Consider the following 114,940-nt stretch of genomic DNA (forward strand, 5'->3'; position numbering starts at 1 on the left):
CTAGGATGACAATATACAGTATAATACAATAAAATAGAGTTTAGAAGTTTGGCCAAATGAAATATTTGAATATATCTTATTTTTTATTAAGTTTAATTTGGTTCGTTATTTTTATTCAATTTAATTCTTTATTTTTAAAAAATTATTTTGATTATTTATCTGATTCTTATTCAGTTGGTCGATCCATTTATAAATGATGTGTTAATCGTTTAACAATGATTTTTTTAAAAAAAAAATGGAGTGAAAGGAAAGGAAATAAAACTAAACAAAAAATCTTTTTTAAATAATTAATGATGTCAATTTCAAATAAAATGAAAGATCAAACTAAAAAGATAACATACTGAAACAAATAAAATAAATAACCAAATTAAATTTTTAAAAAGATAAAAAAAATAAAATAAAAAAGACAAAATAGATGATTAGGCTAGAAAAAATGTATATTTGGATGGTAGCCCAAATCTATATATGTCTTTCACTTTTATCATATTCGTAAACAACGAAATGACTGAATTTCTCTTTCTTTGCTACTTTGTTTTTTAACACAATATTAGGTTATATAAAACTATAACAATAGTTTTATAGCTATCAAACGAAAACACAGATCCCTGGTTTTAGATATCAAACGAAAGTTGTTTGACACATTATAAACTCATTCATATAATAATAAACCTAGCTAAATAATTAATATTTATCAATTAATTGAGATATTATAAATTTTATTTTCACAGTTAATATTAATAATCTACAACTTGACCCAATAATTAGTCCACAAAAAATTCAAGAATGATCCCTCCATAGCTTATTTTTAAATGCATATCTATAGCATCCTTATTATTATTACTTAATATGAATCTTTTCCTGTGAAAAATGACAGAGAATGAATTGATTATTAGTTTGTTGCATAACCAAAGGTGAGGAGACGAAATAAACAAAAAAATATGTTCAACTTAACTTATTTGATAATATACACAGCGCATATGTATGTATTTGATAATATTTTTAATTTGAGTCGAATATGTTTTTATTATAAAAAAATGATTTTGATCTTTATAAAAGTTTTTATTTGTTTTTTCTAATCTTTTTAAAATATAAAATTAATATCTTTTGCTCTTGCATGATATCATTTAATTAGTTATTTGTTTAAAGAAAGGTTAGACGGTTATTAGTAATTTATTCATCAATAAAGCCGTCCATGTCCAAAACATGGTTAAAAAAAAAAAGTTACACGGTTTTCTCAGGAGACACCAAATAATGTGCATGTGATTGCATGCAAACATATTTCTCTAAAAAAACTAAGCAATAAAATACAAGTTTTTTTTACAGAGAATACATGTTATTTATTTGCTCTAAAATGAATACTAGAGATTAAAATAATGATTTCAGAAATTAGAGATGAAAGCTAAAGAAAAAATCTTAACAAGACTAAAATTATAATTTACTTATTTTACATGGACTATAAATAATTTTAAATCTTGGAGAGATGAAAAAAATGTATATTTAAAAGACCAAAATCAAATTTTGTTTATTTTATATTGACCAAAATTATATTTAACCTTTTTAGTTATAACATATTATTAAGAAAAATAATCTTACAGTATTACTAAAAAAAGTAAGCAAATGTTTTATTTGTGAAACAAAATCTATTAAAAAGTTTTGAATATATTTTTTTTTTACTTCAAACCCTGTAAATATTGTTTTTTAGCAGCGAACCTGTAAATATTTTAAGACTATTTTGATTGTTGACTTCAAACTCTTATCTATTACGTGAATAAAAAAATATTGATGAATAAAAAGAATCCTATATGTTGTTAATTACCCTTCTTGTAATGAAGCAAAATCTCAAAACTCAAGTTTGCAATGCAAAGATTTTAATTATTTAGAGAAAATAAGTCTTTCAATTACAATTTTCAGTCTTTTTTATCTTATGGTAGCATTTACTTGTACAAATGATGATGCTACTTCGGTTATTGACCCACCAGATAATTGTTGTGCCTGTTTTATTTTTATACTTAATTTGCACAATAATTATCTTAACTTTTTTATTTATTATTTAGTTTGATCTCAAAAATTTATATTTTACTATTCTTTTAAATTTTCAGATTATTGAAGTAAATTTTAGTGAATTCATCGATTCTAGTTGATGCACCAATAAGGAAGGATTTTTGGATCGATGAAGAAGCATGCTTAGCACACAAAGTGAGCTTAACGTGAGGCCATAGTGACAAGTATCTAGAGGCTGCATGGAGGAGATATGAAGTTTGATGTGTGCTTAGCATGAGATGCGCACAATCATTTAACCTAAGTTCTACTTTTGTGTGTGTGCCCTTAACGTGCAAGCCTTAACAAGATAGTGCAACATTTTGGAGGAAAAAACTTAAAAAATGAGGAATTTTCTTAGGGTTTGGAATTTAGAGGGTTTTACAAAACAATAACATATTGGGTGCCCTTGTTTTTCCTTATTCTCTATTGTCCTTTTCTTATTTAGGGCCTCTTATGACTATGAGAAATTAACTTTACCATCGCTGATGACTTGGATACCAAAAATTATATGATGTAATTATTCTTACTATATATTTATTGTTATCTCACTATTATTACTTCCTTTCTATACTTATTGTCTTGTTATGATTTGATCATCCATGTGCATGTATGTTGTAGTGTAATGTGTAATGATCATTAGAAAATGTATTTATATTAAGAACTGAAAAGGATTTCTAGTTAACTTATGTCTAGGAATGAAATGATATTGATTGACCTTTTATAAACCTTTGCTCTTAATCAAATCAACTAGTTTAACTTGCTAAGAGATTAGAAGTATAATCAAGTAATTTAGGCTCTTTTACATGAGAGATAATTGTTAGAGTAAATTAATTGGTTAAGTTAATAGTTGGAATAACATTGATTGGTGAAAAATTATTGTTGTTACATCAAGAACTAATTTGGTAGGCCAAACATTCAACATTTCTACATTTGGGTCACATGAATTACTTGACACAAACAATATCCTTGTGCATACTATATTTGGTTTTATCATTTATTTACTATTTACACAATTTGATTCACTTACCAATTGTTAATTATTTTAAAAAATTAGTGTTTCAGTTACAATTTTCAATTTTTTTTCCTATGGTAGCACTCACTTGTACAAATGATGTTGCTACTTCACATATTGACCCACCATCTCAATTTAATTATTATTATATATTAAAGTTTACAAAAAAAAAAGTCAAAATTAAATCTTACAATGTAAAGATGATGCAATCATCAACCACAATCTCAGTGTCTCACAACGTACATATAAGTAGTATTTTATTGTATTTGATCAAAGCATGAAGAAGTAACAATTTTTAGTGAGATTTGCGGGCATCACACAAGCCTTTTAACATACGTGGCAATGACATGTATAATATAAAGGTTCAAGCAGGTGAAACTCACACGCTGACACGCTAGATACTTGATAGTCGTCCAAATTACATTTTTCATCATTTTTTAAATAAGTACTTAAACATCTTAATATATTTTAGTAAAAAAATTACATGCAATTTCGTAAGTTATTTAAGTGTTTTTGAATTAAAAATGGCATTTTATCTTTGCACAATAAAATTTACATTAAAAGTCAGCATAAATTATTCAGGTCAAACTATAATTGAGATTAGGAAATTATATAAAAAATAGTTAATTAACAAATTGAGTTTAAATTTTATCATATAGTATTTTATATATTATGGCATGCCTTTTAAGTATACCGGTGAATATTAGACACTTGTTTCTCAACTACTATTTAAACCATTTAATGTTTTTTTTTTAACATATCTTTGAACGTTGTGACTTGTGAAGACAGTGAAGGTGTTGGTGTGTTACAATTGTAATTGCATTTTCCATCAAATGATACATTAGTTGAGGTGTATAAACTTTGAATGACGTTCAGATACAAAAAAATAATATAAACTTTGAATGCAATACTGTGAGATATGTATTTATTTTGATTTCTCATATTTGACTCTACTATTTTTCTGATCCTTACAAACAAATCTCCACCATTGCTGTCATTGGAAATCATTGTTGCTGCCGTTGGATATTTTTTCAAATTACAATGACATAAAAAAAATAATCTAAGAAACAATAATTCGTGATCAACTCGTTTTCTCTCTTTCTTAATTACGCCATCAATTTCTTCTAAATTACTCAAATAGCATGTTACAAGTTTTTAATTATTTAAAAATAATGTTTTATTGATTATTTTTTAATTTCTTTCATTAAAGGCAAGAAAATAAGTTTGTATGTACCTTTATCTCCACCATTACTCACACCATTTCATATCACTCCTTGGAAGCAGAATCAGTGATTCTTTGATGACCTTCGACTGATATCCACTTTTTACATTTAGCATTTATATATTATTTTTTCTAGTAAGTGAATGGAAGTTTAGCAATAATTTCTTTTAATAATCATTACGCCGAGTATACATATTGTAAGTGAATGGAAGTTTAGCGATAATTTCTTGCAATAATCATTAAGCCGAGTATACATATTGATTCATTAATTGGTTGGGATTAGTGAAGTTTTTCAGCGGTGATTAGTTATTTATAAAGTTGGTAAATCATTTGTTCCAATAATATAATTATAAAAAAATTGTAAAATCTTCATTCTTATCCTCTTTAAAACATCTATTTTCATAATTATTTATAGTAATTTATATTTTAAAATTATGCCTAAATATAAAAAATATTAAAGTAATATTCATAAAATTGTACTAGTTAATATGTTAATGTGCTTTCAAATTTAATTATTTTTGCTGCTTCCTTCACATAGTGAATTCGCCTTGGCTATGACATGCTAATTAATTAAGTGAATAAATGAGACTAAAGATGGAGATGAACATTTGGGATGAAAAGACAATAAGTATTAGAAATAGTGCAGCTAACATTTATCTTAATATATATAATGTAGTAATTCACTATCATATGTATATATATATAATTTTATTTATTTTTTTAATAATTTTTTATTTGTTTGAAATAAATGACATTTTAATGAATAAAAATTAATATTACATAACATTCAATAAAATATTAAAATTTTTATTCCAATTATACCTACAATAAATAATTATGATTATTTTTTAGTATTGCATAACTTTATAACAACCAATAAGAATGATTTAGTAAAATTGTTTCATTCATTAAATCATTTATTTTACAATGGAATGAGTATTTTAAAAGTTGTACTAAAGATATTTTTTTTATTAATTGACCGTGTAAAAAAAATATACGCTAAAAGCACATGCTTATTAAACTCATAATTTTAAATAACTTTAATTTTTTCACACACGCTTCGTATTTATTATACATAATATTTTGTTTATCTATTTTTGTTAACATCACATGTTTTATATTTTATTTTTATTTATTTTTTCTCCACACTAATAAGTGCGAGAGAAACATTATTCAATTTAAAAGTAGGACAATACAAGATCAAGTGATGTATGCAAACACCAAATCATAAAATATTCAAAGAGATAAAAAAAAAAGTGAATATGATTTTTAAAGCAAACGATTTTATATATTGTTGATATAAAATATAATGCTGTAACTTTTAAAATATATCAAGAAAAAAGCCATCAAGTCACCGGATCTCAAACTAATATATATATTAACTTTCCCAGACACACAGAGATATATAATATTTTAATTAATATAAAATTAATTTTATATGTTATTAAGATAATGATTAATGTTAATTAATAAAAAAAAAGTAAATTTAGTTATATTTATTGTTTTATTATAATGATTAAAATGATAATTAATGTAAAATTAATTGTGTTTTTATTATTATTATGATAATAATTAAGATTATCATCATTTAATATATAAAAAATAATTTCAATTTTATGTGTAAAAGTAGTTTTTTTAAAATTATTATTTATTAAAAGTTAGACATTTAAATAATTATAAAAATAATAAATTTCAATTCTTCTTTTTGGATTCGTCCCGCATATGATTTAGTAACACTATTTTTTTAAAGAAAAAACTATGTTTTTTTTTTCCAGAAAAACTAAGTTAAATAGTACGGGTTTGGTTTATTAAGTTCATCGAGTTTGTGCAAGCTAACAAACACTTCTAATAATCATACTAAAAAAAAACTTAATTGTTTTTAGAGAGACATGTATCGTGAAATTACATTATTACATATGATAAAATTTAATTTATTATAATAATTATAACCTTTTTGACTAAATCAAGAGATTTGAGAGTAGCGCACATATATCGCAAATGATTGGAACATGATCTGCTTTATGTTTCATCACCATACACTTGTAATTGTTACGAGCAAAAAAAAAGAAACAACGATTTGAAAACTTTCCTCCTAGAAATTTTTTAATTATTAGCAACGAGGAACTAAGCAAAAGTCCTTTGTTCCAAAATCCTTATCATTAGACTATTATAACATGCCTCAGTAGCTAAAATAACCCAAAAAAGATAAAAGTGAGGGTATATAAATGGAACAGTATAATAAAGAAAATAAAACTTTTAAACATCTGTACTTGTAAATCCTACGTGCTGATCATAATACTATATTTCAAGTGAGGCTTTGATTTAGGGAATTCTTTAATAAATAAAACAATAGCATGAACTCCACCCACTAACGTTTCATGCGCAGAGCATGAGGCCAGCACGAGCTTAGGTCCATTCTGCCAACGTGGACTTCCAACTGTTGTCTGATTTGGCGCCAATGTTGAAATGTGGGCCCTACTCGCCTGACCTGGATTAGAAGGTAAGCATGTCACACTCTTCTCTGCACCTGTCATTCACACGCCGGAACGTGCATGAAATCATACACGTTGAAATCTTTACTACATCAATGCATTTATTTAGCCCCTCTAATTAACTAGAAAAAAATATTAGATCTATTATTAAAATTAATATCCACTACTTGTACAATTAATAAATGCATTCCTTAAAAAAAAAAATAATAAATGCTCTAAAATTAATATGCACTATTTCTGCAATTAATGTAAAGTATTTTTTTATGATGTTTTTATTTGAGTTGAGCATATATACAATATGGTGAAATCAGTTATCTCCTGACTTTGTTAAAAAAAAAATCATCTCATGAGTTTTTTTTCATACGTATAATTTAAACTTGAGATTTTACATAAAATTAAAATTAGACATGTACTAATTTGATTTGCCGCTTGTTAACATTTTTAAGTATTCAATAAGACATTTTAATTATTCCTTAGATTTTGTTTAACCATGAACATAATTTTTATTTATGAAAAATATCAGCAATTTAATTACAAAAATTCCTTATTTTAAAGCACTTTTTAATTTTGAAAATATTTTTACAACGATTAAATAAATATACTCTTTTATTGACCAAATTCGTACGTTATTCACGATTATTGTTTAAAAAATTTGTACTTTTATGTTAAGTTTATTAATATTTATTGTATCTTCAAAATTATCTTAAGAATAATTTCATATTAATTGATAATATAATTTTTTTATGTAATACGATAATTAAACTCACAAATATTTAATTTATGATAGATTTTTTACATTTAACTAAAACAAATAAATAACAACTCCTAGTCTCGTGGGCTAGTTTTAATCTTTATTTTTAAGATAAGAGGATAAAATAGTCATCGTTTGCCTGCCAAGGAAATCTGCAGCGTTGCAGGGGTCAAGCAGAATTGGGAAACGCAAATATAAAAACTGCATTTCTAGAAATTCTGGTAAAAAAGTTCAATTCGAGAAATATTAAATATATTCAACAGTATAAAGTATAAACAGTGTTACCATTTTATTAACTTAATATTTTTAGGGCAAACTACTATTTTGCCCTTGAAAGTATAATGTACTGTTATATTAACCTTTTGGAATTAAAAAGTTTAAAATCTCAATTTTTTAAAATAAGTCTCTAATAGTTTTAGTTATCATTTAAGTTCAATTCGATCCAAAACATATATTAACATTATTATTTACGTCACACACATTTTTTTAATTTAAAGAATTATTTATTTTTTCTTAGAGATCAATGTAGGTTACTGAATTTTTGAATTAAAATGTAGATAAAAAGCCTCTCTATAGGGGACATTTTGGGGATCTCACAGAAAATCCTACATTCCTTTATAAGCACCGCGGAGGGACATTTTGTCCATGTGTTAGCGACGAAGCAGGAGAGACAAACAAAAACAGAGCAACTCTCACTCTCAGAGAAACAGAACACTCTGTTTTCTTTCTCTGAGCTCATTTATCTCTTTCCACACCCAATGGCGGCGGCGGCAAAGAGCAGCAGCACAGACGCCGAGAAGGCGGCGAACGGAGAATCTCCGCCGGAGCGGTGTCCAGTGGAGGAGGTGGCTCTGGTGGTGCCTGAGACCGACGACCCATCACTTCCGGTGATGACTTTCCGAGCATGGTTTCTGGGAATAGCCTCATGCGTACTCCTGATTTTCCTCAACACTTTCTTCACCTTCAGGACTCAGCCACTCACCATCTCTGCCATTCTCATGCAAATCGCGGTTCTTCCCATAGGAAGGTTCATGGCCGCCACTCTTCCCACCAAAGAGTACGGCTTTCTCGGGTGGCGCTTCACCTTCAACCCTGGACCCTTCAACATGAAGGAGCATGTCATCATCACCATCTTCGCTAACTGTGGTGTCTCCTTTGGAGGAGGCGATGCTTACTCCATTGGTGCCATTACTGTCATGAAGGCTTACTACAAACAGAGTTTGAGCTTTCTCTGTGCCCTCTTCATCGTCTTAACTACGCAGGTTTCCTTTCCTCTGCTTCAAATTTTACATCTTTGTTGCCTTTTGGTTCTTGCAATATTTTTTTCACTTTTTTTTTCTTGTAATTATGACTTAAAAAAATATACGAGGTGAGGCTTTTAGAAAGTGTTTGGTTGGTAATATTTTTTATTTATTTCTTAACGGAACTTTTTAAAAGATGGTTTTTTTTTTCTCTTGAGGAAAAGCGCCTGCCAAACAGTTAATTTGTGCTCGGACAAAGATTTTTGGGAGATGGGGTTGCTAGGAAATAAACAATTCTGCATGTATATATATATATATATATATATAAAATCAAAATGAAGCCTAGCTTTGAGATCTGTGAAGATTGAAGGTTCTCTCATGCTATGCTCTCTTTTTCTAATATTCAAATCCGTTTCGTCTGGATTTTTGTTTTATTGTTTGTTATTATCTACACATATATTTAATTTGATGGATTCTTTTCTTTCTAAAAGACAAAAAAGTGTGGAAGATTAGTTGAATTTGCCATATAATATCTGCTTACTAGTTGCGCGTGAAATTAAAACTTATCATTCAAAATTATTGAGTCGCAGATGCTGGGGTATGGATGGGCTGGGATTCTGAGGAGGTATCTGGTTGATCCCGTTGAAATGTGGTGGCCAGCAAACCTTGCTCAAGTGTCGCTCTTTAGGTTCATTCTCGCTCTTTTGCTTCAATATTACGCTTTATTAATTTGAAATTGAATTATGTAAGAAAAAATGGTGATGTATTGTAAAATAACTTTACACAATCATTCATTCAATTATCATACGTCATACAAACAGTTACGTGTGATTAAACAGAGTGTAAAATTATTTACATTATCTTTGATAATTATTGACATTTTTTCAATAAACTTTCATCAATTCATATAACCAAGAAAAACGATTAATAAAGGAAAAACTTTACAATAGTGAACAGCAAGAGGAAATGATATGAAAACAATCAAAGTAATCTTTTAGAGTTTAATTTTATGTATTATTATCTTCATAAAAAAATTACATAATCAACCAAACAGAAAAATAATAAATATGACTTTTAAAATAATTATTGTATAAATTAACAAATTTATCCTATTTAAGAATTTATAATTAAATGTCAGTGTAAAAATGCTTTATTCTTATATTTAAGTTTAGTATCTCTGCATAATTATACAGTGTTATTTCTTTCTGTCTGTCTGGTTAGACCTAGTGGTAATTAAACAATTGGAACTTTCCAATGAACTATTACTGCGCATATACATATATATTGTCTGACTTCAACCAAATGAAGGCATAAAAGATGCGGAATTTTACTTCTATGGTGTTGCATTTACTGCAAAAGAATTTATACCGAGTTAAATCAACAAAAATAAAGCGAATCAAGTTTGTCGTTGACTAGTAATTGGTAACATCAGGGCGCACAACCAAGCAATATACCCAAATTGACAGTTGTAAGTAAATATGGTGCAACCATGCCACTTTACCTTTGAAAGGATCATATAATGAGTGGTCTTGTCCGATTGTTGCAATATTCTCTTTGCAAGAGAGCATAACTTGAAAGTGAAAAGGTCAAGCGGAAGATAGTATATTAACATTAATATTAATATATGGTATCAATGTTTCATTGGATACTGTAGAATTGACATATAGGCAAATAATCAGTATCTTCTCCAAAAGAGCTTACTCAACAGCAGTAACCAATTAATTTATTTGCTCGTTTATTATTATACCCTCTAATGTTGTTTTGATTACATCAGTAACCTTATGCTACAGGGCACTCCATGAAAAGGAGCCGAAATCAAAAGGTTTAACGAGGATGCAGTTTTTCCTTATTGCCATGGGTGCAAGCTTCTTGTATTATGCACTCCCCGGCTATCTCTTCATGGTCTTAACATTCTTCTCATGGATCTGCTGGGCATGGCCACATAACATCACTGCACAGCAAATTGGATCAGGTTATCATGGACTCGGGATTGGTGCCTTCACACTTGATTGGGCAGGGATTTCAGCTTATCATGGCAGTCCCCTTGTTTCACCATGGTCTTCCATTGTTAATGTGGGAATTGGATTTATCATGTTCATCTACATCATTGTACCTGTGTGTTACTGGAAGTTCAACACTTTTGATGCCCACAAGTTTCCTATATTCTCTAACCAGTTGTTCACGGCCAGTGGACATAAATATGACACCACCAAGATCTTAACCCCAGAGTATGACCTTAATGTTGATGCATACAACAAATACAGCAAGTTATACCTCAGCCCTCTGTTTGCATTATCTATTGGATCAGGTTTTGCAAGATTTACGGCAACCCTCACTCATGTAGCACTGTTTTATGGAAGGTAAAGTTACTATCAAAGCTTTTAACATAAATTTATCTCTTATATGCTTGCATGAAATCACTTTGGATATATATATGATCATATTTATAACCAGCAGACATGAAGTGCATGAAGTTAAATCAGTCAAATAGAATAGAGTTTCCTATAAATTAATTGCTCTAGTACAATGGGATTTTTTTCGGTTGGCACTGATATAATTTCCTTTTCCCACAGAGACATTTGGAGACAGAGTAGATCGGCAATGAGTAACGCGAAATTGGATATCCATGGTAGACTGATGAAAGCTTATAAGCAAGTACCTGAATGGTGGTTCCTCAGTATATTGTTTGGGAGCATGGCGCTATCCCTGCTAATGGCTTTTGTGTGGAAAATGGATGTGCAACTGCCATGGTGGGGTATGCTCTTTGCTTTTGGTTTGGCTTTTATTGTAACCCTCCCTATTGGTGTCATTCAAGCAACTACCAACCAGGTACTATCTCCAATATTCCTGTCCCCTCCACTATTATTTTGATGCAAAGTGGGAAGCAATAGAGGTTTAACATTTTAACACTTTTTTTTTTTTTTGTGGTCACCTTGCAGCAACCTGGATATGACATTATAGCACAGTTCATGATTGGGTATGTCCTTCCTGGAAAACCAATTGCAAACTTGCTCTTCAAGATTTATGGGAGAATCAGCACCGTCCATGCTCTCTCTTTCTTGTCAGATCTCAAGCTAGGCCACTACATGAAAATTCCTCCACGGTGCATGTACACCGCTCAGGTATTTCAGCTTCAATTCTCCTAATCCAAGTCTTTTTTTTTTTTAATTTTCTCATTACTTATTTGATTTTGTTTTGTAATTTCGAAACAGCTGGTGGGAACTCTAGTTGCTGGTGTAGTGAACCTGGCAGTGGCTTGGTGGATGTTGGATAGCATTAAGGATATCTGCATGGATGATAAACTTCACCATGACAGTCCTTGGACATGCCCTAAGTACAGAGTGACCTTTGATGCATCAGTTATATGGGGTCTGATTGGACCAAAGAGGCTATTTGGACCTGGTGGGCTGTACAGGAACCTTGTGTGGTTATTCCTGATTGGAGCAGTGCTGCCAGTTCCCATTTGGGTGTTGAGCAAAATCTTCCCTGAGAAGAAATGGATACCACTGATCAACATACCAGTTATAACCTACGGCTTTGCTGGAATGCCACCAGCAACTCCAGCCAATATTGCAAGCTGGCTAGTGACTGGAATGATCTTCAATTACTTTGTGTTCCGCTACAACAAACGCTGGTGGCAGAAGTACAATTATGTACTATCAGCAGCACTGGATGCAGGCACAGCTTTTATGGGTGTTTTAATATTCTTTGCCCTGCAAAATGCTGGCCATAATCTCAAATGGTGGGGAAGTGAATTGGACCATTGCCCATTGGCCACTTGCCCAACTGCACCAGGAATTGAGGTTGAGGGCTGTCCAGTATTCAAATAGACAAGAACCATAATGATAATGGGTTTAGCTTTTTCTTTCTTTTTTGTATGTTTTGGGGGGACCAAGTTAGGCTGAGAGTATAGCTATAGGGTGAAAGGAATAACCAATTGTTCAGCAATTCTGTAAATGACTAAATGCTTGCTTGTCATTGTGGAGGGTTTTCGTTTTTTTAACCTGTGTCATATATGCCTCATAACAAATATGCGGTTCGTTAGTAATGGAACAAAGTATGACTTGTGATACATTTTTAGGACTTGAAAAAATTCACCTGCACTTTAGAAACTGTTCTAGACACGTAATTGCAGTTTTATGGCCTTTGAAGAAAGAGAGCCATGCTTAGCAGCGACGTGGAATCCAATTCCAAAGATAATAAGATGCTTGTAAATCTAAAATAAGATGGCGTGCCGGGGTTGTAACTCACTCCATTGATTAAGAACGCATACTTGCTAGCCTTGTTTTCTTCATTTCTCCCATCCCGCAACCCCACCACAAAATCAACCTTGACCAGGTTTCACACGAAAACTCCTTAGCACTCCATCAAAGGAAAAACTTAAAGGCCTAAACTAATTCTACATTCAAGATCTTGTTGATCATTAATATTCCACTTTGCCAGTCCTCAATATTATCCCAATTCCCAAATAAAAAAGTTGAAACCGAAATGCCTGAGCATTGGAATAACTGCATCCAACACTGCATAAGGTAAGCAAAGGTGGACACTATGGATGTGGTTTCTTAACAATTGAACAGATTTATTAGAGAGAGACAAAAGAAACGAGTTTCACTGGATTTTTAGATAGTAGAAAATTTGTGCATCCATCTCTCTAGGAAAGGAAAGGATCCATATCTAGAAATTACATTTGAAGTTTCCACGGGTTTCATTCAAATTTTAAAAATTACGAAAAGCATCAACAAACAAATTCCGAAACACCTTCCCAGTAATTATCAGATTGAAAAGTAAGCAGCGAGCATCATGTTATATTCATATTTAAGCTTTTATATGACAATATTGGCGAACATGAATGCACGTGTTAAACTACGAGGCCAATATATTTAAAATAATAATTAAAAAAAAAACTCTTTCTCCCAGCAAGACAAAAAAGAAAAAGAAAACTCTATTTTGCTACCGGAGGTCAATTCAATGGAAACAAATCATTTGACCAAAAAAGAAGGAAACGAATCACAAATATTCCTAGAACATGCTTAGACACGGAATAGACCACCAAACCCAACCATCAGGGTACGCAGAAAATTAGAAAATAAAAAAGGGAACGGAAAAAAAAATGCTAAAACAGAAAATGCATATGTGGTGGTTATCCTATCAAACAAATTGCGCTTCCAACTATATGTGATAAAAACCTGTTATAAATTATTTTTATCCTTTGAATCACCCAACCAAAATTCCTAGAGAGAAGCATCACCAACTATGTAAGAATTGGAACTAAATTGTCTGATGATTGTCCATCAAGCAATGCATTATATATAATACAATCTTGACTTTCGTGTAGTGATCCTTATGTAGCTTCTCATTTCTCTCCTATAACTATACTACGTGAAGCTCTATAAACAAATAGAAGGCGTTAAAGCTATGCTCCAAGTCATTTATGTTTATGGTTTACTTTGCAACGACTTGTACAGTACCACAGTGACATATTTGGCTAGAAACCGATGAGTTGTACCAAGGCCAGCCACTGAAGGACTGCTCTTTCCTTTCTGGGTGTAAAGATGATTCAGCACTCCATGTCGAGGTCTTGACATAGGAGGTTGGATTTCCATATTTGTTGCAGGCACATTTAGCAGTGTCATTTGCAAGAGTGGAGGAACTAATGGTGGCTCCTTAGCATAATCTTCAGAACTAAGATGTAAGTTATCATAACTTGAGTCTGGTGATTGAGGAGGCTCAAAACTAGAGATGCTTCCAATGTCTTCAGGACTACACATATATTAGATAGAATTGTTACTCTCAATGTAGACATCAATGGCTTTCAGCAGTAAAATAATCCAGACACTTAATTTTAATCATAGAGAATATTCTACAAGATTAATTATTGGCTACCATTTACGTGTTACTTCAGTGTCATGAGATTATTTGAAAAATAAGTAACTATATAAAAAATGAAACAAGTCAAATAACAATATGGAAAACTATTCTACAACTATTACAAAAACCGATTCATGCACATTAAAGGTAGCTATCCGATAATTAAAGAAGACTTCCACAGTTACCCAGTTACCAAGTGAAGCAAAAGTACCAAGAAGAGGCTAGAAGTAGACCGCAATTAAGGTGGGGGCTAGGAGTGGCCGCAATAAGGTGGCTTTCCCACACTGTTAGCCTCCAAAAGAAATAACAAAACATGAATTATCATCTCATCAGCCCAGTTGACTTCCCTTCACGAGTCAAAATGAATGGAAAATATTCACATGAGACTACAATTATGACAAGGCATTGATAGTATACTACTAGTATATCTTGGGACCTATTGAAAAAGTATGTCCCTGAAATGAGTTTGGGATCATGTGCATCTGAAACAAAATTCTTCCAAGAAGATAAGGGACATGCAATCAAAGAGTGTGAAAAGGCAGAAAATAAAAGACGTCCAGCGGTCCAGGGAGAAAGCTCAACCCTAGGACTATGTTAGACCAAGAAAAGGGCACCAACTCCAAAAAAATGTCAAAATGAACAATTGTTTGTGCTCTAAAAGGAGAGAAAAGTGCATTCAATGCCAAGTTTCTGAAAAATAATAAGGCTTTCCCTTCACAATTTAGAGCATGTTTGGTTTGCAGTTGCAAAATTACCTTTCAGGCAAAAGTAATTTTGCCAACAGATCTAGGCCCTTGCTTTTGCATTCATTTTGTTTTTACCCATTAAATTTGCATTGGAACATGCATCACAACATTTCCAACTGCAAACCAAACATGCACTTAATCACACTGGATTCATTTTTTTGCACAAGTCTTGCCATATGTTAAGTTAATAATCCCTAACATAAGCATAATTCTTTTCCCAAAGACGAAAAAATTCATCATATTAAAATGAATATAATGATCATCATATATCAGTTTTGTTTGTGTGCAAAATAGGTTTATAGATATAAAAAAATACCTGTAAGTCCAAGATGTTGTAAGCATTCCCAGCATCATCTTGGGCCCAAGGCGAATCTGGAGTGTACTTCTTGCGTCCATCCACAATAAATCTGTACTGGTAAACACCAGACGGAAGTACCTCATTAAGGCAAAGTCCTTCCCTGATCTCTGCAGGGGCATTCTGATGAAGAAGGAATATAAGAATCTAAGAAACAGCCAAAGCGGTCAGTGAAGATTAATGCTAACGTATCTAAACCTTGTTTTCCAATTATCCCACGATCCCTCGACAGCTACTTCCTTTCCATCATAACTCCAAGTAATCATTGTTGGGATTCCTACTTGAGTGTACATATCTTCATACCCTGAAGTTGTCTCCATCCAGGAACAACTTGGAACATGAATGTCATCAGGTCTTTGTAGCGGAACCACGGGAACCTACAGAAGGGAAAGAGAATTCTTGTCAGTTGATGAAAACAGAGGTAGCAAAAGGACAAAATCCAACAATAAATCAAGTGAACAAAATTCAGAATCAAGCTTAGTACCATAGACCAAACAACATATCTAAATTACTGGCGACACAAGATCAAATGTGGAAAATCCACAATCAAGTTGGGAAGGAAAAGAGTAAGATATTCAAAAAACAGTAAAGTAAAAGAAGTTGGGGATGGGGTAGTGTGCTGTGTGCAACATTGAATGAGATAGATACCTGAGGAGCGAATAAGAGGGGGGAATGGGTAGTCGTAGGGGTGGTGGGAGGAGACTGAGGCATGGCGTTCTCATCAGCTACAGTTGCTTCTTCTTCACGAGTCACGTTCACATTAAGGGGTGGTCTACCCAGTTATATAAGTAAGGGTTCGTCACTACAAAGCGAGGGCTGACGGTACCCACAGGATAGAATATGACTCTGATACCATGTTAGCTTTCATCTTAAAACCAATTAACATTGAATGAAGTTGCACAACAGATATATAAGTTGCACTCAAAGAATTACAATAACCGATGTGGAACTTAGCTATTTTTCAATACCATCCTCAACTCCAAGCAAGAGAAGAAGGAAAGGAAAAAGTTGCAACTTAAAGAATAAGAATAAGAAGCCAAGCACTTGTGTTCGTCTAACTAATAATAATGAATTAATACTAATAAGAATATTCTCCCTTGAGTTTGGATTTGTGGGGGTGAGCAACAGAACAGTATCGTCTCCGCCTCTTTTCTTCCATTCAGATACATACATACGTACGTACCCTTTGCTGTTCGCTCCTCAATGTCGTCAAATTTCTAGAATATCCTTCAAATAAAAAACAATCGTAACATCTTTTAAACAAATGTAAAATATTAATTACTTGATTAGTTTTGCTGACTTAAACAAATAAGAAATAATAATGAATAATTATTATGACTATTTTAAACTTTTTCATTGAGCAAATTCAGTTTGAAAATTAACTTACATAAGTAAATAAGTCATAAGCTAACATTTTTGTTTTAAAGCCAGAAGCAAATAATTACTACATCATTACAAATAGAAATAAATAAATATATTTATAATTAAGAAAGTCATGGTGATACAAATATATTAAATCTTACATTAATATAAAATAATTTTTATATATTATGTCACTTTTCTGTTTCATATTCGTTTTTTTAAAATTTAATTAGAATACACTCATGTTATAAATATTTTATGTATAATAGAATATTATGTATAATAAGACTATTCAATTTTATAATAATTACTTTAAAAGTCATATTTAAAATGATTTATAATTAATTAACAATGATTAAAATTTTATATTAAAAGCTTAAATATGTTAAAGATACATGAAATATATTCAAATTTTGTAACTGATTCTTAAAATTTTTTTGCTTTAGGTTTGGTCTTTGAAACTTCAAAAATTTTATAGAATTGCAGAGTTGATCTCATTGCAAAACATGATGACATGTTCATTAGTTAGATAGATCGGCGATGTACGGAGTGGTCACATCATAGATATCAATGACATGCTGTGTCACTTGAATTTTTTATTTTTATATTTAATTTAATAAACTATTTTATTAAAAAAAGAAATTAAAGTTAAATATGTGCAACTAATGGCAGACTAGTGCTTGTTGACTTGGGAGTGGTGGTGGTGGAAAGAGGAGGAGGCATGGAGGGGACAACGGTATAGTTCACGCGTTTAGACGTCTGATGTGACTCTCTCTATATACACATCATTATGTTTTGGAGACCAAGACTAACAATAAAAATATCACACAAATTTTTTTGAATATTTAGAGATCGAATAAGAAGTAATTTTTTTTTTCTTTTACGGATCAATTATAAAATTTAGGTACATTTCAGGATCTCCAACATATTTAACTCTTACAAATATATCACTCTTACAAATATATCAAAACCATCTTTCTGTTTTTACATTGTATTGAAGGATTCTTAAGCTTTACGGAATTAAATTGCTCCTCTTATATCAAATCAAAACATGACAATAAATTATACATACACGCATCATGTGAATGATTATAAGGCTAAAACCACACACTTTACTTTTTCCCGGAGGAGGAAATGTTTTAAGTTGGTATGCTCAGCTCATTTTCGAAATTGACAATAGATACTTATTAGATGAATGCCCACCAAATAAGGAATAGAATAGTTCAGCTCCAAAAAAGAGAGAAACAAGAACTTGGAAGCATAAAGGTATCAACGACTGATTCATCAATGCCGTCTTTCACTGACACCACGATACCCTTTTGACTCATTAGCCAAGACAAGATTGATAGGTACACATACTGAAAGAGGGGCCATGCTGGATTCACTATCTACGGGCCCAGGAGAAAGCATTTTTTAACTTTCAACGTGGAAGAAGCATTTGAGTCTTTGAGGCAAAACATCGAACACGTAGCCGACCTATCCCAGTTGTCGGCACGTCTGAACCAATCTTAGTCGCTCCTTTACAGTTTCATTCTTTGAGTTTTGGCCAATACCGTTTTACGTGCGAATCGGTCCTGACTTCTGAGACGTTAGTTTTAGATTCCTGGTTTTTGTTCTTGTTGAAAGTAATTCCTACTCAGTATGCCAACATAACATCACATCACATTCTAGATTCATATCCACTGCTGATTTTATTTTATTCTCTCTTTATTGTCGAGGCGCAAACATTTTAATTTATATACCACTGGAAATTTGTGCTCTTCTTCTGAAGATAAATGCTTCATAGACAACCCTTAGGTATACAAAATAGCGAAACTAGAATGCACATCCATTGAATTTTATGAGGGAATTTGTACAGAAATGTGTTTTCTGACCTGTCCATCCCTGCATGGAATCTTGATACAATCCTAATTGTTTGCTTGTTCACGCTATAAAACACATTCACCCAAAAACTCTTGTAGTTCAATGTGAATTTGACAACAGGTGAATTGAGGTGATTTGGATTGGTAATATGCCTATTTAAAAAGTATGTCATTCTTTGACTGGTCTTGCCTCCAATTTCAAGGGTGGTGCCAATGGTGCCTTAGCTAGATTCGTCAGAGACTGCTATGCTGCCTTCCACGGCCAGGGGCCCACGAATTCTTCATGGCCTTTTGACACCTTCCTTCCAGAAATGCATTAAGGTTCATCGGCCTCGGCCATCACATTAAATTAATGGGTCCCTTGGCCTCGCTAAGATGGTTCCCAGTTTCTCAAGCCTTAAACCTAAAAGACATAGGCCATTACTCAATTCAACATCCACTAAAATAGAAAGGGATGTGACATTTTTTTTTTCTTGCGTGTGCAGAGTTGCATACTTATCATTATTCAAATTAGCAATTAAAAAAAATAGTCAAATCTTTTAAGATATTTGTAAGGCGCGGCTTGTATTGTTGTTACCTGAAATGATCAAGGAGTTTCTTGAAAATGTCCTATTCCTGGTTTCCTTGATCTAATGCAATACGTACAATTCCTAATGGCAAGGAACAATCACCGTGATTTGGCTAAATTACTAGAAGACATAATTAAAATATATATCTTGCTTGACAAGAGATAAAGTAGTATAGACTATAGACATTTGATCCTCAATTATGGATGGTCACGTAATGAGCTACAGTCTTTACTGCTCATAACCAAGACTATAGCTTGAATATAATAATGTGTTAAATTCATCTGCGGTTCCTTGAACCATTTGACAATTTTTAGTCAATTGGCTCATTTAATTTGTATTTATTTTTTAATTAGGTCCATCGGATAAATTCATAGCCTCGGGAGCCCACCAGAAAATTATGGACAAGCCCATGACTTCTCAATAATTACTGTAATTCTTGGGTTGGTGCATACAAGATTTTTGTGGTTGAGCTGTGCGGGTCTCTGCTAAGTCTGATAACTTGCAAATATGAATGTTAGTTGAGCTACATTAAGGTAATTAACTCTTGGTAGAGTAGACAAAAATTCTCAAGGTCTCCGTGGTGGATATTGCAAGTGGAAATAACTGGTTTGAAAAATATTAAGGAACAATTCAGATAAATTCTTGAACAAATATTCATATCATGTGACCAAATAATAGTGGTCTTCATCTTCACACAACAATGTAACAACTCTCGCAAGTCTCAAATTTGAGCCGCGTATATGCTTTACAAAGTGATGTATACAAAATGCAGTGATGTATGAGTAGTATGTGTGTACCCATGCAACCCAATACTGTGACTATAAGCGCCATCCAAATGAGCCATGCATGGTGCTCTGCATGGTCTTAATTATATATGTTGGATCCTTATGTTTCCGGCATTGTAGGTGCGGAAGCCATTCCCAAAGGAAGAGAGTGTAAGTCCCTTGTGTTTCTTCATCACATGAGCTGCCCGGCAAAGTGATGCCTTTGGAATCCGATGAATCTTCACTGTGCATACCTTTCCAAGTTAGGAATTGCATGAAGGTGGGAAGGGAGGTCGATCATAAAGTCTCCAAATTCATCAGTTACACCCCTTGCTACCATTGACTTCCCCTTCCACTTCCTCCCATGGCTCTGGCAGTTCACAGCAACAGAAGCTCCTGCATCAAATCATAATATAAATTAACCAATTTTAATTTGCAGCCAAATGATATTTCGTGTATTCATTTGAAAAATGATCGATAATATTCAATGCATACCCTACTAAAAATATATTATATATACATATGATGATGAGAAGGCAAATAATTCTGCACGGGATTAGTGAACCACCGCACGCATATATGACGCATGAAATACCATTCGTAGTGTACAGAAAACTTTTAGGGGACTCAACATTGTTGTTTACTTATTTTTTTTTTTGGAAATGATCAAGTGCTGGTTTGTACGTAAATTATTATTATTATTATGAGAGATTCATATAAGAAAAGAAGGTGTGAGAAAGGGAATAAGCTAAGGGAATGAAAAATGATTGGAATATTTTGCAAAGATCAAAGGCGCACGGATAATTCATGTTTGCTAACTTAAGATTTTGAAGATATGAGCTTCTACATTTTGCAAATTAATCTTTAATTAGTAAGAAAATATGATTGGTTAACTTGCATGTTTATGATCTCCACATCACTAATAAAAAAAAACATTGACAAAAATAACTGAATAAAAACCCACTAGAAAGTTCAATGCAAATTCTATCGTGCACATCAATATTACACTTCACAATATAATTGAATTATATTTTTTTAGTTCCGATAAATCACTACTTATTTTCCCTTGACGTGCCATTACTATTACATAACGTGAGGTAAAAAAGAATTTTCCTTCCCCCACCATTTGACAGAAAAGGTTGGGAATCACTGTCATTGTATTTTATCTCTGGCATCAATTAATTTGTTTTTTCATTTATGTTACAATCAAACACAGACAGCTGATCAATAATGTCCAATGCGGTTTAGTGAATTAGAATCAAACCTAGCTCGTATATTGTTTTTAGAAGAAGAAATTTTACCAAACAAGCTTTTGCTTGCCACCAAACTATGGAACACAAACTACCGTAAATCTTCAGTTTAATTTTTAGGCAACACTTTGGGGGGGGGGGGGGGGTTGCGATAATCTTAACCCAGCCAACTTAATTTCTACTATATATGTATATGTACGTATGTATTTATATCTTAGTTTGATGTAGTCAATAATGCAACATTAGCAATTAGCTTGCTAATTAATGAAGTTAATTAATATGGAGAAACGGAACTATATATAGATATACGTATATGCCCTCTAATTAAACTCTATACGCTACAACCTTATTATTATATAATTATTTATAAGGCATATATATATATATATATATATATATATATATTTATATATATATATATATATATATATATATATATATATATTGCAATACTAAACTTATCATTGATTAGAGTTAAGGAGAAAGAGATATAAGTTTAGAAATCCATGGCCAGATATATATATATATATATATATATATATTATATATATATATATACCTTGTACTGGCCATGCATGAGGTTGAGGTTGAGGCTGATGTGGTGCCTCACAATTAACTGAGCCTGTAATGAGGACTGTCGATAGCTTCTCCTCTCCATAGCCAGCAATTTGCACCACTTCATCTCTACTTGATAATAACTCCAACAAAGGGTGGTTGTTCTCTCCTGCTGCCGGAGATGCAATTAGCACCAAGATGGCAAGGGCGTGCCAGCCGCAAAAGTAGCTCATCATCATCTTTGTGTTAATTTGTTTATCAACTTTGCCTTTACGTAAGATATGTTGAACCCCCTCTTCCTCTAGAGACAAGACAACGCTATATAATAACTGCTACTTCCTTTGCATTTATATACCCAATCCATCCTGTCCTCTCAAATTTACCAAATTACATTTTTGGCCTTGTAGGTTTGCCTTTGGTGATTAGTTAACCTATCTCCCATTCATTAATTAATCAATAATATATATATATATATATATATATATATATATATATATATATATATATAGGTGAAATAACAAATTTGTGTTGTAACTAATCATTACGTTAGTAAGAGTGGAATTGAACTTAATTTTTTTTAAAAATGTCTCGTAATGAAATTTTGTATATGGACAAAAAAGGAATGCAAGAGATGGAACAAGTTGAGGTATTAGGTTGGTGGTCTACTTTTGTGCTCTACGTATAAGTCTTTCATTAATAAAATTAGTTTAAGAGAAGACAAGGCTTTAAGCACGGACACGTATATAACACAATCTTGGTGGGATAACTTTGAGCCTCTATGTCTATATATATCTAACATTGAACATTCTAAATGAAAATCAGAGAACACTCGTACCTTTGCAGCCTCTATCTCTACCTCATGTATTTGAATGTTATGAGAAGTTTGAATAATTATATGCAGTTAGAGACACATTACTCATTTTCAGAAATACTGATGATGAATCACACAGGAACAAAGATGGATCTACAGTCACTCTCACACAAGCGGGACCATAGGGGGAAAGAAGGTTGATTTGATTCCAACCCATACATTAGGGTATATGAAGATAGGATTTAGCATAATATAACCAACAAAGGTAGAGTCCGTTCATCAATGTTATTTCTATGAATAAATGAGATGCAAGGTGTTTCTTCCCTTTCACTCATATAAATGATGGAAATAAAGTATTCATCTCTGGAATTAAGTATCATATAAATTCCTATTCCATCCAAGTTCGAAACATTATCATTTTATCATGATATGGGAATGCTTCCAATTTACCTTAAAGCTTGATCATGTGCTTGCAGTATATAATGATGAGGGAAATACCTCTCATTTTTCATTCACAACAAATGCACCAACACCCACTCGGTGTGTGGCATTTGCAATAGTATTTGCGGAGTCGGGAATCCAATATACTAGCATTAAATATTTTGGTTCCGCATGGTGATACCAAAAACCTTCCTGCACAGAAATAACGGTTAAACAAAAATTTAGTGCATAAGGATATAGGTTGAATTTTCATCAACCATTAAATAATCAAACCGCAAAAGTGTCACCATTATTAAACTGTAAGCAAAAAAGTCACCTTAACTAGAGCTTCAACTAGACTGACTAGATGAATAGGCGATTTTATCCAAACACCCATATTGCCCTACCAGAAAACGTCGAGTCAATAACTCAAATAACAAAGATAGTGACAAATTCTAGATTCCCAGTAGTAGTGAAGATAAAAAAAAATGTCAGAATAATAAATCAGCAATATTGTTCTTATTGTGAACTATCATGAGTTCGTGACCCAATTAAGTTGCACAAATATGAGAAATATATTTAATTTTCTAAAAATTGAAGTCCATCTCAAACACAACGATTTTAGGAAAACTTGATTGCTTATAGATAGAGGTAAACCAGAAAAGTCGATGTAAATTTGAATTGAAAATTGTTCCTGTAGATCACTCCATTGCTAGATTTAGGGTTAGCAAAATGAATGATATATTTGGGTGTATTCAAATATTACCAAAATGAAAGAGAATACATGAAGTTATGCATAATCAATGACAGGTTAATGGAAAAGAAAAAGCTAGTCTTCAATACTACATTTATGTGTGTATACATCAATGATGGAGAAACAGTATTACCATGAAAAGGAGGCGGGAGGAATAGCCATTAAGACTCACATGAAAAAAACCATGAATCATATTTGTTTTGCTGATTTTGTTTCTTTGACAACCATAACATGAAGAAAAACCATAACTAACTAATGGATATGCCACATTGCATAAACTCAATTAGTATGCTTATTTTGTTTCCTTTTGCAGACATTTGGGGCAAATACGATAACTATCTATACATGCAATATTTAAAATGCAATAAATAAAATGAGGGGGAGGATATTATTTATAATGAAGAAGTGAAGAACCCACGAGTTGTTTCCAGTGTGAAATTGAAGCTCTGAGGATGGACACAAAAGTTGCAGAATCCATAGGCTTGTCCATTTCCACAATAACACCACCATGTTCATCAGTGGTAGATGTTAGCAGTTCAATCATCTGCAATGCAGTCACTTGTACTTCTTCCGTAAGGGTCGAGGAGGCTGACAGGGATGGAACAGGAACAGAATCCATACTTATTTTAGGACTTTTTTCCTTCTAAATTCGCATTTATTATGAAATGGAGGGGATATTAAATTCTAAAGAGTATTTATTGGAAAAACAATTTAAAATATAAATTAAATATTATTTTAGAGTCTTGGGAAATTATCTATGTATATTTAATATTAAATTAATATTTAAACGTTACATTATATAAGGAAATCATTAATATATAGATTATTGTGTATATTTTGTTTAGGTAAAATGTTAAAATTAAATTAATACTCTCTTTCTCTCTCTTTGCTCCTTTTTGTCTATCTTTTAATATTTTAAGTAAAAACAAAAAAATATATAGTAATTTTTAATTTTAATAAAATAGTTGAGGTTTTCTATTTATATATATATATATATATATATATATATATATATATATATATATATATATATATACATTAATTTTTTTCAAAATAAATGTACATGTATAAATTAATCAAATATTAAGTGAAAATAAGAGTATATTCACAAAAGAGTAATTAATGTTTTCTTGAAATTTAAAAACAACATATGAATAGAAACAAATTTTTCAAAAATTTGATAATTAAAAATAAACAATGATAATAACAAATTAGTAAACTACTTTTTTTACCAAAAATATTCATTGTCTTGATTGATGACTAACTTTTAGTGGAATTTATTCTTGTAATTATTATTTTTTATACACAAAACTTAAACATGAGATAACACATATTATTTGTGTAAAGTTGTTATTTAATTAACATGATAATTCATAAATTATTATATAGAGAAAGAGTAATTAATAAAATCAATATATAAATGATTTATATATATATATATATATATATATATATATATATATATAAATTATGAAGATTAGTAACTTGAAAATAATTTCACATCAAGTCATAGGCCAATTCATCTAACGTGCTGGACTAGCATCCACATATATGTAACAGAACGGTTAAAATGCGCTAAAACTTGTGGGCCAACCCGACCCGCAAAGAGTTTAATTCGGGTTGGATTGATAAAATGAGCTTATTCTAGTTATTCCAAAATTTTGACCCAAGCCATTTGGTTGAATTCTAGGTGAGCTGGGTTGGCCCGCAAATTTGATAATATTTTTTTATTAAATGATAATATGTTTGTATGTAAAAATTATGATGATTTTTTTATTAGAATAATTTTTATTACTTAGTTTTGTGTCAATATAATTTTGTTCCAACACATTCCATTTAATTCACTGACTTGTGGTGATCCGGATCATTACTTATAGTTCACCAAAAAGTAAATCAAGTTGGACTGATTCACTTTTTTAGCAACTCACATTGAGTTATGTTGATGCAATTTGACAACTTTAATATAAAGATTGTAACACACTAATATTTATTAAGAAATAATGACTTTTAAAAATCTCACAAAACAAAAAGTGTCTTAGTGCCTTTTCACAAGAACTTTGCTAAATTATTTTTTCTGTATTGATTTTTTTAATAAAATAAAGGCTTTACAATTTTCTTTGTGGTCAATAAATAGAAAATGTGATAAATTAATTATTCATACTCTACCCCATGAGAACAGATGAAGAAAAACTTTAACTGCCTCTACCATTCAGTTTATCTCTTTATAAACATTCATTACTTAAGTGAAGGTACACTAATTATCTGGTTCAAAGGAAATTAAAAAGAAAAGGAATTCAATACATTTGATGAATAATTGTTAAAAATTATATAAATTAAATTTATTAATTCTTATAAACTTGTCAAATGGATTCACTAAGTATTCATTACAAAAAGTATTATTTGCATCAATTGTTATATGTTTTAACCACGAGTGAGAGAAAATGTAAAAATATATTGTGAATCCTCTCAAAGTATAGGTGATAAAATGGTTAGTCTAACCCATCAACCAAATAGTCAAAATGGACTAGGTTAAGTTTAGTTCATTTTTTTGTGAGATGTGATTTTTTTTAGGTCTAGTCTGCCCTATATTGGGTTATCTGGCTTAAATGGACTAGTTTTTAAAAAATGGTTCTATATATAAAAAATAAGATTAAAAGGAAAAATATTTAGCTTTAAAAAATGAGAATTTATTCATTGTATTTATGACAATTCAACATATAAGTGGAGAAGCAAAGCAAAGCAATTCAAGTTTGAGAAATGTGGGTATGGGTCTTAAAGAAAAAACAAGGGATGAAGGCCCTTTCGTCCCACAAAGGATAATAAACTAATAATATTATGAATTTATTATATTATTATTACTGCATATTTTATTTTATTAATTATATATTGGACTAATCAGGCTTACTTGGCCCAAATCAAGTTGGTCCATCAAGCTAAATGGATTGTGCCAAAAAGACTCATCTTTTTAGAGCCTAATCAGACCCTAATTACATGTTGACTTTGATGACCCATTGGACAAAGTCCATTTTGTCACCTCTATCTAAAAGCATGTTCAATATAAATGAGTTCCCTTTTATCCGTCGCTGTAAAAATCAGATCGTCCCGGCTAGTTGGATTGAGAACAATTGTCTTGGCCAGTTAATCCATCAAATTGAAAATGAAGTCGACCGGTCGGGTTTAACAAAAATCGATGACTAGATCAGATTCATTTTATTTGACCTGATTGATCATTTTTTATTTTTGCTAATTCTTTTTTTTTCTATAATTTTTAAACTTGTTAAACTACTAATAACTAATTTTTAATACTAGCATATAGTATATTCCTATAATATTATTTTTGATATTGATAAAAAAATATAATAACTAATAACTATTATCTTCATCTCTATTTGATTTAATATTTATATATTTTATGCATATTTATTATATTTACTTAAATTATGATTATTTAATAATTTTTGTATTTAGTCTTAGAAAATAACAAGATTTTCTTAAGTAATTTTAAAATAATTTATAGTAATAAATAATTATGTAATATTGAAATATAGATCATGAATTCATTACATTTTGTTAGTTATATTACATATTTTTAATTTTTTAATATATATATTCAATCAATTCACTCAATAAATAACCTACTGATTTGACCTTTAACCTGATATTTCGACCAAATTGATAACTAGATCAATTTTCATAACTATATTTCTATCAATACATTCACCACCCCACTATAAATTTTCAAGCATAGCCCAAGTCCCTATGTTGATATATTTTATCAACATCTTGAAGATTTTTTCAATATTTGAGGGACAATTGATACTTGAAGGATTTTTCAACGTGTTTACTTGAGGATTTTTAATACTTTGAAGGATAATTTACATAATAAGTAATTCATCATATAAGCATTTCCTAAAGTATTAAATATTTATCAACTTATTTCCTACATTGATATATTTGACCGACAAAACACCCTTTATTTGATTAATATTCTATTGTCAACGACATTTTTTTATGTCAACATGCAATAAAGGATAGTTGAAGATTTTTTTAATAAAATGTAATTAGTATAATTAAAAATATACTATTAAAACAAATTAATAAATTTTATTTACATGTGAGTTGAGAAGAGAGTGTTTGGTTTAAGGAAGTGCATGTGAGATACAATTAAATTAAACTGATTTAAGGAGAAATATTGTGAGATAGATATTTTTTAGGGATTAATTACAACTATAATCTCTAAAAAAGATGTGAAAAAACTTTCAATTTTAGTTTAAGTTTTTTATTTTTTACACTTTTTTATCTCTATTAAATTACTTTACTTTACACTCTTTTTCAAGTTACTTTTATCTCATTTTCATTCTTCTATTTGTCAAACACATCATAGGATGATAGAGGAAGGAAGCAATATGGGGGTGTCGGTCTTGTCATTTAACGGATGTCTAATTGTCTGTTGACCGGCTATTGCCTATTTCGGTGTTCCTTCCTCGTTTACGTCGCCCCCATTGACACGTTGTTCCCAAAATTTAAGCACTATAAATTTCGACACTTGCCAAGTACTCCAACGCCTACTTCATCTCTCTTATAATCACACACACCTACCTTATAGCTATGGAAACTGGAGGCTTTCATGGCTACCGCAAGCTCCCCAACACAACCTCTGGTAAACCATTACATTACATTAAAATAATACTACTAATATATACTATATGCTATAGCTTACATTCTTTTTTATGCTTTTTTTTTCATCTATTTAGTTTTTCTTTTAATTCCATATTCGACTTTACTCGTGCAGGATATACAGTACTAATATACTTCTGAAATATATCCATCTATATTTAATACTACTATGTAGTAGCTGTCTCGGTGATTCTACCATGCATGCAACCTATTTACCTCTTAGCTAGCCTCCACTTTTCTTGTCAAATCCACTGAACCGTGATCTCATTTGGTGGAATCAGTTCTTCCATCAATTTCTAGCTAGCATTTAATTTTCCGATCTCTTTCTTTTGCGCAAAATCTGATATTCTCCTTATCCTATATATATTGCTTTTGAACTTGTAAACCAGTATATACTTTGCGCAGCTGATTTTTTGATTGATCCGTTTCCCTATTCTAAGGCCTAATCTGTGTGTGAGGTGTCTCTTCCGCCCTACCTATGAGGTGGTTTCAGTAAAGCGCATAAGGTGAAATGGAGATGATGACAATAGTGGGTTATGGCTTTATATTTCAGAATGGAACAAGTGGCACGCATGCATGCATGCAGTTACTGACTTGTTAGTTACAAGTGTCATCCATGCATTCTCCAAACATCATATCAGAATACAAGGATCTGTCTCCACTACAAACCTTTTCATCTTCCTGTCTTCTTTTGCCCTCCTTCCTTCCCGGCCAAGCCAAGGGTATGGCCGGTGTGTGTTGGAGGGACATCAGTACATGCATTATTATGCAGTTCGTAGAATAAATGTTATTATTGAACAATCCCTAAGTCCTAAATTTTGAAGTTTTTTATTTTTTGAGTGATGATATATGTATATACTCATATAGAATCGGTTTTCTTAGTATTAAGTGTGGATGAATTATATATACTCGTCTCTGATTGTTGAGTTACGAAGATTTGAAACATAGAAAATGAGTGTGGACCATGTTGGTGCGTTACAAATGCAGCCAGCCCCGGGCCTTTGAAATGCGTTTCACACTGACCAATGCATGAAAACAAAAAATAAACACATGAAAAAGAGGACCGTTTATTTGAATGGTCTGTCCCCTTTAATTAATCTTATGACTTGAGAGCTGTTTTTTTGTCCTCTTCCCCATACTAGTATTACTCTTATCAAGAAAAGCAAGCACAAGTTGAAGCTCTCTCACCCTTTCCATTCCCCATTTCCGTCATATATCAGTACGTTTCATACCTTCATTAAAACCTGACGTGTATTCGCTAACTTTATCCATCCACCACCACCGATTCATTTTCAGTTAGTTTTTTCGATAATATAAATTTAATTAAAAAAAGTAGTACTATTATATATATATAACCTTAATAACCTGAACTACGTTTTTGACAGGGTTGAAGCTGTCAGTGTCAGACATGAACATGAACATGAGGCAGCAGCAGGTAGCATCATCAGATCAGAACTGCAGCAACCACAGTGCAGCAGGAGAGGAGAACGAATGCACGGTGAGGGAGCAAGACAGGTTCATGCCAATCGCTAACGTGATACGGATCATGCGCAAGATTCTCCCTCCACACGCAAAAATCTCCGATGATGCAAAGGAGACAATCCAAGAGTGCGTGTCGGAGTACATCAGCTTCATCACCGGGGAGGCCAACGAGCGTTGCCAGAGGGAGCAGCGCAAGACCATAACCGCAGAGGACGTGCTTTGGGCAATGAGTAAGCTTGGATTCGACGACTACATCGAACCGTTAACCATGTACCTTCACCGCTACCGTGAGCTGGAGGGTGACCGCACCTCTATGAGGGGTGAACCGCTCGGGAAGAGGACTGTGGAATATGCCACGCTTGCTACTGCTTTTGTGCCGCCACCCTTTCATCACCACAATGGCTACTTTGGTGCTGCCATGCCCATGGGGACTTACGTTAGGGAAACGCCACCAAATGCTGCGTCATCTCATCACCATCATGGAATCTCCAATGCTCATGAACCAAATGCTCGCTCCATATAAAATTAATGAAGAGTACTGTTCAGTAGGAGAACAAGACTTCTTGGACTTGATTAGCTTAACTCTCAGTGATTGGTGTTAGAGTACTGTTGTTGAGGATGGTTAATTTTATAATTAAGGGCTGGGAATTGGGGAGTTAGTATATATTCCTAATCCTAATTATGTGCATCTTTAATTTATGGAATAACTTTGTTTTTTGTTTTAACTTCTGATAATTTGGATTTTCTGATGTTTAATGTGGTTTTGTCTATCCCTTATTAACAGTGCCAAGCTTAAGGTTTTAGCCATGCTCCAAAATGGAATACTTGTACTGTTATGTTGTTCTGGTAGTGATGGTGATGAAACCTGCAAGTTATGTTTATGTATAAAGCCACTATTGATCAAAATTAGAGAAATTATCATTTAATAAGTATCCTCCCATGTTAATTTTAGTCCACTGCAGTCAAATGGAAGGAAAATCTCAGCCAGGATCCAACTCGACCTTTTGCTTACTAAGCAAACGCACTACCATTATGCTTGACATAAATTTTGTTTACAATCAATTACCTTATATTTGGATTAGAAATTTCAAAATTTCAAACAATTTAAAATGGTTAGAATTTAATTTAAATTGTTTTGATTTTAATTTCATTCATTTTTCAAATGTTTTATTTGGATAAATCAATTTAAAATTTTTTCATTTTAAATTCATTGGATAAGATAATTCTATTTTCTCTATATGCAAAATTTCAATTTTATATTTTAAATAGATGAAATTAAATTTTATAGAAAATAAACACAATCTAATTTTAAAATATTAATTAAAAAATATTTTCAATTTTTAATAATTTATAAATACAAAATATTAATAATTTTAACTAGGGTTGTTTTGCCTGACTACAACCAGTAATGTTTTTAAATCGACATCAACTAAGATTATTTTTCAGTCGACATCAAATAGGATTTTTTTTGTCAAAGTATGCCGGGAATATTTGTCAACTAACATCAGTCAGGACTATTTTTTGGCTAACGTTGGTTGAGTCTATTTTTCAGCCGATGTTGGCTAGATTTTTTTACCAACGTCGGCTAGGGTTTGTTTGACCGACACCGGCTAGGATCTTTTCGAATAATATTGACCAAGACTATTTTTAACTAAGGTTCACCTAAAAAATCCTAGCAGGCGTTGACAAAAAAATTATCTTATATCAGCTAAAAAATAACTTGGTTGATGCCGACCAATAGAACTTACTTGATGTTGGTTGAAAAATATCATTGGTCAACATTGGTCAAAAAATCCCTAGTCGAAGTTGGCTAAAAAATAGTCCTGACCAATGTCGGATAGAAAAACCCTACCCAACATCGGCTATAAAATAGTCTTGACTGATGTTGGCTATAAAATAGCTCTGACCGATGTCGACCGAAAAAACTCTAGTGGATGTTTACTGTAAGAACCTAGTTGATGTTGACTAAAAATAGTCATGTCCGATGTCGGTCAAAAATACCTAACTGGTGTTAGCAGAAAAAAAAACCTTAGTCAACATCAACCAAAAAACTAGCTAATGTGATTAAGAAATAGCTCTAGCTGATGTGAGCCAGAAAGTCCTAATCAATGTCAGCAAAAAAATTATAACTGACATCGGCGAAGAAAATCTAGTTGACACCAACCAAAACACCCTAGCTAACATCGACTAAAAAATAATCCTACCTGATATTGGCTAAAAAATAGCTTTGGGTGATGTTGGCTAGAAAAACCTAACTGACGTAGGCTGAAAAATCCTAATAGGTGTTTACTCAAAAGTTAGTCATGACCAATGTCAGTAGAAAAAATCTAGCCAACATCGGTCAAAAAAATCATTGGTCAACATCAATTGAAAAAACCTGGATGACAACGACCAAAAACATCATTGGCTAACGTTAGCAAAAATTTCCCATGACTGACGTTAGTGAGAAAATAACCCTAATCAACATTATCTAAAAAAAATCTTAGTTGATATCGGGAAAAAATAGTTTTGGTTGACATCGTACAAAAAACTTTTGATCGAAAAAATCTCGGTCAACGCTAGTGAAAAACAGCTTATGTCAATATCGATCGTAAAAACTTTGGTCACCCGTAGTTGTGAGTGTTGAACGAGAAAGAATTACGAGCAAGAACACGAGTTAGAGTGAGCATCTCCGAAATAGAATTTAAAATTCTATATTTTTTTAGAAAATTTGAAATCCCACTATTTTAGTCAATCAAAATAATTCATAAAAATACAAAAAATTAAATTTCATTTCAAATATATTATCCAAACAAACTATTTTATCATGAATCATTTTAAATTTCTTAAAAAAATGAATTTTTCTATTAAATTATTTCATCCAAACACACTATTAAAGTTCTAATTATATTATATTCTGGACTCAAACTGCCAAGGGTGATTTTTCGTAAGCAAAGACGTAAATTTTGATTCTTTGACATGCTTGACACGTTCTTTGCAAACTTTTTTTGGTTAATTCGTTTTTTAAAAAAATATTGATTAAAGTATAATGTTAATTCCAAAATTTGACATTATTATTTCATCTTAATATTTATACAGAATAACTTTACATTTTAATTCCTGCCTAAAGTTGTTTGTAATTTCAACCCTTTGTTCATAAAAAGTTATAAATGATATTAGAATTTTTTTGTGGGAAGATTAAAATAAAATAAATTGCGTTGTGAAATTGACTATATAGTTTTTTGCATAAGAACTCAGATGGAAGTATAATTTTTAAAAAACTGTTGTAAAAAATTTATGAAGATTTGTATAGTAATTGTAAGAACAAAAATCCAATTTAACTACAAATATTTTATAAAACATTAAATTAAATATGTACGACTCCATTGAAATAATTGATGTAATATGTTAGACCATTCAACCCCGTAACTAGTGTCGTGGTCTGTGACACCGAAAACAATACTACCATTGTTAGCCATAGGCTAGGTGGTCAAGTATGTAAATTTGTATATGGCGCACAAATTTTTTTAAGTCTTAGATTACTCTTTGTTACATCATACTATCTTGGACATCCCACACAATATCCTGATTGTGCTAACGTGCGTCCTTGTTCCTGCTACGTACGCCACCAGCTCCTCCTCCTTTTCCTTGTCTTCCTCCTTCTTATCGCGTTTTTCCGGTGCCGGCGATGGCATTGGTTCCGTCGGCCGCGTCCACAACCTCATCGAGCAAGAGTCAGGGCTCCGCCGCTCGAGCTCCATGGCGATTCCGTTTCTTCTGTCACGATCGCGGTTCTCTGGCGGCGGCGGCCATGGCGGAGATAGGCTTTTGGATCTTAACAGCACAAGGGACTCGCCGGCGAGAAAACGACGGAAGCTGTTCGGCGAGGTCGTTATGGTCAATGTTCAAGTCGCAAAAGGGTAGTAGACACAGCGACGAATGCGGCACGCCGAAGCAGTGGGAGGCAAAGAAGATATTGGCGGAGGAACGAGGCGGCGATGGTGGCATAAATCCGATGATGGTGCGGTCAAGGTCGGTGGCGGTGACAGTGGTGACGACGGTAACAGTGGTTTCAAGCGACGGAGGATTGAGACCGTGGACAAAAGGGAGAGGGTGGTTCTTTCCGAGTCCGATGAAGACTTTCTGACAATTCAAGGTCTCTAAAGTGGTTCAGGAACGTATTCTTTTGTATATATTGTGTGAGAAGTCCAGAATACTATGATGTACCATAGACTAATCTGAGGTTTAAAAAATTTTGTACACCATCACAAGTTTACATGCTTGATCATGGTAGCCTGTGCCCCATTGTTAAGGTATTGGTTGATGGCATTCACCAGTTAGTTGACTTAGGAAATGAAATCCTTGAAAGTTGAAATTCGTTGGACTCTCTTCTTTTGTTGGGAATTAATGAAGGAACTATATAAGTATGTGAGTGGAAGACAAGCAACAATTTAATGTCACTGATCTTTTTAGTGAAGTAATACACAGCATTTTCCACCCTATCTTGCAGACAGGTCCTTCATATTTTCCTTCTCAATTGTCCATTTATGGAGCCCATGAGCAGGGCATTGCATCTTCCATTTACGATATATATATATATATATATATATATATATATATAATCTACAGGTTCGGTTATTTGAATGATCAAAAAGATATTTAAACAAAAAATTGAAAAGCAAAGTTTCACCTCATTTAATTCATCACACATGTGAAAACGATGATGAAGATTCCGTTAACCACGTGAGTAATTAGTGTAACGTCGTTAGCGATGAGGAACTAAAAACATTTTTAAAGTTGAAAGACTAAAGAAAATAATTTTTAGGATAAATAGTTATTTTTATCCCTTAATATGTAAAATTGTTGACAAATGTGTCCCTGAAAAATAAAAATATAAAGTTTAGTCCAAATGTAAAAAGTGCGACAAATATATCCGGCTGTTAACTTTCATCCGTCACCGTTAATAAAATAGCCTACTTAACACATAAAGATAAATTTGTTCTTATAATGATTGTGTAGATTGTCAGCATAGGGACATATTTGTCATAATATTTTTTTTGACTTTTTCTTTTTTCACTCACGTGACAAAATACGTACGACAAATATATCTGAACGTTAATAATGGATTGTATAGGAGAGAAACTAGGAAAAAATGGATTAAAAAACAGTAAAATAGAGTTTAAAATTTGAACTCTTATACTTTGATTATCTATCTATTTATCCATCTATCAAATTGTTAATTATTTTTTAATTAGTCAATATAACTACTTATTTTCCAAAATAAAATAAATTTTTTTAGTTTTATGATATAAAAAAATTGAGTTACCATTTTAAAAAAAATGAAAGTCTTTTATTTCTTGAAATTTTTTATTTTTTCAATTAATTATTAATCTTTACTACGTACTCTGTCACATTATGCCAGATGGAATGCAAGATCACTGTAACTCTTAAATTTGTGAGAGATACAACTGTATATCCCAAAGACAAATAATAAATCTCTTTATTAATTTTTTTTAAGTTAACATTTGTATTAGTTTGAATATTATTACATTTTTATTTAAATTTATTTGGATTATTTATTTGTTAATAACTATTTTTATTTTATTCATATTATGTATAATAAGTATTGTCTCGGGTGAAAGCACATAAGGTTTATTCAGAGGAATTTTTTCATATTTGAGGTATATATTATATATTACATTTGTCAGCAGGGTGGAAGACAAAAATTCAAAAAATATTATAATAAATATGTTCCTACGTTCCGTCTCACGTAAACAATTTTATTAATGGTGACAAACTGATATATTTGTTGCAATTTTTTACACTTTCAAGAACTAAATTTTATATTTTTATCTTTTAGAGACGCATTTTTCCGCGAATTACACGTAGTGAATATTTAACCTAATTTTTAATTTAAAAGACCAAACAAACATTATCCCAAATTTAAGGAAACACAAGATATATTTAAGTCTCCATTGTGAATCAATTAAATATTACATTTGTGTTAAATGACAACTTGTAGGAAATATAATTCTTGAGTTGAATATCTAGCTAAAGTTGATTATTCTCTAAATATTTGCAAATCCTTAACAATCTTCCTAGAGGAACGAGTATTGCCCTCAATATTGATGTTATATAGTATATACATTCTGTGTGTTTGTGTATGCTTAAAGGTAATGTAATGGAAAAGCATCACCAAGTTATTTTGGCGTTCTTGCATGCATTGGAATAATTTTTTTTCGTTCAACATGATTTCAACGCTTTTAAAATAGTCTTAATTTTCATGTTTGTAATTGTTTTTCTTTTGCTTTTTTTCCTTTCATTTATTGTCTTTTCTTCTTCTATAAAAAGAAATTATTGTATTATTTATCACATCTATTATTTGTTTTCTTTCTATTTCTCTTTCTTCTTATACACACAAAAAATAGAATGTACATTTAACAATTTTCAAGAACGTCCGAACAGGAATACAACATTACCATTCACGTAAAAATTATAATACGAAGGAAAAATATTAATGAACCTACTAATTAAACATCTTGTGCAGGTAACTCTTGGAATTGGATTACGCTTCATAATAAGCCATTTATTTTTTTTCCATACTGTAGATACAAATTAAGGAAAATAATACAAGAATGATTTCAGAAATCTGGAGATACATCTTATAATCTGTCCAGTAACTCAATGGAATTCAAATAGTTAAGTTTAAATAAATTGTTTTTTTTTTGGAAAGAAGTTTTTATTTTTATTTTTAAATAAAGAAGGGGTACTTAATCTGTCTGTGAAGTGATGAAATGCATTGTTTCAGAACTGACGCCACATCACATGATCAACCAATGCAAATGAAGGGTCTACTAGAGTAGCGTCATTATACTTCAGTTTATTTAAAAAGAAAAATTTATATGTTTTTTAGTTCTGATGAAATATGATATTTTATTTTAGTCATTTTTTTAATTTTAGTTTTTATAAATTTAAAAAGTTTGAAAAATAATTTGTTAATATTTACTGATGTCATGAGATACATTTAAACATGTTTTCTCATAACAATTGAATAATATGTTAGATACTTAACATGTTATAACAAAAGGATGATAGTGACTTCGAATAAAAAAGGATGATGGTGACACACACATACATATATATATATGAGAGTTAAATGAAGTAATTTTTTTTAAACGTTGAAACAAATATTTATTTATTATATAAGAAAAATAGTCTTGAAAATAAAAATAAATGTTTGATCATATTTTTTTTTTCTTACTTCATATTCATGTTGATTAAGTGAATTAGAAATTATATAAATATGATTTTTTAATTATTATTATGATTATTTTAATGATTTTAGAGTTAAGTTAATTATTTTATTTATTTTTCTTATTTAAATATTAATAAATATAAAATATATAGTTTGTAAGAAATATTTAATAAACTATTTTAATAAATTACAAATATATTTTATTTTTTAATAATAATCTTATGAAAAAATTGATAATCGATATGTTTAATTTAAAAAATACATTAATATAATTTGTAAGTATTTTTAACCTAAAGCTTGTGATAATTTATGTTAACTCATCTGTTGAGATATTTTTTGAGAGATTTAAAAAAAAGAAAGTTTTTTAAACAGATAAACATGGACTTATGATTGCTGACCGCATCGACGGGTGCGAATGCAAGTGCAAGAAAGATTTAAAAAAAAAAAGGAAGAAGGAAAGATCCGAAAATATCACTAGGGAAAGATATGGTGTACGCGGCATGCTTGAGTAATTAATTGAATTACTATATTACTATATGTAAAAAAAGCAGGGGGATTTTGGAGTTAAGTTCGGTTCGGTGTTCGAAGATTGGAAGGCGAGTGGACCGAAGAAACCATAAACATCGGAGCGGAGCCAAAACCCTTTTTCTTTTCTTTTCTGTTCTATTCTCTTCGCTGCTTCTAAGTCCGTCCATGAAGAAAGAGCAGTGAAACGACACCGCCGTCTATTCAAGCCAGGAATTATGGCTCAGTTGCAACTGAAGGAGCTGGGATCCAAGCTCGAGACCCTTCCCACCTCCAAAGACGCTCTCGTCAAGCTCTTGAAGGTTTTGCATTTTAATTCCCCAATTCTCCTCATCTTTTTAGCCTTTTCCAATTGAAGATTTTGTTTTCTCTTTTTTTTTGTCTTGTTGTTTACTTCCTGTTTGGTTGCTGCTGAGTCGCTAACGGGAACAAAAGGAAAATAGAGTCGCAATTTCTCTTTTCAGCTGATTTGTGTTCTTAGGAAAGTATATTTTTATTTTATAGCTCAATGCCTTGGTGGCCTTTGCTTCCGCCGTGTTTATTGCTTCTTATGTTTGTTCTTTGATTGAAAAGAACAATCAGTAGATTTACTATGTTTGAGGTGAGAGAGATTTTTGTTGATTTGGATGAGAATCTATTTAGTTAGGGCAACTTTTGAATGGTTGCGGAACTTGTGTATAGGAGAATCTGTCAAACTGGACGTTTAATTATCTTGTGCGGTACTATATTATATTAATAAGTTGTCTATATTTTGGATAATGATAATACTGATAAAACTAACTTGCCATTTACACTTCTTCTTTCCCATCCAACATTCATGTATGTGATTTAGAATGGAATGGAAGGAAAGAATTTGAAATGGGAAGGAAGAAGTGTAAATGAGGGATTGCAACATTCATGTTTATATGCATTGGATATTGAAGGGGTTGTTTACCGGAGTTGGATTACTAGGTTTCACATGGATCTAGTCTTAGGCTTTTAGGTTGGTAATTGCTAATCCACCTCACCCTTCAATATTTTTTCATATGCAGCAAGCAACCACATGCCTTGCAGAGTTGGACCAGTCACCTTCGACATCAACATTGGAGTCAATGAAGCCATTTTTTAATGCAATTGTTAAGCCAGAATTGCTGAAGCACCAAGATAGGGATGTCAAGCTTCTAGTAGCAACTTGTGTTTGTGAGATAACTCGGATCACTGCACCTGAAGCTCCCTACAGTGATGAAATTCTAAAGGTTCATTTCATTTACTCAGATTATCTAATTACAGCTTGTTTTCTTTTTTACTAATTAAAAATACAATCATTTTCAGCCAAGAAAAGGTTGGGATCATAATTTACAATTATCTTTTGTCCTGATGACCCTCATTGCAGGATATCTTTCAGTTGATTGTTGGCACTTTTCGTGGTCTAAGTGATACCAATGGTCCATCCTTTGGCCGGAGAGTTGTTATATTGGAGACTCTCGCGAAATATAGATCATGTGTTGTGATGTTGGATCTTGAATGCAATGATCTGGTACATGAAATGTTCAGTATTTTCTTCGTGGTTGCCAGGTTTGTTTATCATGAAGTCTTTATTGAATGATGAGATGTGTGTGCTAATTTTAAGTAATAAATACGGGTGATCTGATATTCACTCCTAAGATTGCAAACTAGATAATTTGTAGTTTTTTTTTATCCTTTTATTCTCTTTTAGCCCACCTCACCTAGTGGGATAAGACTTTTGTTGATAATTTTTTCTCTTTGTCTTGGAATGCAATGTGTTGAGAGGCAAGTGATTTCTTGGTATATAAACACCTAGTTGGATAAGGCTTGATTGTTGTTGTTGTTTTTGTTGAAACTTTAAAGTGTTAGACATTGAAGTGAGAATTGAGAAGATATGACTTAACCATCGCTTGTATGTCAGATTTTCTATGTTTATTCCTCTTGTTACTCATGATGTCTTGCTTTATAAACAGTCCACCTAGTTGGTTGGATAAGCGGCTTGATTGTTGTTGTTTTTGTTGAAACTTTAAAGTGTTACAATGAGGTGAGAATTAAGAAGATATGACTTGGCCATTTCTTGTATGTCATGTTTTCTATGTTTATTTTATTTTTGTATTAATGATGGTGCCTATATATTTTGTTTCATGCTTAGAGATGATCATCCTGAAAGTGTTCTGTCATCCATGCAAACTATAATGGTGGTTCTCTTAGAAGAGAGTGAGGATGTCCGTGATGATCTTTTATCTATTCTACTATCTAAATTAGGTCGTGAAAAAAAAGTAAGTATTTCTTTTGTAAATTCATTTTCCTGTTAAATGCAGATAGCTGATTCTCTTGCTGCTCTAATATTATTAAATAAACTTGATGATGTTAAATTTTAATTCCAGGGTGTTAATATGGCTGCAAGGAGGCTGGCTATGAATGTCATACAACAATGTGCAGGAAAACTTGAACCCATCATTAAACAATTTTTACTATCATTAATTTCTGGAGATAGCAAGCCAGTGAACAGTCAAGTCGAATACCATGGAATTATCTATGATCTGTATTGCTGTGCTCCTCAGATCCTGTCTAGAATTCTCCCTTACGTGACTGGAGAGCTACTGGTAATTAGTAGTGGTAATTAGTAATAATTTAATTGTCTAGTTGTCTTCCTGACTGATGTTAGAGTATAGATACAGATAAAGAACAAGAACTTTATTGATGTAAATTAGATAATTTAATATACATATATAAATGTTCAAATAAAAATTTATCTTAAATTAAAGTCATATTCATAATTAATAATTAAAAGTCACAATTTTAAACCTATGATAGAAATAAATAACAAGGGTCAAGTAATATAAAAATTAAAAAAGAACAAAAGCATAACAAGAACTACCTATGTGAACAGAGACTGCATAGACTCTTCTTCCCTGATGTGGAGCCTAAAGACATGAATAGAATAGAGACTGCATAGACTCTTCTTCTTTGATGTGGAGCCTAAGGACATGAATAGAATAGAGACCACAAAACAGTGTGCTGAAGATCTGTAGGTTGTGGGTTGGCTGGAAATGCACCTTGGAGATCTGATTCAGATTGTTTGCTTTGCACAGAGGAGAGATCTGTAAGAGTAGTGTGTGATTTAGCCTGTTTGGAAGGGTTTCATACTCTATCTAATGAAAAAACGGATCAATGATGAAATTATCCCTAAATTCAATTAAGGGCTAAGGTTTTTTAGCCCTCATGTCACCAATCACGGCTGTGACAGTTGTAGTCAATGTTGTTAAAATCGAGATCCTATCTTAGATCAGGAAGGGGGTGGAAGATCGGATGTAACAGGGTTGTTTTGTGAAATTGAGATGCAAAACCTGACCTGTTAAACCAGTTGCAATAAGCCAAATTTGCTTGCAAAAGATTGCTGAACCCACAATCCTACAAATTCGAGTGATTTCACTCTGGTTACACTACGTTAATGCTCTGTTTCAGCATGTAAGAGCCCTTAATAAGTGCAAGATCAGCAAGTTTACGATCTTACTCATGATTTTGACAACATTACACATAATGATGTGATTTCAAGTGTGAAATCTGGTGTGGCAGCCACTCTATGAAACTGCAACACTATCCCTTAGCCATGGCTGTCTCCAGCCACATTACGACATATGCTGCCATAGGTTGCGTACTATTAATAAATATGCTGACAAGACCCAGTTAAATGGGCCCTTCCTTATTTCTCCTGTTGTACACCTTCCTAATTAGGGGTTGGATGCTAAAATTGATGGCTCGTGTCTTTTTAAGCAGTGCCATTTATTTCCATTATAATAACCTTATTGCTATGATAATGATTTTTTTCAGGTTTAATTTATATGTTATACTTTGTGGAGGTTCTGAGTTTTGTAATGTATGAAGTTGTAATATTAAAGTCACCTTAGCTTTTTTATTCATTTTTTTGTTCATGAGTTTAGCAAAATAGTCTGGATTCTCACTTGTAATTTGGAAATTTGTAGACCGACCAGCTGGAAATCCGTTTGAAAGCTATGAACTTGGTTGGTGACATAATTTCTCTTCCTGGATCTTCCATTCCCGAAGCATTTCAGTCTATATTTTCAGAATTTTTGAAGAGATTGACTGATAGAGTTGTTGACGTTCGCATGTCGGTCCTTGAGCATGTAAGGAACTGTCTGCTGTTAAATCCTTTCAGAGCTGAAGCTCCTCAAATAATATGTGAGTGCATGAAAACACTTGTTCGTCCAGTCAGTCTAAAGTTTCTTTGTTGCCTTTTATTGTTGTCCTTTATCTGCTGATTTTAATTGAATCAAACTTAGCTGCCCTTTGTGAACGGTTGCTGGATTTCGATGAAAATGTTCGAAAGCAAGTTGTAGCTGTTATCTGCGATGTGGCATGTCATGCCCTAAATGCTGTTCCACTTGAAACTGTGAAACTTGTTGCAGAACGGCTTCGTGATAAATCTGTATGTATACCTCTAAATTTTTGTTTTTGTTTCTATATCTTAATTAACCGATTGATAATTTTAATACAATATCTCAATTCATCATTTTGCTTTGCATTTGCAGCTACTTGTTAAAAAGTATACAATGGAGAGATTAACTGAAGTGTATAGAGTTGCTTGTGAGAAGAGCAGTGACAATGTCAATCCTAATGAATACAACTGGATTCCTGGGAAGATCCTTAGATGTTTTTATGATAAAGATTTCCGGTGAAACACTTGTGCTATATTCTTTATCACCTTTGCCCTTATTTGCATCATGATCATCTTATTCTTTAATGTTGTTTTTTGTGTTTATAATATAGTAAGGGCCGACCTTCTTTTGAAACCTATTTTAGTAGCCAACAAGTGGAAACACTTGTTTAGCAAATTGATTTGAACTATTTACTAAAAGAAATGAAGTATTGTATTACATAAACTAAAATATTTATTCAATCCAACCAAGGCTATGTACTGTAAAGTTTGATTACCCCAGATTCTAGTAGAAAATTGAGTAGTTTTTTCACTTGAGATGAGTACCCAATAATTATCAAACCAAGTGAAATGTATATGTTAGTTTTAATTTATCAATCCATTTTTTTCTATATAAGCAAATTTTTATTTAGAGAAAGCAGAGAGAATAATTAACATTTTAATTAATCATCTAACCACAAATTCCTATTTTTTTAGGGCAGAGTTATGTTTATATTGTTTGAAATATATTTTTGGTCCTTATACATGACTCCATTTCAAACTGGTTCCTATATGATTGTTTTTTTCTTTTAAAATTAGTCCCATATGTACAATTGTTTTCAAACAGGTGATCACTGTATGTTATAATACTGTTTGTTGGAGTTACAATATGATTATAGGGAACAAATTGAAAATGATTCTCATGTATAGTCACCAGAATATATAATCTGGTCCCTGTATATAAAATATAATGATAGATTGTACATATATGTCCTAGATTGAAAACCTTTTGTCATGTAGGGACCAATTTAAAAATAAGTCTTGTATGGGGATCAAAAATATATTTTTATGACCTTTTATATGTCATGCTGGTCATTGTAATATTTAGTGTATTTCCGCCCATCCCCAAATTTGAGCTTGAATCTCAAATACACAAAGAACCAGTATATTTGATAAAGCATATAACCTTGTTACTGTGAGTGTAAAATTGGTAAATCATGAGAAGAGTATGACCCCATTTTAGTAGTAGTGATTTATGAAAATCAAACTTTTATAATGGTTTGGCTAAGCATGATTGGATGATAGTATACATAAACTTTAATATTATTCTGTATTTTCATATTGATTATATTATGGATTTTATTTATTTTTGTATAATATTTATTAGAAAATATTATGCCTTTCAAGAAAAGTTCTTATGATTCTAAAAATCTGTACTGCACAGAATACCTAAGTTCACTCTATTGTAGTGCTACATAAGGTCAATGATTTCCATGCTGTAGTTTGTTGACTTGGGTTTTTTGTCAATGCTCAATAGCATAACTTGTTCCAGTTTCTGCATGTTTTTTCAAGTGCTAAATTGGTTTTTCTATTTTTATTTTTTGACAGCATTAGAGTTGTTCTAATCAATGGGGTTTCTCTATTTTGTTTCTTTTTGCAGATCTGATATAATTGAATCTGTTCTCTGTGGGTCCCTGTTTCCTGTAGAATTTTCAATCAGTGATATTGTTAAACATTGGATTGGGATTTTCTCTGGATTTGATAAAGTGGAGGTAAAGGCTCTTGAAAAGATACTGGAGCAAAAACAAAGGTAAGCTTGATTGATTTTTGTCATGGACTAATGGCTTATTCAACTCTGGTGTCTCAACATGAGTGAGCAATAAAAGTTTCCCTTTTAACTAAACCTCTTTGTTAGCAGGTTACAACAAGAGATGCAGAAGTATCTGTCTTTGAGGAAGATGAGTCAGGTATTTGATGTTGGAGATTGGAATGAAATTCTCAAAGGAAATTTGATGAGAAAAAGTAATTGATTCTCATTTAAATGCAGGATAAAGATATTCCCGAGGTCCAAAAGAAGATTGTTTTCTGTTTCAAAGTAATGTCCCGTTCGTTTGCTGACCCCATAAAAGCTGAAGAGAGTTTCCAGATTCTGGATCAATTAAAAGATGCTAATATCTGGAAGATTTTGACAAATCTTGTTGATCCAAATACGAGCCTCCATCAATCTCGGGCCTACCGGGTAAAATTACCAGTAGCTAATAGATATGCTATTGGGGGTACTTATTTGGGAAATCATGGTTACAAACTGTATGTGAACAGTGCACCAATCTATGAAGATATGAGAGCTAAAACTTTGAACTCAATGCTCAATTCCTGCGATATATATCCCTTGTTAACTTGCCATGAATTTGGGTGATCATTTTCTCCATGAATGTGTTTGATTTCAATTCTTTTCTGGCACTATCATTAATTGTTACCTTTCATTGTACTGCCAATAATCTATGACCTTCATTTGTTTTTACTTCTTTGGCTATCAATCTGAGTAATTATTCGTTCTCTCTGCCTGTGGGTACCAGCCATTGTCAACAGAGTAATCTAGTGCTAACCTGCATTACATAATGCATATTGTTTTTAACCGGTTCTTCTTTAAACACAAACAATTTAATGCGATTCAGAATTTGATGTTGATAAGTCTGTCTAAGTATCTTCTTTTCTGAAGCCATTATGAACCTTTCTTATAAGTGCCAAATGGCAATAAGATTAACTGCATACATTTAGTACCATAATTCCAAACAGATATTTACTTTTAGGGGCCTATGATAAGGAACAAAATTACAAGTTTCAACATTTAAAAGATAATCGCATTGTTATGATTCTGACAAACATAGTCTTTTTTATTTTCTCATAAAGAAAGAAAGATGCTGTAGCTTGTAGTTTGTTCTTTACTGATTTTACCTATTTTTTTTTTGTTTGCAGGATGAATTGCTTAAAATACTTGGAGAAAAACATTGTCTCTATGAGTTTCTGAATACCTTCTCTGTGAAGTGCTCTTGTTTGCTTTTTAACAAGGAGCATGTAAAAACAATTCTTTTAGAAATAATAGCTAAAAAATCTGCAGAAAATGCTCAGCGTACACAATCTTGCATGAATATGTTGGTGGTAAGAACATGTTATTCAGCTTTGTTTTTTGCTCTGTTATTTAACATTCATCTATGAATTATAAACAAAATACTTCACAGCTTTTGCTTATAGTGATGGCAAAGCAAGAATTTATGTCTTTGCTTGATACTGATTAATTGGAATTATGAGCTCAGTCATTGTGTCTGTCAAGTACCAATCATTCCATATGCTTAAGTTGTTAGGAGAACGCCTAGGAATGGTTAAAGCCCTTCAAGCTCAGTGTGAACAAAGCTCAAACCTGCCTCTAAAGTGGAGTGAAATTTAATTTAATGTGACTAGGATTGAACTCTTAACCTTGGAGAGGCTTTGATACAATGCCATAGAACCAGTTCATCCTAATTGTTTAAGCTGATAGGAGAGGGCCCAAAAATGGTTTTCATTAAGTGTCACAAGTTTTGTTGCTTTTTATTTTTTAATATCTCTCTCCAATAATTTAATGTTGTTTAATTTGCTATGAAGCAGTGGTATCGCTTGAGTCACTTTGGACATGATAATTAAGAATAATAGAATAATAATTTTAACTACCAGGTTGACTTGTAAATTGCAGATAATTGCTCGTTTCAGTCCATTGCTCCTTCGTGGCAGTGAAGAGGAGCTGGTGAATTTACTGAAAGATAATAATGATACAATTCAGGAAGGTGTTCTGAATGTTTTAGCAAAGGCTGGTGGTACTATTCGTGAACAACTTGCCGTCACATCAAGGTGCTACTATTAAAATTGTTAACCTTTTAAATGCATTTTCTTGTATAGTTTTCTTACCATTTCCTTGTTTGATGCAGTTCTGTAGACCTTATATTGGAGAGACTATGTTTAGAAGGCAGTCGGAGGCAGGCAAAGTATGCTGTCCATGCACTGGCTGCAATAACAAAGGATGATGGCCTCAAGTCTCTCTCTGTTCTATACAAGGTTTCATCTAGTTGATTAATTTATTTTAAGCACACAATTTATTATTCTGATTTTTGTCAGAGGATGAGCCTTGGCGTGATGGTAATGTTGCTGCCTTGTGACCTGGAGGTCTCGGGTTCAAATTCTGGAGACAGCCTCTCTGCTTTCAGTGATAAGGCTGCCTATGTCTACTCTCTCCAAAACCCACTAGATGGGAGTCTTGTGCATTTTGTTGCCTTCATTCTGATTCTTGTTGCCTTATTTGCAGAGACTTGTAGATATGCTGGAAGATAAAACACATCTGCCTGCAGTACTTCAGTCTCTGGGGTGTATTGCGCAGACAGCAATGCCTGTCTATGAAACCAGAGAGAATGAAATTGAAGAATTTATACTAAACAAGATTCTAAAAAGTGATAGTGTAAGCCTTTCAAATCTGTTTTAAATAGTGTGCTTATTTGTGAAATAAGCATGGAAACAATTGATTTTCATCTAAACGCGTGCCTTGCTGTTTCAGAAAGAAGATAACATGAAAACATCTTGGGATGATAAAAGTGGTCTTTGTATGTTGAAGGTTAGTAGGAAGAATAGTCAACTCTGTTTAAGATACTTTTGGTTATATTTTTGTTCTGTAATTTGATAGATAAGAAAATGCTTGTAAGTTGGCTTCTTTTTTTAACATCTTATTTTCTCTATTTCTCTCTGCCCCCACTTCTTTTTCTTTCATTACTGTAGATATATGGCATTAAAACATTTGTAAAGAGCTACTTGCCAGTCAAAGATGCTCATGTTCGTCCAGACATTGATAGGCTTCTGGATATCCTTAGGAATATTTTATTGTATGGTGAAATATCAAAGGATTTAAAATCAAGGTATATATATATATATATATATATCAGGTTCAGAGTATATTTTAATTAATTAATTTAAAATTGGGCCATGGGTTTAAATACTATATACTCATTTATGCTTACTTGCAGTTCAGTTGATAAGGCCCATTTGAAGCTTGCTTCTGCGAAGGCAGTTCTTCGTTTGTCTAGACTTTGGGATCACAAGATACCTGTTGATCTTTTTCACTTAACTTTAAGGGTGTCTGAGGTGGGCTGTGTCTTCTTGTTTACTTAATTTCCTCTTGAGCATTTATTGTTTTTTCATTGCATTATTTTCAAGATAAAAGACTACTTCTATTCATATTTAAATGGAGGAATTAATTTGTTAAAATTTTCAGTCAAATGTGGGAATAACTGCTTCTCATGGTTTCCTTTTGAGTTTTGTAGATTAGTTTTCCTCAAGCTAAGAAGATTTTCTTGAGTAAAATTCACCAATATATCAAAGACCGCCTTTTGGATGCCAAATACGGGTGTGCTTTCTTATTCAACATATTTGGATCCAAGCCTGACGAGTTTGCAGAGGTAAGTTGTTGATTCGTTGTTTTTTCACAGTTGTAAATTTTCTTTGCTTTGTATTCAAAATTTTGTGTTTTTGTGATGGCCACTTTCTGTTAATGCAGGGTAAACAGAACCTCTTTGACATTATTCAAATGCACCACCAGTTGAAGGCACGGCAACTTTCTGTGCAATCAGATGCAAATTCCTTGACCACTTACCCTGAATACATTCTTCCATACCTAGTTCATGCACTTGCTCACAATTCATGTCCCAATGTTGATTATTGCAAGGATGTTGGAGCATATGATGATATATACCGGTACCATCTTACCCACACAAGACATCTCTATGCTGGATGCAATGATGCATTATTTGGATACTCTTTTAATAGTGTGTGAAAAGCGATGCTAGAATCTTCTCTGGACAGCAGTCTTGAGTTCATTTGGGATTGAGCAGTTCTTCTTGCTTCTATGGTGTATAGCTAATGGTCTTTTTAGGAAAGTGTCTCTGAAAGATTTACAGAGAGGCATGCTGTGTTGTGCATGTTTGGTCTTTTTCTTCTTCTTTATGACATCTTTTATTCTAATGCTTTTGTTATCCTCTTACCTTTTTATCTTTCTCTTCTCTTCTTAATAAAGTCTTTGTTTGTAAAAATGGGTGTGAAAAGATTCAAGAGAGACCTAGGAAAGAAGGGATGGAGGAGCTTTAGTTTACTTTTGGTAATTCATAAATGTTAGTGTTATGTCTAGTGATTTTATGACATTTTAATGTATGAAATGCTAATATTTGAATATCTGCAGTTTAAATTTGAATGGTATGAAGAATGCCACATGCTTATTAAATTGACGCCTTCTAAATAGTTTGCCTTTATGCATATACTTAACTGCACTGTATTATTTCACATAATATGGTAAGCTTGTCGGAATCTTAGTTTGGTGCCACAGTAAGCTTATAATATAACCTGTCTGAACACATTTTTAAAGGTTCCAAACTATTTCTTATATTATTTGGATTTGATGCCTACATGTGTCTGTTTTACTGATTTGTTGTACTTCTCAAATACGTGTTTATGATGTTGATTTGAAATATGAATGAGGAATGCAAGAAGTCTGATGCACACAAATTTATCAAACCTCAAAATGTACAAGGTTGGTAATGCTCATTGTTTCTGAATTTATATTTTGTTCTGAATTTTCAGGCAGTTGCACCTAATATTGTCAATGCTACTGCAAAGAGATGAAGATGCCAAGTCAGAAGTAACTACTGACAAAGAGAAGGAAGTTATATCTACCATCACTTCTATCTTTCTGAGGATCAAGCATTCTGAAGATGTGGTTGACACATCAAAGTCAAAGGTTGAAATTAATTTTTTTCCCCTGACATGTTAAAAATTGCAAAAGTTAAAGTGATTAAAGACTGTATTCTTACATCTGTTATCAATGAATGTCCAGAATTCTCATGCATTATGTGAGCTTGGTTTAGCAATAACCAAACGCTTAGTTCAGAAGGATGTTGATTTTCAAGGATTGTCCCATTTGGTTTCTCTACCTCCATTGCTATACAAAGCATCTGAGAAGGAAGGAGATGACACTTTGGTATGCTCCTTATTTTGGTCAAATTTTGTAGTTCCTTCCAGTATGCTATCTATTCTTGTTCATACTCTGTGCAAAGTGCTTACTGTTTCATAACAGTGTAGTTGCTTGCATCATATTAACTTAATATACTAATTTTATATCTTATTAAATCATTTTAAACTTATACACCTTATGTTGTAGACTTGATATTTTGACTCAACATTAGGTATTTGATTTTTTTAATAAATTAAATTTGCATGATGCTTGAGTTTCGCCATATAAACTCTGTGATTTTGTTACAGGAAAAAATATTGCCTTTCAATTCAGCATCTTCTTATTGCTTGATGGATGTGATTAGGGTGGTTATGTTTAGGCTCTTTTCTGAATGAGAAATGATACATGTACAACAAATAGAGAGAAAGAGAGAAAAGACATAGAAGTTTGAAATGTAATAAATAAATAAATGATGGGATTGAGAGAAATAAACTCAAAAAATGATGTTGAATAAATTGTATGAATTATTGTATGTGTATCACATCTCTTTTTGAATAGGCAATGAAGTTGGATTCATTCAGGAATATGGACATGATTTAATGACACTACCTCCCCTACAAGTAAAATCTAGTCTACTCTCAGTAACCTAAGAAAATCTCAGTTAATGTAGTTGTCTTTTCCTTGAATCAGATAAACAGTATTATTAACTTTTAACATTTATTAGATCTTGGATTAATGTAGTTGTCTTTTCCTTGAATCAGATAAACAGCATTATTAACTTTTGGCATTTATTAGATCTTGGATTACTTCTAATTAAAAATAAAAATAGTGCTTGTTAACGCCTCTGAAATATCTGGCAGGTAACTGAAGTTAAAAGCTGGTTGGCTGATGAAAGTGCCTTGACTCACTTTGAATCTCTTGAACTAGAAACGGTATGTTCAATGCAGTGGGAAAGTTACATGCCAACTTTCATTTTTTTTAATTCTTGAACTGTATGATCATGCTCTTTTTGTTTCAGGTTCAATCCCAATCAGCAGAGGATGAAGCTTCAAAGGATGATGAAAAAGACGGCAATGAAATACCTTTGCGAAAGATGTTAAAGAACATAAAATCTCAGGGAACCAGTGGGAAAAAGGTGAAAAGGAATAAGTCTGTGCCAGCTGAAACAAAAAAGACTGGAAATGATTTTGACATCTTAAATATGGTCAGAGAAATTAATGTGGATAACTTGGGGACCCCCACTAATTTTGAACCAAGTAACGGTCATGACCATTCTCTGATTAAAAAGGAACTGAAGGATCCAGAATATGCAACAGGTAAAAAGAGAAAAGCTAGCAAAACAACACCTGTTCCGGTGCCTAAACGTAGGCGGTCTTCCTCTGCTCATGGAAAATTGAGATTATCAACTAGTATATCAAAGGCATCTCGAAGAGTTTCAGGAGTAGACTCCCCTCAACCCAAATTACCGCTTGATGAAGAAGTTAACCCTGATGCAGATAGCAAAACCATGCAGAGAAAAATGGTCAAAGGAAGTGAGAAAGATTTGTTATTGTCCTCATTAAAACGAAAAGTTAAGGGTTCTGACAGTTACCATAATGATGAGTTGAACAAACCTGATGAGCATGACATGATGGTACAATCCCTCTGTCAAATATATTTATGCTAATGTAGAATCTAATAGATCAACGTCGTAGACTTCTGCTTATTATTTTTTGACTGTTACAGAGTCCTGATAGTACACAACAAAGTGATAAGACTGTAGGAAAAAATAACAAGTCTTCCACAGGATCTACTAAAAAGGGGAAAAGAAAAAGTATTTCAGGATTGGCTAAGGTAAGCTCTATTTACTAGCCTTTGTAATCATCACATGTGGATCTTTTATGCTCCCCCAACCCCCTTTCCCTACCCACCTTGTTCTATGTTGTAATTTGTGTTTGTGCAAATCCCTTGGAACATATAGTTTGATTTGATTTACCATGTGCAGTGCACGACAAAGGAAGGTGAAATTGATACCGAAGATCTAATTGGCTGCAGAATTAAAGTTTGGTGGCCTACGGATAAGAAGTAAGCCCTAATGATAAACTTTATTGGGATCAGTTGCTGTAGCAAAATAAGTTACTTTTGGTCATTATTAGGGAGCACATGAAAAATATATAAGCCTTATTTGAATAAACTTCTCTATAAGAACTTATAGAAGAAAATAAGAAAAAATGAAATAAGCTCCCATAAGCTAATTGGTAGAAGCTTTCTCATATTAGCTTCTCCAAAAGCTGATTTTTAACTTAAACATGAGTTAATTTTAGCTTATGTGAGAAGCTTATTTCATGTTTCCTTCTTATTTTCTTCTACTATAAAGTGTTTATAGAAAAGTTTATCCAAACATGGCCTTAATTTAAAGCTTTTTGTGCACATTTTTGAAGATGACTTCCGTTGCAAATTCAGCTGAGCCTTTTTTGTGCTGCTTTCTTATATTTCTTTGTGTTTTCATGCTGCATCTGTTTGCATAAATTTATGTTACATTCTATCTGGCTCTTCATCTGAGATGCTTTCTGTATGTCTTCTAAAATTATTATTTTATTCTCTTGCCTTCTCGGTAATTGAAGTTCTAATGTTGGTATTTTGATGCTCTGTAGATTTTATGGAGGCACCATCAAGTCCTATGACCCTTTGAAAGGGAAGCATGTGGTAAGCTGAATGATGCTGAATTTGCCTGTAGAATTTGGTACAAAGTTTTTCTTCCTGCTATCTATTAACTATTACTTAAAATCATGAAACAATTTTACTGTGTCATGTCATGTGGAAGATATTATATGATGATGGAGACGTAGAAATACTTCGTTTGGAAAAGGAGCGCTGGGAGCTTATTGACAAGGGCCGTAAATCTATCAAGGTCTCTGGTTTTTCTTTACTGTTCTTCCTTTCTCTGAAGTATTTCTAAATTTTTTATTCCCAATAAAATCCATTACCATTAAAATCTGAATATCTGACACATTTTTTTTAAAATTTCTTTCAGAAGATAAAACTCTCTTCATTTGAAGCGTAAGTATCTCCTTGGCATACTGTTTTTTTTTTAGTTGTACCTGAGTGATTATATGTTTTCCCTATAAATATAATAAGAAAATGGTTATACATTCTAACATTTAGAAAACCTAAACGTTAAATTGAATGCATGTTATCTGCTTTAGGGGAGTTGTCGAATTGTCTATATAGTAGCTTATTAACATGGTATTGTACCCCATCAAGTGTGTGGTCTGCATTTTATGTACTGATTTTCTTGTTTACTTTCATATTTTGTAGTTCTGGACAAAAGCATAAAGGTTCAAGTGGCTCACAAAGTAAAAAGGCAAAAAAAATGTGAGTGGAGGAATCTGAGATCCTTTGCACATCTGTGATTTTGCTTTATGTTCTATTTATTATAATTTGTATAATTTTGTCTTATAGAATCAATGGTAAACAATCTCCCAGCAAACCTGTGAAACGTGCATCAAAAAATAATTTTCATCAAGAGGATGCCAAAGAGCCTTCAAAGATATCAAATCCTGAAGAGACTACAACCTCTAAAGCGGATGAAATGTACTCCGGTAATATATCTTAAAAGACATGATATGGTTGAATGTTAAATTTGCTAATTTGCTTTGGAAATGAATATTATACCTTTAATATCTCTACTGCATTTACTTGCGGTAACTATTCTTCCTCATTGTGTTAAGACTTGTGCTTCATTTTTGTTTCCTTGTTTCTTTTTTATACGAATTTTCTTTTCAAGGTGGATCAGATGAGGAGTTGACTGGAGGATTCAATGAAATTATGACAAAGGAGAAGAAATCTAACAAAAATACAAAATCAATTTCCAGAGGAAAGAGGCTAAACAAAGAGAAAAACTTCCATTATACAGAAGAATCAGATGAAGAGAAGCAGGATTGTAGTGGGAGGCTTTCTGAAGATAGGGAAAGTGTCCCACAAGGTAGTTCTGAAGAGAGAGAAGTGGATGAATCAAGTGGAGCTTTGAGGGAAAATATTAACGGACAAGAATTTGATTCTGAAGGGCATCATGATAACAGCAAAGCTGACCGTAGTCCTAGAGAAATGGAGAAATCACATATAGAGCCATCAAAAAGTCCTGATGATGATGACGACGACACAATTGCTGAGATTTCTGATGATGTGCCTCTGGTAAACAACTCAGCCGTTGCAGCACTCATGTTATTTTATTTCTTGCTCTAAGCTGATCATTTGATATTTGATTGATGCAGAGCAAATGGAAACATAGGACGGGGAAGAAAAGCTCAGGGAAAGAACAATGAGCAGTTTAGCTATTGTTATTTGTCTGTCAAGAATGCAGCGGAGTTGATGCTGTGGTACAAGTACAGTTGTTAGCGTGAATGATGACTGCCAAATTGGAGATCTTTAGTTATTAACACACTAATAAATATGCTTAGCATGTCTTGTAGCCACCCTGTAGAGAGTATAAAATAACAGCAATCATCCCCACGTTTATAAGGAGAAAATGCAGACACTTTTGGGTTCTTTAGGACTATATTCCTGTTAAATGACCTTTCATAAGTTCAGGGGATAGGTTTAGCATATGATTTATGTAGATGTCGTTCATCCTTTCAACACAATTGATATAATTGACTCGGGCAATCAACAATGTGTACAGCTATACGTGGGCATAATTGCATTTGTTTCTTTAGGACTTTAGCATATTTGTACTTCACCGGATAAAATTGAAAAAAGACGACTTTACCATCCTGTGCTTAATTTATATATTAAAATCAGTTACACTAAAAACGGTGGAGTCCAAAATGTGTTTGGTAAATCGCCCGAAGTACATGCTTTTACGCAAGTTTTATTAACCAGTCTTTAAAAGAAGAGAATTGGATAAATTATCCCAAGACAATTTTGGCGTGTGTTCGATTGAGGAATCACTTAGGTCTGCTTGGTTGGAAGAAAGGAAATAAGTGTTTGGTTTATGAGAAATAGGAAAGAGCTTAATGATTATGTCTTAACCATGCAAAATAGTTGAAAATCATAATTGGTATAATTTTTAAGAAAATTACATAGAAAGTCAACAAATTTATTATGAAGATTGTTTTATATTGTTGGTGCACAACCTATTTTTTATATATTGTTTTTCTCTATAAAAATATTGTAACATTTTTTTAATTTTCTCTTTTTTTTTTTACCAAATACACTCATTTTTTTTATTCTCATCTATTTCTTTCTTCCTTTTTTGTCATATTTCTTCTTCATCATACAAAAGACTAAGATTTTAGGCGGAGAATGATTTTTTTTTTTTAAAAATGTGATGAAATATATTTTTCTTGGGATAGTGTTTCATCTTTTTGTGACGTGATTGTATATGTTCACCGTTTTCTAACCTGCACCCTAAAATTGAGGGTGCAAACATGCACCTTCAATTTATAATTATTGATATGTTATAAAATTATTTTAAATTGCTAGACACTTAAAATATATAAGGTATAAAAACTTACTTTAAAAAAAATATAAGGTATAAAAACTAGATAAATGAATAATTAAAAAATGGTGCATGGTAGAATTACTAACGTTTGCCACTGTTAAATAGTTGAGTTTCGACTAAAATAATAAGGACTAAAGTTAAGTTTGCTTATGAGTTAGTTAATGTAAAAAATGTTGCATATTGGAAATTAGGGTAGTTTCGAAATACACTCTGAGGATTAAATGGCAACTTTTCAAGAATGAGAGACTAAATTAAAAAATCGTGATCTCTGAAAATAACAAATAATGTCCACTTTACCCACTAATTTATAGGTTGAGTGGTACTTTTCACTCTTAATTATTAAATTAAGCATTTTACTTCCTAATTTAACATTTCTTATTTACTTTTCGTCTAAATGTTAATGATAAAAATTAATAATAGAACAAAATATATAAAATACAAAGATGATCGAATTATTCATGGATAGGAAGTAAGATGCCTAAATCAGTTTGTAGAAAAATAATGGATTTGTTGTTTACATGATTCTCGTTACGTAGTTTCGGCGTCATATTGTGGTGTGGCATACCAACATAACAAGTTTGATTTGATAATTAAACTCATTAAAATAAGGATCACGGAGAGGGTACACGTTTCTTTTCAAGTCGAGTTCTAGTTTATAACCCGTGCGTACGCACGGGTTACTTGGTTTTTTATTCAGCAATCATTAAAATTTTTTATTGCATGATAGGAATAAAATGAAATATAGTATAAAACAACAAAGAAACATAATATTTATAATAATATTGTGCTTGAAACTACAAAATATTGACGGTAAATTAAATAAAATATAACCAAATTTAATATGTGTCAAAATCTTTTTGTCCTCTAATGATCATCTCCCAAACTTTATCGTAATGCCTGTAGTAAAACAAAATTTAATCTCCATGGTTGAAATCAGACAAAAATGATACTAAGGTTGAACAATAGATTTATTGCCAATGCTAGCGTTAAGGACCGTCACATTCTTTGGTTCTATGCTTTTACCTGTTTGCTGCTCAGTTGTCATAACTGAAGAAAATAATGCCACTAAACATGTGGGTATGTACTTATATATCAATTTTATCTGTTGTATTTGAAGTGGACAAATTCTAGATAGTTTGGTGCTCATTGCCGGTGGTAAAATGATGGTATTTCAATGATGTCTTGCAAGGAAACATTTAAAAAGATTAATGATACAACGTGAATGAAAGAACAATGAAAATGAAAATAGATGAATAGTAAAAATACATTTTACGCGGATATGCAGATACTCCTTTGACCCAGCACTCCTATGCAGATACATTTTACGCGGATATATATATATATATATATATTGCATTCAATCACTAAACACCTACCTATAAGATATACGACTTACTACAGTATCGTATAAAAGTAAGAATAGCTTGACACATAAATTGTGAAGTTCAACAATAGGTACCCTATTCTCCAAGTACAGATACCACAGTAAAACTAAGAGAGTATACATTTAAACAAAAAACCCACCATGTAAATCTTATATATATAATAAACTAATATTTATTCCCTGGAAAAAGATATCAGCAATGACCATTCCATGTATAAAAAATTGTTTACCTAATTACCCTTGTTTTGAATAAAAAAAACACCAAAATAGTGTAACTAAATGATTTAAAATGAAAACAATTATACAAAACCCACAATTAGTTTAAAGTCTTTCACAATTTAAAATACTAAACTTAGATAAATTCAAAAGATCTCGGTAGCGCAAAACAGAATGTTTTCCTAGATTATAGATTTTGACTTAAAATTGATATAGTTCATAGTGACAAATCTAGTAATTACATTGTTAAAAAGTTATCACAGGATGATGCACAGGCAGAGAGCAAGTGTGTATTGTTTGAGTTTATTAATCTATGTATTATTTTGATGTGAATGAAAATGGCCTATAAATTTTAATTAGTTTTACTCTCTATAACTATAATTTAATAAATGAATAATATGTGTATAAATTATATTATTATTTAATCACAAAATTATCATATATGATAAATTTATTAATTTTTGTAGTAAGTATATTGAAAAAAATTATTAAGTTTTATAAGTTATGTTGGAAAAAAATCATGATTGATTAATGATATAATTTTTTTTATAGAAATTAAACTTTTAAATAAACTTTCATATGAAAAATTTTATATTATGAAAAGCGATGTATCTATTATTATATATATATTTTTAAAATAAGCATAATTTTTATTCAATATATTTGAAAAACGAAAAAGTTGATAGGATCTAAAGTGTTTGTAAGGAAAAAGATCGTGTGGAGTGGAGAGTGCAAAGCGAGAATAGAGAGAGGAGCATGTCATGACTATGGAAGAAGAAGAGAAAAGAATGATAGTAACAGAAAAACTTTAGTTAAACAAACTCATACAACATTACCGTACCATACCATTCTCAATACTTGTTTTGTTTAGAAATACAAATAAAAAATAAAAAATAAAAGGTGAACGATATTTTTTTATTATCAAAACTCTCATTTGACCCCTTGGTGAAGTCAGGTGTCAATAATATAAAATATTTGTTTCAATCATTTAATTGCCTATAGTTTTTATATGTTTAAAATGATGGTTTTGTTAGGCTACTTTTCTATATATTTATATACTTTTTTTATATATTTACTACTCATATATATATATATATATATATATATATATATATATATATATATATATATACCAAAAATAACTTTTTAAAAATTTGAATGACTAATAAAAGCAAAATATTTTTTGAAGGAATTTTTAAAAATAATTAACAAATATTTTTAAAAATATATTTAAGACTTTTAAAAATTAATCAGTATTACTAAAATATATAGCAAAAGAAAATATCTATATCTATATAAAATTAAATAAAGGAATAGAGAGAATATGAAAAAAATAGTCTTCAATATATCCAACATTTTGTTTTTAAATTTAACCAAATGATGTTGAGTTAAAGTGAAAAATTTGTTATTGTTTAAAATAATTGATTTGAAAGTTTTGTTATACGTGGTAGAATGAGAAATTATCAGAATCCAAACACAATAAAAAATTTTGGATGCAAAACAATGGTGAGTGTGAAACAATAATTTGTAATTGGGTCAAAATGAAAAGTTGAAAATTTCAGCCACCCTTATTCACTCCAAATTGTAAACTTAGACCAACAAGCTACGATGCTTGCACTTTGAAATTCCTACTTTAGCGCAAATTTCAGCCACCCTTATTTATATGAACATCAAACTTTATCAACAACATATAAAAATTAAATTAATGAAAAAATACATTAAATGCTAATTTCAATAATCCCTTTTCATATCCTTTTCTTTCCCTTCCACTTTACTGTCAAATATACAAATGTCAATCTATCTACTTTCATAAGGTAAACATGCAAAACAAAGGAATGATTCTTCACATCATTAATCCGAACAAACTGTTGAAGACTCTTTGGATCAACCAAAAATGGCTACTACCAGTGTCAAATAAAAAATCTAGTAAAAAATCCTTCAATTTGGAATTTGAACTTCTGCTCACATGACATTTAAATTATTTTTTTACTTAAAGCAACCAAGACATTGCAAAATGTCCTGAAACATAACAATAACCAATTTCTGTCTGTTGATAGAGCTTGTTAATAGTACATAATTTGGATCTACTGGTCAATGAAAAGAACTAAAAACAAACGCTAATATCAATTAACTATACCTCTCAATTGGTTCTTCAAGGATGAATTTGTCACCAAAATGTATGACCTACTTACAATAAATCATTCTTGCATATGTTATCCTTGCATATAAACTATATGCTATCATTGTATATGAACTTATTTATAATGAAATTGAACAAAGAAAGCAAGAAAAATCAGTAAAAGCTCAATTATTTATGTACAACTCTTCAAGCATTCGGCTATAGGTTATCTTCAGTTAAAAGTATTAAGTCCGTCTAACCTCAGAATCCTTCTAGAGAGGTATTAGAGCAGTAACTTCGAATTAGGACACTCTCGTGGTTCAGAGTGCAAACACCCTTAGGGTAGACACATTAATTTAGTCCCATCATCATTTGTAAGCTCTCCTTCTAAGCAACAGTTTGATAACATCTGAAGGTTATTGTCTCTAATCAGTTCAATGACCTCATGAAGGTAAGCGTATGTTTTGAAAGTGACTATTTTGGATAATTTTTTCACAGGTACTTCTTACTTGATTTTAGGTAGAACAATCAAAAGAAGAAATTGATCAAAACGAAGAACTCAATTAGATTAAGATAGACAACATTATAGGATAGGACACGATAAGTGTTGTTTGCACAACTTTTTATTAAGCAAAGAAACTTAAATGGCTTGGAGGAATATGATTGCCACTCTGTGGAGTAACTCTGCCTGCATGTCCACGGAAAAGGGTGGCAGACATTGCCATCATTTACTTATAATTATGGCATGAGATTATAGGATATAAAATAAGTAACATAATTAAGCCATCACCTAATTTTTTTTTTTTGTATTTGGTCGAGATGGAAATTATATTATCCACTCCAATCACATTAAGTTTGAAATGACAAAACAAATTATATGAACCTGTCTATAATAATAAGATAAATTATGGCAATATCACTAATATCCACTCCAATCACATTAAGTTTGAAATGACAAAACAAATTATATGAACCTGTCTATAATAATAAGATAAATTATGGCAATATCACTAATAGCTCCACCCAACATCAATGTGAAGATAAATCTTCTAGAACCAGATTTGCACAAACCTCATAGTCTGCCAGAATTTTTACAAATTGTCGAGATGCAGTGGAATCATTCATTGACTCAGCTAGGTCCTGGTGAGTCTCTTTGGCCAATTTGCGGAATGACGCTTTAATCTCGTCAAAGGAGTTGGTCTCGGACACTCCTAATAGCTCATACGCGTTCTCTAAGGGAAAATCTGTCCAAGCGAATTCATGTTATTTGCAACACTGACACAAAGATGTGACAAAATAAAGCGTTGGAATGGTGGCGTTTGGTATAATTGATATTAAAAATTCTGCAGGTTCTACCAACCAGATTGCTTAGGCCTGAAATTAAAATCAACAAATTAGCTAGATTAAATTACTATGATAGCACACTTTAACAAATTATAAAGCAAGAGTAGTGTCATTAATCATCGCATCAAAATAATCTTCAACACACCAAACGAAAGAAGATATCAGCAATGATCATCCCACGTATTCCCACAATTAGTTTAAACTTTTTAACAATTAAAAATACTACATTTATATAAATTCAAAAGATGTCAGTAACACAAAACAAAATGCTTTCCTAGATTACAGGTTTTGACTTTAAATTGATATAGTTCATAGTGAGAATCTAGCAAGCACACCGTCAATAAGTTATCACAGGGAAAAAAATTTCATACCTCAAAAATCACCTTACAACAAAATTAAAATGAAATATTGAATTAGGGAAAAAAAACCTGACTCTCTAAGACCACAGGTTCCACTAACCAGATTGCTCAGACATGAAATTACAATAAAAAAAATTAGCTAGATTGAATTACTATGATAGCACACTTTAACAAATTACAAAGCAAGAGCAGTGTCATTAATCATCACATCAAAATAATCTTCAACACGCCAAACAAAAGAAGATATCAGCAATAAGCAGCCCATGTATTCCCACAATTAGTCTAAACTTTTATAGAAATTAATCATTCAATTCACATTCACAATATTTGCTAATGCCATAGAGTTTACCAAAAGAATACAGTAAATTATTAGAAGAAAATAATTAATTTGGAATAAATACCTATTTTAGGATCATCTAGTTTACGCAACACAACAATATGCCCATCTGCTAAATCAAGAACATGAATGTAATCACGAACCTGAAAAAGAAAAAAATCAGGATATTAATCAAGTGTTAGTTGTATTAGTTACGAAATGTGTTATTTAGTTATGTTGTTAAAAATGTTTATTAATTGTTAATCACATCTCTAATAAGCCCTATGAATAGAGTTCATATCATCAAATTAATGGGATATCACTGTGGAAGTTTTATTTTGTTCTTATGATGATTTTTGGCCTCGTCAACTTAGGTCACTTGTATCTCTTCTCAATTTTCTAGTATGTATAGGGTGTGTGTGAGAATTGCATTAAATCTTTGAAGGGAAAAGTTCACTAAAGCAAGTAAAAAAAAGTGAGAACATACTCCAGTGCCGTCAGTTGTTTTATAATCGCTTCCGGCTTATTCTTTTTCAACTACTTTATAGCATTCATAAGCTGGATAAGCATAGCCAAAAACCATGCTGCCATTACACCAAATGCTAAATAAAATCATTAAATTTCAAATATTAAAATGCAAACCATTCATATAAAAAAACTGAAAATTTGGAACAACAAACAAAAATACATACACAAGGGCCCAGGTCAGAAAAGATCCTATCATTTTGTATCCCTGACATTAAAAAAAAACGGTTACTCCAAACAACATAACATAAGTAACATTCAAGAAACTTCCTACAATTGAAGACCAAATACCCTCCAATTTCACGCTCATTAAATTGCATCATGACAATATCCTAAAGTCCATTTTCCTATTTTAAAAAAACATTTTTTTTGTTAATAAGCATATCTAAGTATAACATTCTCTGAATACATGCAAGATAGAATCCTCTACCATGATATAAAAGTATCACCAACTCTCTCAAATACTGTCAAAACAACCACCAAAATCCTGCAACACAGAAAAAGAAAGTTGGTATCAGTATTTGTCACAAGAAGTCCTCATGTTAAGTTAAGCACAAACAACAAATGTGTGTGTATGCAAGTGCAGAGTTCCGAGAACAATGATAATCGTGAGTAATGCACTAAAGCTAGTTGATTTGATTTACAAATCGCAAATGAACAACAAAAATAACATTTAAAAGAAAAAGAAAAGAAAGAAGAAAATACCTGAAGGTGGGTGTGTTGCGGTGGAGAAAGAGAAATGCGAATCCGAAAGGAGAATTTAACATATAAGAGTATGAGGACCTAATATCAATTTACAATACACTTATACACATATTATGTTCAGAATTCATAAGTCACAAACAAAATGGAGGTTTCATGCTTTCATCTACTGACCATTCCAAGTAAAAACATCATAACCAAAGCTGCCACTATGGATAATCCCGCTCCTGATAACCACGCCTCAGTCAAATCTCTCGGGATTTTCTTGTTGACAAAAATCAACAAAAACCACATAACAAAATTATCAATAAAATTATGAAAAAAGGAAGTATGCATTCACAAATTACTCATAAAATTTACATCACAAACGGTAATGTCCATAAAAAATTATAATGAATGTATGCCTGTCATAAGAGCATAAGCACATTCCTAGGCGTACCAAAAATATAAGCAACTAAATTTTGATTTCTTAATATCTACAAAAGATGAACCACTTCCCAAAGTGCATCCTTTTTTTAAGGAACCCAAAGAAATCAAACATACAATAGCAAAGTGGAATCTTGAAGTATCAGAGTTCTGGGTATAAGGTTTCTAAGCCTATTCTATACATGCCTTGAAATGCCATGTAAGCCTCTCATTTGTAACATATAAGAGGCAGCCAAAACCATGTGGGACCTGCGGGTGCAGATGAAAATCCAAAATGGGGCAAAAAGGAAATAGTCTCTAAATGCACCAAGAACGCGGAGCCATGCAAAGTTGCTGTTTCCAGCCAACCTCTCTGGTCATTTGAGGTAAAACGCTTTCCATTCTCGCAACCTTACTTAGTGTGGTGCCTTCCTTCGCATCTTCAACCGTCGAATTGCTACTCCTCCCAAAACACCAGCTCTAATTTCTCGTTCAGTTGGGCATGTTTGTGCTCTGAGAGAGCGAGAAATTAAGCCAATGGGTCGAGGGAAGATCGAGATCAAAAGAATCAACAATGCCAACAGCAGACAAGTCATGTTCTCGAAGGGGAGGACCGGGTTGTTCAAGAAGGCTCAGGAACTTTCCATAGACTCCATGGGAGGAGTAGAGAGAGAAATGAAAAGATAAAATAATTTTGTGAGCAAAAAGCAAAACAAGTGTCAATCTAAAAAAATTATTTCAAATTTTTTAAAATTCCAACTTTGTTACACGTGTCAAACTTTCAGGTATCAACATAATAGAAATTTCATTGGCCTTCTTTTTAATTATATATAGTATATAGATTCATTGACCGAAAATTCAAATAGTTGTAAACTTCGTTCATAATTATAGTTTTTTTATTAATGAGTTGAATGGTAAAAAGCAATAAGAAATGACGTGTGTGTGCCACGTGATTTGAATGTTGTAAAAAAGTAAAATGAAAGAGGAACAGAGAGCGTTGTCAGAGTCAGCAAGCACACGCTGATTTGGATTTTTTTTAGTCTGGTCAACGGTCAATCCTGCGACGAACAAATGAGAGACCGCCACCTGTTGTTTTTGTAATTTTTACCTGCAGTAGTCGGTGGACCAGGAAATTCCATTGGCATTAAATTTGATTGCCGAGTCAGATGAACATTTAACAGCAACAGATCACTTAGTTGTTTGTTATTTGTTATTGTCTCTGCTTAATTTCCTTTTGATTGTTATCTATATCCTAAATAACCCTTTTTAATTTCCAAAGATCATCACTTCACTTGGCGCTTGCTCCTACCATTCATTTCCCTTTGTTCATTTGATTTTGTGCTTCTTCAACATCCGAGAACAATGGATGAACAGCTTAAGATACTAAAAGTCATTGTTGTGCAAGGGAAAAGATTAGTGATCCGGGATTTCAAGAGCAGTGACCCTTATGTTGTTGTCAAGCTGGGGAATCAGGTAATTAACTTGGATTCACATTTCAGTTTTGCCTTGTGTCTTTTTATATCAACTCTATGTATCGTTTTTAAACATTAGAACGTTGAAATTATTCATTATCATGTATATCAGACAGCAAAGACCAGGGTCATTCGTTGTTGCCTGAATCCTGTATGGAATGAAGAGCTGAATTTCACTCTGACAGAACCTTTGGGAGTTCTCAATTTGGTGAGTTTCCTCTTATTTATTTGCATTTGTAAATATACACTTTTATTTGTTGACGTTTTGAAAAAAAAAAAAATGAGCTCGAGATTGAGAATTTTAGTACTTGTTAGTTAACAGGTCAGACCTCAACATATTTTCTTCTAAGTATCAATATGATGATCTAATAAGTAAAATAGTAAACAATAAGGTGTAGTAATTAACTCACCACTTGTATCTTTGGCTAGCTGAAAACTTTGTGAGTTTCAGTTTGCAGCCAAAGATAACCATTACTACATTACTAACTAGTTTACTGGTATCTTCCTCCCAGACAATTTACATGCATTTTATTATAATGTATTGATTATTTTTGTGGCGAAATATTTGAAATGCTGAGTTTAATTAGGTTGTAACTAAGTTGGTTTTTGGATAGGAAGTATTTGATAAAGATCTTTGGAAGGCTGATGACAAGATGGGAAATAGTTACCTGAACCTTCAGCCATTAATCTCTGCAGCCAGATTAAGAGATATTTTAAAGGTGTCCTCTGGTGAGACTACATTGAGGAAGGTGACACCGGATAGTGAAAATTGTCTTGCCCGTGAAAGTAGCATCAATTGTGTTAATGGCGAAGTGCTACAAAATGTTTGGCTAAGGCTTCGTGGGGTCGAGTCTGGGGAGCTACAACTGACCATCAAGTTGATCACTTCTGCTGCTTCTCCAAAATAGTGCCCTTATCCTTTCTTTGATTTCATAATATTTTGCTGTTGAACTCCTCATAGTCATAGATACCAAATCTAATTTTGTAGTTAATTAGTTGGTGGTGAGCTAGATCTCAAAGCCACTTGAAGCTGTATATTCAAATGAAAATGCTTTTGATTCATGGCTTCTTCTAAGTTGTGTTGTGTTTGTCTTCCCTTGTATCACATCATCACAAATTAATAAAACAAGCCTTTTATTTTAGCAATTAACACTCATTTGAGATTTCAGAATTCAGAATTAATTTGGTGATTTGTACTCAATGAAATACAAATGTAAATTTTCATGAAAGTCGTATCTTTTGGGGCCACTGTTATTAGGCTTGTAAGATACGGGTGTTTTTGTGGCAATAAGATCAATCCAACTTTCCAATGTAGGCCGAAACAGTTCTCGACTAGACTATGTTAGGAGACTAATTAATGTATAGGTTACGGGTCAAATAGGCTAACAGTCTAACACAAGCGTCCACTTTTTTGTTTTTAAGATTTGACATTTTAAACTTGGAATTTTATTGATTAGAAATAAGAATAAAAAAATGTCAAATTTTCTTCTAGCACCCAACATAACTTCTTCTATACTCAACAAGTGTAGTGAAAAGACTAAATTATCCTTTAGTTAAAAATCAAATACACTATCCCTCCTCACAGCAATCACTCATGTCACTAACGCTTCCTTTCCCTCTCCACAACACCTGACATCATTGTCGCCTCCTTCCTCTCCTTGCTGTGTCGCAAGTCCGTTTCTCCCCTCCATCATAATTAACTTGCATTCTTTCATTATTAATATATTTGTATAAATATTAAATATTTAATGGTATTAAATATTTATACAAATATTGTTTCAAAGTTAAAAAATATAAAAATTAATATCTTCATTCATTTATAAATATTTAAAAGTATTAAAATAATTATTTATAAAATAATAAAGTAGTCATTTATTAGAAATAAAAAAAAAATACTTTGATTTTGATCATATATTTTAGTTTGCTAGAATTAGTGTTTTCAACTATAAAATTTAGTTTAATTAAATGTTTATTTATGAATAATTAAATTGTAATTTATAAAATATTTAAAATAAAATTGTAGTTTGATTATGATGATGTATTTTAGTTTGCTAGATTAATCATTTAATGTTACTTTAATTTTTTTTATTACATTTGTTAAAATATATTACATTTAATAATACAATATGGTTTTAGAAGGTTTTTTTAGTTAATTTGTTAGTTAGTTTTTGAGTAATAGAATGAAAAAAATTTGTTTTGAAATATGAAAGTCAACTATTATTTGAATGACGACTTGATATTAATGTACAAATTTGTAGATTATGTTTAGAATCAGAGGATTGTGTTGGACTTTAGGTAGAGTTTTAGGAAGAGCCTTAAGTAGACAGGTTGTTGGTGATGGGAAAGAAGTCTCTCAACGGCGAAGGCCAACAGCATCTGTACGTAGACAATGACGTAGACAATGAGCAGTTGTAGCTGTTGTTGAGGATGTTGATCATGTGGATCTGACGAGATTCATGCACAGTCTCATAAGCCAATTATGGATGATGTAGGTGCTGATACAAATGATTTTTCAGACAAACCCCATTACACATCATGTGACATCTAAAGTTTGGGCAAGAGATGTAGTTATTTGTTTAATTATATCATATTTGAATAATTATTTGTCATTTTATTTGAACCAATTAATTTTAATTATGTGCAAGGATGTACTGAGTTGAAGTTGGTCTCTCATGGGATTTTAATTAATTTCAAACACACCAGGTTGTTCTTCATTGTCTTCATTCATATTAACTTCTTTAAACATTATGTTATCATATATCCACTCATCTTCATCTATTTTAACAAAACATTACAAAAATTCAATGACAAACTAATAACCCCTAAAGACACCATACATAATTCTAATTATTTATAAAAAAATCTATTTATTTTTTAAAAATTAATGTTAGAAATTTATTTTAAAATCTTCTACACTGGATAAGTATGTCTATATATCAATAAATATGTTTTTTAACATATATTATTACAGAATTTTATTATTTTTTTACCGTGTATACTAATATATTACATTGAAATTGATAAGCATATATATGAAAATTTATATCTAAATTTTCATATTTTATACACTTGCATAAACTAGTTAATGTAATAATATTTACATAAATATTATAAAAAGTATAACTAAATTTATAAAAAAAAACATTTAAATTTTTTTTTTTAAATTTTAAAAAATATTTAGATTATATGAATTGACAGACAATTCGTATAACTTATATGAATCAACAATCTGTATAATTCATACGAACTGTTAATCGTATGCTTATTATAACACAAATTCAATTTACAAACAAAAAAACTTACCTCCTCCATGGTTACATCGTAACATTCATCACGATGACAATTATGTACTCCAAATGACCAGAGCAACAGTTCATCTCGATCAAACCAGTCACAAGATAAAAGGAGTTCAACTAAAAGGATACGGGGATGATGTATGAAGAAAAAAAAAACAACATAGAAGAGGATATTAAACTTTGAAATTTTTAAAAAATTGTTGGATGTAAAAGAAATATGTATAGTGTATGAAGAAAATTCCAAAAATCTCACGTTTCTTATTTGCCTTTGGGCTCTGATTCTGAATGGTAATACCAGTAGTTACGACAAAAAAATAAATAATCCAGCTCCAACTTTTTAAGCTTATTTTGTCACTTTTCTCAAACCCAAAGGAACAAGACTAATATTCTCTGTGTAAAAAAAGAAGAAGAAGAAAGAAACAAGATGAATAAAATAAGTAGTCAATTTAAAATAATAAGTTAAATTATTGTAAAATATAAAAATTGTGACTAAGGTAATTTAGAAGATGCCATATAAAACTAAATTCTTATGCTATACTCTCTGATCACATTGCTTTCTTTAAACAAATTATTTTTTTTCAAAAAGATTGTAATTATTTTTAGGTTATTATTTTTCAAAATGATTGTAATTACTAAATTCTTATAGGATAATAATACTCCAATAATAAATATTTTCTCAAACCCAAAATGAACTATATTTAGAAGATGCCATATAAAACTAAATTCTTATGCTGTACTCTGATCACATTGCTTTCTTTAAACAATTTTTTTTTTCAAAAAGATTGTAATTTATTACTTAGTTTTATTGATAATACTTTTTACTTTTTATTATGTTAGCTATTCAATTTTTATAATTATTTTTAAAAATTAAACAAAGATCACAGTTATTATAATTATTAATGAGTTGAAGCATCACTTTTAGTAATTATTTTTAGGTTATTATTATCCTATATCTTGGGAGTATTGATTAATAAATTAAAAAAAGAAAATGTTTATTTTGAATATTATAGGAGAGTGTAAAAAAGTTATGACTAAGGTAAATTTGAATATTTCAATATTTTTTTAATTCTTTAACTGTCGTAAGGGCACTGATTTATATTCAAAATTTTATTTTATTCAAAGTGAATTAATCCAAACACATTATCCATTTCCAAAGAACAATACGTGGTTAATTTAAATGGCACTGAATATTTTTTTAATTAAAGCTTTATGTGTAGAAAAGAACTTCATTATAAGAGTTAATTGTAAGAAAAATAGGAGTGGAGACTTGTTTGACATTTGGACTAAAGAAAAGAACTTGTCCGTCCAAATCCCGAAAGATAGGTACATTACATTCGGAAGTGATTAGGATTAGGAAGACGCATTGCATGGCATGCAAAAGACAAGGTGAAGAAGATGGGCAAGTGGGTCCCTCCCTCCCTTAACATTATACCATACCAATCAAAAACGTTGTCTTTGATTTCTCTTCTCTTCTCTTTAGCTGCTTCTTCTGTCTCTCTAAACTAAACTAACATTAACATCACATCCGGATTGCTCTGTTACTGTGGGTGAGTTGGGTTTTTGATCCTCCTTTTGTTGTCATATAAACAAACTGCATCATCATTTTTCATATCATTTTCTTTCTGTTGCTTTCAGATTAAAAGGCCGTCTTTCCTCATTTCTGACGTACGCTCCCCATCCATCCATGTCTACTTCTGCAAAATCCCGAGGTATTTCCTTTCATAACAACTTTTATTCAATCATCATGCCTTGCCTTCTCTTCAAATCACAACTCGCATGCTTCTTTTTACGTCCTTAGCTTGATGATGATTTTCTTATGTATTCTGTGGTGTGAAAATAATGGACCTCCTTTGGTGGAGTGGATGCATAATTGATAAGAATACATAATCTCTATTTGTGCTTCTTGGGTGCAGATGTTTGTATTGTTGGTGTTGCGCGGACGCCAATAGGTGGTTTACTTGGCACCCTATCATCTCTTTCTGCCACAGAGTTAGGCTCAATTGCTATTAAGAGTAAATCACTATTACTAAGCTATTTTTCTGTTTCCCTTTTTCTTTCTTAAAAGGATCAGTCAGCAAATGTTTATGCAAATTCTTGCTCCTCTGCAGGTGCTCTCGAGAGAGCAAATGTTGATCCATCGCTTGTGCAAGAGGTGTTTTTTGGGAATGTTCTTAGTGCCAATTTAGGGCAGGCTCCTGCCAGACAGGCTGCATTAGGTGCAGGAATTCCTACATCTGTAATCTGCACTACTATTAACAAGGTCTGTGCATCAGGGATGAAAGGTATGCTGTTTTTCTTGTTGATTTGGAAGGGTATTCCACTATTCCCACTTAAATATATGAATTTTAATTGGAAGGGTCCTTGTCATTGCAGCTACCATGCTTGCAGCACTCACCATACAATTTGGTCTCAATGATGTTGTTGTGGCTGGTGGTATGGAAAGCATGTCTAATGCACCTAAGTACCTTGCAGAGGCCAGGTTCGCTTTTCTTTCATGAATTGTTGATACTTACTACTTGTGTTTTCTAATAAAAGATGTTTTTTGAAATCTGACAAAATCTGCTGCGGGTAGTAGGGAGAATTTATTTTAGCTGCCATGATGAAATCCTGTTTCTTGTGGTGTTTCAGTAAATTATCTATGCCACCCAATTGTAGATATAAGTGCTTAAACATTGGATGAAATCCCACTATCATTACATTTTTTTTGGTTAGTTGTTGATGTTGAGTATCACCATATTCTGTATATATTCTGTCTAAAACAGGAAAGGATCTCGATATGGACACGATACCATCATTGATGGTATGGTCAAAGATGGCCTTTGGGATGTCTATAATAACTTTGGCATGGGTGCTTGTGCCGAACTATGTGCAGATCAGCATGTCATAACAAGAGATGAGCAGGTAGTGTTCCTCGGTGAACAGCCTGTTAAACTTTGTAATACATTTCATTCCTGTTCACTGTTTCACTGTCCTTAAATTGCTTCGATTACCTTAATTCAACATCACATCTGGCAGCCTGTCAATGTAGTGGAGGGGGCCATGTTCCTTCCCACCACTATCCTGTTTTAGATATTTGAAAACAGGAGCATTGTTGTGCTGATATATTTCCTAATCTTGATCGGACAATTGTACCTTCTTGTCCCATGGAATTATTCCTCCTTCTCAAACATTTTTTTGGGCAACACGGTGGACCCAAGCCCAATGAATGTTTTCTTTTTGACTCCTTTTAAACATTAGTTGAATCTAGGATTCATAATTTTGTTCTGCTCTGCAATGTATGTCGTTTTTCAGGATTCTTATGCCATTCGAAGCTTTGAGAGAGGAATATCTGCTCAAAATGCTGGTCATTTTGCTTGGGAGATAGTTCCGGTGTGATTATGATTCCTGCCTATATCAAAACGTTGATAACTTATGCAGTGATGTTGATTTGATTTTCAATTAACACTTTTTGTACATGCAGGTTGAAGTTTCCACTGGAAGAGGGAGGGCTTCCACAATTGTTGATAAAGATGAAGGTCTGGGGAAGGTAAATAGATTAATTTGCAATTATATTATTTAATCTGTATGGACCGTCTAGTCTGTAGTGCATACTAATAGATTTTAGGTTTACATTGTTATTCTGTGTGTGTGTGTGTGTGACAGGACCAGTGTATGTGAATAGTATATGGACCAGAATTACCTAGAAATAATTTATTTTTTTTAAAGGTTCTGCTATCATTTTTTTTTATCTTTTACTTATACAACTACAGAAATTTGTCACCAAATTGAATCCAGTTTTGTATATTTGAGCTTTTGTATTTCTTTTGTTGTCTTATTAGAAGCAAGGGGATGTTTATTTGTTAATATTTGTGTATGATATACTTTTGTCATTTTGTAAGTTCATAACTTTAGAAGCCTTCAACTGAAATCCTATATGAAGTTTACTTGCTTGATTTGAAATATAGTGGAAACTCCTACATTTTGTTTAATACTTTTTGTGTTCATGTATCCAGTTTGATGCTGCAAAGTTAAGGAAGCTTAGACCAAGCTTTAAAGAGGTTGGGGGTTCTGTGACTGCTGGCAATGCTTCTAGCATAAGGTCCTTCCTTCTCTTTGTCTCTCCTCATATGTGTCTTTGCATGCGTGGTATACATATAGTAACACATGTATTCCTTGATGCCCATGTGAATTCTGTGGGGGTTGTCTCTTGTGTCATTGCAAGTAGTTTGCTAATAAATTAATACTCATGCCTTCCAATACTTATGGTTCTAAACTGCATGCCGTTCTGCTGATAATGGATTGGTTTATTGGCTTGACTAGTGATGGTGCTGCTGCATTAGTGCTAGTGAGTGAAGAGAAGGCACGTGAGCTTGGATTGCATGTAATTGCAAAGATAAAAGGATATGGGGATGCAGCTAAGGTGCTTTGACAAGTTAATGTTAACATGTTTTGGTCTTGATTAATATTATTAGCATTTAGAGCTAAAGCAGCAGTGTTTTGCAGGCGCCTGAATTATTTACAACTGCTCCTTCCCTTGCAATACCAAAAGCTATATCAAATGCTGGTCTTGATGCTTCTCAAATTGATTATTATGAAATAAATGAAGCTTTTTCAGTAAGGAATAAAGCACATATTTTGCTCATTCTAGTGAATATGCCAATGGTATTCCAACTTCTTCTGTGCAGGTTGTAGCTCTTGCAAATCAGAAGCTTCTTGCTCTTAATCCTGTGAGTGTTTAAGTGAATATGCTCATTTTTTTGGCTGTTCTAGCTGCTTCAGCATTTTGGTTCCTCCATTCTGCCATGGTATAGTGGCCCAATAATAGATAATTCATGTACTTCCTATCAAATGCAGGAAAAAGTTAACGTGTATGGTGGAGCTGTGTCATTGGGGCATCCCTTGGGTTGCAGTGGAGCTCGCATCTTAGTCACATTATTAGGGGTAACTTGTGACCTTGGTTACTTTGTATATCATTTTCTTTCACCCTTGGCACACAAATTCTTATACTTCTCCAGTTAGTATTCAGTATGCCATGCAGCTGTTATCCATTACATTTTATAATCCTGGCTTGATTGCTACACTTTCCAGATTTTTGTGATCTGTGGATATCTCAGCCAAGTTGTATTACAGGTATTGAGACAGAAGAGAGGGAAGTATGGTGTTGCTGCCATCTGCAACGGGGGAGGAGGAGCATCTGCTCTTGTTCTTGAGCTCATGTAAGCCTTTTTAATTTTGTCAGCCATTGTTCAGTTATAATAGTTTACAGTGTAGTTAATCCTGCTTGAACAATATGAGACCAGGTCCATATTCTCGGGTGTCTACTTATTTCCTTGTAGCTTAGAAAGTTGTAATTAATTAATTATTGTTGCCAATGAATTAGTTTGGAGGATGCCGACGAATATACCTAAACTAATTCAAGAATTAATTAATTTTTATTCTTGAAGTAATTAATTTTGCTCATTCTAGTGAATATACCTAAATGTAGTTTAGACATAATGTCTCCCAATAGTTGAAATTCATTGTCCCCTGTAGGCTATTGCTTGTTATCTTGAAGAATAGTAGTCATAATGTAAATGTGATCAGTACGATATGACTGTATAATCTTTATTCTTGTAACAATAACATTTAACAGTAGTTGGCTCATGAAGTATGCTTTGTTTACATTAATGTATATTCGTGGATATCTTTACACTCTTTTCTTACAGACTTTTGTATATAAACTGTCAATTAGATACCTAAAATCGAACTCACTTGACAGGTTGGAAACCTGAATTTTTATAGTTTTAGAAAAAAAAAATGTCCTTTCTTTTTCCTGCTGCTTCCTGTTTTTCCAACCCCCAAAATTATTGAGGTTTTCGCATTTTGCAGGCCGGTTGCCGTGGGACGTTCTTTATTATGACAAAGATCATACTACTTTGCAACACTTGTACTTTTATTTTTTTCTCTTTTTTTAAAGGACAAAACATTTAATAAGTATAGTTACCAGCAAAGTATGAGTGATACTAGATTCAACCCTCTTAAGCAAAGTCTTGAGTTTGAGTACTGTGAATGAAAAAAATGTAATTGAGAAGAGATATCTCACTAAAGATTGTTTACCAGATTTCTCTATAAAGATTAGTCATTAACAAAATTAGTGGTACTCTACAATGACAACAAAAAGAAAAACATGTAATAACTAATAAGTTTGGTCAAAGGAAGAAATGGTTTTAGTAAGGCTCCACATATTGAAACTGTTTGCTGCTGTGCCTCTCTACTTTTATATTTGGTTAAATGATCATTTTGGTGTTTATCTTATTTATTTTGCTAAAAAATGGTCCTTTATCTTTAATTATTTTATTTTGGTCTTTTTATTTTATTTAAAAGATTTAAAATAGTCATTTATCTTTCAAAAATTTTACTTTGTTATCTTATTTTTTATTTAAAAGATTTAAAATGATCTTTCAATCATTTAAATATATTTAATTTTGTCTTTCGAATAATACTCAGATAAAGAATAATTTTAAATATATTTAAATAGTTAAAGTATTATTTTAAATCTTTTAAATCATATGATATGTCAAAGTCAATCCTTTAATTTTGAATCTTTTAAATAAAATAAAAGGTTAAAATAATTTTTTTATAAAATGAATGACTAAACTGAATGAAAAAAATAAGATTAAGACATAAAATCATCATTTAGTCTTTATATTTTTTTTGAGTTTGTTGGTGTAATTGTATGGTTAATATATGAATTAGGTCACTTTATTTAAAAAAAGAGTACACGTAGGCAGTTAATATATGAATTCACATGCTTAACCCATCGTTTTACTTAAAAAACTAAGTAAGCTAATTTGTCAACCTGTTTTTTATGTTATTAAATTAATTAATTAACCTATCAATCCTAGCTAAAACAAAATATGTTGACATTTAATAGTGCGTAAGGGTGCTCCTTGATGATGCACCATAATTAACAATTAGGTCACTTTATTAGTGCGTACTTTATGTATTGTACAGATATTTTAAAATTTAAGTAAAAAATATAAGAAGCTTAGATTTAGGAGGGAAATAATAAATAAAAAATTAAAGTAGATAAAATTAAGATTTGAGACCAAAAAGTTAATATAAAAAATTTGAAACGGATTAATGTTGAAATTTAAGAATTTACAATCTCATTGTAAAGGGAAATTTACTGTTAGAAACTTTAACGTCAAAGAAAATCCCAATGTTTTAAAAATTAATAATAAGTGCTTATAAAAAAATAAGTGCTGACTAATAGTAAGGTAACGTGCTACAAGAATAAAAGGTAAAAGTAAAACAAAATAAAAAATACTCACATTCAAGTATAAATATTTTTACTTCATCTAAAAATACTTGTTATTCTTAAAAAAATAAAAATATTAATTATTTTTTCAGCATATCTTTATTTATTAGTATTTCACCTAAACGCTTAAATATATTTATAATTATATTTAGGTTCTTTTTGACAAGGATATTTTTATTAAGACTAAATATGGTTTTTGTCTCTTATTTAAATTTTTTGTTTCAATTTAGTCTCTAAAGTTTAAAAAGGTTTTGTTAGACTAAGTTGATTCTTCTATTAGTTTATAAAACTAATTTACTTAACTTGATAACACGTGACAAACCTTAAGAGATGTCAAATTAGATAGGCATTTGTGTTTATCAAAATGAACATCATTAATACAAAAAATTAACTAAAGAATCATTTTGGTCTAACAAGAAACTTTAAAGAATAAAAGTGAAATTTTTTAAACTTGGGAGACCAAATTAAAACAAAAAAAAAAATGAGCTCCGAGTGAAATTATGTTTTAGCCTTTTATAAATATTTTTTTATTGTATTTTTATAAGGATTAGTTATTAGTAACAATTGGAGTTTGGAGAATAAACCATATTAGCTATGTTTGTGCTGTCCTTAACAACACAGATAAGATCTACAAGATTTACCATAGATCATAGTCCTAACGATCATATTGTATTATCATCCTCATAATGTTAGATAATGAGACAGCAATTAGCCAACATCTAAACATCATGGATTGAGTTGCACGTAACAGACCCTTCTTTTCCGCATATACCCCAATGCTTACACAATTACGCACAATAAAAGGTCTTTTTGTATTTGACCACCCTGTTTGGTTGGTATGTACTGTCAGCCCCAGCACAAACCTCTCTGTCCCTTGAGCTAAAATAGAATAACTAATTCTACATCCCAGCACATTTAACCAACCAAAATCTGGGATGTTCTTTTCAAAGGGCCCTGAACTTTCTAATGTCAAAAGTTGGACTCAAGGAACCTATGCTTTCATCAGGGTTCTTTTGAGTTCCAACACCTTTGCTTTGGAAATTGATTCGACCTGATCAAGTGAAAGACAGATTCTTCAGGCTTCATCTTTGTTTCTTTCACGTAAGAACATTGCTCTCCGTTATTGTAACTTAAAATATTACCATCATTTTCATTGAGTTTAACATGTACCCTTCATTGGTGCCAATGACATGTGCTATTCAACTTTTGAAGAAGGAAAAAATTATGCTTTATAATGTCGTACAATACAATCATTAATATCAGAGCTGGCAACATTAGAAAGTTTAAATATTTTGCAGTTTCATTTACCAATATCAAGAGTTGTCTTGCAGCAGCTTAATTCATAGAATTCGATCTCTTTGCAATTAATTTTGCAGACCATTTTTCCAATTTAGAGCAAAGAAAATGAATGGCCTCAAAAAGTTGAATTCTCCAAGGGGAGAGGTTGGAGAGATAGACACAAGGGCGCCATTCCAATCAGTCAAAGCTGCTGTTAGTTTATTTGGGGAAGTAGCCATCACTAGAGACAGATTTTCTGTCAAGAGAAGATCATCAGAGGTATGCATTAAATATTACATTTCCATTTTTTTTCTAAAAAAATATATCCTAGGATTAGGAGACAGGATAAATTATAGCACGGTCCGATACCACCACATATCTATGGTTCCTGGTCAATTTCCACATGATACATAACCGAGATTTTAATTTACGATGAAGTTAATAAAATTCAGCTGAGACATTTTTGCATGTTTGTCGTTAAAAATGATTTTCATGTTTTTCCTTCATAATTTGCAGAATGTATATGAAAAGGAGACGCAGCTTATCTTGGCCCAAAAGGAATTAAACAAGATAAAGAAACAGGTAAATAATGCTGAGGCCATCAAAACCAAAGCACTTTCTGAGCTTGAGAATGCCAAGGAGATCCTTCAGAATTTGACAAGCAAGCTGGCTAACGTGAGAGAATGCAAGCAATCTGCAATGAAAGCAGCTGAATTGGTGAGGAACCAGAGCAAGCGATTTGAAAAGACACTATCCCTAAAAACCGTGGGATATGAAGTTTGGAGAAAAGAACTAGATCATGCAAGAAAAGCGTACACCACAACTATAACTGAACTAGATTCCTCCAAGCAACAACTCACCAAAATAAGGCAGGATTTTGATGCAGTTTTGGAGGCAAAGCTGGCAGCACTCCAAGCAGCAGGAGAGGCTCAGTATTCAGCAAAATTAAACTCAGAAAGGATTGGTGAACTCTCAAATGAAATTGCAACCATGAAAGCATCAATTGAACAATTGAAACTTGCCTCTGAACAATCCCAAGAAGAAAATGAAGCCCAACTTGTTGGTTATTACAAAACGGCCAAGCAAGAAGCACAGAGAAACTTGGAGTCCTTAAAGAATGAATACGACTCTGAACTCATGCAAAGTCTAGACGTCAAACTTGCTCAAACAAGTGCTGAGATTGAGGCTCTTCAAGAGAAAATTAAGAAGCTGCATGCTTCTAAGATGGATTCTGTGAGGCTTCTAACTTCAGAGCTTAAAGAAGCCACAAAGACACTTGAGGAGGTTGCTGAAGAAAAGAACTCCCTTAAGAAACTGGTGTTTTCTCTTAGGACAGAATTGAAGCAAGTTAAGAAGGAGCAAGATGAAGTGAAGGAGAAGGAACATGCAGCAGAAGCTCTTGCTGCTAACCTCACTAGTAAACTGCAAGGGAGCATGAGAGATGCAAGGCCTAAGCCAGGCACTGTCGATGACTTAGAAGCAAATATCTTCTATGTGCAGAGTGTGAAGATTTGGAAGTTACAATTGGAAACTGAAGGTGCAAGAAAAGAAGCAGAAGAGATGAGGAGAAAAGCTCAAGAGCTGAAGCAAGAAGCTGAAAAATCAAGGGCTGTGGCTAAAGAAGCAGAGGAAAAGCTTGAGCTCGTTCTGGTGGAGGCTGAAGAGGCAAAAGCAGCAGAACAAAGAGCCGTTAAGGAGATCAAGATTTTGTCTGAAGTGGGTAGAGTCCCGTACTCAAAATTCAATGGCAAGATCAAGATGTCAAATGAAGAGTTTGAGGCACTGAGAGCAAAGGCCAAGGAGTGTGAGGATTTGGTTGAAAAGAAAGAAGCAATTGTGATGGCAGAGCTGCAGGAAATCTATGCAAGAAAGAATGAAGTGGACAGAAAGGTGGAAACTAATCTGAAGGCAATTGAGGAAACAAAGGCTGCAGAGGAGACGGCTTTGTGGAGTGCAGAGATGGCAGATTCTGCAAAAGTGGCAATTGAAAGTGAACTTAGGAGGTGGCGTCAATAACAAGAAAAGCTGATACCAGATGCTGCTTCTCAGAAATTGGAGCATTCTGCAGCACCAATCTCGTTGACCATCTAGAATAGAAGTCAAATCTTGAAGATGTAGATGGGAAAGGAAGTAACTTGGTTATTGTGTTGCCTTTCTGCCTTTATCTTGGAAGATGGGCCATCAACTCTTCCAGTATGCTTGGAAACTGTGTTGATATTTCCGTCTTTCAAAAACAAATGGAATGTGCAAATGCAATTTCTCATTGCCAACAACCTGCTTTTTTTCTTGTTCCTAGGGCCCTTAATTAACAACTCTCTGGCTCTTGTATATTCCAAGGAAAAACTAAGTAGCTGTTCTTTATGCACAATCACGCAAAGCTGAACAAGGTTTTCGAGTACAGGACATAAAGCATGCAATATTTCTCTTATGCCATTCAACAATGCTTTAACATAAATTATAATCTTATATTTGAACTGGTAAAGAAATATCAAGACCAAACATGCAAAAGATCAGGAGACAGGAAACACAAGGATAAAATATTATATTTAACATTGATCTCTAGCATTGTGATACGATGTAAAGCTGGGATTTGCATTAAATTGACTAACCCTTAATTTCTCTTTTAACATACATAAACAACGCTAACTAATTCTTCCGAATCCTGATAAAAGTAATTCTGATGTGGAGTCCTTCTACATTGGTTGTACTAGCAAAAGATCTCTGATTTTGAGGTCTCCACAGTAGATCCTAAAAGAAAGTATCAGACACCATTTCCGTTCTCAAACTTATGTAACTCTGACTCTATAGTCTTGGCAATCTCAACTTCATCATCTGGAGGTACTGGAAAATCTACATGAAATGATCCCTGCTTGATGGGTTCAACAGCTTCACGGAGTCTGGCTTGCTGCTTGATGTGATTGTAGAGCTCTTGATGGAAGGGATGATCCAAGGAATAGCAATTTTCACTACCACTCTCAGAATGTCTGGATGATCCAGAGCCTTCTCTTCGACAGAAATGTGGTAGAGACGAGTAATCCATGATCTGACACCGAATTTAATTTGTTAAAGTCATTAATACAAAGTAAAAATAGATAATAGGTACCATAGAGTTGGCCTTCAATTTTTCAAAAGAACTATCATGAGCATACTAAAAGGATAGAAAATAAAAAGTGGTTACTCATTAAAGAAAATGATTTTGATTAAATCCATCAATTGAAGTACAACTAATATTATGCAAAAAATGCTTATAAAATTTTAGGAAACTTAAACAAGAATAAGTATGTTATGAAGTGACTGGTATTTTCTTCTAAAAACATTTTCTAAATATGATATTTTGATAGGTACAACAATTTTAATCAAATGCATAGATAAGATGAAAATAATACAAACATTAAATCCAAGAGTAGATTTTGTGAAAAATTCATCCTATAAAATATTATTTATTAGAGATTGAATTATATACAGCCAACTTACATTACAGATCCACAGACTAATACAGCACTCTCCCCTAATTTTCTGTTATGTACTCCAATTCTGGAATATGCAATAATTTTATTTCTACAATTTTTAACTGCTGTTGGTGTTTCTAGTAATTGATAGCCGTGTCTAGGAAGTTTGAAACATTTTCCAACTAGTTTCAAAGGCACCGTGAAGTGCAACTGTGTAAGGAGGGTAAGGGGCTTTATTGCAATGTAAAGTGCAAGCATGTGGTTGAAAGAAATGACAGAATTTTAAAGATAAGTTTATGGCACCACATGCTCTTATCTGAGGCAAAAAATTCCCCAAATCACATCTCTATACTGTTCTGCTAATGGCTTTTGTAAATGGGTCTCTTGTCTGGAAAGCAACCACTCAGTTTCGTTTTCCTAATGCACTTTTTCTGTTTGTGGTTTTGTATTGCATTCTTTATTGTTACCTTTAAAAGGAAAAGGTATCCTCTAATTTTGTGATGTTCTCTCCTATTATTAAATTAGTAGGTGCTCCTGGAGTATATGTTACCCACAACTGAGAACATAAAATTTAGCAATTTTTTCTTCATCATGGCATAATTTCAATTGTTGGGGTATGCACTTGAGGAGTCTTGTTCATGGACATGAGGACAAAACAAAACAAAAAACTTACAGTCAATAGCTCATCTCGTCCACAACCTGGTAACACCTGTATTTTTCTTCTTGTCCTCTCTTGTAAAAGTGGCTTCACAACCTGCTAATGCTGAGTGTTTAAACATGATGCTGATGTCTCAATAGGAACTCAACTGAAAGTGCTATATTAAATGAAAAATATCATACAGGAAGCGAAGTCATAAGGTAATATTTTTTATGGTAGAAATTTCTCACCTTCCAACAAGCAGAAAATATGTATGGAGCATTTACAATGTAATAAGTATTTGTCTTCTCAGGGTAGTTCAGATCATCAATGGATGATATAATAGTTAGCAACTGCATGAGCATGAGAAAATTAATGATATAGAATATACATAAAACAGATGCAGAAGAATTGAACATTTTCTGCTTTAAGTTTGGTTTCGTGTAGCAATCACAGTAAATGTTGACCCAAACGACAAATTGGAGTACAATTTTCAATCTTGTGTATGTTTGTACTTCTTTAAGACATGCTACACTTTTTTTTGGTGAAATAGATATGCTACAGTTTACTACTGATCATGATATGTTAATGATAATTTCCAAATGATCTCACACATGTTCACTATATCAACCCTATGCATCCATATTGTTTACCGTTCAAATTTAACTTTTAAGAACAGATTATCAATACATTCAATTCACAATTAATCATGGGTATGGCAATGCTGCCGGATCAAATAGCAGTATGAACTAAAAAGTACCTTAATCTGATTCAGGGCTGATAACTTCAGACCAGTCATGTCTAAAACCTTTATACAAGTGGTAATAGGTCGCCCCTGCTTCTTTGATGCAGAAGGCTACATACATATATGGGTCAAAACAGAAGGCCAGCAAAGCTCAAATGGTTAATGAAGAAGACTCTAAAGACTAATACTCACCAAGATTATACGCTCACGATATTCATTAATTTGAATGTGTGACTGCACATAATAATGAACCTGCAATCATAAAAACACACAAAAAAAATGCCAGAACGATATCAGAACACATAGCTTAAGAAAAACAGACAGTGCTTCACAGAGGCAACATCCCTTTACATTTTTTCCAATAATTAAACTTACAGATGCTTTGTCAAATGTGCTAAGCCCAACACCAATTGCAAAGACAGGCAGACCCTGGAAGGAAGGCAGAACAAGAAGAATAAAAATTTAAGAAAAATGAAGAAAAAAAAATCCAAGTCCTATCATATTAATCAATATCATTAAAAATGCACATGGTTATAAAGCCTAAGTTGCATTTTCTGATGAATAAATACTTTCACTTAAAGCACAACTATGATGAAATGGAATGAGGAAAAAATTATGTTTGAGAATGAGCACCTCTCTTGAGTAACCTGATAATCCTATGAGTTGTGAATCACGCACCGCTCTGTATAAATCAGCAGGAACAATTGGTTTCTGAAAAATGAATCACCAAACAGACATACTTGATGTTATAAATCACCAACTTCAAAATTTACTGCTAATGCAATTGTAAGATACATTATGTTGTCATTATTTTCAAAACAACAAATGATACGAATATAATGGAGCAAGTCTCTCAATTATAGACAAGAAACAGACTTAAATTGATAAAGAAATTGTGCAAAGGATCAGCATAATAAAAAACTTACAGATAATATATTGTCAATCTCATTTTGCACCCTCCAATTTAAACAGTCAACCAACTGAAACATAATACAGACGTCAAGTACACTATGTTGCATACAGTGGAGAACTTTTTGCAAGCAAGATATTCAACAAAAGGACACTTCAACCACATATATCTTACCATTTTATGTGCCTTGCAAGGATCCCAGTCCCTTGCTTTTAGAAACCGCATTAAAGTTTCGGTGACAAACCCTTGATGAACATTCTGGCAATTAAAGTTACGAAGTTCCAAAGGAGGGAAAAGGAGAAGCTATTAGTTTTGTAGAATCAAAATGCCAAAAAGTAATTTGTATACACATTAATAAAGTATTTAAAATTTAGGGCAGGAAGAGTTATTAGTTGGCAAATGCTAACCCATGATCTTATGGGTAGTATAATTTTACACATCCCAATAAAATACTTTTTCTCCTTTTAGTTCCTTAATCAATGCTTAAGGATACCGTTAACAAGACCCTAATTAGTTTTCTAGTTAAGTACTCGTTAATTGATTTCTAAAAATTCCTAGTTTTCATCAAACCTCATAAGATATACTAGTTGGGTAATATCTTCAGTTATTAAATTTGTAGCACTCCCAAAACAGGAAGAAGTTGTTAGTATTGTGTTGAGAAGTACTAATATATACTTTACAAAATAGGTGAAAGCGTGAAACACAAGTTAGATTATATAGTTGAAAGAATATGATAAAGAGAATTGAAATCAGATCTCATTTGGGAGATATTACGTGTCAAATATCCCGCAACAGTAGAAGTTGGGAGTCTATAAAAAACAATCAGTGAAAGAAGATTTAGGAGAAGTATAAAAAATCCATTGAAGGTTTCTGATTGGGCAGCCCAGAACCCAACCCATACCATACATAATAGATGGGAATTGACACAGATCAACGTAGCGAAATGAAGGAGAGAGAAAAAGTAAGAGTTGAGTCAAAGAGCAAGATCGAATGAAAATGTAAAATGCTAACCTGAAACGTTGTTCGCAAAGGCTCCTCAACTACCATTGTTGCAGATTCAAAACAAGCAACAAAAATTAAAAAGTGAGAGAGAGAGAGAGAGAAGACAAAAACAGAAAAGGGGAGAGAGAGAGAAAGACCTTGGTCAATGAATGCCTGGAACTGCTTGATGGCATCCTGGGAACCAACCCCCATTTCTTGTTCTTCCTAAACAAACTCTCAACTTCACTTTCCTTTCTTTTCAGTGTTGCTTTAAATGTGAAACACAAAACACCACACCTTGAAGCAAAAGGAAGAAGAGGAGGAAGAGGTTTAAATATATAATAAGAACAACAACAAGTACCAGAAAGAAGGAAACACCATAAATGAAGATTCAACAAAGGCGGGCCTATCTCCAAGTTCTTCACCTACAAATTCCACCCTCTTTTTTTAATTTCTTTTTCTCCTAATTATATTAAAATTCAGTTATTAACCTCCAATGTTTTTTTCTTTTTTCTTTATATTATTATCAGATAGGAATAGATTGAAAATAGAAAAACAAAAATGGAAGCTTCACAGTTCAGAATCTGATGAGAAAGTGAAAGTTGCTATACCAAAACACTTTTCAAACTGTAAAAAATAATAATTTATTTTGGAATAAATAGTTATTTTTGTTTTTTAACGTGTAATTAGCTGAAAATCTCATTCCTCAAATATAAAAATATAAAATTTATTCTCAAGAGGTAAAAAATAATAATTTATTTTGGAATAAATAATTACTTTTGTTTTTTAACGTGTAATTAACTGAAAATCTTGTTCCTCAAACATGAAAATACAAAATTTATTTTCCAAAGTGCAAAAAAATGTGACAAATATATTTGACCATTAATTTTTGTTCATTACCGTTAATAAATATAGTCTACGTTTCCGAATAACATATTTGTCATATAATATTTTTTTTGACTTTTCGTCTTTCCACTCTTTCGAATATCGATGACTAAATAATAACTTTTATTCTTAAATGCGTAATTCGCTGAAAAATACGTTTCTAAAAATTTTCGTCCGTTACCGTTAATAAAATAATCAAGATTCGAAAAAGTGAAATATGAAATATATTTATCTCTTAGGGTAATTTGAAAAAATTTATAATGATTGACACATTGTTATAATGTTTTATTTTGATAAACGGGTATAATGCTTATTTTGGATAATATTTATTGTGATAGACAAATTATGATTGATAATTAATATTATCATTATTATTATGTTTGTTTTAAATTATGTTTGTTAATATTTTTTTTAAGTGATTATTATAATGCTAAGCTTTTAACGATAAAAAATAACAAAAATTGATCTTAAAATTATATTTTATCTTTAAATAAAACGAAATTCAATTCTATCAAATTAGTCCAATAGAAATATATTAATATTTAAGTCTAATAAAAAATTATTGACATTTTCATCCAATAATAATAATTTATTAACATTTTTTGTCCAATAGAACTTACTCATATCTAAGTCAAAACAATGAGTGACATTTCCCTCGAATAAGAAATATATTGACATTTCCGTTTAACAAAAATTATTGATATTTACGTCCAAAAATGATATCTTATTGATATTTTTGTCCAATTTAATTAGCATGATCACATTGACAATCATTTGAATGATAAATTTATCCTTTTGTGTCATGTAGACTATTTTATTAATCACAACGAACAAAAGTTAACGACCGACTATATTTATCACACTTCTTATATTTTTTAGAACTAAAAATTAAATTTTCTATTTTCATAATTAAGAATCCATTTGTTAACAAATTACATGTTTAAAAGATAAAAGTGACTATTTATTGTTTAGTGTTTGGAGAATTTATTCTTAGATTATTTATTAGTTAGTTACAATTACAATTGTTGACAAGTCATTGCACCGTTGATTTTCAGGGACCCACTGCCTCGATCTGTTTTCAGCCGTCAAATTTTAGATTTCATGTGTTTCTGAGTGTTTTGTGTGTGTGAGAACATGGAACAAGACTTTAATGACGGCAACTACAATAGAAAGATCAAATTTTGATATCTTAATATATTTTTTAAAATTTTTTACAATATTATATCACTTTTAAGATTTTTTATTCCAATAATAAATCTAATTTTAAAATCTCAAATCATGTTGGTAGGTCCTACAAGAATATGCAAATTAATTTTATAGAAAAAAGTAAAAAATTATTATTTTTTAAATAAATGTATATCTTGACATTTTTTTTAATAAGAATTAGATCTTCAAGTAAATATCTAACATCTTAGTCTAATAATAAATATTAACAAGATGATTAAGTATCTATTATTATAGAATTATAAAATATAATAAAATAGAACCAACATTTTAAGAATAATATTTTATTATATTTTTTATACTTGGATATATATTTTTAAAAGCTATAACATTAATTTTTTTTACTTTATATAATAGCTTTCAAAATATTAACTATTTATACTCTAAATTAATATTTTTTAATTTTAATTTTTATATAATTCAACTCTATACAAGTATTATTTTTACAGTTATATTTAAATTTATTTAAAGATTTTTTTTAAAAAGTAGTCAAAAAAATGTTTTCCCTTTTAGTTTAAGGAAAAATAATAAAAAACATGAAAGGTTACTTTCAGCGAATAAAAGATATAACAAGTTAAAGGCCTTTTCGTAGCTACGAGTCGTCTTCTAATATGTTGTTGCAAACTGGATGCTTGCTCGACCTCCAACAATAGCATGCGTTGGCTACTTGGCTAGTAAAGAACAAGTGATTGTATGATCAATCCCCACCAACCAATTCAGTGACTAGTTAGAATCATGCACTATTGTCAAATTAACAACACAATAAAAAAAGGTTATAGTACGGATGCACTTAAAAAGAAAAAGCCAACTAAAAACACGTTATAAGATAGCTCTACACCATCTAACACTGCCTTTATTTTTACGGAAAACTCTCTTTTTTGGTCGCGAAAGAGAATGAATTCTTTATATATATACTTGATAAATTTTATTTTTATGGAAATAAAAAAAAACCATACACATAAAAATTTTATACGTGTAAAACCTCAGTGCTCACACGAAACGATCAATTCCGACAGCGGTTCTATATTTGAATTATTTATTAATGAGCGTGTTTAGTTTTATGGGGAATAATGCAAATTGATTTTGATTGGAGTCAAACTTGTTTGTTTTAAAGGTGCTTATATTTAGTTTTTTTTTTTGCTGAGTTATTGCTAACTAAAATGAATTTTGTCTCAAAATCTCAATTCAACCAAAAATTATAAAAATTAAATTTTATGTTGGGTTGAAAGATTTACACTAAATTTTATAACAAATTTATTTTAAAAATAGAAATATGTAAACATAAATCATTTTATTTAAAAATTATTTTAAATCAAAATAAATTTTACTACAATTTTTTATTTAAAATTAATTTGTAAACATTAATCCAATCACTCACTTACAGGGGTGGAAATAGACTAGACCAGACTTTGAAAGGCCTAAGCCTAGCTTCTTTGAGGGGCATGATCCTTTTTTTAAGTCTTATTCACAATAAATATTCTATGGGATAGGAACATAATAGGAAAGTTAAAAAAAAGGAAATTCAATCAAAATAATAATGAGAAATATAAAAGTGTACATGACTGACTTGTAATTAAAGTCCTTAATTATAGGAATATAAGTTATGGAGCACTAATGTGTAATAAAAGTCTGATAATTTAAAAAAAAATTAATTGTATCTAAAAAATAATATTATAGGCCAGTCTATCAGGTTTATAAAATTTTTTAATAAGCCTAGACTTATCAATTTAATTTAATAGACTTTCAAAAAAGTGTGACCCTACCATTTTAATTAAATATGTCAGTTCAAGTCAGGTTTTATATACGCCAGATCGTAAGTCCCAAATCCCTATAGACCGGCTTACCCTATTCTCACCCCTAGTCAATTATTCCCATCCCTACTCACTTATTACCCATAAATACACACGCAAACACTATTAATTTGTAAACGTTGATCTAATCACGCACTTATTAATTTGTGTGCACACTTATTATCTTGAATTCCTTTAGGATTAGTGTATGTGGGCGTGTGTATTGGGGTGTCCTTTAAACCTTTTTAACATATGTCCTTCTCTTCTCATAAGTTTACATCAGGAGTAATGATATACAATTTTTTTATTATTTTAAATATTTTATTAATATTTTTTATTTTTTTATTTTTCTTTCTATCACATTATAAATTTCATTAAATTTATATATTTTTCTGTCTAGATATTTATTGGATGGGTGATAAGTGAGGTTGATGTAACATTTTTGGTACATCATTGATCTGATTTAGCGTTAACCATGGGTGTCTTCTCTTGCCCCACGCAGATTACGATCACTGCGTGTCTGTTGATAAATTAATGAAAATTTGGGTACTCTATGGCTCTACGACACGTTAAGGAGTGGTGTATAAGATATATGACATTTCGTGGTGACTTTTTGCACTACTTTCCTAAGCTTATTAGCAGGCTAAAGACCAAATGTCATGTACGAGAACTCTCGGTGTCATTGCCAAACTTTTCAAACTGAAAATTTTAATACTTGCATGTTTCGGCACGAGTCCATTGTAAAAATAAAAATAAAAAACTTAACTTTAATACTGGAATCAGTTGATTTTATATTATGATTTTAAAAATATTAACAAAAGAAGACAAACAACTTGTTGATGTCAAAACCTGGGTCTGGTCTTGACTCGTTGTAACAGAAGTGCCGGCATGACTGAGTCAAAGAAAAACGAAGTCAATTAAGTGGGAAATCAGAAAACTTTGTATTCATTCACATCTTACATGATGAAATCCTCCGCATCATTCTTTGAATTGACCTCAAATTAATATGCATTGTAAATACCATTCTAGACGCATGCAGTTCAAGGTTTTTGTGATGAGAGGAAACGATGCATGCACTTTCACTTGGATAATTAATTTCAAGTAAGATTTGTTGGCATACGTATCCAACCATCGAGTACGAACATTCTTATACGGAGCAAATTAGTTATCATCAGCGTCATTTTGTAATTGGAATTTGGAACCAGTGATACAACGACGACGTCATTGGCGTGCGTGCTGGGAATTCTGAATCAACAATGAGGCATATAAATATATGCAACCATGCATTCTCGTGTTACATTTTGACTTTTCATAACTTTTTCTCATTCAACCAACCAATGCAACAAATTGAATAAAAAAGATGTCCTTTATAACGTGCTTGGAACATGAGCATTATTTTATTTTTCAAATATTCAATCAAATTCTTAAAAAATATAAAATATTTCGTACCTAATTTTTGTAAAAATGTTTCTTCAACTGAAACAAAAAATAGGCTAAATACACTTTTAATATATTTTTTCAATTATATTCAATTTAATCTCTTATCTTATAAAAAGTATAAAATGATAATTCTGAAATAATGATTTTTTATTTTATTTGCAGACATAATTTTGATTTTTTTAATTGATTCGAGACGTAAATCTAATCTTCCGTATAGAGCTTATTTGACATTCAAAAGTCAAAATAAAAGAGGCATAAACAAGAGTAAAATTACATGACTATTAATTGAAAAATCTAATATTAATTTTTTTTTATTGTCCATCAAACTTATTTTTTATGGGATTTTTATTATATTTACAACGCTTGTTGGTTTGGACATAAGTTGATGTTTCATAATTTTCATATAAGTAAATATAATGAGACAAATTTTAAGTCTCAAATTAGTTAAAAAAAAATTCAAAATTCTGTCTTAAGTTTGAAAATGATCATGGCTTCAAAATGATCATATAGACTCACTTTAAAACATAAATGATTAAATTAATTTATTTTTGAGAGATAAGAGATCAAACAAAAAGATAAAACACAAAGTATATTTGAGTCTAAAAAATAATTACATTTTTACATTAATGATTAAGATTAAATTACAAATTTATATGACTTTTTAAAGTGGTTAGGTGTGTTATTTTAGTTTTCAGTATTATATTTTATTACTTTTATCAATTGGTGTTCTGTCATTTTGCAGTTCGATCCACCAGACCAAAAGAAGGAAATTTCTTTGATCAGTGAAGAGTAAGACCATGATGTGCTAGACAGAGGCTACATGAACCGGAAGAGAAACTGGAAGAGCCCGAAGCCAAAATTGAGAAGATTTTGTTCGAGATGAAAAATTAATAAGCAAAAGTATAACAAAAGCTAAAACCAATTAGTTATTTTGAGTAATACTCCTAAATTTAATGTCTTTAGTAAAGTCTCAGATTTAAAGTTTATGGATGAAAAAACATAATTAAAAGGAAAAAGTTATTAAAGGTGATCAACTAAATTTTTTGATGAAAATTAATTATTAATAAAATCTATAAATACTTTGTATTAATAGTATGATAAAAACAAGTATTAAAAAAAATCTGATTCAACCAATCATAACATAAATGAGTATCATATGTTAGATAAGATGTGGAATAATCCACATCTTTAAATTGAGATTATCTTATTGGGTGAATTAATGGGACATTAACTTATTTGAAAGTTCAAAATATTAGTGAAGATTAAAGAGTAAAGTCATGAAGGGTTTTATTATTCTTTTAATTTGATTTAATCTATTGAGAGAATCAAATAAGGATGACCCTATTTTGGGGGTAACAGTATGAAAATCCTTTCCAAGAATTAGTCAAGTTGAAAACATAATATTGGATTGAGTCAGGGACATTTATGATAGTTATGTGTAGAAAATAATTGTCATTATTCTCTGTTACTCTTAGGTCCTATTTAATAATAACTTCTAAAATACTCTTATTTAACATGAGAATTCAAATTTATAATATAATTTTTTTTGTCAAATTTTACAAACAGGACGCTCTCTCATGGACACTCAACAACTAGGTTACTCAATCAGAGTCTGCCATCATTTATCTCATTCATGTTTTCCCTCAGATCAACCACATTCCAAATCCATGTACGTCCATTCATTATATAACATCACTCTTAATTTCTTGCTTTCTCCGTCGTCTCAATTTCTCAATGGGTGCATGCAACTTGGTCAACCCCAGTGTCATAGCTAGGCTGGACCAACCTACCTATATGTATGACTTATGATGTTTAAGTTGTGGTTGCAAGATGAAGTTGTTGTTTGATTGCTAACTAACTTGCTTTTCTGTTTTTTTCTTTTTATAAAATTTTTCTTCATCATTTTGCTTTCTTCACATAAAAAACCAAGCATCTATTTTGAGTGTCAAATGACAGTTCGAGCTAGAATTTTTAGCCTGAACAAGGTCGCCAAACCAAGTAGAGTGATCAAAGAACAAATGTATATTTTTAGATTTGCCTCGTTTATACCAACAAAACGGGGAATTAAAAAGAAGTTCAGAATTGGAATGAAATTATTAAGTCAAGCTGATTTCAAATGTATAATTTCTTATTTACATACCAACCTGTCCACATGGATCTAATTAAAGATGTGAATCCGTGTCTTGACACTTTTTTTTTTTTGTGATGACAGTGGGAATAGGAATGATTCCGAGGAATCAAGTGAGTGCTGAGCAGGTGGAGAGTTATATTGACCAAGAAAGAGGCAAGAGGAGAGAGCTCCTTCAGAAATTCCTACAATCATGCTCTACTTCCAAGGTAATAATTAATTCTATAAATCCAATGGAACCAAACTCTGCAGAATGGCATAGCCGATCAGATACTGCAGAATGCACCACAAAGTTGCAAGGTGAGAATTGTATGTGAAAGGAAGGAAGTACATGAGCAGATGATGTCAACCCCTCCACAAGCGCTTACCACTCGCACCTCTGCTAATGATACTTTCATAACCAGGAAAAAAGAAGATCATCAAAATGATTTGGTTTCATGTATTTGCTTCATACCCAAGTTTAAATGATTACAGTGTACATGTGTGGTTGAATAGCAGCAAAGGTCAAAAGGGTATCAAGTTCTTTGACTTCGTAATGTAGCTCATCATGAATAATTCATTACTTTGAAATTTTAATAGTGGCATGGAGATGAAAATTTTGTTTGCAAAACCAACATTAATCATGGGATATGTAGAGTTTGGTTGTGCTGCCAATGGCAGTCCTGAATCCTACAGTATTGTATTATAAACTCCGAAGTTGGGTCCACTATTTATGAGAATAGGGGGATTGAACTTTTTCACTTTTATATATTGTAACATTTTGTGGATAATTGATGTGTTTAAGTCTGCGTTGCTATCCAGAAGCAAAGCAGACAATGTTACTGAAGTAGGATAGGCACTCAAGGTTTAATTTCTTGATGGTCGAACTTATCATGGTTCTCCATTTGCTTTATCTCTCTTAAAGGGCACTCCACATAGATCAGGCAGTTTATGCCAATTAATTCTCTTTCCTTTTCTGTTGTTGCTAAAATTTTAGAATATAGATTTTTGGATTTTATGATATATATATCACGTTATCATCACACAAATAAATTAAGGAATGTCTATACTTAGCAGAAAACTTGAATCAATGTTTACAATCTCAATGTAAAGTAGAGAAATAAATGAGAAAAATTAAATATGCTCCTGACTGGATTTTTCTCAAATATGCTTCACATATATAAAATTGTATAATGAGAATAAATTTTATAACCAAGTCAAATGGAAACAGGTCTCTATCATTGAATGCATATTACGAGAGATTATTCACATCAAAAGTCTAATATCAAATATCCATTATTACAACCTGCAAAAATACACACTTGATAATTGTTATTGTATATGTAAATTGTGTAATTAAATTATAAAGTAATTATCTAAGGTAATTATCTGACTTTTCTTTCTTTTATTGTTTCTTTTTGTGTTAAATATTATAAATTTAACATCTTTTGAGTTTTTTTTTTTCAGTAGGTGCTAAAACTAGTAAAGATTTGAGAGATGAAAAATTAAAAGTAGATTGACACAAAATTAAACTAATAATCTAACATGTGCAAGGAAAGAAAAACAAACACTCGAAGTGGTGAAGTGGAAGGTGTTGGGGCTCAGTCTACCAAAACTATCCTCAATGTAATGTTAAGGATTTTTCTCTATTCAATATTATTCCAATTATCACCTACATCTACTCATATACTCTAACCATCATTCCTCATATGAAAAAAATCTAATTTATCTAATTTCTCTCCTAATTTCTTAAGAGATAATCCAATTAAATTGCATTATAAGTAGAGATGTATAACGAGCTAAATAAAATCATTTTATCCCTAGAGATGAATTATTTTGATACTTTATTTCAGTTCTTAAGAGATAATCATTTTTCAATGCCTAAATCCTAAAACATACCATGAATATGGGTAATCAAATTACAATCAATGAAATTAAACGCAAAAGAGAGACAATGAAATATACATGATATTAAATAGATAGTAAGAATAATTACATTAAGAGCGCTTGGTTGTTAAGCTCTCAACAATGAGAGTTTAACCTCTTATCGTCTTTACAATAGCTCGAGGGTGATTCTCTGTGGGATGCTCTGTACTTTTTGTGAGAACTAAGTTATTAATAAACAAATGTTTTTCCCCTTCTTTCTCCCCCTTTTAAAGATAGTTTGCTTAAATTTTACGTGATCTCACGTTAAGCGCGAATAAGTGGTCATGCGCTTAGCGCGATACTCGCGCTAAGAGTGTCTTTACATGATATCAAACTTCTTTATATGATACCATCATGGTAAATGCATGTGGCGTGATTAGCTAACATTTTTAGATCTTCAAGTTCTCTCTCAAACTGCTATGTGTTTCTTTTTTTTTATGACTTACATAAATTTAAATAATAATCAATAACAAGTTTTTTTTTCTAAAATAAGAATAAGCAGAAGAAAATCAAGAAAAAGGCTTTGAATGCAGGACAATAATGTAATGCTGCACAAATTATAACCACATGTTTTCTATTATGTGTGTTATGTTCAATTTCATCCTTCCAAGTGTTATCAAAATGAATGTATAAACATCATGTAAATCAAATTTATACTCAAGAACTATACAAAAGAGAAAGTTAAAGAAGAAGAAAAAAAAATAGATGAAAAGAGAAAGGTTACAGAAAATTATTGTGGAGTGAGAAAAGAAAAACACAAAATTACACAAAGTATGGTTCAGGACTTCATTATACCTTCTTACCGCAATTACCAATCCTTCATTTTGTTTGAAAGACAGATCGCTCAGAACTTACAATCCTTTCAGCAAAATTAAATAATAAATAATAATAATAATAAAAAGCAGAATGACACTTCAACAACAAAAGGGAGTGGAAAGCAGCAAGAACGAAAATTCAACACCAACTGAGGAATATATATATATATTGGGATCATTGGTTAGAATGGGAACTTGAAATGTTGTCGTAAGAACAGGAAACCTCCAAAGTGGTTGTTCTGTGGTGCATCATCGTTGACGAAACAAAAACCCGAAGACTGTGGTTCCCGAGACACATCCAAACGAAATTTGTTGGCATGTCTTCTCCCAATCCTTTTGGTTTGAACCACCGCTGAAAGTTGTAACCTCTGCAACTTTCACATCCATTGCTCAAACCAAGCAGTTTTTATCTCAATTGAATCCCGAAATAACAAATCACTAAATTGAAGTAACAAACAGTAAGCAGGAAGTGAAGAAGAAGAAGGCGTAGAGAGAGAAAAAAAAAAAGAATGGAAGCAGAATCTAATAGTAATTGGAATGGAGGGTGAGAGAGCCTAATTTATATTAATGTTAATACATGAATGAATAATAAAAGGGGTCAGAGTGAAAAAAAGAAAGTGGTTAGTGGGTTGGTTATTTGATTTTTGTTTTTAATACAGGGGTAAAAAAGTCTAAAAAATATGAAGACTAAGACTAAGACTAGTTACACAAGATAATATCTTTTTATCTATTGGTATAGATTAAAATAACATAATAGTATTTTTTTAATAATCAAATAATATTAATATTAAGGGTAAAATTTATGGAGTTTATGTAAAATTTGAAGTTTTAATTTCGTCTTCATAAAATTTATTATATTAATTTGGTCTTTTTAAGAATAAAAATATATTTTAATGGTCTTTAATAATAATTTTGTTAGACGGTAACATGATAAGTCTAATAATTTTACACGTATTTTTTTATTATAAATAAATTAAATATGTTAAACAAGTATCATATTTAACATTTTTTACGTGTTATTTGATTATAAATAAATTAAATAATTTATAATCGTTAAAACTCTTGACCTGAATCAAACAATTTATTGTGATTAAATATCTCAAAAATTGTAATTTTTCAATTTTCTTACATTTTTAATGAAATTATGAGGATAAATAAAACAACATGCCTCTGATATATTTCGAGTGTATTTAAGAAGATAGAGAAAAAAAACAATTAAATCCATTAATTACATTAATGAACAATCAAACAGCCTCACTAATTAGAATCAATAAAAATATATTTCATTTTTATAAAAATTTAATCAATAAAAAAAATTGAAAATAAAATTAATATTTTTCAGATTTTAAATGAGAATTCAAATATATTTTATCCTAATATTAATCATCCACACAGCATAATTAACAAAAATCCTGACAGAACAGTGCGTTTTCCTTGACAATATTGTTTACGTGTGATCTTTTCCGTGTACTCCATTCTTCAATGTTGTTATCTTGGTTACGTCAAGATGAACGGAAATTTCTGTTATCATTGTATTGTGAACAAATAATTACTCCCCCTCTTTATATGATAGCGGACGCATCGAACAAAAAATATTTTTCATATTAAACTAAGCATGTGATTTGACTTTATTGGATGTGTGTGTCCCTGGATACCTCACGACAAAAGGCATATTCGTCCACGATTCTTGCTTAACTTGTGAATACGTATACAATATACGAATGAATGCACGACTTTAATGTAGTAAGTTCTCAATAATTTAAAAACGACCTAGTCAACATTATATATAAAATTCATATCATAGACTAACAGACATGAAAAGTTTAGGGGTTAAGCTTATTTTCATTAATATAATCTTTTATAATTGAAATTAAAGTATAATTATAAACATTAAGAATTTATATATGAGAAATGATGACTATAAATATAGATAATTAGTTGAACCTAACAATTTTAAGGATGCTATAAAAAAAAGGGAGGGATGTGTGTGGAGAAAAGTAACCAAGAAGAATTAAAAACAATTGAAAGAATCAAATTCCCAAAATTATAATTGGTTAAATAATCAATTAATGAATAAGTAACCAACATGTGATTAGACACAAATGATTAATATGTTAAAATTAAAGTTAAATTATTTGAATAATATTTAAGTTTGATATATTCTAAATAAAAAAAAATTATTAGGTTTTTTATTTGTATCCAGATCGAATTCCAAATTAATTTGAGTCTTTTTTTTTTAATGAACTAGAGGAGTAAAAAAAAAAAGTGAACCACAGGTTTAATTATTAGTTGCAAAATATAAAGAAAGATTTGCAAAGTCATTTGGATGGAGAACAAGCTTGAATTACTCATTGGTCTTTGAACTTGTGGCTAAACTTATAACTAAACTTATAATAGTGGTTGGTGGTGGCACTAGCTAGTTCTAAGGGGTGTGGTAGCTATTTCAACTTGATGTCAAGTAAGTCTTTCTTAATAGTACACCACTTGAGGAGGAGGTTTATGTGCCCCAACCTCCTATATTTGAAGTGAAGGAATTAGCAAATAATGTGTTTAGATTCATGAAAGCCTTATATGGCTTGAAACAAGTCGAGGCTTGGAATGAGAGGATATATTTTTTCTTAATAATATATAGGATTCTCAAAATGTTCAATGAAACATAAGATAATTTTGTGTGAAGACTAAAACTGATGTTGACTTTTTATGAATGTAATTTATATGAATGTGCTTTATGTTGATGTTGTACTTTCTCATAATGGAATTATTGCATACTAAAAAAATTATCATTAAATCAGAAGAGATATATTCATGAAGTTTTAAGAAGGTTTAACATGCAACACCAACACTAGTGGAAGCCCATATGAAATTGGTGGAAGATGAAGCAAGAGACTCTATTGACAACAAACTTGACATGATCATTTGGTACAAGTCTAATTATTAAGTTTACGGAAGATCCCAAACACTCACACCTGCTGGCAACCGAAGGATCGAATCCTGAGATCTGGATATTTGAAGGGAACTTCATATTATGGTGTGTTGTTCCCTGAAGAGTGGAAACCCATGTTGAACTTGTGGGGTATTCAGATTCATATAGGTGTGGTGATAAATAGAAGCAGTACCATATAGGCTATTATTACTTATTGTATATAGATCAAGTCAACAAAGGGAGATATGTTATTAGAATTTGTGCTTTTGCATATCCGAATTTCATATAGTGCGCTAATACTATGACTAAATTTATGAAAATTGAGAGATTTAATTAAGGAGCCGAAAATGTTGAATATTTGTATTTAGAAACTTTGAATTAAAGAAGTGAGTTGTAATATAATTCAAAGTGAGTGTGTTATTACTTAATAGCTGTTGGTCAGTGTTGTGGGTGTTAGTGAAGAATACCTTATAGAGGACGAGTAGTCGGGGTGAAACTATTTTGTTGAGTATAAATACAAATAATATTGAGTGTATATATGTGAAGTATGCACGAATAAAAATCTACTCTTTACTTTCATTCGAGTAATGTTGTACATTCCAGTCAACCTAGCTAGCTAGACGCTTAGGAGCCACGCTATTACGACATAACCAACGTGTACACTATATTTGATCAAATCTAGTCTATTTATCCTTTCATTTGTTATTTCTGGCTTCTAGTTTGGTCCAAATTATTTATATATCAATCGATCACAACCCAACGAATTAGTTGAAATAAAATTGGAGATAGAAAGCAAACAACATCATGCCATCAACAAGGTCATGGGAAATGGAGCACGATGAGTGCATCAGTTGTGGCGGTTTTATTGGGTTCAAGAGAAACCAAGTGATAGATTGCAGCAGCGAGATAGGAGATTCTGATACAGAGGAGTTGTTTGAGATAAATCTGAAGGAGAAGGAGCCTTTGGCTTTGGATGCAATAAGAGAAGACTGCGAGATCAGCACTGTGTTCTCGCTTGATATTGATATTCACGACGGCGGTAGCGGCAACGATGATGATGTTGTTTATGTGGCAGTAGGCAAGGATGGAGATTCGAGCATGGAAGCTCTTTCATGGGCATTGAAGCACGCCGTGACACCCTCTGCCACCGTTTGTATCGTACACGTTTTCCCTCAAGTCAAGCTCATTCCAAGTCCATGTAATTATTAAGTCTTGATTAATTTTCTACTCATTTTGTCTTTCTCCCCGGCTTAATTATTTCCATGGTAGATGCTCATAGTCAAATAAGTCCCTTTCCCCGTATAAAATGGGTTACTACTTACCAACGGAATTAATTGGTTCTAGCTAGCTAGACTTCTAGTTAAGGAGTTTTGTCTCGATCGTGTAACTTATGTTTCAATTCCTGGGAGAGGTGTTCACACTTAATATTCAATTACATCTTAAAACATATTTGTCTGCAATAATTAATACAATGGATTCTAACTAAGAGTTACTCTCTAATTCTAGCAGTATGTCATAACCAAATTTCTTTCTAACTTTATGTTGCTTAATGTAAGGAAAGAGTAGGTGTTACTTCTTATTTCGGCCATGTTAATTATTAGATGGTCTATTCATAGGTGAGCAACATTTTGATAAGGTACTCTTTAATTTCTCTGTGCATTATATTATAATATTATAATGTTTTGGTGTTTAATAACAGTGGGGAAAATTCCAAGGAGCCACGTAAATCTAGAGTATGTTAACATGCATTTGACACAGGAGAAAGGCAAGAGAAAATTGCTCCTTCAAAAGTTCACTGACCTCTGCGTTGATTCGAAGGTAAAGAAATCCTTGCTTGGAAAGCGTAACATATAATTAAGATGGGTTCTTTAGGATATATATAATAGGCTTTTATGAATTGATTGAAGATAGATTCCAATGTTAGCTAGTGAGTGACCTTACTATATATATATATATATATTGAAATTGAACAGGTTAAGGTGGAGATGAAGCTTATCGAGGGTGACAATGTTGCTAAAACCATCGTGGACCTTGTCGGAAATCTTAATATAAGGAAATTGGTGATTGGAATTACCAAATCTAATTTAAGGTACCTTGTCCGCGATCCATGTATGTGACACTACTAAATTCATAGTAACAGCATTTTCTAACTGTTTTGTTTTATTATTTGGATGAGTAGAAAATCTGGGTCTAGAAGTCATAATTCCATAGCGGCCAAGGTATTGAAAAATGCACAGGAGAGCTGTGACATAAAAATCATCTGCGAAGGAAGAGAAGTGATCGACCAGATGAGTGATTGCACTTCACCACGCTCCATAGACGTCAAAGGGAGTTTGAGACTTTCACAGGAAAAAAATGAATCCCGTGGATTTGTCCCACTTAAGCATTTTATGCCCAGTTCGTTATGGTTATTTAGGTCCATCACCAAGATGAGATGAGTAAATATGCACCCGACCAAAAATCATATACTAACTGAAAAATAATGTTAGTAATTAATCTTGCTTTCATTAATATATTAGTATAACTATTGTAGATTTACCTTAATATTGTATTATTAACAATATCTATCATATACGCATGGTGTATGTCAATTTTTTATATGAATGAAATTATCTAATACTATGATGCATTAAAAATTAAAAATATTTTAGCAAATACCTTTATTTGTAATTTTTATTTATTTAAAATTTTCTTGTAAAAAATAATTTTAATTATTATAACAAATTATTCAAATATTCTACATAATTAAAAATGTCAATGAATAATTTAAATAAGTTTAATTATTCAGTAAAATCCAAACAAAATTATCTAAAAATTACTCTCTAAAAATAAACTCAAATAAATATACACTAAGTACAGTAATAAATACATGTAGAATAAGTACAGTGAAAAAAAAGAGAATATTTGATTGAATTAAATTACTATTAAACTATGAAAGTGATAGTTAATGCATCTTATTATAATAAACTTTGACCGTAAAAATTTGAAATTAAATATATTCAATAAATTAATTGATTATTAATAAAACATCGTTAATGTGCCAAATGAATATAATTAGAAAAATCCAAATATTAATTAATTTACAATCAAATGTATAATTAGCATGAAAGTTAATAATACATTTATTCTTTATATTAATTTTTAATTTTGATATATATTTATATCAAGGTAATAAATATAAAATAATCGAATGATTTTTATTTAAGGTAATGTCCATTGTTATTTGTTACAATAGTAGTATTACACTTATAAAAATGATATACAGTATTAATTAATCATCTTAAAAAGATAATAGATATGCTCCACTTATGTGAATTGGGCCTTGCGCAGCCCAGATATGTCTGAATTTAGAGAAAAGGAAATAAATAAAAAGTGTTAGGGAAAGAAATAGATGCAGCAGTAGGCAGTAGCGGAGGTTGAATAGAAGTGGTTTGGTGTTTGCGCGTTCACTTGTCTCCCCTCCCCTCCTGCAATTACCCAAGCGATCTCTCTCTCTCTCTCTTTGTTACCTAATCTATCATATCATGAAACGCTCAAACGACGACGTCGCCGCCCCCGTCTCAACCGCCAAGCCAGTGTTCTTAACCAAAGCCCAACGCGAGCAATTGGCTCTCCAGCGCCGCCACGAAGACGTCGCCGACCAGAAGCGCCGCCAGGAACAGCTCCTCTCCCGCAACCACTCCTCCGACCGCGACAGAGACAGAGAAAGGGACAGAGACCACCGAGACCGGGACCGTGATCGTGACCGAGACCGGGACAGGGACAGAGAACGCGAGCGCGAGAGGGCACGCGATCGGGACCGCGAAGCCGAACGCCGCAACAGAGAGAGGGAGCGCGAAGAGGAGACCCGGTCCCGTGAACGTGCCCGGTTGGAGAAACTCGTGGAGCGTGAGCGCGAGAAGGAGCTGGAATCCATCAAGGAGCAGTACCTGGGTTCCAAGAAGCCCAAGAAGCGCGTCATCAAGCCCAGCGAGAAGTTCCGTTTCTCCTTCGACTGGGAGAACACCGAGGACACCTCGCGCGACATGAACTCCCTTTACCAGAACCCCCACGAGGCTCAGCTCCTCTTCGGCCGCGGCTTCCGCGCCGGTATGGACCGCCGCGAGCAGAAGAAGCTCGCCGCCAAGAACGAGAAGGATATGCGCGATCAAATCCGCAAGAAAGACGGCATCGAGGAGAAGCCCGAGGAGGCCGACGCCCAGCGCCGCAAGGAGGCCGCCGCCGATCTATACGACACCTTCGACATGCGCGTCGACCGGCATTGGAGCGAGAAGAAGCTCGAGGAGATGACGGAAAGGGATTGGCGTATCTTCAGAGAAGACTACAACATCTCCTACAAGGGTTCGAAGATTCCTCGCCCTATGAGGAGCTGGAATGAGAGCAAATTGACCAGCGAGCTCCTGAAGGCGGTTGAGAAGGCTGGCTATAAAACCCCTTCTCCTATTCAGATGGCTGCCATTCCGCTTGGTTTGCAGCAGCGTGATGTCATTGGCATTGCCGAGACCGGTTCCGGGAAGACCGCGGCTTTTGTGCTTCCTATGCTGAGTTACATCACCCGCCTTCCTCCCATTAGTGAAGACAACGAGGCTGAGGGTCCCTATGCTGTTGTCATGGCCCCCACTCGCGAGCTCGCCCAGCAGATTGAGGATGAGACCGTTAAGTTTGCTCAGTATTTGGGCATCAAGGTCGTCTCCATTGTTGGTGGACAGTCCATTGAGGAGCAAGGGTTTAAGATTAGGCAGGGCTGTGAGATTGTCATCGCCACTCCCGGACGTTTGATTGATTGTTTGGAGCGCCGCTATGCTGTTCTCAACCAGTGCAACTATGTGGTTCTTGATGAGGCCGATCGTATGATTGACATGGGTTTTGAGCCCCAGGTGATGGGTGTCCTCGATGCCATGCCTTCCAGCAATCTCAAACCGGAGAATGAGGATGAGGAGCTTGACGAGAAGAAGATTTACCGTACCACCTATATGTTCAGCGCCACCATGCCGCCTGCTGTGGAGAGGCTTGCTAGGAAATATTTGAGGAACCCTGTTGTGGTCACCATTGGCACTGCTGGAAAGGCAACTGATTTGATCAGCCAGCATGTGATCATGATGAAGGAGGCTGAGAAGTTTTACAAGCTTCAGAGGTTGCTTGATGAGCTTAACGACAAGACTGCCATTGTGTTTGTTAACACCAAGAGGAATGCGGATCATGTTGCCAAGAGTTTGGATAAGGAAGGGTATCGCGTGACTACTTTGCATGGAGGGAAGTCGCAGGAGCAGAGGGAGATTAGTCTTGAAGGGTTTAGGACCAAGAGATATAATGTTCTTGTTGCTACTGATGTTGCTGGACGTGGGATTGACATACCTGATGTGGCTCATGTCATCAACTATGATATGCCTGGGAATATTGAAATGTACACGCACCGGATTGGGCGTACTGGTCGTGCAGGAAAGACGGGTGTGGCTACCACGTTCTTGACTCTTCAGGACTCTGATGTCTTCTATGACCTCAAGCAGATGCTTATTCAAAGTAACAGTCCTGTTCCACCTGAACTGGCAAGGCATGAAGCTTCAAAATTCAAGCCAGGAACTATTCCAGACAGACCACCTAGACGAAATGACACTGTTTTTGCGCATTAGAGAACCTTTTTTTTTTTTTCTTTTTTTCTTTTTGAGCTAGCCACTTCTTTAGAAGACATCAACTATTCAAGTTTTCTGGGGTAATGAACATTTTTCCAGTGAGGCCCTAGCAGCCTAATCTGCTTTTTATGGTTATATCATATCTGATCTTGTATAAAAATTTAATTACAGCAGCTCTACTATTCTGGTATTGTTCGTTGTACTTGCTTGTATTCTACTTAGCTAGAGTTACTGCTATTCTGCTTATTAAATGTTTCTAACAGGAATTGATGGTTGTAGATGAGGATATTTGATTAATTTTGTCATTTGGCTTTGAGATTTGTCATGTTATGCTACAGTGGTTGTCTTTTCTGATTATCTTTCTTGTTTTATCCAGGCTGTCACTTGTTTGAATTTTGATTAATGTTTTGGTTGTTGCTTAAGACTCTTCAAATAGTTTCTGAAAAATTGTTCAGCTGATGAAATTGAAGGTTGAATGGGTACCATCTGTTGCTTCAGTTTTGGTTAGTTTCGGTTCTATTGTCGGTGCGGTAACCTCAGCCTATATGTATTTCAAGTGCAGTCTTGTACCCGTGTTCCTTATATTGAGTAACTCATACACCTGTTTTTTTTATTCATTAACATGTAAAATGCTTTACAAATGTCAGTCTATTTTAGCTATCAGCACCTTCTGTCTCTGTCAGTTACTAGTTAGGCATATATAGACATTTCTCTTAGGCTACCATCTGTCTTAAATATAAAGCTGATGAGGAAATGATGGAAGCAAGTTGTATTAAGTTGATGCAATATGGCTATGTTTGATACCGTATCTGTATGATGATAGTAAATTGATAGCTGCAGATGCTATGCTAGATTGGAATACAATGATTGGATGATCATAGAGATGTAATCATAGAATCATGATATATAAAATGCCGGAAATTAGGTTATTAAGCTAAATTGGACAACAATAATCTTAGCATGCAGTATCTTTTTTGCTAATGCATTTTTACTCAAGTTTAAGATAGAGGTGCCAAAAAGCAGTTGCCTTACTCAGGAAAGACATTAACATTATAAAAGAAACCAGTAAAATATTATATTGCACTGATCTTCCATATAAATCTACTCAAGCAAACATTCACAGTAACAATAAAAGATATTCTATTAACAAAACCCCAAGCTGTATGCTGCTAAGGCCTAAGAGTATCAAAGACCAACAAAACTACTCGCTATTCTTTTAATGTTTGATTATTGACTCCTTTAGCATGACAGAATAATAGATAGCTGGTTATGCTTTCAGAATTTTTTTTCATAACCGGTATTACTAAGGTGCTAAAGTCGTACCTCACTTGAACTAGAAAGGTGCTCCTAAGGTGTGCCAAGATGTGCTGATTCTTTTTTTAGTGCCCAGTTTCAATGCCTTAGACACACCTTTCTGTGCCTTTGACAGCATTGGTCAAGTTTAGTCTGGTTTCCTCATGACAGAATTAAGTTATCTATTGTGGATTAACTTTGTATGATTTGGTGTATACTTATTTATATCATTACTTTATATATGCCTGCTCATTACTAATTTTCTTTCTTGTAATATCTTCCTTTTTTTTCTTCAATTTTACCATTTTCTGTATTATTTAACTTGATGTATGCATAATCTTTTTAGTTAAGCAACTTAAGCTAGCCTCCTGAAATATATGTATAGAGTATTCAGCACCAATTACATTTACACACTTCTTGAAGGTTCGTGAGATTACACACACTCCATATTTTTTCATCTTTTATTAACCTCCTCTATTAGTTACCTTTTTTACGTTACACTAATACTCTTGATTGTTTAAAAACATCATACCATGTTCGTCTATATAAAAGAAATTGTTAAATGTTAGAAAAGCAGGAAGAATTTGAAGAATTTGTGCAATCTCGCAAAATCTTAGGAAGTGATGTAAATTATTCAATTTTCTATTAATGATTCCAATATGAGCTCAAAGCTTTGTTTGGGACATTATTATTTATGTATTTAAAAAATGAATGCTCTTTTGAGAAACTTTAAATTCGATCTTTTAGAGTTCAATAAAATTTTTGATAAAATTAATTATAGGACACAGATCACACTTTTCCAAATTTAATTTGGAAAAAATACTTTTTTTTTACATAAAAAATTGAAAAAACATATTATAACAAAGTTTTATTTATTTAGCTAATTGAGAAATTAGTAATTGGTTGAAGGATTATGAAGTGAAAATGATTTTATTGAAGTTTGAAAATAGTTTCAAATATTTTTTAATACAATTTTGCTTTACTTTACGTGAATAGAATCTTTAACAAAGTTGGTTTTTTTAGAAACAGATAATTATAATCACTTTTATGTGAAACTATTGAGCACTGCTCAAATTATTAATTCTATACTGTCATTAATTTTTGCATTAAATTATATTAATATTATAAATATTATAATTATAAATAAAATTAAAATATTATAATTTATAATGAAAATACTATAAGATTATAATTTTATAATGATCATAAATATTATAATATTAAAATAAATTATATTAAATATGAACATGAAAAACAAAAGTGATTGTATAAAAATATTAAATAATAAGTTGTATAATTTATTTATTAATTTTTTATATATTTTATTGGATAAAATTATTGTTTATAGTGGTATAAGTCAAATAAGTAAAATGATGTAATGATTTATGCGGGAAAGGGAAAAGAAAAGAAGTTGAATTTTAGTCTAATCTCTATAATTTTTACAATGCATCAACATTAAACTTATTTTATAAATTAAAAATTATTTGGTATATCATTAGTTTACATAAGTATTATGTTACTATTGAAATGTCACGTTATGATCTATTAACATAAACAAACAGGTTACATGTTAAAAATTATTGGGACATTAAATTGTAATTTAGTCAAAATAATATTAATTATTTTTTTCTTTTGAGCAAAAAAATTAATTTTTTAATTCCTTTCTCTCCATTTTTTAAGAAACCAAACAAAAGGAAATAAAAATATCTTCCTATCTTTCCTTGTAGTGCATTCCTTCCTATCCCTTTCTCACATTTGAATAAGAAGATTAAAGAAAACACAAGCTCAAAGAAACTGAACCAAACACATCCTTAGTAAAGTTTGGTTAATTTTTTTTAAATGATTGATTTGATCCCTATAGTTCCATGATTCTTATCTTTTTAGTAAAGTGGTTTTTTTAGTCCCTATATTTTATATTTTAATTCTCTTTTACTCCCTCTAATTTAAAAGTGTTCTTTTAATCCTTATAATATGTATTTTAATTCTTTTTTAGTCGATGTAGTTTAAAAGTGTTTTTTTAATTTTATAGTTTATATTTTAATTTTCTTTTAGTCCCTATAGTTTGAAAGTGATATTTTTAGTCCCTATAATTTATATTTTAATTACCTTTTAATTCTTACTATAAAAAATATTAGCTACAAATTAGTTATAAATTATCAATTACTTTTTTATTACAAATTATTTTATGATAAATTAGTTATGAATTATTTGTTAATATTTTCATAGTTAATTATAATTGATAATATTACTCATATTTTGATGCCAAAAGACTTAAATAAAATTAAAATATAAAGGATAGAAACTAAAAATATCAATTTCAAACTATAGGAATTAAAAAAAAATAAAATACATAGACTAAAAAAACTACTTTTAAAATTATAAAAATTAAAAAACAATTAAAATATAAATTATGGAAATTAAAAAAGTAAAAATGGAGAAACTATTGGGAAGTAATTTAACTTTAGACAAGTTAAATTCTTATTTTATTACATGTAACGGATATTTGATGCTTGTGCAGAAAAAGAAGTATTCATTTGTAAGTGTCGTTCCCAAACAAAAGGATGGGCATTGGGTAAAATAAAGCAAGACCCACTCTCATAGGATTTCTTTAATAATAAAATATAGAAAAATAAAACGTTGGCGCATAGCATGTCATAACATTAACATAGTAGATTTGATGAATGCAAGGTCAAATAGCAAAATGGGAAAGAAAGAAAAACACAGGAAAGGGAAAGGGAGAGAGTGTCTATTATTAATGCTTCAACTTCAACCCACCATTCCGCCTCTCCCTCCTTTTCTAATTTTGATATTCAAATTTCCCATTAATCAATATCAATATTCTTTCTTTATTTCCGACCCTTCAATTGATTTGTGTCTTTTTAGGGTTTGTGTCCCTCATCACCCGCTCTTAAAATTCACCTCTTTTTTCCCACTTATTTTTTTCCTTGCCATGCTGACGGGTGATTGCCCAAATTTTCTGCACTTTTCCAAACCGTCAGCGATGAATTTGTAACAGAAAAATGAATTGAATTTTCTTTTTATTTTTCTGGCAGAATCAATATTATTTGTAGATGCTTCTGTCAGATTTTTTGATTAATTTTTTCTCTGATCATGCTTTTGATCAATTTGGTTCTGGGTTTTGCAAATCCAACTGTTCCTTTTTTATTATTCTTGTTGTTTGATAATAGATAATCTTCTCTGTCTGCATGCACTGCATTGCCCTTTCGAAAGATCTTTCTGGGTTGCGCTGTGCTGAGAAAAAGTTGACTTTTTTTGGCTGAAGATTGTGTTATAATTAAACAATGAAGCTCGTGGTTCGTGTGATTGAGGCAAAAAACTTGGCAACGACAGATTCCAATGGGCTAAGTGATTTGTACGTGCGGGTACAGTTGGGAAAACAAAAGTTCAAAACCAAAGTGGTGAAAAGTTTGAATCCAACGTGGGATGAAAAATTTGCTTTTTGGGTTGACGACCTTAAAGATTCGCTTGTTATCTCTGTGATGGATGAAGATAAGTTCTTTAATTATGAATATGTGGGAAGGCTTAAGGTGCCTATCTCACTTGTTTTTGAAGAGGAAATTAAATCCCTTGGCACTGCTTGGTATTCTTTGAAATCCAAAAACAAGAAGTACAAGAACAAGCAATGTGGTATATTGTACTTCTCAACTGAACTCTCCTCAACCTTATCCAATTGTTTTGGGCATTTTATTTATTTATTTATTTTTACATCTCCCTCCCCCTCTCAGTTTGTTAGGTTGTTTATTTTATTATGTGAAATGCATGCTGTTGTGATATTGCTTTCATGCTAATGTAGATGACTGATCACAAAATATAAATGTCATTTCGTCCAGTTTGAAGGACCATCTGCATCAAATCCTTTTAGAAAATATTGCACTCATGTGAGGATCATGCCATTGAACTTAAATTGTGACAATTGCTTTCCTTTTCTGGACAGGTGAGATTCATTTGAGTATATTCATTTCCCAAAATAATGCCTCTGAGGAGTTAAATGACATTGGTGATCAGTTATTACCTCCAAGAAAATGTCCTGATGCAATTACCACTTCTCTTTCAATGTCTTCCACTGGCTTTTCAAGCTCGTCTTCTCCTGTAAGGGAAGAAACTACATCTTGCAGTTCTAAGGAGGAGAAATCTTGTATGCAACAAAGATCATTTGCTGGTCGAATTGCTCAAATTTTTAATAAAGGTCCTGATGTGTCTTCAGTGTCACCCAGCAGAAGTATTGACTTGGACCAATCTGAAACAAACAAAGCTGTAGTTGGTGAGATCAAGATTGAGGAAGATCAGTCCTCTAATGAGACTTTCGAAGAAACTATGAAAAAAATACAGTCTGCTGATCAAGGAAGTGAAATTCCTAACAATTTATCGGGAGGAGTGCTTATTGATCAATTATATATTGTTGCACCAGAAGACTTGAATGTATTACTATTTTCACCTGATTCTAATTTTCCCAAGTCATTATCAGAAGAACAGGGTACTTCAGAACTGCAAATTTGTCCTTGGAAGTTAGAGAATGGTGGGGAAACCTTGAAAAGATCACTTACTTACATCAAGGCTGCCACTAAATTAATTAAGGCTGTCAAAGGCTATGAGGACCAGACATATTTAAAAGCTGATGGGAAGAACTTTGCTGTTTTGGGCAGTGTCAGCACCCCAGATGTTATGTATGGCACCACCTTTAGAGTAGAAGTACTTTATGTGATCACACCTGGACCAGAGTTGCCATCAGGGGAACAGTGTTCACGTCTCGTGATATCTTGGCGAATGAATTTTTTACAGAGCACCATGATGAAAGGAATGATAGAAAGTGGAGCTCGGCAAGGTATGAAGGACAGCTTTGATCAGTATGCTACTTTGTTATGTCAGACTGTAAAGCCTGTTGTCTCAAAGGACCTTGGTTCTAGTAAGGAGCAAGCTTTGGCAACATTACGGCCTGAGCCCCAGTCAATCTTGAAGCTGGCAATGCAGTATTTAGCGAACTTCACAGTCTTCACAACATTCTTAATGGTATCATACGTGCTTGTCCATATTTATCTGGCAGCTCCTCGCACAATTCAAGGGCTTGAGTTTGTTGGGTTTGACTTACCAGATTCTATTGGTGAATTTGTTGTGTGCATTGTCTTGGTTCTTCAAGGTGAAAGGGTGTTGGGTTTAATCTCACGCTTCATGCAGGCCAGAGCCAGAGCACGCAAGGGTAATCCCTTAGTTGCCTTTATTTTTTCAATGATCCTTCAATTTGAGAATTCCCTTTATTTTAAACACTCATCTGACTGGGGTGTATATCTCAGAGCAAATGAAAATTCTTTTGTCTTTTCTATTGGTCAAAGAATAATGCCTTAAGATAGATAAACAAAATAAGAAGTTGGGGAACGACAGACCCTCCTAAGAAAAACAGAAGGAAAAAAAGGCAAATCAAATTGCAGCAACGAGTAATATTTATTTAGCTCAGAAGAGATTTCTATATCCTATGTGTGTGAGTCTGTCAAGGAATGCCTTTCGAAAAAACCATGAACTAAAATGCATTAGGAAACTTTTACTCTTTCCAATAAAAGATGTGAAGCAATAAATCACTTGTTAAATAGCCACATTTACACTCTGTCCAAATAAATAATTGAAACATACGAAATTGAATTAGATAGAGCCTTGTACTTCTGGTTGAGAAAGAGCTCTCTTAACAGAAAGAGTTAAACCCAAAGGTGAAGAATGGAGTTCATGTTTTGCTCATACGCTGCTCTGGATTTTATCAAGTAATGAGAGCTTGTTTTATAAACTTTTACAGCTGTACAAAATAATATAAAACTTAGTATACGAAACTAAAAGAATACGACTAAGGGAAACATCCCTGTATATACAAAATGCTCTGAACTATCTGGATAACCCTTTTCATAAAATAATAGAAAATGGTTTATTCCAAAATCGGCAGGTTATATGTAAAAAACAACAATTAGTCTTGAACTCTATAAATATATGACAAACATTGGGAAATGAAGCTTGATGCAGCTTATATGCATGGAAAAAGAATTGTGTTAAATCTACTGTTTATGACAGGATTAATGATAGCCTAAACGTTTCATGGAACCATTAGCTTCCTAAAAGAACTGCTATCACAAGATATGTTTGCAAGTAGTAACAGAGTATGCGAGTGAATGTAATTCCTGTTTTTTGTTGTTAAACTTATATCCTTTTCTTTGTATAAAGGGCGCAATATGAGCCTGACAAATGCTAAGGTTGGGGACCTGGAAATTTTCATTCAGTTACTTTTTATTTGAATTAATTGGTTTTGCTTTTTTTTTTATCACCTGACCTGTTGTTCCTTTTTTTGTGGGGAAGCCATGACTTTTTTCTCTCTTGTTTCTTAATTATTTGGCCCTTGTTTACTTTATTTAGTGTCTATATATGCCTTTGCTGATATAACATTTTTTGGGGTACTCCGATGTTAGGTAGTGATCATGGAATTAAGGCACAAGGAGAAGGATGGATGCTAACTGTGGCCTTAATTGAAGGAAGCAATCTAGCTACTGTTGATTCTGGTGCATTCTGTGATCCATATGTGGTGTTTACTTGCAATGGGAAAACAAGAACCAGCTCAATTAAGTTCAAGAAATCTGATCCTTTATGGAATGGTGAATATAGTTGAAATTCGATACTTTATCATCAATCTTAACCTCCAGTGATCTAACACACAAGTCTAATTTTCCCCTACATGTGATCTGGATTATTGTGGACCAGTTTGTTTAAACTTCAAGAATAGCAATTTTAAGAAAAATGCTTTTTAAAAAAATGTTTTTTTAAAGAAATAGATAGGATTTGCTTCATCAGAAAAAGCAGAAAACTGCCTATTTTAACAAAGCAGTCTAGAAAAACACATCAGAAAAGTAGAAAATTGGTTATTTTATTAAAAAAGGTGTTTTTTTTATATAAAAAAATGAGCTTAAACAAATGGGCCAACTATGATAAAGTATTCTTGAGAAAATTGTCTCTCTTTGCAGAAATTTTTGAATTTGATGCAATGGATGACCCTCCTTCTGTGCTGGATGTGGAAGTTTATGATTTTGATGGACCCTGTGATAAAGCTGCATCTCTGGGACGTGTTGAAATCAATTTCCTTAAAACAAATATCTCAGATCTTGCTGATATATGGGTTTCTCTAGAAGGAAAGTTGGCTTTGGCATGTCATTCTAAGTTGCACTTGAAAGTTTTTTTGAACAACACTAGAGGTGGGGATGTTGTAAAACACTACATAAGTAAAATGGAGAAAGAGGTGGGGAAGAAGGTAAGGATCCATCTATGTTGTCTGGCATTTGTTTTTATTTTTAATTTTTTTTGTACTTCTGTTTTATCACCCTTTTCTGTCTTCTTTTTGTTTTTCTATTTACAAAATTGTAGATTAATTTGCGGTCTCCTCAAACAAATTCAGCCTTTCAGAAACTCTTTGGGCTTCCACCTGAGGAATTTCTCATCAATGACTTCACCTGTCATTTGAAAAGAAAAATGCCCCTGCAGGTGTGGTTGGTCTGTTATGTGGTTTTGAAAGCCATGGTCAAGTACTATTTTGATTTTAACTGGCTCATGTTTCTTTTGTATTTTCTCATTAAGTTGCTGCCAATTGTTCTTGGTAGGGCCGCCTATTTGTTTCAGCAAGAATTATTGGATTTCATGCAAATTTGTTTGGACACAAGACAAAATTCTTTTTGCTTTGGGAGGACATTGAAGACATCCAAATCATTCCTCCTACATTTTCATCGATGGGCAGTCCGATAATTGTCATAACTCTTTGGCCAGGAAGAGGTGTGGATGCAAGGCATGGTGCAAAAACTCAAGATGAAGAAGGCAGACTGAAATTCCGGTTCCAGTCCTTTGTGTCTTTCAATGTTGCAAACAGGTAGACTGGGGAAATTTTATGTTATTAGACAGGCTTGGTTCTTCTATATGCTTATCTGCATATCTGCAAGACCTCCACAACTTCTGTGTATTTTATTTTTCTGGTCTCTGATTTACCTTTATTTTTTTTACCTTGGTAATTTTTAGGTCTATTACAACACCAGCATCATTTTGAATTTAATCCGTGAGGTGGTTTCTGTTGGAAATAATAAGAGTTACTGCACTTAGGTAATAGTATGTGTCACGTGATAAGATGCATTTAGTGTTCATGGGAATTAGTAGTTAGGAAGTTGGGTCAAATTAATATTAACCTAGGAAATAGTTTTATGGATGCCATGTTCTCTTCAATAAGAAAGCATTCTCATTCTGAATAAATATTTGTCTCCTTCGCCCCCCCTCTAAAGTCAACCGTTTTGATTGTGAATTATGTTGAAGATAAAAGATGTCAGTATCGACAATTCACAATTGCATCTATTTCGATCAATTCCTATCTTGGTGTTCTAAAGAAAACTGTTAGCTTTTATGTATATTTTCCCTTGTTGTAAATTATATGTACTGGAATAACAATTTTTTTTTGTTACTTTATAGATTAGTTGTTAACTTAATTGATATCCAATTGTAATTTTGTGGAACTAGAAAAATAAAGTGTGAAAGTGATTTGCTTAATGTGCTTATGTGTTTTACAGACTTTACATTTCTTTCATTACCCAGTCATACAATATCAAGTTACTTACTAATGGACGAGGAAGAAAAACTATGCTAATTTGCAATTTTTTTGTTTCATGTTTATCAAGCTTTGGTTTCATAATTGTTTGTGTAATGCTTTGTAATGAGTATCTGATAATGTTTTCTTCAATCATGTTTGTTTGTCATTTTTCTAAACTAATGTAGTTGTTTTTCAATTGCCACTACTCTCCAACAAGATTTTGTGTGAAATATTTTGACCACTTAAAAAAATGCTTTTGTTTTTGGAGGCTTGGTCATCCAAGTTGTCTTAAGACACTTTCAAGAAATTAGCTGTGAAATTAATGGTGACAAACTACACTGTAAAAGATATCCTATTTTACAAGTCTAAAACTATTCTGGTGCCGATATAGGACTATCATGGCTCTCTGGAAGGCCAGATCCTTGAGTCCCGAGCAAAAGGTCCAGTTAGTTGAAGAAGACTCTGAAACTAAAAGCCTTAGAAGTGAGGAGAGTGGGTCATTCATTGGTCTTGGTGATGTCAGCATGTCCGAGGTTCATTCTAGTGCTCTTTCAGTTCCTGTAATCTCTCTCTCCCTCTCTGAAAATTAATGGTTCCTTATTCAATTTTTTGTTCAACTTCACTGATGCTTATGTTTGATTATAGCTTTTTATCCTTTAATTAATTTAGGCCAGTTTTTTTATGGAGCTATTTAGTGGGGGTGAGTTGGATCGTATGTTCATGGAAAAATCTGGTTGTGTTAATTATTCTTATACCCCTTGGGTGTCTGAGAACAGTGATGTATATGAGAGGGCAATATATTACAAATTTGAGAAGCGTATTTCACGTTATAGAGTTGAAGTAACAAGCACTCAGCAAAGATCTCTTTTGGAAGGAAAGGGTTGGCTGTTGCAAGAGGTTATGAACTTCCATGGAGTTCCCCTTGGTGACTTTTTCAATGTAAGCAAGCCAAATTTAGCTTTGTTCCTAGGCTTTCTATGGTCTATTTCTTATATCTTTATTTTTTATGCTTTCCCATTTTCGTCATCTTACTGTTAGTGTTTATTTTCTGTACCATTAACTTTTGTGTCTTCTAACAATGTTCTACAGCTGCACCTTCACTATCAAATTGAGGATTTGTCCCCAAAGGCAAATAGTTGTAAAGTACAGGTATTGTTTGGAACTGAATGGCTCAAAAGTACGAAACATCAGAAAAGAATTACAAAGAACATCCTAAAAAATCTGCAAGAACGTTTGAAGCTGACATTCAGTCTGGTTGAGAAGGAGTTTTTGTCTAAATAAAGAATGAATCAACATACTGAATATGATCTCGTTCAATTAGGGAAGGTATCTGATATTCTCACAGCACTATTACAATATAGATTTTGTAGATGTGATTTCGAGCATTCCTTTAACATTTCATCTAAGAAAAAAAGTTTCTCAAATTCTGAGTTTTTTTTAGAATACTTTTTTTCTTAAATAGCATTCAAGAAAATTTGGGATTGCCCAGTATTCCACCAATCAATAAACTAAAATTCAATACTATACAGTTCTTTCAGAACAAATATTATCCCCATTCTTCAGCTGGGACTGGAATATGTGGTCTCTGAGTAAGGTCCATGTGATTGTGCTAAATATCAGTGGAGCAAGCCTGCTAGTGATGTAATCTAAGCGTGACCTCTGGATCTGACTGTGGTAGATTTTACTTTTCTTTCAATGGCTATAAAATCACAGGTAAATGATGCTGAAACTGGTATATCTATAATGATGCTGATTTGCTACCAAAATTTGTTCTTCAAACCCGATTACTGATTGGAGATATTATTACTAACCATTCTGTTGTAAATGATTAATTTGACTCTGCAGAAGATACTCAGATTGCATCAACAGTTGCTACTAGCAGTCCAGATTTGGGTTTGTTAACTCGGTATTTTCTTAACGATTAACGAAGGTCCAGTATCATGTGGCATGGCTACTGTTGTCTTTGCTTCCAAGGTATAGTTGACAAAATGTTAACTCGGTCATTGTAAGAGAAGTTTTGATTGTTGTAAACAATTTTGGGGCCTGGTTACTTCATCAAGTTTATATCTCACATTTCCAAGTAAACTGTTTTTTAAAAGCACAATATCAGAACTGAGGTAGGCATCAGCTTAGAAATAGTCTTGCAAAAACACACACATAGAATAAGTATGCTATACGTTGATAGAATTGGGTGTATCTGTAACTTTTTACCAATAGTCAACTTTTAATATAATATGGTAAACAGAAGAAGACTAAAACAAGAGTGCGGGGGTAATGTTTTCTATAAAAAAAAATGATATGTTGAACTTAATCAATAATGAAATTATTTATAATAGTTAATAGCTATTTCTTTGACTAATATTAGTTATTAGTTAGTTATTATGTGCATTAATCGGAGGAGATGATTAAAAGAAAAAAAAAAAAATCGCGTGAGGTTTTATTTTTGACTGGCATTGAGGGAGAATTAAAGTTACGTGTAGCATTGTAACAGATCTGGCTCTTTGCTTTGTGGTTTTGCTTTCTGCACCTCCAACTTGTTTCATGCACCCTTTTCATGATGTTTTTTATTTTTTGACCTTTTGAATTGGTCATTCTAAAAGCTGAAATCGGTAATCATTTCAGAATGTAAAATTACACTTTGGATTGGTCATTTCTAAAGAAAAAAAAAGTACATGAAACAACCACATTTTTTTTGTTTTTTTAGTTTTACGTAATCTAAAACCCTATGGTGTACTTTATTAAAATTCATCCTCCGATTTCTTTTCTTTCGAAATTTGGTTTGGGAGTTTTGTTATAATTGTTTTGTGTATGCATAGTAATCACTCGTAGTAAAATTCATCTAAAAGCCTACAGGTTTTAGATGAATTTTACTCTATTACAAAGTAATCACGCATCCACAGTTAGAATCTCAAACTAACTTTAACAACATAGTCGTGGAAGGGTTTCTATTGGTCGGCCATCCACCAAAACCAATACAGAATGTCTCATTAATGTATAACCATTTGCGGGCTTACAACTGTATAAGAATTTTTTAAGAATTGGAGTTCTCATTGTTGTATATAGGATAGGGTGAGGATTAAGTTGAGGAGCTATTTCTGGACAGTACCTTTTGGATATTAGATTGAAAATACTTAATGTATAAAATTTAAAACTGAATATCACCGAATCACGTAGGGACTTTATGGGGGAAATAACCTACTACCATCCTTGATTAAAAAATGGTAGAGACATGTCCTTGCGTTGCGAGCATAGATGGATTTGTTTTCTTATTTTTTTGTTTCATGTAATTAGGTCCTATTGAACTTGAAAATCTCATATCAAACGAGATTTTATTTCCAATAGTGAATATTGGTTTCTTAGAAAGTCATATATGTAATTGACTTGTGATCTGCCCCAGGTACATTTGTTGCATATGAACTATTGATTAAGTATTTACCAGTTGGGTTTTATGTGGTTCAGTATTTGCCGTTTGCTGTTGCATACGTGCTCTCGAGTGTTTGGGAATCATAACAATGGACTGGGGCTTTTGGTGACCAATAGGCATTTGTTTTAACAAGATTCTGTGAAACAAATGTCCCTATATTATATTTTGGTATTTGAAAGTAATAAATACACTTATTCATTTCATGATCACGATTTAGGTTCATGCACTTTTTGTATGCATGTACTGTAGTTTACATTTAATAATTTATAGCTTCTAGGATTTGTGTAGTTTTAATGTATGTGCTTAAAGTCATTATATCGTAGTGTATATTTAACAATAAATACCATACTAGTGACGAGGCTTTTTTTGCGTGTATGTGTTTAGAGATATATTATGTGAAGGAGCTGACAACATCCTAGATAAGATAATATCTTTTTTATTCTAAATAATATTATAAAGATTTTAAACAAATAACAAATTTGTAAAAGATAAATAAAATTGTTCTTTTCTAAAAACTAAAGATATAAGATATATCTTTCTCAA

At 32.0% G+C, this 114,940-nt stretch overlaps 12 protein-coding genes, 1 long non-coding RNA gene and 2 pseudogenes across 26 annotated transcripts; 10 read left to right on the forward strand and 5 right to left on the reverse strand.

Moving 5' to 3' along the window:
* The first annotated feature begins 8,108 nt into the window (after window positions 1-8,108).
* Window positions 8,109-12,736, forward strand: LOC100796613 (oligopeptide transporter 3). Its single transcript, XM_003529628.5, has 6 exons — window positions 8,109-8,779; window positions 9,349-9,446; window positions 10,549-11,118; window positions 11,332-11,587; window positions 11,698-11,880; window positions 11,971-12,736. Exons 1-6 carry the CDS (start codon window positions 8,276-8,278, stop codon window positions 12,586-12,588), a joined length of 2,229 nt encoding a protein of 742 aa, XP_003529676.1. The 5' UTR covers window positions 8,109-8,275; the 3' UTR covers window positions 12,589-12,736.
* A 1,198-nt stretch (window positions 12,737-13,934) lies between these two features.
* LOC100804752 (SNF1-related protein kinase regulatory subunit beta-2) lies at window positions 13,935-16,878 on the reverse strand. The gene is made up of 4 exons (XM_041017477.1): window positions 16,376-16,878; window positions 15,926-16,104; window positions 15,689-15,850; window positions 13,935-14,518 (listed from the first exon to the last, which is right to left on the reverse strand). The coding sequence occupies exons 1-4, from the start codon at window positions 16,436-16,438 to the stop codon at window positions 14,194-14,196; spliced, it is 729 nt and encodes a 242-aa protein (XP_040873411.1). The 5' UTR covers window positions 16,439-16,878; the 3' UTR covers window positions 13,935-14,193.
* Window positions 16,879-20,136: 3,258 nt separating this feature from the next.
* Window positions 20,137-22,373, reverse strand: LOC100797139 (uncharacterized; annotated as a pseudogene).
* Window positions 22,374-23,401: 1,028 nt separating this feature from the next.
* On the reverse strand, window positions 23,402-24,693 carry LOC102663664 (nudix hydrolase 2-like). Its single transcript, XM_014777538.1, has 3 exons — window positions 24,493-24,693; window positions 23,658-23,723; window positions 23,402-23,533 (listed from the first exon to the last, which is right to left on the reverse strand). The coding sequence occupies exons 1-3, from the start codon at window positions 24,691-24,693 to the stop codon at window positions 23,402-23,404; spliced, it is 399 nt and encodes a 132-aa protein (XP_014633024.1).
* Window positions 24,694-28,634: 3,941 nt separating this feature from the next.
* LEC1-A (transcription factor LEC1-A) lies at window positions 28,635-31,110 on the forward strand. Of its 2 annotated transcripts, none has more exons than NM_001249696.2 (2): window positions 28,635-28,734; window positions 30,137-31,110. In NM_001249696.2, the coding sequence occupies exons 1-2, from the start codon at window positions 28,683-28,685 to the stop codon at window positions 30,754-30,756; spliced, it is 672 nt and encodes a 223-aa protein (NP_001236625.1). In that variant the 5' UTR covers window positions 28,635-28,682; the 3' UTR covers window positions 30,757-31,110. The 2 variants fall into 2 exon arrangements, with proteins under 2 accessions (NP_001236625.1, XP_040872755.1); XM_041016821.1 differs by lacking the exon at window positions 28,635-28,734 and adding an exon at window positions 28,841-29,970 and having other exon boundaries at window positions 30,137-30,958.
* Window positions 31,111-37,891: 6,781 nt separating this feature from the next.
* LOC100797685 (sister chromatid cohesion protein PDS5 homolog A) lies at window positions 37,892-54,077 on the forward strand. 4 transcript variants are annotated; one of them, XM_006584042.4, is made up of 34 exons: window positions 37,894-38,294; window positions 39,024-39,227; window positions 39,365-39,546; window positions 40,130-40,256; window positions 40,365-40,583; window positions 41,964-42,002; window positions 42,123-42,180; window positions 42,282-42,427; window positions 42,531-42,673; window positions 44,076-44,225; window positions 44,334-44,382; window positions 44,463-44,654; window positions 45,392-45,574; window positions 46,143-46,297; window positions 46,375-46,501; window positions 46,749-46,898; window positions 46,995-47,051; window positions 47,213-47,349; window positions 47,458-47,575; window positions 47,755-47,889; window positions 47,988-48,184; window positions 49,064-49,220; window positions 49,317-49,460; window positions 50,294-50,365; window positions 50,452-51,066; window positions 51,159-51,266; window positions 51,418-51,497; window positions 52,067-52,118; window positions 52,237-52,323; window positions 52,447-52,472; window positions 52,731-52,787; window positions 52,875-53,014; window positions 53,200-53,606; window positions 53,687-54,077. In XM_006584042.4, the coding sequence occupies exons 1-34, from the start codon at window positions 38,211-38,213 to the stop codon at window positions 53,735-53,737; spliced, it is 4,848 nt and encodes a 1,615-aa protein (XP_006584105.1). In that variant the 5' UTR covers window positions 37,894-38,210; the 3' UTR covers window positions 53,738-54,077. The 4 variants fall into 4 exon arrangements, with proteins under 4 accessions (XP_006584104.1, XP_006584105.1, XP_006584103.1 ...); XM_006584041.4 differs by having other exon boundaries at window positions 37,892-38,294; window positions 41,964-42,180; window positions 53,209-53,606; XM_006584040.4 differs by having other exon boundaries at window positions 41,964-42,180.
* Window positions 54,078-58,351: 4,274 nt separating this feature from the next.
* LOC102667272 (uncharacterized) lies at window positions 58,352-63,001 on the reverse strand. 5 transcript variants are annotated; one of them, XR_001389296.3, is made up of 7 exons: window positions 62,055-63,001; window positions 61,884-61,961; window positions 61,609-61,665; window positions 61,346-61,386; window positions 61,141-61,211; window positions 60,739-60,817; window positions 58,352-60,008 (listed from the first exon to the last, which is right to left on the reverse strand). It is a non-coding gene; the product is annotated as an uncharacterized lncRNA (long non-coding RNA). The 5 variants fall into 5 exon arrangements; XR_001389292.3 differs by having other exon boundaries at window positions 61,141-61,237; XR_001389291.3 differs by having other exon boundaries at window positions 61,141-61,255.
* Window positions 63,002-63,451: 450 nt separating this feature from the next.
* LOC100798217 (protein C2-DOMAIN ABA-RELATED 11) lies at window positions 63,452-64,899 on the forward strand. Its single transcript, XM_003529630.4, has 3 exons — window positions 63,452-63,758; window positions 63,870-63,965; window positions 64,372-64,899. The coding sequence occupies exons 1-3, from the start codon at window positions 63,648-63,650 to the stop codon at window positions 64,663-64,665; spliced, it is 501 nt and encodes a 166-aa protein (XP_003529678.1). The 5' UTR covers window positions 63,452-63,647; the 3' UTR covers window positions 64,666-64,899.
* A 3,506-nt stretch (window positions 64,900-68,405) lies between these two features.
* Window positions 68,406-73,162, forward strand: LOC100500596 (probable acetyl-CoA acetyltransferase, cytosolic 2). The gene is made up of 15 exons (XM_006584043.3): window positions 68,406-68,600; window positions 68,689-68,762; window positions 68,967-69,065; window positions 69,162-69,335; window positions 69,427-69,532; window positions 69,816-69,954; window positions 70,345-70,422; window positions 70,514-70,579; window positions 71,046-71,131; window positions 71,353-71,452; window positions 71,536-71,646; window positions 71,718-71,759; window positions 71,887-71,973; window positions 72,163-72,248; window positions 72,901-73,162. The coding sequence occupies exons 2-15, from the start codon at window positions 68,738-68,740 to the stop codon at window positions 72,929-72,931; spliced, it is 1,230 nt and encodes a 409-aa protein (XP_006584106.1). The 5' UTR covers window positions 68,406-68,600; window positions 68,689-68,737; the 3' UTR covers window positions 72,932-73,162.
* A 2,424-nt stretch (window positions 73,163-75,586) lies between these two features.
* On the forward strand, window positions 75,587-77,806 carry LOC100805288 (WEB family protein At1g12150). Its single transcript, XM_014778277.3, is given in 2 exon segments — window positions 75,587-75,889; window positions 76,127-77,806. Coding segments are annotated over 2 exon segments (1,728 nt in total). The 5' UTR covers window positions 75,587-75,736; the 3' UTR covers window positions 77,702-77,806.
* A 254-nt stretch (window positions 77,807-78,060) lies between these two features.
* SSH1 (polyphosphoinositide binding protein Ssh1p) lies at window positions 78,061-82,824 on the reverse strand. Of its 2 annotated transcripts, XM_006582887.4 has the most exons (12): window positions 82,694-82,824; window positions 82,491-82,600; window positions 82,363-82,391; window positions 81,526-81,609; window positions 81,368-81,421; window positions 81,075-81,152; window positions 80,817-80,870; window positions 80,634-80,693; window positions 80,457-80,552; window positions 79,948-80,049; window positions 79,733-79,813; window positions 78,131-78,653 (listed from the first exon to the last, which is right to left on the reverse strand). In XM_006582887.4, the coding sequence occupies exons 2-12, from the start codon at window positions 82,543-82,545 to the stop codon at window positions 78,372-78,374; spliced, it is 975 nt and encodes a 324-aa protein (XP_006582950.1). In that variant the 5' UTR covers window positions 82,546-82,600; window positions 82,694-82,824; the 3' UTR covers window positions 78,131-78,371.
* A 4,440-nt stretch (window positions 82,825-87,264) lies between these two features.
* Window positions 87,265-90,267, forward strand: LOC113002172 (uncharacterized; annotated as a pseudogene).
* A 5,730-nt stretch (window positions 90,268-95,997) lies between these two features.
* Window positions 95,998-98,040, forward strand: LOC100799795 (U-box domain-containing protein 54). The gene is made up of 4 exons (XM_003529633.5): window positions 95,998-96,640; window positions 97,142-97,260; window positions 97,416-97,531; window positions 97,622-98,040. Exons 1-4 carry the CDS (start codon window positions 96,247-96,249, stop codon window positions 97,878-97,880), a joined length of 888 nt encoding a protein of 295 aa, XP_003529681.1. The 5' UTR covers window positions 95,998-96,246; the 3' UTR covers window positions 97,881-98,040.
* Window positions 98,041-98,816: 776 nt separating this feature from the next.
* LOC100799264 (DEAD-box ATP-dependent RNA helicase 21) lies at window positions 98,817-101,245 on the forward strand. Its single transcript, XM_003529632.5, has one exon. The coding sequence runs from the start codon at window positions 98,967-98,969 to the stop codon at window positions 101,070-101,072; it is 2,106 nt and encodes a 701-aa protein (XP_003529680.1). The 5' UTR covers window positions 98,817-98,966; the 3' UTR covers window positions 101,073-101,245.
* A 3,775-nt stretch (window positions 101,246-105,020) lies between these two features.
* LOC100806884 (C2 and GRAM domain-containing protein At1g03370) lies at window positions 105,021-113,058 on the forward strand. Of its 5 annotated transcripts, none has more exons than XM_003528665.5 (11): window positions 105,026-106,013; window positions 106,321-107,580; window positions 108,827-109,009; window positions 109,376-109,659; window positions 109,773-109,889; window positions 110,006-110,268; window positions 111,365-111,533; window positions 111,643-111,912; window positions 112,063-112,295; window positions 112,503-112,686; window positions 112,819-113,058. In XM_003528665.5, the coding sequence occupies exons 1-9, from the start codon at window positions 105,668-105,670 to the stop codon at window positions 112,252-112,254; spliced, it is 3,084 nt and encodes a 1,027-aa protein (XP_003528713.1). In that variant the 5' UTR covers window positions 105,026-105,667; the 3' UTR covers window positions 112,255-112,295; window positions 112,503-112,686; window positions 112,819-113,058. The 5 variants fall into 5 exon arrangements, with proteins under 5 accessions (XP_014633765.1, XP_006584108.1, XP_006584109.1 ...); XM_006584044.4 differs by having other exon boundaries at window positions 105,027-106,013; window positions 112,063-112,299; XM_006584045.4 differs by lacking the exons at window positions 112,503-112,686; window positions 112,819-113,058 and having other exon boundaries at window positions 105,023-106,013; window positions 111,807-111,912; window positions 112,063-112,082.
* Window positions 113,059-114,940: the final 1,882 nt, after the last annotated feature.

The sequence above is a fragment of the Glycine max genome, chromosome 7 (assembly GCF_000004515.6).
Source record: "Glycine max cultivar Williams 82 chromosome 7, Glycine_max_v4.0, whole genome shotgun sequence".
In the NCBI taxonomy this organism is placed as follows: domain Eukaryota; kingdom Viridiplantae; phylum Streptophyta; class Magnoliopsida; order Fabales; family Fabaceae; genus Glycine; species Glycine max.

Bases quoted from the DNA above. Each gene is read 5' to 3' on its own strand.
- LOC100796613 (XM_003529628.5), top strand. From the start codon at position 8,276: ATGGCGGCGGCGGCAAAGAGCAGCAGCACAGACGCCGAGAAGGCGGCG. The intron at 9,447-10,548 runs GTTCATTCTCGC...CTTATGCTACAG, and splicing joins GCTCAAGTGTCGCTCTTTAG to GGCACTCCATGAAAAGGAGC. The intron at 11,881-11,970 runs GTATTTCAGCTT...ATTTCGAAACAG, and splicing joins GGTGCATGTACACCGCTCAG to CTGGTGGGAACTCTAGTTGC.
- LOC100804752 (XM_041017477.1), bottom strand. From the start codon at position 16,438: ATGCCTCAGTCTCCTCCCACCACCCCTACGACTACCCATTCCCCCCTC. The intron at 15,851-15,925 runs GTTTAGATACGT...CTTCTTCATCAG, and splicing joins TGGGATAATTGGAAAACAAG to AATGCCCCTGCAGAGATCAG. The intron at 14,519-15,688 runs GTATTTTTTTAT...ATATATGTGTAG, and splicing joins ACAACATCTTGGACTTACAG to TCCTGAAGACATTGGAAGCA.
- LOC102663664 (XM_014777538.1), bottom strand. From the start codon at position 24,693: ATGGATTCTGTTCCTGTTCCATCCCTGTCAGCCTCCTCGACCCTTACG. The intron at 23,724-24,492 runs GTGGGTTCTTCA...GTTTTCTGGTAG, and splicing joins TTTCACACTGGAAACAACTC to GGCAATATGGGTGTTTGGAT. The intron at 23,534-23,657 runs GTGACTTTTTTG...ATTTCTGTGCAG, and splicing joins TAGTTGAAGCTCTAGTTAAG to GAAGGTTTTTGGTATCACCA.
- LEC1-A (NM_001249696.2), top strand. From the start codon at position 28,683: ATGGAAACTGGAGGCTTTCATGGCTACCGCAAGCTCCCCAACACAACC. The intron at 28,735-30,136 runs GTAAACCATTAC...CGTTTTTGACAG, and splicing joins GCTCCCCAACACAACCTCTG to GGTTGAAGCTGTCAGTGTCA.
- LOC100797685 (XM_006584040.4), top strand. From the start codon at position 38,211: ATGGCTCAGTTGCAACTGAAGGAGCTGGGATCCAAGCTCGAGACCCTT. The intron at 44,226-44,333 runs GTAAGCTTGATT...CTTTGTTAGCAG, and splicing joins ATACTGGAGCAAAAACAAAG to GTTACAACAAGAGATGCAGA. The intron at 45,575-46,142 runs GTAAGAACATGT...TGTAAATTGCAG, and splicing joins CTTGCATGAATATGTTGGTG to ATAATTGCTCGTTTCAGTCC.
- LOC100798217 (XM_003529630.4), top strand. From the start codon at position 63,648: ATGGATGAACAGCTTAAGATACTAAAAGTCATTGTTGTGCAAGGGAAA. The intron at 63,759-63,869 runs GTAATTAACTTG...CATGTATATCAG, and splicing joins TTGTCAAGCTGGGGAATCAG to ACAGCAAAGACCAGGGTCAT. The intron at 63,966-64,371 runs GTGAGTTTCCTC...GTTTTTGGATAG, and splicing joins CTTTGGGAGTTCTCAATTTG to GAAGTATTTGATAAAGATCT.
- LOC100500596 (XM_006584043.3), top strand. From the start codon at position 68,738: ATGTCTACTTCTGCAAAATCCCGAG. The intron at 69,066-69,161 runs GTAAATCACTAT...GCTCCTCTGCAG, and splicing joins AGGCTCAATTGCTATTAAGA to GTGCTCTCGAGAGAGCAAAT. The intron at 70,580-71,045 runs GTAAATAGATTA...TCATGTATCCAG, and splicing joins AAGATGAAGGTCTGGGGAAG to TTTGATGCTGCAAAGTTAAG.
- SSH1 (XM_006582887.4), bottom strand. From the start codon at position 82,545: ATGGGGGTTGGTTCCCAGGATGCCATCAAGCAGTTCCAGGCATTCATT. The intron at 81,610-82,362 runs GTTAGCATTTTA...TTTAATTGCCAG, and splicing joins CTTTGCGAACAACGTTTCAG to AATGTTCATCAAGGGTTTGT. The intron at 79,814-79,947 runs GTGAGAAATTTC...CAGCATTAGCAG, and splicing joins TATTTTCTGCTTGTTGGAAG to GTTGTGAAGCCACTTTTACA.
- LOC100799795 (XM_003529633.5), top strand. From the start codon at position 96,247: ATGCCATCAACAAGGTCATGGGAAATGGAGCACGATGAGTGCATCAGT. The intron at 97,261-97,415 runs GTAAAGAAATCC...GAAATTGAACAG, and splicing joins ACCTCTGCGTTGATTCGAAG to GTTAAGGTGGAGATGAAGCT. The intron at 97,532-97,621 runs GTACCTTGTCCG...TTGGATGAGTAG, and splicing joins ATTACCAAATCTAATTTAAG to AAAATCTGGGTCTAGAAGTC.
- LOC100799264 (XM_003529632.5), top strand. From the start codon at position 98,967: ATGAAACGCTCAAACGACGACGTCGCCGCCCCCGTCTCAACCGCCAAG.
- LOC100806884 (XM_003528665.5), top strand. From the start codon at position 105,668: ATGAAGCTCGTGGTTCGTGTGATTGAGGCAAAAAACTTGGCAACGACA. The intron at 106,014-106,320 runs GTATATTGTACT...TTTTCTGGACAG, and splicing joins GTACAAGAACAAGCAATGTG to GTGAGATTCATTTGAGTATA. The intron at 109,010-109,375 runs GTGAATATAGTT...CTCTCTTTGCAG, and splicing joins ATCTGATCCTTTATGGAATG to AAATTTTTGAATTTGATGCA.